Source organism: Arvicanthis niloticus, chromosome 3 (genome assembly GCF_011762505.2).
Source record: "Arvicanthis niloticus isolate mArvNil1 chromosome 3, mArvNil1.pat.X, whole genome shotgun sequence".
Classification (NCBI taxonomy): Eukaryota; Metazoa; Chordata; class Mammalia; order Rodentia; family Muridae; genus Arvicanthis; species Arvicanthis niloticus.
The window spans coordinates 62,952,507-63,068,928 of NC_047660.1; the positions used below are offsets into that span (position 1 = coordinate 62,952,507).

Below are 116,422 nucleotides of genomic sequence, written 5' to 3' on the forward strand. Positions count from 1 at the left end.
CTGTTACCATGACATGGAAAACCATGGGTGACAATTTATATCCAGGTATTTTTATATTTTTTTTGCTCTGAAAGAAAATGTTTTTTAATGTTTTACTATTAATTATAATTAGTGTTTAATTTTATGAAATCAGATTCCTTTCTAGTTTGCTGTAAAAAAATGCAATGAATGATTGTGAAATTTAGCAAATGCTTGGGCAGTTTTTCCTTTTGTTCTTGCATCACGTGAACAATGTTTCTCTGTAATCAGTTAGTTACTATAGAGACCAATTTTCAAATGCAAAGCCAACCACATGCTCCTAGAATAAACTCAATCTTCTCATGATGTAAATTTTTGTTAATTTATGTGTATTGATGTGTATCAAATTTGATATGTATTCAAAGTACCATTGCCTGATAATGCTCCTTTCACATGTTATGGCTGGACATTTCATTTGTGATAGAGGTTGCATCCTCTGACATAGTAAGGATGCAACCTCTTCTTTTCACCCTAATAAATAATATTTATAAAGCACAAGTTTTTAGTGTCTTACATGGACACATATTTTCTGTGTGGAAAAAAATAAACTATGTCTCTTTATTCATACCATATCAAAAGAAAAATCTTTCTAGGGAGAAAATAGGGCCAAGCGCAAATAAAGACTTGAAAATATGACACATCAATATCTTCCTCATAGATAAAGGTTAATATTTTCACTGGATTTGTTGTTAAAGTTATGCTAATCCCATCAAAGAGATGGAAGTCCTGCCTGCAAGGGTCATATATAATAGCCTTTGACTATTTTAAAAGGTTCATAATTCATGGGTTCAGTACCTCCCCTGGACACCAGTAGCTTCCTGCCTAGACTCACTATTCCTTCAATCAGGGCCTGAGGATAACTCCTGTACAGACAGTTCTCAGGCTTTTACATTCTCTGGTCATTTTAAGCAGCCGGGTTTCTGGTTGATTTCAGTGGGAAAGTTGACCTGAATTTCTTGTTCTCTAGTATAAAATGCTCTGTGCACAGTTGTATCTACCTAAGTGGGGGGTGTATCTTTCATCCCTCTTTTTTTCTGTAAATGCAGGCTATTCTATCATTTTTCCTTTATTTTCATTCAGATATCATTTCATAAACAAAGCAAAATGTTGAGATATCACTGAAATAAAATTATAGCAAACACAAAGGTAACAGTGCTGGGTGCTCTTCTATCTTCCCTCTGCTACTCCACCCACACAAACAAATCCAAGCCTGGCCATGGTGGCACCTGTCTCTTATCCCTACACTCAGGAGGCAGAAGCAGGAAGATCTCTGAGTCTGAGGCCAGCCTGGTCCTAAGTTCCAGCTCAGCCAGGACTACACAGAGAACCCTGTCTCAAAACATAACAAACAAAACAAATACATAATACAAAAAGGTAAACTGTCAGAGAACATGGATTAAAATGGGATTACAGTTCATGCAACTATAAAATAAATGGTAAACTGTATCTGAGATGAGAAAGAATCCTTAACTTCCAAAGTTTTTAGGAGTTAGCCTACCATGCTCTATATATTAGCAAGTATGTCAGTCTTCAGCTCCTTCACAGAAGAGATACAAGATTACAATGGTCTGCAGCAAACACTGAATCTGTTAGATATTATTCAGCAGGTTTAACGATCCACTGTATAACAGTGATCTCTTGTGTGTCTTCTCCCCCCTCCACCCCCTGCTGTTCATCATTTGACCCTAGCTCTTCTTCATGTACATGTAATAAATAATAAATGTGTCTTCTCTTTAAAGCTGGTATCTCCAAGGCAGAGAATAGAAACCAGGCTGTCTGGTGTCTTCCACCATCAATGATATGGGATCCCAAATGTTTCCTAGCACAGATCAGAGAGCTCTCAACAAGTCAACCTGTTGGGCCCCACAGCATGCAGGGCATCCTGCAGAACACAAAGACCTTTGCCAGAATTGGAAAAACTCCTCAAGTGAGTTATGATTTCCTCTGCATGTGCGTTGCAGCTCAGGTGACCTAAGAGAACCAGTCAGCATCAGAGCCCTTTCCTTCTTCAGTAGCTCCCTTCATGATCTCAAGAGAGTGGCCATTCATTCTATCTACCTTGGCAACTTCTAGACAGAAGTAGGAGCAGTAGGGTTCTAAACAGATGAAGGCAGGCAGGCTTTGTTTCTCTTTCTCCCTCCTGGCATGGTCCTGCTGTCTTCATCCATACCTTCCCCACACTCACCATCATGTACTCACCTTGTCCTTGGACAACATTAAATACAAGTGAAGAAGTGGTCCAGAATTGGAGAGCCTTAGCTCAGCAGATATTGTGATTGCCTACCATGTGTGAGACCCTAGGTTTGATTCCCAGCACCTCATAAACCTGATATGGTAGTGAACTCCAGCAGTCAGGAGTGGAGGCAGGAATATGAGAAGTTCAAAGCCATCCTCAGCATGTGTGTGTGTGTGTGTGTGTGTGTGTGTGTATCTTTGATTGTCAATGGAAGCCCTAATCACAGAAGGAGAGGAAGAAAAAAAAGTAGTCATCAGTTTCCCTGAATTATTGAGTGTATGGTGAACTTGGTACACAATATTCAAAGACCTCACTCTTTGCTGGATTTCTATTTTTTTTTTTTTTTTTTTTGCTGTCAGCAAGGACACAGCAACTGTGTAGGACAACAACACATTGGTGTGGACAACTGTCTCTTCTCCGAGATCACTGGCAGTTGGTGTGCAAACCTCCTAGGAAGCTTTGGGTGACGAAACCTATCACACGAGCAGGAAAATGGATCTGTGACTTCTCAGCACACTCTTCCTTCCTCTCCAGGGGAGGATAAAAGTCTGCCAGAGGAAAGTACAAGCAGCAACTGACTAAGCAACAGATCTGGAAACATGCAGCCACTTCTGCTCCTGTTGACCTTTATTTTACTCCAAGGAGATGAGGCAGGTGAGTGGCCAACCACACCTCAGAGAATGGGTCCTATCCTACTACTTGAATAGACATGTTGTAGTAATCCTAACTTTCTGTTGTTGGGCAACTTACCTGAACTTACATCTCCTCAGTTTTCTTACCTATAAAATGTAGATAACATTAATACTGTCACATACAGTTGCTGTGACAATTAAATTGTTATTGTACAAGAGAGTCTTATCATTGGCCTTGACACATAGAAAGAACTATATAAATATTTTCTACATAAATTTATTCAGTCACCCATATCTAGTTCCATGATTTGAGAAGGTAGACTCTGGGCCATGGGATGCTCTCTGAGGAGGGAAGTACCAGGGAACAGAGAAAGCTCATACTTTGGGAAAGCATCTTGCCTCAATAGTCTGAGTCAGCCTCGTGTGGAACAAACATCATTCTCCATTTGGAGAAGGAACACACAAAGGTCTGGGAAGAAGATGAGTCTCCCTTCAAGCTAGGAGTAACTCCTGTGGAGCCTTGGCATCTTCTCCCTGTGCCAGATGTCCCACAAAGCTCTTCTGTATCACTCCTCCCCCACTTCCAGCCTTTCTAAAGCTGCCCACCTCGCACTGTCAGCAATTTCCCAAGTACACACGTAAGTGCCAGATGCTTCTTTGCAGGAAAGATCATTGGAGGACGGGAAGCAAAGCCAAATTCCTATCCCTACATGGCATTTCTTCTGATCCAGAGTCCAGAAGGGCTGAGTGCTTGTGGAGGGTTTCTGGTGCGAGAAGACTTTGTCTTAACAGCAGGTCATTGCTTGGGAAGGTGAGAAACTCAGGGGCTTCCCAGGAAGTCAGTGTCCCCAAATTCCCCCCACAGAGCCTGAAAGTATGCAATTACAAATAAGTATAATGATAATGAAATTCTGGAGACAAGATGGGACCAGGAAAAGGGAGGTAAGAAGCAAGTGCCCATACACAGAAAAGGAGGCTATGATCCAAAAACAAACAGAAGGCAAAAGACACAGGCTGGGCCCTAACTATGACCTCAAACTATTTATGTTTAATCTGCTTTCCCAGTTCAGGGGTTGTGGGAAACAGCAGGCAGGGGTCAGGCCCAAGGCCCTCCCATTTTCTCCCTCTCCTCCCCACACTCTCTCCAGCTCATTCTCCTGCCCTTGGGCTATTCATCTGCCCTGCTGAGCTGCTGGATCTAAGATCCTGGTTATTATGCCTACCTCTGAATCCCAACCTTTCTTTCGCAGCTCCATAAATGTTACCCTAGGGGCCCACAACATCCAAAGGAGAGAAAGGACCCAGCAACATATCACTGTGCTCAGAGCCATCCGCCATCCTGATTACAATCCTCAGAACATTAGGAATGACATCATGCTACTGCAGGTACTTCACTTCTGACTTCTGGTTCTCTAGGCATACTGGCTCCCTCTTGGTACGTGGCTTTTGAGGAGGAAGTCCAGGCAGGGTTTCAGAGTGGTGAAGGGGATGAAAAATCACTGGGTACTGGTGGGAGATAGCAGCTGAGCTAGAATGCCTACATCCCTCCTGACAGCTGAGGAGCAGAGCCCGGAGGAGTAGAGCAGTGAAGCCAGTGGCTCTGCCTCAGGCAAGCAAGAAACTGCAGCCAGGAGATTTGTGCACAGTGGCTGGCTGGGGCCTGGTGAGCCAGAGCAGGGGAACAAATGTACTCCAGGAGGTGCAGCTAAGAGTGCAGATGGACCAAAAGTGCTCCAATCGCTTCCAATTCTACAACAGCCAGACTCAGATCTGTGTGGGAAACCCAAGAGAGAGGAAGTCTGCATTCAGGGTAAGTATCTGAACACCCTCCAGTATTTTTCTTGGGACAAGGGGCTCAGGGCTGACAGAGGTCAGCAGGACAGGTCTCCATCCTGGTCTAGACCAGAGTGGAAAGGGTTTTTCCTCTTCAGGAATGACAGGAAGATCCACAATTTATCTTAATAGAGAAGGTGAAGGAACCTTGATGGAGTTGGCTGGCGGCAGTAACTTTAACAGGATCTGAAGCCTAGCAACTGAAAGACCCGGGAACTTGTTTTCTGCAAGCCCATCAAAAGCCCATTGCCCCCACACAGGCAATGAAGGAAGCCCCCAACACATACCTTTCTCTGGGAGCCTGTATCACAGGGCAACAAGAGCCAGAAAGCCTAGCTTCATGTTCTTTTCCTCCTCTGCCCACAGGGGGATTCCGGTGGCCCTCTGGTATGTAGCAATGTTGCCCAGGGCATCGTCTCCTATGGAAGCAACAATGGTAAACCTCCAGCTGTATTCACCAAGATCCAGAGCTTCTTGCCCTGGATCAAAAGAACAATGAGACGCCTTGCCCCATGATATCAGGGACCTGCTGACTCCCTGTCTCAGGTGCAGACCAGCTCCAGGTGATTTCTATAGCCCTTATGAATGTCTCCTGGACAGTGTACATTTTTGTTTATTAAATATTATTTAGTGCTGTCTTAATGTGTTTGAACTCCTATGTCAAAATACCACATAGTGGTATTTTAGTGGTATACTAAACAACAGACATTTATTTTACCATGTTCCAGAAGCTGAGAAGTTCAAAGTCAAGGCATCAGCTTCCCTGCTCACTAGATCACAGCTATCCTTTCCTGCAGTCTCACACTGTAGAAAGCACAAGGGGAATCCATGGGGCCTCTCTAATAGGATGGCTACTCACAAGGGTTCAGTAGCTATCACTTCTCATGTAATCCCTTTCCAATAGGGATTAGGTTTCCCTGTATCCATACTGAAGGAGCATAAACACTCCTTCTCCAGTGGATACCCAATGACATGTGCCTAGATAGAGTCAATGACATCTGCCTAGATAGAGTGAAGTTCCTCCAGAAAGTGAGTTTTCTTCCCACAACAAACAAACCCTGTGGCCTACCCTCCTCAGCGTGGGGATCAAGATGAGAATTTTCCCTTCCCTAAGCCAGGCATCTGCCTTATTACCTCATCCCACTCCCTGAATCAGTGTCTCTTCCCAGGGCAAGGCTCTCTCCCTGAGCCCCTCCCACTTAGTGCTGAAGTATGAAGACAGATAATTTTGATCCAAAGACAGAGTAGGAATTCCATTAAATCCTTATTTAAGACAAATCTCAAACCCATGAAATTAATGAATTTCTGGGGCTAGAGAGATAGCTCAGCAGTTAAGAGCACTGGTTGTTCTTTTCAAGGACTTGAGTTTAATTCCCAGCAACCACTTGGTGGCTCATGACCATCTATAGTGTGATCTGATGGCCTCTTCTGGACTGCAGGTGGACATGCAGATACAGCATTCATACATAAAATAAATACATGAATAAATCTTAAGGTAAAAAATAAATAAAAAACAATGAGTTTTTAATACATGGTATTAGGACAAGATATCATTACTTTGATTATGAAAAATAGTGAATAAATTCCTTCCACCACACTCAAAACTAAACCTTAAATACATACAAGTGCTAAAACTTAAACTACACAAGCACTAGAAGAAAGGGAAAATAGAACATCAGAATATTAAAGCAAACACCAATGTTCGTAGGAACACAAGTCACAAAAGTCAGACTTAGAAGCAAAGCAGTATCCAACAGAGATGGCAGTTCCTGTCTAAAACCTCACATTATACCAAGACACTAGGTCACAGAGCAGTGTTTCCATTTCCAGTGGTGAAGATCTGCTTCACACTTTGAGTGCTCTGAAGTTATATAAAACTGCAGACAAAATGTTGAATAAAAGACTAGACTGTGATTGTCTACATCACATAAAAGATCGCTGGAATCAGAACTGAAATCAGACTTTAAACATCTTAAACTAACTGCATGGAATCACCTGGAAAGGTTTTTCTGGTACATCAACATGCAAATTTCACCTGATCATGTGACATTTACAATATGAACTTCTTCAGTTTCTATAGTCTTAAGTGAAATAATAACTGACCAGATGTCTTACCAAATCCAACTGGGCACATACACAATGCTTTGGTGAATTCCTCTGGGCATCTATCCAAGGTCGTTGTTTTACATGTAACTATTGTCAGGAGGCCATTTGTTTAAAACTCAGTGTAGGCCGTTGTCGACAAAACTATGGTTAATAGCTCATCTCTAGCCTCATTCAATCATTCTCTAATAACTGCATGGCCATGGGAATTATTGATTACTTACAGTTTCTTAGAGATGACATTCTCACTATTAAATGGTTGTACTTGCAAATGGAGACAACTCTTGCCAGTGAAATCAGAAAAGCAGAGAGCAGCAGAAAAGTCCCCCACACCACATTTGTTCTGTGACATTTACTTGGCGCCCCAGAACACTACCCAGTCCCAGACCCAATAATAAAGAAACCCAAGGGAACCTCCACAACTTTGCATGTCTTCCTATTCCTGTCAGCACCTCCAAGGCAACTCCCAGACTAGACTTCTGTTTAGAAAGGTTTCTACAACTCCCTACAGGCCTGAATCCTGTTTCCCATGAGATCCTACAGGCCCTAACTACGTGATCACTCTCCTTGGTATTTCTGTGTTCTTTAGCATACCACTACACACACACACACACACACACACACACACACACACACACACACACATGCACACACACACACACACACAGGCACACAAACACATACACACATGTATACTCAGCACTTAAAGTCTCACTTGGAGTCCTAACCCACTAAAATAGTTAGGGCTAGGCTATGAGGGAATCCTCTTTTGAAGGAAAACATGATTGAAGACCCAGATGTTGCCCAATGTTGTGCTCTTGTCATGACTAAATCTATGTGCTCAATGTAGCAAGCAGATCTGAAGGGCCTGAGGGAGTGGGAGACCACGCTCGATACCAGCACCTGTTCCCACTGAGTCTCTCATATCTTCCTGGTGAGAGTTTCAAAGCTTTCATTAACCATCTGTTGTAACAGTGGTGACAGCCAGGGTATTCCTCTGATGCTAGTCTATCTTATATCTAGCAAAGAGGATTCTATGCTGGATTCTAAGCTTGGTCCTGGGCATGTGTCCCTGTAGAGGTGGGCTTTGAGGTCTCATATAGAAGTTCAAGGTACACCCAGTATGGAAAATAGTTTCCTCCTAGCTGCCTTTGGATCAGGATGTAGAATGCTCTGCTCCTCCAGCCCCATGTCTGCCTGCACATTGCCACGCTTTTCTCCATGATGACAATGGACTAAATCTCTGAAACTGATAGCCAGCTTCAACTAAATGTTTGCTTTTCCAACCAAAAACCAGCACAATTTGAGACGTATCCCATGGGCAAGCACCAATCCCTAACACTATTAATGATACTATGTTATGCTTGCAGACAAGTGTCTAGCATGGCTGTCCTCTTTGAGGCTCCACCAAGAAGCTGACTCAGGCAGATATAAACACCCACATCCAAACAGTGGATAAAGGTTAAAGATTTTTATGGAAGAATAATAAAAAGAATAGTGGTCCTGAAAAAGATAGGAAGTCCACAAGAACACAGTCTACTAACCTGGACCCTTGGGGCTCTCAGAGACTTTACCACCAACCAAAAGACACACCTAGGCTGGACCTAGGCCTCACTGCTTATGTAGCAGATGTGCAGTTTGGTCTTTGTGTGGGTCTCCAATAATTGGAGCTGAGATCACCCCCAAAACTGTTGCCTGTATGTGGGATAACTTCTACTCGCTGGGCTGCCTTGTCTGACCTCAGTGAGAGGATGCTCCTTGCCTCACAGAGACTTGAAATGCCAGGGTGCAGAGATACCCAGAGGGTACCCACCCACTCAGAAAAGAAAGGGAGGGAAGATGTGGGAAGGACTCCAGTTATCAACAGAGTTTGAACGGCCTGTTATCTTCAGGAATCTATTGCTGTGACTCTCCACATTTGAACTACTCAGTTCTGGAACCTAAAAAAGAGGAGAGAAAGAAGAATGCAGGGACTTATATTAGGGGTGCAGTCACTCGTACTGTGGAACATTATGGGTGAGGGTGAAGCCCAGGAAACACAGCAGGGGTGACCTCAAAAGTTCAAGGAAATATCTCTGTCAAAATAAAAGTTCAGTAAAGGTCTTGACTGGCTAAGCACTTCATCCAAATGAAGAATGACTGAAGTTCAGATTTAGGTGGCATGTCTCCTAGCATGGTTAAACAGTCTTCAGCATTACATTCCATCACCATTACTTCAACACACCTTCAAAGGTATAAGAAACTTTGGGATCCAAGTTCCTTCTCCAGGGATGAGTCTAGATTAAAAATTGTAGTCTTTGCCCCTCACCAAAGGAACCTTGCTCTGTAACAGAGACCCCTAGAGAAAACCACAACCAATCAACATGGAGAGTTGTGGAGGCCAGTTCAAGTGGATACATCTATGAAACACTCCTGTACCTATGGTTCAGGGAAAACTGCAGAAGAGGAGCCAGAATGTTTGTAAGAGCCAGAGGGTCAGGGAGTTTGATGTGAGATTGGGTCTCCTAGTAACAGTAGAAGCTATGCATAAAGTCTCACCAACATGACCACACAAGTGCCAAGTGAACAAGGCTGACACCAATGGACATGCCAAACTGGACAAGGAAAAACCCAGGAGCCTAAACCCTATACAAAGGAATACAGGTGACTGAGGAAAGCTGAGAGCAGGAGAGGTGGCCCTCCCCAGGAAAGAACACACCAATTGTGTGTCCAGTGCTAAAAGGTCCATCCTGAAAGCATGCATACAAGCAACATTATATGGATTCATCAGATTACATTTTTAAATATATCTGTGTATACAAATATACATATAAATATAATAACAGTTTTTTAAGGCCATGAATTTGAAGAAGAGCAAGGAGAGGTGTACAGAGGGGCTGGAGGGAGAAAAGAAAAGGGAGAAATACTGTAATTAAACTATGATCTCAAAAAAATGTCAAAAACAAAGCACCTCTGGATACATTGTGACAGTTTAGCAGCTGGAGGCTTAGGTGTTTCTCCTGTAGAATACTGTTCTAAGCAGCAGCAATGAGATCAGTCACTATTAAAGAACTAGTTACATCTGAGCAGAAAAGGAAATGTGGCCTCCTGTATTCCAGGCACAGTCACACTTATTAGCATGTTGCCTGTGGAGAAACAGCCATGCACCTCCTACTTTCAGAGAACTCTAAGCCCAGGACCCACAGGAGAGTCAGGCAAGGATAATGGCTTTTCTCTTTAGACCCTGAGGCATCTTTAGGAGAGAAAGTGCAGTCCAATCCCTGGCCATAGAAACTGATGTGAATGCAGAGTCTGGCCTCTAAATGTCACCTGCTCTGGTTGCAAAGTGAGCTCAAGTTGACAGCTGCAGTAACTCTCTTCTTGCCCCAGAGCTAGACTAGGTGACAATGGCCACAGCAGGGATGCTGTCCCAGGCCCCTGGCTCCCTTCCAGCTCTGTCTCTTACAGAGAACACAGTGTTCTGTAAGGTATACAGAGTGATGTGCACAGTCTTTCTTCCAGTTTTGAATGACTAAGCTTATTAAATACATAGTAAGCAAAAGTAAAAGAATAAGTAAAAAGTAGTGGAGAAAAGTCACACATCACTAAGTCAAGCACACACAGCATCTGGCTGAAAACAGTACAGAGCCTGAATGAGAGAAAAAGCAAAAGTAGCCTCATCAAATCAGTGCTTGTTACATCTAGCAGAAATCGACTAGGGGATCTGAGAGGATAATGTTCTCTTTGCTGCGGCTTCTCATTCTCTTACCAGTGTTTTTCACTGTGCTATTAATTGGAAATTGATTATGTATCTGTCTTAGTTAGACTTTCTATTGCTGTGATAAACACCATGACCAAAAGCAACTTGGGAAACAGATAATTTCATCTTACAATTCTTAGTTCACAGTGCATCACTGAAGGAAGTCAGGGCAGGAACTTGAAGCAGGAACCTGAAGGTAGGAGCTGATGCAGAGACCATGGAGGAATGCTGCTTATTGGCTTGTTCCTCAAGCTTGTTTAGCCTGCTTTCTTGTAGAACCCAGGGCCAGGAGCCTTGGGGAAGCACCACTCACAATGAGCAGACCCACCCACATCAATCAATAAAAGAAAATGCCCTACAGAATTGCCTACTGACTGATTTTATAGGGCATTTTCATTCATAATTGATTTTTCCTCTTTTCAAATGACTCTAGCTTTTGTCAAGTTGGCATAAGACTAGTCAGCATATGCCATCTTTTGTGTTCACAAACACAACCAGCTGGGTCTGTTTTTCTTGTGTATGTGTATCGAGAATGAACTCCCTGAAATAGATAACCAACAAGGAGGCTCATCCCTGAAAAGTTTTAATTCTCCTCTCTGAAGTCAATAGTTGCTTGTAGTTCTTGTTTGGAAATCAGATCCAGCAGAATTGCCCTCCTTCCATGCTAACATGTCCATCGATTTGTTAGGTCTGGTTTTGTTCATGCAGCCATTTCTAGGAGAGACTCTTTCACAGCAAACTTCCTGGCTTTTACAGTCTTTCCAGCCCCTCTTCCATGATACTCGCTGAGCCATAGTTGCAGGAGCAGCGGTGTCAATATATCCATTGGGGCTGGGTTCCCCACAACTCATTGACTATATTTTTCTGGAGCTATTAAAGTGAAGTGTCTTTATCCTGTTCCCTTGACCTGTTTGTCTCTCCCTTTGCCAGTACCCTGCTGCCTCAGCTATTGTAATTTGAATTTTGTAGTTTAAACTTTAACTATCATATTTTCTGTTACTACCTCTTCTTGTTCTAATTGTATGTTGGAATATTGTGATGCTTGAAAGTGTAGCCCCTTCACCACACTGTGCTATTGAGGCATGAAAAGATTTCCTCAGGAGGAGCTAGGACATAATGCAAAGGGCCTGGCCACCTCAGCTTTAAAACAGATTGAAATATGGCCCACTCAAGTATCTGGAACAAGCAGGGTGTAAAGACAGGTAAAGGACTACAGAAACCAGGACAACAGGACAGCTCCTCTCCCAGCTTCTTTCATACCTCATTCTAGTCCTGTCATACCTCCCCTTCTACCCACCCAAGACCACATACTTGGTACCTATTTCTAAAGAGACAAACATGGGATAAAACTCCATGCTCCATGCTGAACAATTGACAGGGTTAGAAAGCCAAAATAAACTGTAACATTTTCCTAATATTAGAGATATCATATGTACAGACACTTAACCCTCAAGTTGAACAAAATAGACAAAAAGTGAAAAGCAGTATCAGAATATATAATAACTATGCATGTACACATTACTACCTCAACATAAATGTTTCTGAAAGGAATTTATTTGAAAGTTTATATTCTTCTATACTATTCCCTTTTTATATGTAAATAAATACAACAGGGCAGCTCTTCTCCCAGCTTCAGAGCAGCCCTTTTATATTTTGTTAAAAATAATCAGTCACTTTCAGTGATACAAGTAGTTAATTGTAGAACAAATTGAATTATTGACATGTAAAGCATATGAATTTTAGTTCTTACTACAATGATGTGGCAATTTGTTTCGTTTCTCATATTGATTATAAATTCATGTTTTGTTGCATATCTGTTTTGTTATCTTAATGTACAAAATATATGCAATGTTTCCTTCAAAATGTAAATATACAAGTATTATAGATCTCGCATATACCTTGTTAAAATATGATGACATGTTTCTTTTGTTTTAGAAAACTAAAATATTGTCACTTGCTAGTTCCTTTCTGCAATAACTCTTGGACAAACTGCCAGCCTTTTCAGAATACCCTTCTTTCCCTCGAATTCCAATAAAATGGACTCCACTCAAACTTTACTTTCATTTTACCACAGACACTGTTTGCTGGAGTATCCTTAACACAAAAGTGTCTGAGCACATGGCACTGAGGATTCTCTTATCAAGCAGCTCCTGAAGACTGTGGATTCCCAGGCCCCAGTTCACAGCTCTCCAGGACTTCCCATCACATGGTATCTACAGGACTGTCCTGCTAGACCATAACTTGCCCCCCAGATTCTGTCATGTTCAAGCATTCAGATTGGGCAACAGCCTACATGGGTTGGAGAAGAAAACAGAATCAAGATACCTACCCCATTCCACTAAGTCAGAGAGAACCATGAGTATTTGCTATGGCTTCCTTCTTTGTTTGTTAGTTTTTGGTTTGGGTTTTGGTTTATTGAGACAGGATTTCTCTGTTTTAGCTCTGGCTCTCCTGGAACTCACTCTATAGACCAGGCTGACTTCAAACTCAGAGATCCACCTGCCTCTGCCTCTCAAGTGCTGGGATTAAAGGTGTGAGCTACCACTTGCTGACTCCATTTTTAGTTAATGAAACTATGCATGACTTACAAAAGAAAACTGTAAGGCCCCAGCAGACACTAACCACCTCCATGAAAATGGAAGGCCCAGAAAGGAAATGAGCACACAGCACCTTGTTAAGTGACTACAGGAACACAGTTGATCCCTGGTCTGCATCTGCACTCTTAGCCAATGCTCCTCCAATTAGATATTTTTCATGATGCTTCCTCAGCTTTAATATGTACCTGGAGAGGAGAGGATGTCTCATATTAACCTGACTTCTTTCTTCTCCTTTCACTGACTTGAAACCTACCTGCTAAGGAGGTATCCAGATGGACTCTGAGGGTTTAGCCAATGAGCTTCCCCTCCCAGACATTCCTTCATACAAAAGGTATTTAATCTCTGGTCAAAGAGGACTGCAGTGGGGGTGGGGAAGCCTTCATCATACAGAGATGCCACCTGACAGAAGGCCCCTCCACACTTTCGAACATTTGTTATGAGCTAACCCAAAGCCCCCCCCTCCACCTCCATTGCAGGCCCCCACTTTCATCCCTGATTCCCTGAGGTTTCCAGTGCTACTGGACTTCCAGGAGCTTGAGAATCCATGACACTTTGTCCTCAGGCTGCCTTGTTTCATATCAAGTCTGAGGCCCTCATCCTAGGCTACATTCTCCCATCCCCTGAGCAGTGTATCAGTGCTTCTCAAATGCCCATCACCAGATGGCAGCATAGGGAAAATGCAGCATAGCTTTCTTGAGCTTGCCTGAGCAAAGCTCAATCACCCTGGCAGCAGTTGGAAAGCAGAGCCAAGGATTCCTTGGAAACAAGATGAAAGGCCTGTGCAAGGATTTAGGCTTTCCTCAGTTTAGTCTGAGAACATACATTTCCCACTTATTAAAAAAAAGAAAGAAAAAACAAAACAAAAACATTGCTTCTCTTCTTTTTCTTCTAAAACATACAAAGTTGTGGCAACCCAATCCTTACAGCACTCAGGGGACATTGTGAGCCAATTCCCTTCTGGAAGAATAATCCTAGGGATACAGAACAGAAGAATGAATTCCTACTTTGGAACATCACCCCACCCTCTCTCCAGTCCTTGATCTGGTCTTTACACTCTCCTCATTTTCTAGGCCCCACCCCAGTCCTGAGTATGCACAGGGCTTCCCTACTATCTACTAAGGTCTTTTTGGCCAATAAAGTTTTGACCATGTATGAAGCATGAAGTAGCATCCTTCTCAGGATGCTGGAGTCTGGGCAAGTCTCCCACAGATCCATGGAGACACAAACAGAGTCAGTCAGAAGGAGCAATGGGGCAGCGTTATCATACAGGGTCAGTGTTCCTGTACATAAAGAAGAATGTTGTTTGATAGCTGTAGAAGACTGTGCTACTGTGCTTTACCACTAGAAACAGCTTGAATTATCAAACTTGTGTTTTCTACTTTTTTCAACACTGGTGATATCTTTTGAAAATTTTAAACAGACTATGAGAATACAAGAAGATCAGATCTTTCATGGAATAAGACATTGCCTGGAGACGGTGAGCAGCACGATTCCCTGTTCAGGTAAAGTACTGCCAAAAGCCCTTGGGCTTTCAATTTTCAAGCCCAGGAAGAGAGGTTCCAAGTGTAGCTATCAGAAACCTAGCAAGAGCCTCTTAGCATAGAAACAGAAGTCATGGGTGACAGAGACCCAGAGGTGCTATCTCAAGGGAGGACTGAGCAGGAAAAAAGAGAGTGAGCCAAGAAACAAAGAAAGTGAGCTTTCACGGCCTAGACCATTGTCTGAGTTTATCCTACATACAGTCCTCTAGATTCCATGGGAGGACTTTAGTGATTCCTTTTTCCAACAAACATGAGGATTTTAGACCCATTGCTTTCATGCATATTTCTTGGTCCTTTTGTCATTACCTTCCAGAGCTCACTGTAGATCTACATATACTATCCAATTCAAAGGTCATCCATGTTTGTTTCCCTTCTTTCTACTCATAAAGTCCTAAGGCAGATACACATTTATCAGTGAAATCCTCACACAAGCAAACAAACTTCCTTCCCCACATGGTGTCCAAGCACATGCACAGATTTCCCAGCCCTTGTTCAGAACAGCATTAAATTCTAGGAGCAGGAGGGGTCCTCATACTGTGTCTGCTTGACAGTGTAAACTGGCTCCCAGGAAGCCATGAGATATGGGGCTGTGAACCATGTGTGAGGCAGAAGGCTAGCCCAAGAGCCTGTCCCAGTGACTCAAACGACATTTAACTGCCAGGAAAATGTGATAGCACTATCAAGATATAAGAAATCAGAAGTAGAAATTGTGACAGCACAGGACCAGATATATTCACAAGATAATCAGGCTGTGGGAGTAACATCGTAATCTAGCATCTTTAATTTTCTTGGTCTATAGCCTTATGAATTTTGTTTTAGCAGATATATAGTATCACACAGCTATTTCATAGTTACACCACAATTACTGAATGTGTTCATCATTTGCAAATTGACGGTAAGAAGATACAAGTAAATTAACAGAGTAATAAGATAATAACAATCCCTGTAGTATCCCCTGGGAGGGCAATGCAAATGAGAATGTGTTTGAATATTACAGCTTTGTTGTGACAGATGCAAAGTCAGCATGAGGACTACATGCAGCTTACATCAGAAGTCTCCTTGTGTCTGTACAAAATGACAAGATTGCTGGAAACAGTAGTCTCCATGTCAGGTTCACTCTGGCATTCTAGGAAGAAATGCACTTGAGTTTTACATTCAGAAGCTGACATCACCCAGGCCCCTGCATACACAGAACTGCAAGATGAGCCACAGCTGATGGCTCAACAGAGACAGAGAAGTGAGCAGTAAAAGCTTTGCCTGCATTGCACACGGTCTTCCCTGGGACCAGATTGTCTTGACAGTGCAGACCACTGCAAATGCAGAGACTCAGCACCAACAGTACAGCTTTCTTTCTGCTCTTTGTCTCTACTTCTGTGCCACTAACTACTTTGGTGATAAAATATTTGAGACATTTGAGATGTCAACATGACGAGGACATCAGTGTCTTTACAGCATGGGACCCTGAGCATCGTCTGTCAAATCCTTCCTATAAAGCTCCCATTCAGTCATTCTCTTACCTCCTGACACTATCATCACCATCCCAACAGCATTTCATCCTAAATCTTTACTCTTCATCCCATCCCCCAAAGCATCAAAGATCTCAGGATGTTAATAGATGACCCAGCTTAAATCTGAAAACAAACAACCTGTGCAAAACAAAACAAAAAACCAAAAAATAACAAAAATCCTCCTCATAGAGAGTAGTATTGGGAGTCGAAATGTTATTTTTTAAATGAAACAATTACCTGATCACAAACTCAAGACAGCAGGCATCCTACTGCAGTTCCCTGACCATTGACAGGAGAGAAGACTGGTCCTCTGGCTAGTGTGGAAGGCCTCAATAGGCTCTTCCGTCCTTCTCAGCTTCCAGCATTCCTGTGGGGAATGTGGTCATGCTCACCAGCAACTGACAACAGTGTGTTTCCTGTACATTCACCACACAGATGTGGCAAGAACTCAGATCTTAATTATCACACAGGAAATTAGAGATCTCTGGCTCTGGGCCTCTTTCCTCACCTGATGGTTTAAAAGTTGTGAGAAGTGACAAAGTGACCAACTAAGACCTGGTCAGACCCTGAAGAGGATGTTCCTGCTCCTGGTCTTTCTGGTGGCTGTCCTACCAGTCAACACTGAAGGAGGTAAGCAAACATCCACACCCCTAGAGGTGTGGCAAGTGGCTTCCAGAGCTGACACTTGTTTGCATGGGGCCCAGTCAGGCTGTATCTAAGATCTACTCCTAACTTCATTCATCTGAGAAGTTAGCTGAGCTCCAGCTCTAGCACAGAATAAATAGGGCACCAAAGTCACAATGAACAACTTGCAGTGGCAGCTGGTGAGTGAGACCTCAATCATCCAAAAGTGACAAATTATAAAAACATCATAGGACCCTACCGGAAAGCTGCAGTTGAAAATGAGGGCTGGAAGTTTTATTTGCACAAACCTAAGAGCAAGCAGCTTTATCCAGGGGTTGCCACCTGGGTCAAGACTAGAAGAATTCTTCTATTCAGGTTTCCAGGTGTCTTCTTGGTCTTTGTTCTTCTGAACCATTCAGGTCTACCATAACACCCACAATCCAGCGGAGCCAGCGAAGTGTGGCTCCATCCTGCTCCACAGCTTGATGGAAACAGGCAGGCAAAGAATCCTCCAACCCATTTCCCCTCCTCTCTATGATCCTACTAGTCCTGTGTCCTCCCTTCTTCATCCTGAAGGCTATTTCAATGCCTGAGGAAGACAAATCTACGCTGAGGTTCAGACTTCCTTAGGAGGCCTCCTCCCAGCTACTTGCTCAGCACATTTGAGAGCTTTTCAGTGTTTCTTCAGCAATCCCATCTCTAAGTGAAGTACTTACTGTGTCTCATGAGTCAGACTAGAGGGAAAGCAGCCAGAGTTTTCTACCTCAACAGTGCATCATGCTTACTTGGGGCAGAGCTCAGTGCTTAAGTGAGCAGGACACCAGGTGACTCATGAGACACAGGGACAACTGTAGTTGTTTGGAGTGTGTTGATCTGCTGGACAGTGTGTGCTGAATTCTCTCTACTGTATAATCAGATTTAATTTGATTTAAGGCAAAGTGTTGGCACTACCATGACAACAAGAAGAAATTATAAATTAGGGATCTGTGTGATCCCTCACAGCATCCAGGCACCTTTTCTCCTTGTGTGACAGTCCCTGCAAAGGATCTTTTCGCCATGTACATCAGGTCCACATACTCTCCAAGCATGTAATGTCTCTTATTCCAGCCTCCAGGATTGTTGCACAGTTTCCATGAGCACAAAGATTTATAATAAGCATTTTTTTTTCAGGAAAAATCATATGGGGTACAGAGTCCAAACCCCACTCCCGGCCCTACATGGCATACATAAATTTTTATGATAGCAAATTAGTTCCCAGAAGTTGTGGTGGTTTCCTGGTAGGAGAAGACATTGTAATGACAGCAGCTCACTGTTATGGAAGGTAAGGAGAAGCAACTGGGTCTTTGCTGCCTGGGACTGACCAAATAACAGCAGATCCTGGCTGTCCCTAAACACGTAGAGCCAACGGTGAAGATCAGCCTGACTTTATCCTATTTGACCTAAAGTGATTGTGAAACCCAGGACCAGATAGTGTCAGTGAAGGGTTTGAATGGCTGGGTGGTTACTGAAGACCTAAGGAACAACTCCCCTATAAATGTCTTGCTATTTGACTCAGCCTCAGGCTGAGCCCTCAACCTGCCTTTCAGGGACCGCTTCACTGCTCCTGTGTGGTACTTAATCCACCTTCTTTTCACAGCCGTATGATTGTAACCTTAGGTGCTCACAATATTCAGGAACGGAAAAACACCCAGGTCATTCGTGTTCGTAAATATAAACGTCATGAGGACTTTAATAGTGAAACACTGGTTAATGACATCATGCTCCTGAAGGTACCACTTTACTGATGTCTGGTTTACTCCCATAGATCACTAGTGTATCAGTCCCCTTTTTTCTACTAGGTGGCTGATCTATTGGTTACAGAGCAATAGAACTGCTAGTGTGAGGTGGGGATGGGGGGAGGGCGTCTTTGAAAATGTGTCAGGGAAGACACAGGCAGTCTCATCCCTGTTTAAGCTTGCTGACAGTGCCAGATCTGAACTCTTATTCTTCATCTTTCTGACCAGCTGGTACGCAAAGCTCAACTCAATAGTGCAGTGAAGTCTATTGCCCTGCCAAAGAGCCATGATTGGGTGAAGCCTGGGCAGGTGTGCACAGTGGCAGGTTGGGGAATCTTGCCCAATTGTACTTCACCTAATGCACTTCAAGAAGTGAAACAAGAAGTTCAAAATGGCCAAAAGTGCTCTTCCATGTCTGAAAACTATGACAACTCCATCCAGCTTTGTGTGGGAAATCCCAATGTCAGGAAGTCTACTTCTGAGGTAAGGACATAACCATCTTCAAAATTTGCCCAGGGCCAAAGCAATACTTTAGACACACAGCCAGGCCTCCAGCTCTACAACCACGGCTAGTCTAGAGAACATGGAGAGAACAACATATGGGGATCTGACATTTTTTCTCAGCCAATCTTTTGTCCTTTCACCATAGGAAAATAGGAGAGCTAAGTCTAGTTAGCCTGAAAGAAGGACACAGCCAGAGAGAGACACACTAGTTAGTGATTCACAGACTCTGTCTACTGCGACCCATTCAGAATTGAGGTCAATGGGCTCATGTAGTGTTTCCCATCTAAAACCCAGGCCTAAGTGAGAACAGAGAAGAACAAGGAGAAAATGGGTTTGGAAAGAGGTGATAAGAGACTATTTACTAAGATGTCTCCTTTTTCTGTCTACAGGGAGACTCTGGGGGACCTTTGGTGTGTGATGGAGTGGCCCAGGGCATTGTCAGTTATCGGTTATGTCCATATACACCTCCTCGGGTATTCACCAGAATCTCCAGCTTTATACCTTGGATTCAGAAAACAGTGAAACTCCTGCAACAAATCTAGAACACAAAACGTGTGTCTGAGCCAGTGTCCAGCATCCTGGGTATGGCTATCTGAGTCTTAATAAAGGAATGTGTCTGCAGGAAAGGGATGGTGTTGCTCTCTTCCATGAGTGCAGAGCTTAAAACATATTTATACATTACCTTCTTTACTCTGTCTTTATTTCATTGTTTCTCTCTTCAGATACCTTCATGAAGCTTGGGAATCAAACCTGTGCACTGACCCTGTCATAACAGCACATACAAAGACCAGTAGTGTCAGTCCTGAAAAGTCCTGCCTTTGTCTGAGAAGGGTGCCTTCTTTCTTTCTAACTCTTCTTAACATTTAACAGGCTACCAAGGGTAAGATAGATCAAAAGCTTTTACCTCTCACTCTTCCTGTCCCTCTAAGGAATGCCTATGGTCCTGGGAAGTCCACTCTTATCTGAGATTCTGCCCCCCCCCCCAGGTCTTCTGGTCCAGCTCCAGCAAGGCCTCTCTACCAAGTTGTCATCTCACATTAGAACTGAACTATACTGACCTCTCTCTCCCTTGTCCAAAGGGACTCAGGAGATGACACAGGATAGCCCCGTATGCAGATGAGAAACTTTAGAAAGGAACTAAAATATTGAATGCCCAGACCAGTATGTAGACTCTCTTCCTCTGCAGCAGGAACAGGTCAGCACCTCATGTGAAATATCTTGGCTCAGAGCCATCCTGTGAGCTTTGACTCACTAGCAATCCACTCCATAATTACTGTCTTAGTCACCTTGTGAACCTAGTCATGGAGGCAGTCTGATAACTTTTTTAAAAATATAATTTTTCACATATACTACATGCAAACTGCACAATCTAAACCACTCTCACCTCCCTAACATCCTGGACACCCTAGGCTCTCCTCACAAATCTGTTTCTCATGTTCATGTTCATGTGCTTAATTTTTTAACCCACTAAGTTTATAGTGACCATCTGTGTAAATTGGAGCCTGGTTGGCTCAGCAGTGGATACTCAACTAAACACAGTGATTTCCTCCTCCCATTCGAGAATCTATCAATAGGCAATATTTCAAGAGATCAAGAGTGGCACCCTGCAAGCCCCTCCCCCTTCTTTGACTAGTTGTTGATTGTGCTTGTCTTACATGGACCCAATTCTGGGTACTACAGTTAGTGTGAACTGGTGATTGTTATAACTGTATTCAGTCTAGAGAATAGAGTTTGCATCCCTTTCCCCATATTCCTCTTACGTACTTCTGATGGAAGTATGTACAGAGTTCCTGAGCCTTAGAAGGGGTGGAGTAAGTGACTTGTTTAGGGGACCCACAATATCACTTACTTACCTGTGCATCCTGGGCCCCTGGACCTCTCTACATTCACCCCACTCTTCATCAGAAGGAGAAGCATCTCTGAGTAAGGCTGGGATTAGCCAGGCCTACAGTACCAGACATTGGCCCCTCCATTCACATGTTGTGGGTCTTGAATCTGATTACAGGGCAGTTGGTTACCATAAAAATAGAGAAGTTGATATTGCAATGGAGTACACATATAGCTTTTCAAATGGTTCCTTTATACTTTTTATATCAGTTAATTCTTCCCTCCAACCTACACCCTCACTTTTCAGCCCCCTGCCTTCTTACTGCCTAAACCTTTCTACTCCAGCATTCCCTTTCTTTTCTGCCTATTATTTACTATTCCTTCTCCTTGGAGGTAATTTCTGCTGTCTCTTGTGTTTTCCTGGCTTCCATAGTTACCCCATGTCAGACACACAAAACCATACATTCACATAGCTAGGAACCTCATATGAGAGAGAACATGCAGGTTTTGTGCTTGAAGTCTTGGGTTATCTCACTCAGAAAAAAATAAAATTCCCATTCCTTCCATTTTCTTGAAATATATTTATCACATCTTCATCATCTCTTCATCAGTTGATGGGCAGCTAGGCTGCTTCCATTTCTTAGTTACTGTGAATATGGCAGCAATGAACATGGATGTGGAGATATTCATGTCAGAGATTATAGAGTCCTTTGGATAAGTGCTCAGGAGTGACTTAGCTTGAACATGTGTTACGGGTTTTTTGTTGGTGGGGAATTGTTGTTATAATTGGGGAGGTGAATTTAAAAAGATTAAATAAGGGCTACAACAGAACTAAACAAAGAACTCTAAAGAGAAGAAACATAAATATCTAGTAAGAAACTTTTAGAAAAGTCTTCAACAAGCAGAAAAAAAAAGGGAATACTGAAGTAGAAAGGTTTAGTTCAGTAAGAACACAGGGGGCTGAAAACTGAGGGTGTAGGTTGGAGGGAAGAATTAACTGATATAAAAAGTTTTTGAGAACTCTCCAGACTGATTTCCAACTTACCTGCACCTAGTTTACATTCCAAAGAACAATGTAAAGGGTTTCCTTCTCCCTATATCTACACCAGCATTTATTGATCATATCTTGATGATGTCCATTGTACTGGAGTAATGAGGTGGAGATGTAAGGGTTCTTTGGAAAGTCAGTTGGATGGTGTTTTGCTGGGGCCAACATGTGAAAGTGGACACAAGAGTGAAAGGCTCAGGCAGACTTGTGAAGAAAGGATTCACTGAAGCAGACACAGGTGAAAGGATGCTCTACTAAGGCAAGCATGTGAAAAGATACATAATGAAGGATACTTTGCTAACAACATGCATGTATTAGTCTGTCTTATATTGCATAGGTGAGCTGCATTTGTCAGAACTCGGTAGAGAGAAACATGCCCAAAACTTTTGATGGTGTATCACAGTCTCTTGCTGCTTCCTTGGAGTCAAGCTGTGTACTGATGCAAGACACATGCTGAGGCAAGGCGCAGCAAGACACAATGTATAACTAGGACTCCATGGAATCACAAGCATAGAGTGTGGATTGATGGTACAGCTAGCTGTGCAATGTTTGTGGGTTTCTTGTCTTCACTGAACTTAGCTTCCCTGAGAAAAGCACAGCCTAGAACTTCAAGAGGTGTCCCTCTGGGTCCCTCCTGCTGACTCAAGCTGAGGCTGAGGCCTGGCTGTCTCTACTAGGTCATGACATTGCTGTTGCTATCCTGAAACTATGCAAATGGACTGCTGGCATATCTGTGAAGTGTTTTGGATTGGATTGAGCTGCCCTTGACTGCTAACCTGTGAACTGGACTGCTGATTTCCAGACAACATAGGCAGGAGTTGCTCCAAAGAACCTTTCTAAACAAGTACACTTTATCCCATCATTTCTTTTCCACTACCTCTGGTTGGTGGTGGGCTACAAGGGCGGCTAAGGCATTTAAAAATCATCATTAAAACCAAGATTTGAGAACATTAAAATTACAGAGTTAGATGATTCTTAAAGTGGCTTTAACCTGGATTTTCCAAGTGGTTAAGGATGTTGAAGAATTTTCTAAAAGTTTCTTACTAGATATTTTTTCTTTTTTTTCTTTTTTCTATTTTATATTTTATTTACATTTAAGATGCCATCCCCTTTCCACATTTCCCCTCCCTAGAACGCCCCTGTCCCATGCCCCCCCTTTCCTTTTTACTTTTATATGATTTTTTAAAAATGTTAATCAAAGGATTTATAAGTTTGGTAATGCTCAATCAGAAGCATAACCCAATACCCAACCTAGATATAAAAACTATCTTTGACTGGTGGAGACATGTGAACATCTGCCTCCATGCCCCCTCTCTCTTTCTCTCTCTCATCACCTAGCTTCTCCTCTTCTTCATCTTCTCTCCCTGCTCCATCTCTTCCTCTCAGTACTCCTTCCCACTTAGCTCCTCCTACATATCACTCTTCCTGTTAAAGTAAAACTTTTCTCTCAAAATACAATTAGAGCATACTTATTCCTAATTGTACCAGTGAGGTACAAGATAGTCCTAATACACAGTCCATCATTTTGTTGACTAACTAGAACCTCTGTCATCTCTTCTAACTAAAACACTTACTTTTGATCCTGGCTTTTTTGGCTTTAGAATGAATGTCAGCTGACAACCATCTACTCAGATCTTTTCTCTCAAAGTAAATAGCCAGGATTGACTATGAGACTATAGGTCTTCAACCCCATCAGAAATCCAGAATGACTGATTTAACTGAAGTTATGGGAAGCACTAAACATAACTTCTAAAACTTAGCCAATTTATAGAGACCGCTGAACACCTGAAAAGCCCCTATAATACTGAATGTTGTAGCATCCAATCTTCAGCCTTCTGGCCCAGAATCATCTGACAGACCTTAGTGATGCAGAATTATTAAGGGCTGATTACTCTGTCTAGGCAGATTTAATCAGTTGACTATTCTGCATGTGTGTCCTTTTCTGGACAGTAATTTGTTTGTAGATGGAGAGAGGCAATTCTTGCCTAGTGGCTGTCACCACACAACTGGAGTAACTCCAAGGATGCTCAATTTCTTCTTAGAATCCACGACAGGAAGCTGTCTGGAGCAGACAGGTCTCTAATCAATATGAACATTAATATATAAATATTTGTAGCGTCAGTTCTATGGACTTCTGATGTTTTGAAAACAAACTATCCATGTAAGGTAACCTGGACTGTTGTCTGTTCACTCCTCTCAGCTATTTCTAAATAAAATATGGAAAACACCCTAACAATAAACTCAAAAATATGAATTTGCTATAGTCTCTTAACTCATAGGTTAACCGTCCCAAATCAGTTAAAAAAAGTTAAAAAAGGGCTGGGTCTAGGCCTTGTATTCCTAAATATGTTATACAGGCACAATGTCCATGAGAGTATCAATATTCATCTCGTTTTTATATTAATAAGAGGCTCTTACCAATGAAAACCTTAAATTTGAGATCAAAGTAAATTTTGTACCATTTAAGAAATTATAACTTCATCTTGATAATAATTATACAGATTTCTACCAATAGGTTATGGCTATGCAATAAGTCCTAGCTAATCCCCCCTGTTCCCACAAAACCAATACTTTTCCCTAGAAAGACAGACCATTATTAACCACATTAGTCCCCAAGCTCAAGGAATAGGGGCGCTGACTCTTCTTTAACTTCTTCAAGCTGATTAAGGGCGTTGAGATTTTAGAAGAGGGTCTTACTAGATATTTATGTTTCTTCTCTTTAGAGTTTTTTGTTTAGTTCTGTTGTAGCTCCTATTTAATCTTTTTAAATTCATTTTTAATCCTGCTTTACTTTTGAGAAGTTCACACATGTATACATTATAATCACATGTGCTCTTCATTTCCTGCCATCTAACTCCCACCATATACGCCTTTATAAATGTCCTTTCCATCTTCATAACATAGATGACAGAAAAGAACTTCAGATCAAAGGCATGCATGATGTTCTCAATAAACTCGTAGGAGAAATTTTCCCACATACAAAGAAAGACTCACTCAGGTAAGAAGGCCCACCAAGTACACAGTACCAGAAAAGAAATTATCCATGATGTATTAACGTCAAAATGCTAAAATAATAGGCTAAAGAAAGGGTGCTGAAAGCCTCAAGAGAGAAGAGGTAAGTGAAAACATGGGCAGAGACATCTCACTAATAGCTACTTACTTGATGGAAACTTTTAAAGCAAGAAGGGCTTTCTTCTTATGACACACAAGTCTAATTAGTCTTCTCATTTGTGCATGGGTGTGGTTCCATCTACTAGAGGATGGGTTCTCAGCCTTCCTAATGCTGTACCTGTAATGCCGTATCCCTTTATACCACTTTCTCATTTTTGTGGTGACCTCAAACCATAAAATTATTTTTATTGCTACTTCTTAATTAATTTTGCTACTGTTATGAATCATAATGTAAGTATCTGATATGAAGAACATCTGATATGCGACCCTGTGAAAGGGTCATTCTACCCACAAAGGAGTGGAGACCCATATGTTGAGAACCACTGAACTAGAGCATGGGAAACATCCATTGATTATGCCTCCTCCAGAAACCATTTACAGCCAATAGCTCTTTGGAGGTCGCCTACCTCATCTCAGGCACAAAAGGCCACCCTTAGTATTTAGTCAGTGGTAGGAATGAGATTATTAAAGATAGGTTCAACATGTCTGCTCCAGCTCTGGTGAATTCTCCCAACCAGTCAAGATCCTGACCTGTTATGGCCGACCACTGTTTCCTTACAACAATGCTACTCTGGGACCAGTGATCTTCTCTCAGAAATCTGAGCCCACCCCACCTCCAGTTTACTTTCACATTGTTCTACTCAGGTGAGTTTTCCCACACCATCATGACCCCAGCCTACCCCAAATGTGATACTATCTCACAACACTCCTCTGAGCTCAGACTCAGCCATTCCACAGGATTGATGTGGGCCTAGACCAGACTTGGATGAATTAGGACACTCTGCCCTAGACCCAGATTCCCAGCCAGGGCTCCATCCTTTGAGACACCCCAAGATACTCAGTTTAAGGCCACCTTAGGATTTATTGGAGCTTATTGGAGAAAATTACACACACACACACACACACACACACGATGACTACCACCACCACTGCCAGCTGTGGCGGCCGCAGCAGCAGCAGTAGCAGCTTCAGCAGCAGCAGCAGCAACAGCCAACAGTCTAAATTAAAATATCCAGTTTCTATCAGAAAAACACAAACAATGTGAAAAATCCAGAGAGTAGGCCTAACTACTAAATAACCAATTCTATAGCTATGTCCCTTAAGGAGAAAAACTCAAATGAAATCCAAGACACAGAACTCTGAGAGTCCATGTAAAACCTAAACTTATGAATTATGTGCAAGTGTCAACTCAGATTCTTTTTTATTGATTATTTCCATTCCAAATATTTTCCTTCTTCCTAATATCCCCTCTGCAAACCCCTAACCCCATGTCCCCCCCCCAACCTCTATGAGAGTGTTTCCCTACCCACCCACTCCTGCCTCACTGCTCTAGCATCTCCCCATGAGGGGGCATGAAGCCTACATAAGACCAAGGTCCTCTCCTCCCATTGATGCCAGATAATGCAATCCTCTGCTACACATGCCATGTGTCCTTACATACGTACTCTTTGGTTGGTAGTTTAGTCCCTGGGAGTTCTAGGTGATATTGTTATTCCTATGAGGTTGCCATTACCTTCAACTCTTTCACTTTTTCCTTTAACTCCTCCATTGGTGCCCCCATGCTCAGTCTGATGGTTGGCTGTGAGCATCTGCATTTGCAGCTGCATTGGTCAAGCTCTGGCAGAGTCTCTTGGGGGACAGCTATACCAGGTTCCTGTCAGCAAGTGCTTCTTAGCATCAGCAGTAGGGTCTGGGTTTGGTGTCTGCAGATGAAATGGATCCCTAGGAGGGGCAATCTCTGTGTGGCCTTTTCTTCAGTTTCTGCTCTACTCTTTGTCCCTACATTTCCTTTAGATAGGTACCATTTTGGGTTAAAACTTTTGAAATGAGTGGGTGGCCCCATCCCTCAACCAGAGGCTTTGCTTGACCACTGGATATGGTCTCTACAGGTTCTATTTCCCCTTTTTTGGGTATTTCAGCTAACGTCATCTGTGTTGGGGCCTGGGAACCTCTTGATTCCCTGACATCTAGGACATTCTTGTGGCTACCCCCAGTTCCCCATCCCCCACTGCTATACAACTCTGTTCAATTTCCTGACCCTCTGTACTTCTCTTCTGCTCTTCCTACACCTGATCCTGCCCTCCCTTTTCCCTGCCCCTTCTCTTTCCCTCACAGGTCTCTCCCTCCCTCTATCTTCCATAATTATTTTGTTCTCCCTTCAAAGCTGGACTGAAGCACCCACACTCTGGTTTTCCTTCTTGTTGAGCTTCATATGGTCTGTGAACCAACTCAGGTTCTTATACCTCACAAAAGTATAATAAAATTGAAGATAATATAAAAAACTCTTGGTGATAACAACCCATTAGAATAATACTAACTTCTCACTGGAAACTCTAAAAGCCAGGGGGCCTAGATAGATGTTCTACAAGCTGTAAGAGACCACAGATGAAAATTCGGACTATTAGATCCAGCAGAACTATTTATCACAATTGGTATAGAGAAAAAAAAGCCTGTAATGATAAAAAATAAATCTAAGCAATTTCTGTCCACCAATCCAGCTTTACATAAGGCACTAGAAAGAAAACTTTAATCTGAAGGTGCTAACCATAATCAAGAAATAATAAACAATGCTTAACTAGTAAGTCACAGTCAGTGGGGCATATGTTGTGGGTGGCACACAACATAACAGAATAATAGAAATCAACAAACCATACTTATTGATAACTCTCCAATAGTAATGGTCTCAATTTCCAATTTAAAAAATATAGACTAACAGAACAGATGTGAAAACAGGATGTGAAAAAATGGATGTGAAAGTGAAACTGAAGGCCTACATTCATCTCCCCCACCGCGTGGGATTCTCCATAAGGCTATGCAAAATACATCATGAAAGGAGTTTCAGAGAGAGAGGAGCCATGACAGTGCATAAATATAATAATACTCCTGCAGAAAATTTCTAAAAACAAACATTTTGAACAAGATGAAGGTTAAGATGCTTCTGGTTGTTTTCCACAATTCAATGTGAATCTACATATGTCCAAAAGGAAAAGGGGGGGTCAATAAATATCATTTTGGTTGCTATTGTTTCCAAAGTTATTGATTAGGTGATCTTTTCCTAGAAGTATGAGGATGGTTTTATTTTTGGTTTTAAAATTTTGCATATCACTGTGTTTCATGACACCATCAAGTAGGATTGTATTAATCCAAACATCTACTCTCAAGGCAACCAAAATTCTATCCTGTGTGAGCATTCTTTCTCAGTCAACTTCCCATTCAAATACCCATGGAAGATTTTACCTCTACCTTAGAGACAGATGAGCCAGATGAATCAACTTTACATAGCAAGAGATAACTTGACCTATGAAATATCACTAACCAGGAATACTTTGATAAAATCAATGTCCTTATTCATACTTTGAGAAAAAAGTGTGACTTCTCAAAGTGTCTACAGTAGGTGCCACCTCCTACACTCCAAGCCCAATGAACATGATACCATCAGTGTGACATGATTCTGTCTCTTCAATAAAAATTACTACACCTAATGATGAATGTCAAAGCATTTCCCAGATTATTAGCTGCCAGGCATGTATCATTTGCAGCAACAATAAAACTACACCAAGAGCAACTTTGGCTAGAATCACCACCCAGTTAAGTTTACAATACTCCACTGTAGTTCTCCAAGATGCAAATTGATATCCTGAAGGGAGATACAGCAGGAATCACCTTGTCTTTTTTGCTCAATAGCACAGACCAGAAACGTAACAATGTGTCAATTAGTCAAACATGTACAGAGTTTTACATTGTAAGCAATTAAGAAAGATAAAGGCACCAAATCTCAATACTTATCTGCACAGATTCAACATTGTTCTCAAGCAAGGAGACTTTTCATGTATACCTAGCAAGCCTGAGATCTCCTGTGGAACACAGAGGTGGTACTTTAAACATCCATTGTGTTTTCTTTTCATCCCACTGGAATTAAAATGAACAAGTTTTAGAAACTTACTAAACGTAGGATCTCCCTGTTCTGTGTTACCCTGAAAGTCTATTGAGTTCTCCCTAAATGTGTAGTGCAACATCCATCAAAGGGATTATTAGTATGACTAGATCAGAATATGTACTTACAGCAGCTGTTCTCAACATGTGGGTCACAATCCATTTAGGGAATATCAGATATCCTACATATAAGATATTTTGCATTACAATTCATAAAAATAAAATTATAGTTACAAAATACCAATGAAATAATTTTATGTCTGGAAGCAACCACATGAGGAAACTGTATTACAGAGTCACAGCATTAGAATGCTTAAGAAGCTCTAACTAAAGATCTTGGTCATGCCCTGCATGCTGTGTATTCAACACACTCTCCCCACACCTTCATCCCTCACAGCCACATTCTCTCATCTCCTACTTATTTGAATAAAGATGAGATGCCCTCACACTGGACACAAACAATGGCCTTCAGACTAAATCAGTCCAACACCAGTTTTTGTAAATAAAATATACTCCCTCTCATCCATATGTTCCTACACTAAGATGCCTGTGTTTATGCTACAATGACAGAGGTGAGACTTTACACACATGTAGCATGGGTAACAAAGCTAAAAATAATATGTGGATGCTTACAAGAACAGTTCCATGTTCAGTGATCAAAGTCCCCCTCCTTTTGTGTTGCTGTCTTTTCTCCTAAGAGCCACTTTGATGCAAGAGTCTCAGAATCTGGTTACAGATTCAAGACCACCAGAGGGCAGAGTCATGAGAATTTCTTATAAAGAAAATCCCTTCCTTTCTCCTACTTTGGAGCCTTAAAAGCAGGAACCAGGACAGGCACATACCAAAAGCCCACCCCAGGCTGCACCTCTGGCCATGAAAAATTCAGGCTCTACTATTCCTGATGGTACTTTTCTTGCCATCTGGAGCTGGAGCTGGTGAGTTTTGTCTTCATCTCCCTAACTTCTGAGTTTTCAGCAACCTGCCTTAATCTGATAGCTTAGGTAACAGGGACCCTAACATGAGGCAGGATCCTAAACTGACATTGTCTAGGGAAAATCCCTAAGACAAGGAAGAATGAAAAGCTAATTCTCCTTCTCATTATTTCATCAAAATGCTCTGTTCTGATAGGCAGCTCTTCTCTGGCCTTCCCTTAGAGTTGAGGATGACAGGATGAGGGTGTGGAGAAATGTCTAAAGTGAAAACTCAGAAACATGAATGGACATTGTGTTCTGAATGAAGGATGATGGTGGATAGGAAGGACCAGTGAGAAAAATAGACCAAAGGACATGTGGAGGGGCCTGAGCCCCATGCAAGGTGGGGTGGCCTTGAAGCAGTCACTCAGCTTTAGTTGCTTTTTACAGTGCCAGTTATGTTTTGGAGTGTACCAAAACTCTACAACTAGAGACTGGGGGTTCTTTGTTCCACAGGAGATTATTGATGGTGTTGAGGCTAGACCACACTCCTGACCTTACATCTGAAGATCAGCACTTAAAGAGGTTACACAGCCAGGTGTGTTGGGTTTATCATAACCTGTCAATTTGTTCTGACTGCTGCACACTGTAAAGGAAAGTAAGAGGCTTCTCTTCCTGTGAGGAAGTGCAGAAGCCAGAATCACAAAGCAGGAAAGGCCTGAGGAAGTCTCTGAGCCCTGCTAGTCTCCAGATGGGCTCTCCTTACATTTAAAGGATAAAGGGATCAAAAGGCCACTCATTATAATTGTTGTCTCTATTTTCAGAGGTTTAAGCAGGGCTCTAGTTGAGACAAAAACTATAGCTCTTGTCTTGTGCTGGTGTCATCAGAGCTCAGAAATAGGCTAGAGTGTAAGTCAATGTAGAATGCCCATCAGCCATGGACAAAGCCATGGGTTCAATTCTAGTACGGACGGTGGGGACAGTTCTCAGCCCTGTGTTTCCCTGATACCTGTGGCATGTAGTCCTGGGAGCTCCATCTCAAGTCTCTAGTGGTTCTGCCCTGAGATAGAGAAGAAAGACCGTCGTGTCACTCTCCTTGGAAGGAGACCTCCTCATAAGACCAACCCTTTTCACTGCCTCTTTCTCTATCAACAGAGAAATCACTGTCACCCTTGGAGCTCATGATGTGAGCGAGACAGAATCAACACACCATACGATAAGAGTTGAAAAACAAATCATTCACCTAAAATACAACTTCTATTTCTATCTCCATAACATCATGTTACTGAAAGTGCTGTGATTTTTCATGCCCTGCTTAAGTCTCCTATCCTTAACTCTCCTTCTGGCTCAAGCCTTTGAATTCTCTCTTGTACACTTCATTTCCTCAGAACCCACTACTGAATTATCAATAGGAATGGACCCATGTCCAAACATCCTTCTCTGCTTTGACATCTGTTTTCTCCTTCCCCCAACAGCTTCAACAGAAAGCCAAGGTGACTCCCACTGTGGATGTAGTTCCCCTGCCTAGTCCCTCTGACTTTATCAAGCCTGAGAAGATGTTCTGGCCTGCTGGCTGGGGCCAAACTGGAGTGACAGAACCTACCTTGGGATACACTAAGGTAGGTGAAACAGAGATGGATAAAGAAGTCTATAAAAACTATCCGCATTATGACTATAACCTCCAGGTATGTGTGGGCAGTCCCAGAAAGAACAGATTGGCATACAGGGTGAGTACACACCTGTGCTTCCTCCCCACATTAGGCAACAGTGTTAATGGAAGGAATGGGCCAAGCATCTCTCCATGGCAGTGGCTAAGGCCTGTGTTCTTAGACTGTTAGCCCTTAGTCTCTGGGAACTGAAATTATCCCTCTTCTTCCCATCTACCATTGTAAAAGCCCTTCCTGAACCTTCCCATGAAGCTCCAGAACATAAATGCAGCGAGCAAAGAGAGACAATCTAAACACTGAGACACAGCCAGAGGAAAAAATTCAGTCATTAAATTTCTAACTTAAAACCCAAAGGGAGCTCTGCCTGGTCTGCTCTTGTGTAAACACCAGATTCCGTTGGAGACATCCTGGAGGCTCCACTGATCCCAGAGCCTTAGGTAGAAAGATCCACACACTGCCCTATGCCCATAGTTGGGTGCCAGGAGCACTCAGATTCCAGCAGATACCCAACCCCCCACCCCAGCAGAATAGCACTCCCCTTCCGCACTTCTCCCAGATCTGAGGCCTGAAGCAGACCTCTGCCCGCTCTGTTCCTCTGTGGACACCGGATTCCACCTGAGACATTCTGGAAGGTCCACTCAACCCAGAGCGGCAGAGGTACCACTGAACCCAGAGCGGCAGAGGAACAACTGAACTCAGAGCGACAGACAACATATCCTGAGATATCCTAGAGGAGCCACTGCACTCAGAACAGTGGCCACCTTATCCTGAGACATCCTAGAGGAGATACTGCACCCAGAACAGCGGATACCTAGCTGGTCTGCTACCTTGGAGACACCTTATCCTGAGTCATCCTAGAGGTACCACTGTACTCAGAGCAGCTGGAGAAGATCACAGAGACATCTGAACCCCAAGGAGATCAGACACAAGCAAGATAACTGGAAAGGCAAGCTTCAGTTAGAGACAGCCAATGCAGGTAGCACTAAAGTTAACCAGATGACAAAAGGCAAGCAAGAACATAAGCAACAGAAACCAAAGTTACATGGCATCATCAGCACCCAGTTCCCCCATCATAGCAAGCCCTGAACACCCCATCACACCAGAAAAGCAGGATTCAGAATTAAAATCACTTCTCATGATTATGATAGAGGACTTTCAGAAGGACATAAATAAGACTCTCAAAGAATTTAAGGAGAACACAGGTAGATAAATACAAGCCCTTAAAGAGGAAACACAAAAATCCTTTAATAAATTGCAAGAAAACACAAACAAACAGGAGAAGGAATTAAACAAAACCATCCAAGATCTAAAAATGGAAGTAGAAACAATAAAGAAATCACAAAGGGAGACTACCCTGGAGATAGAAAACCTAGGAAAAAGATCAGGAGTCATAGACACAAGTATCACTAACAGAATACAAGAGATAGAAGAGAGAATCTCATGTGCAGAAGATACCATGGAAAACATTGACACAACTGTCAAAGAAAATGCAAAATACAAAAAGCTACTAACCCAAAAACATACAGAAAATCCAAGACACAATGAGAAGGCTAAACCTAAGGATAATAGGTATAGATGAAGAGGAAGACTCCCAACTTAAAGAACCAGTAAATATCTTCAACAAAATTATAGAGGAAAACTTTCCTAACCTACAGAAAGAGATGTCCATAAATATACAAGAAGCCTACAGAACTCCAAATAGTTTAGACCAGAAAAGAAATACCTCCCGCCACATAATAATCAAAACATCAAATGTAAAAAACAAAGAAAAAATACTAAAAGCACTGAGGGGAAAAGGTAAAGTAACAACTAAAGGCAGACCTATAACAATTACACCAGACTTCTCACCAGAGACTATAAAAGCCAGAAGATCCTGGACTGATATCATACAGACCTTAAGAGAACACAAATGCCAGCCCAGACTACTATACCCAGCAAAACTCTCAATCAAGATTGATGGAGAAACTAAGATATTCCATGACAAAACCAAATTTACACACTATCTTACCACAAATCCAGCACTTCAAAGGATAATTGGTGGAAAACTCCAACACAAGGAGGGAAACTACATACAACCTAGAAAAAGCAAGGAAGTAATCTTCCAACAACCCTAAAAGAAGATAGCTATACAAACATAACTCCAATGCTAATAACAAAAATAACAGGAGACAACATTAATTTCTCCTTAATATCTCTTAATATCAATGGACTCAATTCTCCAATAAAAAGACATAGACTATCAGACTGGATACATAAACACAACCCAGCATTTTGCTGCATACAGGAAATGCACCTCTGTGAAAAAGAAAGACATTAACTCAGAGTAAAAGGTTGGAAAACAATCTTCCAAGCAAATGGTCCCAAGAAACAAGCTGGAGTAGCGATTCTAATATCAAATAAAATCGATTTTCAACCAAAAGTAATCAAAAAAGATAAAGAAGGACACTTCATATTCATCAAAGGAAAAATGTACCAAGAGGAACTCTCAATTCTGAACATCTATGCCCCAAATGCAAGGACACCCACATGCATAAAAGAAACTTTACTGAAGCTTAAAGCATGCATTACACCTCACACAATAATAGTGGGAGATTTCAACACCCCGCTCTCAGCAGTGAACAGATCATGGAAACAAAAACTAAATTGAGACACAATGAAACTAACAGAAGTTATGAACCAATTGGACTTAACTGACATCTATAGAACATTTCATCCTAAAACAAAAGAATATACCTTCTTCTCAGCACCTCATGGTACCTTCTCCAAAATAGACCATATATTTGGTCACAAAACAGGCCTCAAAAGATACAAAAGATTGAAATAATCCCTTGTACCCTATCAGATCATCATGGACTAAGACTCATTTTAATATGGACAAAAACAACGGAAAGCCCACATACACGTGGAAACTGAAAAATGCTACTCAATGATGACTTGGTCAAGGAAGAAATAAAGATAAAAATTAAAGACTTTTTAGAATTTAATGAAAATGAGGATACATCATACCAAACCTTGTGGGACTCTATAAAAGGAGTACTAGGAGGAAAACTCATAGCTCTAAGTGCCCACAAAAAAAAACACTGGAAAGAGCATACAGTAACAACTTGACAGAACACCTGAAAGATCTAGAACAAAAAGAAGCTAATATACCCAAAAGGAGTAGATGGCAAGAAATAATCAAACTCAGGGCTGAAATCAACCAAGTAGAAACAAAAAGAACTATACAAAATATCAACAAAACCAGGAGCTGGTTCTTTGAGAAAATCAACAAGATAGATAAACCCTTAGCCAGACTAAACAAAGGGCACAGAGACAGTATTCAAATTAATAAAATCAGAACTGAAAAGGGAGAGATAACAGCAGAAATTGAGGAAATTAAAAAAAATCATCAGATCCTACTACAAAAGCGTATACTCAACAAAATTGGAAAATCTGGATGAAATGGACAATTTTCTAGACAGGTACCAGATACCAAAATTAAATCAGGAGCAGATAAACCATGTAAACAGTCCTATAAACCCTAAAGAAATAGAAGCAGTCATTAAAAGTCTCCCCACCAAAAAAAGTCTGGGGCCAGATGGTTTTAGTGCAGAACTCTATCAGACCTTCAAGGAAGACCTAATAACAATTCTCTTCAAGCTATTCCATCAAATAGAAACAGAAGAAACACTACCCAATTCATTCTATGATGCTACCATTACGCTTATACCTAAACCACAGAAAGACCCAACAAAGAAAGAGAACTACAGACCAATCTCTCTTATGAATATTGATGCAAAAATACTCAATAAAATTCTCACAAATGGAATCCAACAACACATCAAAACAATTATCCATCATGATCAAGTAGGCTTTATCCCAAGAATGCAGGGATGTTAAACATTCAGAAATCCATCAATGTAATCCACTATATAAATAAAATCAAAGAAAAAACCCATGTGATCATCTCACTAAACACTGAGAAAGCGTTTGAAAAAAAATCCAAAATCCCTTCATGTTAAAAGTCTTGGAAAGATCAGGAATTCAAGGCCCATACCTAAACATAGTAAAAGCAATATACAGCAAGTCAGTAGCCAACATCAAACTAAATAGAGAGAAACTTGAAGCAATCCCACTAAAATCAGGGACTAGAAAAGGCTCTCACCTTACCTATTTAATATAGTACTGGAAGTCCTAGCTAGAGCAGTTAGACAACAAAAGGAAGTCAAAGGGATTCAAATAGGAAAGGAAGAAGTCAAAATTTCACTATTTGCAGATGATATGATAGTATACTTAAGTGACCCTAAAACTTCCACCAGAGAACTCCAAAACCTGACAAATAACTTTAGCAAAGTGGCTGGATATAAAATCAACTAAAACAAATCAGTAGCCTTCCTCTACTCAAAGGATACACAGGCTGAGAAAGAAATTAGGGAAATGACACCTTTCACAATAGCCACAAATAAAATAAAATATCTTGGAGTGAATCTAACCAAGCAAGTGAAAGATCTGTATGACAAGAACTTCAAGTCTCTGAAGAAAGAAATTGAAGATCTCAGAAGATGGAAAGATCTCCCATGCTCCTGGATTGGCAGGATTAACTTAGTAAAAATGGCCATCCTGCCAAAAGCAATCTACACATTCAATGCAATCCCCATCAAAATTTCAAATCAATTCTTCATAGAGATAGAAAGAGCAATTTACAAATTCATTTGGAATAACAAAAAACCTAGGATAGTGAGAACTATTCTCAAAATAAAAGAACTTGTGGGGGAATCACCATCCCTGACTTCAAACTATACTACAGAGCAGTAGAGATAAAAACTGCATGGTATTGGTACAGAGACAGTCAGGAAGATCAATTGAATAGAAGTGAAGACCCAGAAATGAATCACACACCTATGGTCACTTGATCTTTGACAAGGAAGCTAAAACCATCCAGTGGAAAACGGTCAGCATTTTCAACAAGTGGTGCTGGCTCAACTGGAGGTCAGCATGTAGAAGAATGCAAATTAATCCATTCTTATCCCCTTGTACAAAGCTCAACTCCAAGTAGATAAAGGACCTTCACATAAAGCCAGATACACTGAAACTAATAGAAAGAGAAGATGGGGAAGACCCTCGAATACCTAGGCACAGGGGAAAACTTCCTGAACAGAACACCAATGGCTTATGCTCTAAGATCAAGAATTGACACATGCAAACTCATCAAATTGCAAAGCTTCTGTAAGGCAAATGACACTGTCAACAAGACAAAATGGCAACCAACAGACAGGGAAAAGATCATTACCAATCCTACATCCCATAGAGAGCTAATATCGAATATATACAAAGAACTCAAGAAATTAGGCCCCAAACAACAAAATAACCCCATTAAAAATGGAGTACAGAGCTAAACAAAGAATTCTCAATGAGGAAACATGAATGGCTGAGCAGCACCTTAAGAAATGCTCAACATCCTTAGTCATCAGGGAAATGCAAATCAAAACAACACTGAGATACCACCTGACACCAGTCAGAATGGCTAAGATCAAAAATTTAGGTGATAGTAGATGCTGGCAAGGATGTGGAGAAAGAGGAACACTCCTCCATTGTTGGTGGGGTTGCAACCTGGTACAACCACTCTGGAAGTCAGTCTGGCGGTTCCTCAGATAATTGGACATAGCATTACCTGAGGACACAGCTATACCACTCTGGGGCATATACCCAGAAAATTCTCCAACATATAACAAAGACATATGCTCCACTATGTTCATAGCAACCTTATTTATAATAGCCAGAAGCTGGAAAGAACCCAGATGCCCTTCAACAGAGGAATGGATACAGAAAATGTGGTACATTTACACAATGGAATATTACTCAGCTATTAAAAATAATGAATTCGATAAATTCTTAGGTAAATGGATGGAACTAGAAAATATCATCCTGAATGAGGTAACCCAATCACAAAAAAACCACACATGGTATTTACTCACTGATAAGCAGATATTAACCCAAAAGTTTGAAACAACAAAGATTCAACTAACAGACCACATGAAGCTCATGAAGAAGGAAGAACAAATGTGGATGCCTAGGTCTTTCTTAGAAGGAGCATCAAAATATCCAAGGGAGCAAATATGGAGACGAAGTGTGAGACAGAAACTGAAGGAGAGGTTGTATGGAGACCATTCCACCTGGGTATTCATCCCATGTGTAGTCACCATAAATAGACGATGATATGGATGACAGGAAGTGAATGCTGACAGCAGCCTGATAAGGCTGTCTCCTTAGAGGTCCCCCAGAGTCTGACATACCCAGAGGCAGATACTCACAGCTAACCATTAATCTAATCAAGGGTTCCCAATGAAGAAGTTAAAGAGAAGACTGAAAGATCCAAAAGGGTTGGTGGCCCCACGAGGAGAGCAACAATACCAACCAGCCAGAGCTCCCCAGGGTCTAAACCACCAGCCTGGGAGCACATATGGAGAGACACATGACTTCATCTGTATATGTAGGGGAGGATGGCCTTGTTGGGCATAGGTGGGAGAGGAGATCTTTGGTCGCATGAAGGCTGAACACTGAGGGGGGGGGTATCTGAGGGTGGGGAGGTGGGAGTGGGGGTAGGTGGCTGCACACCCTTATAGAAGCAGAAGGAGGGGGGAAGGGATAAGGGGTTCCTGGGTGGTGGGGGGAATGGGGTAAGGGGATGAAATTAGAAATGTAAATATTATATCCAATAAAAGCAGGGGGAAGAAAAGCTGCTAGAACCAACATCTTTAATAAAATGTCATCCCTCTTTTAAAAAACTATCTTGATACTAAAATTTGTTTTGAGAATTGTATATTGCAGAATGATCAGCCTTGGTGTATCTACTCATCAAGCAAGCCGAGCAGAAATGCTCAAACCTCTGAGGTCCTGGAATTCCATCTGGATGCTATGAAGACACAGCATCAGAGGCTTATCAATTTACTCTTTCCCCCACCCCTCTTCTAATATCTCAATGCCCATAATCAGCTTGAAGAAGCTAATGAAGAATCATCACCGCTATTCCCTGGGCTTGGGGACTAAGGTGATAAATATTGGGCTGTCTTTCTAGGGAAAAGTAGTGGTTTTGTGGGAATAGGGAGGATTAGCTCAGATTTATTGCATAGCCATAACCTATTGGTAGAAATCTGTACAATTATTATCAAGATGAAGTTATAATTTCTTAAATGGTACAAAATTTACTTTGATTTCAAATTTATGGTTTTCATTGGTACGAGCTTCTTATTGATATAAAAGTGAGATGAATATTATTAATGTCATAGGCATTGTGCCTGTATAACACATTTAGGAATACAAGGCTTAGACCCAGTCCTTCTTTAACTTTTTTATCAGATTCGAGATGGTTAGCCTGTGAGTTAAGGGACTATAGCAAATTCATGGCTCTGAGTTTATTGTTAGGGTGTTTTCTATGTTTTATTTAGAAATAGCTGAGTGGAGTTAACAGACAACCATCCAGATTACCTTACATGGATAGCTGGTTTTCAATACATCAGAAGTCCACAGAATTGATGTTATAAACATTTCTGTATTAATGTTCATTTTGATTAGAGACCTGTCTGCTCCTGACAGCTTCCTGTATTGAATTCTAAGAAGAAATTAAGCATCTTTGGAGCTACTCCAGTTGTGGTGAGACAGCCACTAGACAAGAATTGCCTCTTTCCTTCTACAGACAAATTACTGTCCAGAAAAGGACACACTTGCAGAATAGTTGACTGATTATGTCTGCCTATACAGAGTAATCAGCCCTTAATAATTCTGCATCACTAAGGTCTGTCAGATGATCCTGGGCCAGAAGGCAGAAGAACAGATGCTCCAACATTTTGTAGTATAAGGAGTGTTCAGGTGCTCAGCTGTCTCTCTAAATTGGCTAAGTTTTAGAAGCTATGCTTTGTGCTTCCCACAATTTTAGTTAACTCGGTCATTCTGGATTTCTGACAGGGTTGAAAACTTATAGTCTCATAGCCAATCCTGGCTATTTACCTTGAGAGGAAAGATTTGAGTGGATGGTTTTCAGCTGACATTCATTCTAAAGCCAAGGAAATAGCCAAGTTCAGAACTAAGTGTTTCAGTTAGGATAGATGACAGAGGTTCTGGTTAGTCAACAAAATGATGGACTGGGTATTAGGACTATCTTGTACCTCACTGGTACAAATTGGCATAATTATGTTCTAATTGTATTTTGAGAGAAAAGTTTTATTTTAACAGGAAGGGTAATATGTAGGAGGAGCTAAGGTGGGAGGAGTTCTGAGAGGAAGAGGAGTAAGGAGAGGAGGAGAAGAAGGAGAGGAGAAGCTAGGTGATGAGAGAGAAAGAGAGAGAAAGAGGGGGAGACAGGGAGGCAGATGTTCACGTGTCTCCACCAGTCAAACATAGTTGATATATCTAGGTTGGGTATTGGGTTACACTTCTGATTGAGCGTTACCAAACTTATAAAGTCTTTGATTAGCATTTTTAAAAAAGTGTAAAAAAGCAAAAAGGAAAGGGGGGCATAGGATAGGGGTTTTCAGTGTGGGGAATGGGGAAAGGGGATGGCATCTGAAATGTAAATAAAATATCAAAAATAGAATTTACCATTGAATGAGAAAATGAACAAATATACTGTACACACACACACACACACACACACACACACACACACCAAAGGGAGCCATGGTCTCTTGAAGTCAGTAAAGCAAACATGCAGATAAGAAGAATTTCCCTATGGTAGGTGCAGTAGCAGAACTGGGTAGCCTACCTTAATAAGGAATCTTAGTGACCTAGCAGCAGACCCATACTGAGGATGTCCAAAGAGAAGATCAGTTTAGCCAACATTGGCTGAAAAATTCATCCAAGAAGTCAGCAAGTACTCACCCAAGCTTTGCAAAAGTGGAAACAATCCAGAAGGCAGAAAAAGCAGGTAAATTTTTAACCTAAAAAAAAAGTGCATTGAGAGGAATGTACAGGCTTAGGTGCAAAACAATGATTAAATGATATTTACCTTCAAAAAACTCCTACAATGAGCAGAGTCCTGTGTATGGTGAAGTGGGAGAAGAGCCAGGGTCATTACTGTCCTGCAGCAGGTGTTACCCATCTGTTCTCCTGCCATCCAAGAAATGTGTTCATCAATTATTTTGCAAATGAAAACTTTTAGTAGCTCTAGAAACATTTTTAGGGAGGAAGGAATGTAACCCTGTGTCACTTGTAAGCATAAACACTTTTGAATTTTATTTCGTTTTGATTAATTTTATATAAGAACTTGTTTGAAGATCTGGAACAAGAACTATACTCTTACCTCACCCTCCCAGGTACTGAGGATTGCATTATGCACCACTGAAGTGGAAACTTAAGGATTCTTTGGAAAGTCAGTTGTTTAGATGGTGTTTTACTGGGACAAACACATGAAAGAACAGTCTGCTGAAGCAGACACAGATGAAAGAATGTTCTGCTAAGGCAACCACTTGTAAGGACATGGGATGAATGATTCTTCACTAATGGCATGCATGTATAGGTCTGTCATACATTATGTAGATGGGCTCTATTTGTCCAGACTCCATGGGGAGAGACACAACAACAAAACTTCTGGTGGGGTGCTGTGGCTTCTTGTTGCTTCCGCAGACTAGGGTTGATTGACAGAATGATGTCAGCTGAAACAGATTGAAGTCACATTTGCTAAATCAGACTCATGTGCTGAGGCAAGACAAGGTGAGGCAAGACCTGTAGAGGACATGTGATGTTTAGAGGGAGTATTAAAAGGATCCAACAGAGTGAAGGAAGATGGAGGCTGGCTTGGCAATCTTGGCTTGCTCATAGAGCTAGTTGTGTAACACTTGTTGTTCTCTGGCCTTCATGGCTTTTCACTTAGCTGAAAGAGGCACAGCCAAGAACTGTTCCTGTAGTTCCTGTTGGCCCTGGTCCCTTCTGCTGACTAGTGCCAATTCACCTGAGGCCTGACTGTTCCTGTCAGGTCATAAAACCACTGCTGCTATCCTGACTCTTCCTAAATGGACTCCTGGTATATCCCTGAATTGTTTTCGAGTGTTGGCTGCTACTGCTGTCCTGTGAGCTGAACTGCTGATTTCCTGACAACACAGGTGGGATCTGCTCCAAAGAACTATTTCTAAACACTTCCTCTGAATCCTTTCTTTTCCACTACCTCTAGTGGATGGTGAGCTATAAGGCAGGTTAAGATATTTAAGAACCATCATTAAAAGTAGGACTTGGATAAAATTAAGGGTGCACATCACTATACACAGCGTTTCATCCTATAATTCAAAGCTACTAAAATGTTAGCATGGAGTCATCTTTGTGCACAGAATATAGCTTGAACTTTTAATTACTTCTAGCATCAAACTACTAAATTATCTCCTAAGAAACAGATACTAACTGGACACAATAGTGCACACATGTAACCCTACTTCTTGGGAGACACAGGCAGGAGGAGCAGGATTCAAGACATAATTTAATATACATATGGAGTTCAAGGCTAACCTGGGTGACATGAAAGCATGTTTCAAATGAAAAATGAGAAGAGAGGGAGCAGGGCAGAAGGGAATTGGATGAAAAGATGGAAAGAGGAAAAGAAAGAGAGAGGAAGAGAGGAAATTAACTCCTCTTGGATGGCAGCTGCCCTTGCCAGTGCTGCATGTACTCTATAAGACATTCTGTTGTGATAGTCCAGTTTTTGCAACAGCCTTACAATATTGTAGATGATTGAAAATTTGAGTATATACTGTATAAAATATTACATTGTGAATTGATCAAACCTCTTGAACAGCTTCTTGTAGCTTATGTCTTGTAATACTGGGTTCCAACCTAGTGGTACTGCCTTTGGAAGGTTGTAGAACCCTAAGAGGCATAGAATCATGACAGAAAGTTGATTGTAGCAGGCTAGTTGTAAAGTTTTATGTCAGAGTTGCACTTCCTGTCTGCTGATACAGTATGACTCACCCTTTCCAGTCCTACTGCAATGTCTTTTCATCATGAACTGTTGTCAGGAGCCATAATGGAACAAGCTAATAATTAGCAGATGATCATCCTGAAATGCTTGCCTTGGATTATTATATAATCTGTAATGAGTGTGCCCCATTAGCAAGGCTGTGGTGGCAATATTTTAGGAAATATTCCTGCTATTAATATGCTTTTCCTATCATTATTATCATTATTATTATTATTATTATTATTATTATTATTATTATTAAACATATGTAACAATCACTAAGCAATAGCACACCCCCTTGGAGCAGATCTCTGCAGATCCACGAAAATGTACTGTCTTGTAGTGATGCTATATAGACAAACAGATGACTTCTTAAATCTTTATGATGATCCTATAAGAATTCCTAAAATTGTATCAATGATTATTAAGCTCTTTTATAATGCGACTACTATTAGGTCCCTCATAATCAAAACTACAATGAGAATCAGACCTTCTCCTGCTCAGAGCACATTCCAAGATGTCGTCAACAATTAACCAAAGGTCACTAAAAGGGAATTCGCGATTTATTCCAGTACAGAAGAAAAAATATTGCCTGGATTTATCTATACAAAACATCACTAATTTCTTAGTTGCAGTTTTAAACTTGCAGTGAACCTGTGGAACTAGACAGGTGATAGATCTTTGGCTAGATAATTGCTACTAATGGATATTTATGTAAACATTCTGTGTTGTAAACTTCTATTTCAATTTATGATTTGAATTTTGGTATGAACTTGTGATGGACTTTGTAACATGTGACCATGTACTCTGAAAGATATATAAGTACTGAAGACTAAAACAAAGTAAGTAGTAGTCATAGTCGTCATAGTCGTAGATGTGGATGTTCATTAGGAGCTGTTCGTAGTTTCTTTTTTTTTTCCCCTGCCTAGAATTTTTTGTCTTAGAATTTTTACTTTGTTAAAATCTTTTCCTTTTCCCCACTTAGGACCTTTCCACCTTTCCCCTCAGATAGCTGCATAGGATACTTTTTACACTTAAATAAATCTATAGCAACTTCTTTTCTTTTCTTTTTCTTTTCTTTTTTTTTCTTTTTCTTTTTCTTTTTTTTTTTTTTTTTTTTTTTTTTTTTTTTTTTTTTTGTCTTTTCTTCCTGTGACCTCAAACTAGCAGACATAAGTTAGAGCCCAGCAGTTCCTGCTGAGAGTGCAAGGGCTTTTTGCCTAATCCTCTGCTGTTTAGGCTACAGGTATTAATCACTCTAGCCTGCAGTATTTTACCCTCAGAAGAAGTTTTCAGGACTTTTTAGAAGTTATCACCAGCATTCCAGTACAGGCCAGAGAGCCAAAAAGCCCTGAGACTATCAGACTTTAAAGCCATCACCAGAGTCCTACTCTGTGCCTCTGCAGCTACTCTCTCAGAGCCTGGCTGGCTCCAGGTGAACTGTGTCCTCACACTGTAGCAACAAAAATGGTACATGACATGACTTCCCTGAGACAACAAGATTTTATCAGTCACTGCCTTAAGTAAAGGCAGGATCTCCTCCTGACCCCCATTGCTTTCTAACTAATCACACTCCTGGCATTGTGATCTTCAAACCATAATTGAACTCTGCCGTACACAATATCTAAAGCATATAAGAGAAAGCAAAATTCTGGGAAACTGTAGCAGATAAAGAGAATGCAGGAAAATCATGGGGTCATGGTTGATGCTCTGCTGGGGACTGAACCTTATCTCTTGTATCACCTGCAGCCAAGCCAAGAAACACAACCCAATGCTGATGTATCTGAACCATGGTGTTTTGGACCTGGCACCCTGTTCTATATGACCTTCCCCTCCATTTTCAACAACACAAGAGAAAAACATGCCATGGACTCTAGAGCTTGGTCTCACCAATTCAGAGCCACCAGACAAGACCTCTCCAGCTCCAGATCCTCCTCTTCCCTGCTAGAGATGGAGTGTCAGAGGGCACCTTTCAGCATGAGCAAACAAATACACAGGACTTGCAGTTAAATCACACCTATGAACTAAACCTCCTATAGGTCTCCAAGAGAAATGGCACTGCACTGTGTGACCTTCTCTTCATTGGACTCTTTCTACTCTGGGAAAGCACAGAGCACACACTACAAATGTGTTAAACAGTTAAAGGCAGTATGCTCCTGGACTTCCTATGGTGTTTCTGCCCCTTTAGTTCCTTCCATCCTTCCCCTAAGTCTTCCATATGTGTACCTGACCTCAGTCCAATGGTTGGCTGTAAGTATCTGCATTTGTCTCAGCCAGGTGCTGGTAGAACCTCTCAGAGGATAGCCTTGCTAGGCTTCTGTCTGGAAGTACAAAATAGCATCAGTAATAGTGTTGGATTTGGTGCCCTCCCATGGGATGGATCCCAAGTTGGGCAGGTTACTGGTGAACCATTCCTTCGGTCTCTGCTCCATTTTTGTTCCTACATTTATTTTAGATGGAACAATTCTGAGTGAAAGGTTTGAAGGTGGGTTGGTATCCCCATCCCTCCAGTGGGGACCCTATCTAAGTTTATCTCTCCACTGTTGGGCACTGTGGATAAAGCTACCCACATTGAGTCCTGGGCATCTCTCACTTCTCAGCTGTCTGGGGCTTTCTGGAGGCTCCCTCAACCCCCACCCCACCCCAGCCTGAGCAATTCCCTATTTTCATTCATTATCCTGGAACTCTGGGGATAATATCCAAAATATGTAAAGAACTCAAGATGTTAGACCCCCCAAAAGGCAAAAACAATAAAATAAAACCCAACTTTAAAATGGGGTACATAGAGGAATGTTGAATGGCTGAAAAGCACTTCAAGAAATGTTCACCATCCTTAGTCATCAGGGAAATGCAAATCAAAATGACTCTGAGATTCCACCTCACACCAATCAGACTGGCCAAGATAAAAATCACAAGGGACAGCACATGCTGGCAAGGATTTGGAGAAAGGGGAACATTCCTCCATTGCTGGTGGAAATGCAAACTGGTATTACCATTCTGGAAATCAATTCCCAGCATCCATATGGTGGCTCACAATCATCTGTAATGGGATCCAATGCCCTCTTCTGGTATGTCTGAAGACAGCTGAAATATATAAATTAAATAAATAAACCTGTTTTGTTTTTTTTTTTAAAGAAGAGTTTCATTGACTGTTTTTTTCCAATCATGTTTGTCTCTATCATGGAACAATATCTAGCCTTTGGATCCTGACACTCCAGGCAGTGTCAGAGTTGGGGAGGGACTCCCTCTTATGGCATGGATCTCAAGCTGGAGCTGTTATTGGTTGACCACTCACACAATTTCTGTGCCACCTTTACCCCAGCAGATCTTGTAAGCAGGACAAATTTAAAAGTTTTGGGACTGTGTTGGTATTCCAGTACATCCACTAGAAGTAGTGCCTGGTTACAGGAGATAGCTGGTTCAGGCTCTGTGTCACCCATTGCCAGGCCAGGAGTCTTAGGTAGTCAAGCTTCTTTGTCTACCTCCCACAGATCAAAGGGATTTCATTAACAACTATTATTTAATCTTCAATTTTTAAAAAAGGACCATCTACTGAAGGCAGTTTACCTTTCATAGACAAATGGTTATTGCCCATTCTGGATACATTATTAACATTGTGTTTTCTTTCTCAGCTCCTTTAAGCAAATGAGATAAATAATTCCCAACTCTCCCCTCTGCTTTCTTTAATGCAACAGAGGTGACTTTCCACTTCCAGGATTAAGATTTCTTAACACCCTTGCCTTTCTCCTAGGTCTATAGCAATGGAGCACTGATGTGCGGTCAATCAAACTCTTAATGGCTTAACATGGGCTTTACCACCTCTCTTCTATTAGTGTAAAAAAATATACATACATGTATATGTATGTATTCATACACATATATTTTATATATACATATGTACACACACAAACACTAACACAGAACAGATAACCCCTGCCAGGCTTCTACACTCCTGTTATGATTATTACACAGGTTTATCTCTATGAGGAAAGGGAGGCAGAGCTGCTGCTGCAAGCGAGATGGAGACTGACCCACCATCTCCCTTGGACCTACCTGGCTCCAGAAAGCTGCCTTTATCTAGGCATGACATCTGACTATAGACTTTTGAGACAAACAAGCAATGACATCTACAGATGACAGCCTTGGGTCTCTGCAGAAGCATGTGAACTCTCTTGCTGGGGCCTAGTAACTGCTAAACTTGGGGGCATTTTCATGGTAGTGAGAAATAATGTTATATCAATGTAAATGAACCCACTGTTGTTTAGAAACTGTTCAGGAAACTGAACAGTCTTGCTCGAGAAATTTAAATCAACTGAGTGATTCAGTTGGTTTAATGATATCTTGTTGCTGGGTCCCACCCCTCACTGCCCATTTTGGTTTATGTGATGTTTTATCCCTGCCTCCTCCAGTTTTTAAATCAGCAGATAATAGCATTGCAAAAACCAGTGCTAAACAGTTCTGGTTCAGTACCAAGCTGTCCCCAAATAGAGGTTGAATACTTTAGTGAGGTTTCTCATTAAAAAATAAATCAGAGATATGGGAAAACTCCACTAAGTAAAGTCAAAGTCTACCATGGGCTGGACAGCCTCTGAGATTTGTGCCATGTGGAGAACTCCTTAAAATGCAGGGCTTCTTCTCTGACCTTGTCTGGGGAATTCAAAACCTTCTACCAGCAGAATGTCGTATAGCTTTAGTTAGATTCCAGGATCAACTTCTTTTCTCCTGATAAGAACTAGCTAGAACCTGAGCTTCCTGAAATGCTTCCCATGCCAAAGAGGCATTTGGTACCCTAAGCCCTCAACCAATGACCTTTGCTCATCTTGGATGTTCCTACCCTCAGTCCTCTAAATTATATAAGCCTTGAATCACACTGAGTAAAGTTGGTATGACTCACCTCAGCTGGTCTGGTGTGATCATTCATGGTACATACTCATAGTGCTTCTGACCACCTGCTCTTCCCCCAGCCCTTCCCCCCCCACCCTTTCCTGTTCATAATCTCTGTTCCCATTACACTTGTGGACCATATCGGCTGATGATCCCTGAGGACAAGAAGAGCTGCAGCTATATGATAAATTATTTTTGAAAACTGAAAATGGAGAACAACAAGATGACTCAGAAGGTCAAAGCACTTGCTGCCTACATTGTGTGATGTTATTCACTGGTATCAAGGGGAGTTTCAAAGAATAGAATTTTTGGCACTGAGCAGAACCCGGGCAGCAGCTCTGCCACCAATCTCACAGAACCCAGAGGAAGCAGGCCTCCCAGGAGCTCTAACCTGGGCAGTGTCTTAGGTAAGCAGACAGCAACACCCGCCACAAACAGGGAGTAACTGGGACCCACTAGGACCCAGAAAGTCACTCCTGGCCTGGAGCACTGGTTCCTTCTATTCTGAAACTGAGCACTGAGCAGATCTTGGGCCCCAGCTCTAACCTCAGTAGTAACACCAACCCCACACAGTTCTGATACAACAAGATAATAGGAAAGACAGGCTTCAGTCAGAAACAGGGCAGGTAGCACTAAGGAGATCTGGATGGTGAAAGGCAAGCATAAGAATAAAAGCATCAGCAACCCAGGGTATTTGGTATCATTAGAACCTAGTTCTCCCACACAAGAAAGTCCTGAATTCCCCCATATCACTAAGAAAGCAACATTCAGATTCAAAACCCCTTCTAATGATGATGATAGAGGACTTTAAGAAGGACATAAATAACACTCTCAAAGAATTTGAGAAGAACACAGGTAAACAGGGAGAAGCCCTTAAAGAGGAAACACAAAAATCCCTTAAAGAATTACAAGAGAACACAACCAAACAGGTGAAGGAATTGAACAAAACCATCTAGGACATAAAAACAGAAGGAGAAACAATCAAGAAATCACAAAGGGAGACTATCCTAGAGATAGAAAACCTAGGAAGGGTGATATGTAGGAGGAGCTAAGGGGGAAGGAGTACCGAGAGGAAGAGAAGAAGTAAGGAGAGGAAAAGAAGAATGAGAGGAGAAGCTAGGTGATGAGAGACAGAAAGAGAGAGAAAGAGGGGGGGCATGGAGGCAGATGTTCACGAGTCTCCACCAGTCAAAGATAGTTGATATGTCTAGGTTGGGTATTGGGTTACACTTCTGTTTGAGCAATAACAAACTTATAAAGCCTTTGATTAACATTTTTAAAAGATTGTATAAAAGCAAAAAGGAAAAGGGGGCATGGGATAGGGGTTTTCTAGGGAGAGGAAATGGGGAAAGGGGATGGCATCTGAAATGTAAATAAAATATCCAATTAAAAAAAAAAGAATTACAAGAGAAAACAATCAAACAGGTAAAGAAATTGAACAAAACCATCCAGGACATAAAAATGGAAGGAGAAATAGTCAAGAAATCACAAAGGGAGACTACCCTAGAGATAGAAAACCTAGGAAAAAAATCAGGAGTCATAGATGCAAGCATCACCAACAGAATACAAGAGATAGAAGAGAGAATCTCAGGTGCGGGAGATACCATAGAAAATATTGATATAGCTGTCAAAGAAAATGCAAAAAGTTCTTAACACAAAATATCCAGGAAAACCAGGACACAATGAGGAGACCAAACCTAAGGATAATAGGTATAGATGAGAGTGAAGATTCCCAACTTAAAGGGCCAATAAACATCTTCAACAAAGTTATAAAAGAAAACTTCCCTAACCTGAAGAACGAGATGCCCATAAACATACAAGAAGCCTATAGAATGCCAAATAGACTAGACCAGAAAAGAAATACCTCCCTTCACATAATAATCAAAACACCAAGTGCACAAAACAAAGAAAGAATATTAAAAGCAGTAAGGGAAAAAATGCCAAGTAACATATAACGGCAGACCTATCAGAATTACACAAGACTTCTCACCAGATACTATAAAAGCTAGAAGATGCTGAACAGATGTCATACAGATCCTAAGAGAACACAAATGCCAGCCCAGGCTACTATACCCAGCAAAACTCTCAGTTAACATAGATAGAGAAACCAAGATATTCCACAACAAAACCAAATTTACACAATATCTTTCCACAAACCCAGCATTACAAAGGATAATAGTGGGAAAGCTCCAAGAAGGGAAATTATAGCCTAGAAAGAGCAAGAAACTAATCCTCTTCCAACAAATCCAAAAGAAGATAGCCACACAAAGATAATTCCACCTCTAATAACAAAAATAACAGGAAGCAACAATCACTGTTCCTTAATATCTCTTAACGTCAATGGACTCAATTCCCCAATTTAAAGACATAGGCTAATGGACTGGATACATAAACAGGACCCAGAATTTTGCTGCACACAGGAAACCCACCTCAGTGACAAAGACAGACTCTACCTTAGAGTAAAAGGCTGGAAAACAATTTTTCAAGCAAGTGGTCCTAAGAAACAAGCTGGAGTAGCTATTCGATAGTCTCCAGCCCGAGAACACAAAGGGGGGGTGGAATTTGAGAGCAGGGAGGTGGAAATGGGAGGATGGTGGGCGCACACCCTCATAAAAACTCTCAGAATTATATGGATTAGACATGACAGAGGCAGGCTGCCAGAAGACTAGATTCCAGAATTCAAACAAAAAATTACCTTGATGCTAAAATTTGTTTTGAGAATTGTATATTGCAGAATACACAGCCTTGGTGTATCTAATCATTGAGCAAGCTGAGCAGACCTGCTTGAACCTCTGATGTCCTGGAATCCAGCTGGATGCAGTGAAGACAAAGATGTCAGAGGCTTATCAATTTACTCTTCCCCCTGCCCCTCTTTTAATACCTCAACGCCCATAATCAACTTGAAGAAGTTAATGAAGAGTCGGCGCCCCTATTCCCTGGGCTTGGGGACTGAGGTGGCTAATATTGGGCTGTCTTTCTAGGGAAAAGTAGTGGTTTTGTTGGAATAGGGATGATTAGCTAGCATTTATTACATAACCATAACCTATTGTTAAAAATATGTATAATTGTTATTAAGATGAAGTTATAATTTCTTAAATGGTACAAAATTTACTTTGATTTCAAATTTATGGTTTTCATTGGTACGAGCTTCTTATTGATATAAAAGTGAGATGAATATTATTAATGTCATAGGCATTGTGCCTGTATAACACATTTAGGAATACAAGGCTTAGACCCAGACTTTCTTTAATTTTTTTAACTGATTTGAGATGGTTAGCCTGTGAGTTAAGGGGCTATAGCAAATTCATGGCTCTGAGTTTATTGTTAGGGTGTTTTCTATATTTTATTTTAGAAATAGCTGAGAAGAGTTAACAGACAACCATCCAGATTGCCTTACATGGATAGTTGATTTTCAAAACATCGGAAGTTTACAGAATTGACATTACAAACATTTCTGTATTAATGTTCATTTTGACTAGAGACCTGTCTGCTCTTGACAGCTTCCTGTCTTGGATTCTAAGAAGAATCTTAGCATCTTTGGAGTTACTCCAGTTGTGGTGAGACAGCCACTAGGCAAGAATTGCTTCTTTTCATCTACAGACAATTGACTGTCCAGAAATGACACACTTGCAGAATAGTCAACTGATTATATCTGCCAAGACAGAGTAATCAGCCCTTAATAATTCTGCATCACTAGGCCTGTCAAATGACCCTGGTCCAGAATGCTGAAGATTGGATGCTCCAACATTTTGTAGTATAGGGAGTGTCCAGGTGTTCAGCAGTCTCTATAAAGTGGCTAAGTTTTAGAAGCTATGCTTTGTGATTTCCATAATTTCAGTTAACTCAGTCATTCTGGATTTCTGACAGGGTTGAAAACTTATAGTCTCATAACCAATCCTGGCTATTTACTTTGAGAAAACAATTTGAGAGGATGTTTTTCAGCTGACACTCATTCTAAAGCCAAGAAAAAGCCAGGTTCAGAGCTAAGTCTTTTAGTTAGGAGGGATGATAGAGGTTCTGTTTATTCCAAAATGATGGACTGGGTATTAGGTCTATCTTGTACCTTACTGACACAAATTGATATAGTTATGCTCTAATTGTATTTTGAGAGAAAAGTTGTATTTTAACAGGAAGGGTGATATGTAGGAGGAGCTAAGGTGGGAGGAGTATGGAGAGGAAGAGAAGAAGTAAGTAGAGGAGGAGAGGAGAAGCCTGGTGATGAGAGAGAGAAAGTGGGGGGGGGGGGACATAGAGGTGGATGTTCCTTTCTCCGCCAGTATATTTGATATACCTCGGTTGGGTATTTGGTTACACTTCTGATTGATATTGAGCATTACCAAACTTATAAAGCCTCTGATTAACATTTTAAAAATTGTATAAAAGCAAAAAGGAGAAGGGGGCATGGGATAGGGGTTTTCTAGGGAGGGGAAAGGGGGAAAGGGGATGGCATCTGAAATGTAAATAAAATATCCAATAAAAAAATAAATTAAAAAAAAATAAAAGAAAGATCCAGAGTAGGATATTGTGAAAGCTCACAGTGAGGTGTCCTGGTTACTCTTCTCTTGTTGCCTTCAGCTTTGAAGGGAGTAGAGACAGGCTGGGCATCACTAGTTCCTAGATTAACATTCCTTGAGTGGCCAATGCACCTATGAGCAGAGTTAAGCAAATAACAAGCCCAAAGTAAAGAAGATAGGCACAGAAGGAATGCAGAGGTACCAGCCTTCTACCCTGCTTTTAGTTATCTTATGGGCCCAAGGGAGGTGGCTGTGGTTTTCTGTTTTGTTTTGGGAATCAAAAGCAGTTTCTAAGTACCTGTTATAGACACCTTAAATTAACATTTTTAACTTGCTGAAAATGCCTTTAGAATCCAGAATTTTGATCATTCCTAAATGTGTCTGTTATTCACATTAATTAAGAAGAGATAATAATGTCTCAGCTGAAGATTTTGCATCCTTTTCCTTCATTTTTGTTCCAGAAAAAAAAAAAGTCTCACTAAAAATAGGTTTTTCTTCCTTAATTTTAACCTTTCAAACCAGAAAATTTCTTCTCAGGTGTCTTAGTCTATTCTGTGTTGCTGTAATATACCACCACAAATAAACCATAAGCAATGATGTGTGTTTGGCTCACTGTTCTGGAGGTGCAGAGGTCCATGGGCCTGGGAGGATCTAGCCACATGTGCACACAGCAGAGGGCAGTATATGGTGAGAGAGTATGCCAATCCTTACCACACTTGCTTTATTTGCAACTTTCGTTGTCTTGTTTTTATTTGTATGGCTGTTTTATTAATATCTCTCTCCTCCAGTCCATCCCAAGCACCACAGGATATATTTGTCTATCATTCAGTCTCTTGTACAATAATTGCATGACTGCTATTCAAAAATAGTTTTTGAAAAAAAGAAATTTACCAAATTAAAGTGACTCAATAGAACATTGCCTACAGTATCTTCAAGAAACTTTTCAAGAGATTGTTTACAGCTTTCATTTAACTGGACATATTTCACACATTTTATTTTAAAATTATAAGACTGTATATTAGTATTTAACCATATGTTAGTGTTTTGCAGAGCATTTGAAAATTACCTACCTAATACCACACATGCTCAAAATACCCTCTTCCCTAACAGAGATAGGACTACTGAAAAATTGGCATGTATTTTTTCAGAACTTCCTCTGTACCTTTACATACTTGCATACATACCTAGAAAAATACTTAATACTATTCTGGAAAAATGAGGACAAGGAGACCTGGAGAATTTCTACTTGAGATGGCAACAAAAACTTTCCTACATATGCAAGCATGTGTGTGTGTGTGTATCTGTATGCATGCATGTATGTGTGCATTTACATGTGTTTATATGTATGTATGAGTGTATTTATATGTATGCTTGTGTACATGTGTTCATATATATGTATGTGTGTGCACGAATCTATGTACATGTGCATGTATATATGCATGTATATGCATATGTGTATGAATATATATGTGTGTCTGGTGTGTATATATGTGTATGTGATTACATATGTATATGAATGCATATATACATATATATTCATATGTGTTTATGAATTTATGTATATATATATATATACATGCATATGTAGGCATGTATGTATATGTGTGTATGTATGTGTACATATGTACAAAAATAGTGTATTATGTATATATGTATATGTATACATATGTATGTGTATATGCATGTGTATGTATATATGTGTGTACATATGTATGTATATGTGTGTATGCATATATATGTGTATATGTATGTATATGCATACATAATGCTTTAAAATCCACACAGTTCTACTTTTTAAGCATTAAAGAATAACAAAGTAGATGCTACTTATCATGGGGCTTTATTTTTTATCATTTCATCTGTATGTTTTGTGTATCCATAAATTGTTAGGAGCCATGCTGTGTTTGCTGAAGTAGCTATACGCTTGCCATTAGAAGATGGCGCTGGCTTCCTGTTCCTGGTTCTTCTTGGCCTTGGTGTCTGCAGCTGTGCGCACGCATAGGCGCGAATTTTCCCCGCTGATAGTACTATCAGTGGATATGTAAATGAGACCCCAGTCTATAAGCCAATGAGGACAGATCATGTCTCTTTGATAGTATATAAGTCAGTACATTCTGGGGCTTGGGGTCCTTCCTTTGTTCTCCATCTTGCATCCTTCTAACTAAAAGAGCTGTAACAATAAAAGACGCTGTCAGAAGAATCTTGAGTGTGACGTGCTCCTTATCGGCGAGGTAGCGTGTCGCAATAAATAATTTTTGAAAAATTATTTCATCAAAGAAAGATTCTTTTTCTAATATGACAAACAACCTGTGGGTCATCCTGCTTCATCTAGAGTCTGGAGTTGTAGTCTATGGTCAGAAATCTCGCCTCTCACCATCTCACAGTAACTTCTCTTTCCCATTTCTACACCTTTCAATATGCCAGAAAATTGGTGTCTTAAACCCTTGCCAGCAATTATTAATTTTGATTAGTAACATCATCAGATAATAATGCTATTTTAGTCTTTACTGATAACATCAAATTCATATAGCGAAGATCCTAGCCTGGAAGAATTGCTAGAAAAATCTCTGCCTTTTTCCTCCAGAAAACCACATCTGTAGGGAGAGTGCATTGTTCATTTCATTGTCAGGGAATTTAGATAAGATTAGCTGCTTTAAAATCCACAGTTTTACCTTTTAAGTATTAAAGAATAATGAAGTAAATGTTGCTTATTATAGGACTTTATTTTTTATCATTTTTATGAGTATCTGGAAAGGTATCTCATTATTAAAGTTTAAAATTTTTAAATAAGTGAACTATGTTTTAAAATAAATTCACTAAAAATACTCACACAAAAAAAGAATAGAGTATTCGCTGTATGACTTTCCCTTGCAGATTTTAACTATAGGGGTGAACTGTTTCCTAAGTAAAACATAATTAAACTAGAACATAACTAAAGATGGGGAGCTGACACAGCCAGACGTATGTTTTAGAGCTCTGTTGGAGACCATGGTGACTATAACTAATAGTGATGGTTTGGGGGTTTTGTTTACTTAGGTTTTGTCTTAATTTTTGATACAGAATCTCATGTAGCCCAGGCTGGTCTTGAACTCACTATGCAGCCAAGGATGATCTTGAATCTCTTGTCCTCTCTCCTCTGCCTCCAAAGTTGTAGAATTACAGTACTGTTCTACCAAATTCCACTTAATAACTGTGAATTTCATAACTAAAACTCACTAAAAGATTTTAGATGTTAATATGGAAAGTATCTGAGATAATTAATAGATTAATTAGCTTGATTTAGTCATTGCTCTTGTACACGTGTAACAGAAAAATCATGTTGTGTGACATAATTACATACAATCTTCATTTGTCAAGTTAAAAATGCAATGAAAAGAACCTAATGTAAGCAATCTGCAATCAGGACGCCTCCCCAACAACAGTGTCACTCGAGGCTTCCTTTCACCTCCTCTGCTGAAAGGTTAGACAGCATCAGTGACCATCATCATCAGGTCATCTTTGGTGAAGAGAGGCCATTCTCACTTGAGAAACCCAGTGTTAGCTGCAATGGCATGGTACAGAATGGCGCATTGTTGGAGAGAGCCTTTTTCTCAACAAAGAAGTTAGAACTAGGTCCACACACTAAAATGTTAATCACAACTTCATGAAGAACATTAGACAATTTACTCATCTATAAATGAGTTGCCAGTTAATTGTGGTATCTCACTTAAACAGAATCTGAAGTCACAAATGGATTTCCTGGTGCATAGTAACATAGTGGGCTTCACTGTGGTGTTTCATCTGTAAGCGTGGAGGACTCTGCTGCTGTTCAACCCCTTGTTGCTCCCTTATGTGCACTAGTCCTATTCTCGAATAGTTCTTTGTACTGTCGTAGCCTTTTAGGTTTAGTGTTTTGTTTTTCCCTTCTGAGATTACTCATTAGAGTTAAGGGGAGATATTATTTCTCTTATGATCCTCAATGACAGCTCTTCCAGGGTGAGATTTCCTTTTTGTGTTGGAGTGCTGGTTACTTTTTATCAGCTTTACACAATCTAGTCACCTGGGAAGAGAGAACTTGAGTGAGGAAATTGCCTCCATCAGATTGACTTGTGGGTGTGTCTGTGGGACATTGTCTTAATTGATAAATGATGGGGAGAGCCCAGCCCATTGTGAGTGATACCATCCCTGGGCAGGTGGTCCTGGGCTATATAAGAAGGCAGGCTAAGCAAGCCATATGGAGTAACACTCCTCCAAGTCCTCATCTTCAGCTCCTGCCTCCAGGTTCCTGCCTTGACTTTCTGTCCTGGGTTCCTTCAGTGATAGACTATGACCTATAAGCTAAGCTGAAATAAACATTTTCTCCCCAAATTGGTTTTGTTCAGTATTCATCTCAGCAAAAGAAACCAATTTAGGACAGTTGGTATTTCAAGTTAGTCCTTTGTGAGTTGTTAGGGGTTTTCTGTCTTTGTTTTTGTGTTGGTTTGAGGTTTTGTGTCTTTGCATTTATAACACAAGTTTCTTTGTGTTAGAATGTGGCCCACTGCCTCAGGAATGTTATCCATGGTCCTTCTTAAACAAGTTGTTCCATTTCTTTGAAGAGAAGTCCTATTTGTAGCCTAAACCTTAGGGCCTCAGGGTGGTCACTGAGCATATCAGCAAGACTGGGGACAAGGCAGTGTCAGCTCTCTGCCTCTGACACAGAGCACACAGCTCAGAGATCTGAGCTCTAACAAACTGAAGAGCAAACCCCAGAGTAGGAATATAGGCCCAGCATTGAGTCACTGTTCCTTGGAGCTCTGTCCTGCAGCTGTTTGAGGTGGGCCTGACAACTGCCCACAGCTCACTCCTTTCAAGCAAGTTGACTGGTTCTCTGGGACCAACAGAGGGAACACACACAATGACTTAGAAGGGAAATCTGTCTTTTTCTTTTCCAAACAAGTCCTATTTGCTTTTCTAAAGGAATTGATTTATTTGCATGTGACTGTATACATGTGTGGGGATGGAGCTGGGAGAGATGGGGCAGAGGGCATTGGGGCTGTGTGCATGCAGAGACCAGAGAGGGCACAGAGTGTCCCTATTAGTCTCCACCTGTTCTTTTCCAGCAGTGTCTCTCCCTGAACTGTAAGCTTATATCTTCTCTCTTAGCCTGGAAGCTGTCCAAATCTGTCTCTTACATTGGGAAAGCTGGGGTCACGGCCCACAGGGAGCACCCAGCTTGTTACATGGTGTGTGCTGGGGTTGAATTCTGGTCATTGTGTGTCCCGGTCGATGCTGCTCCACACTGCCCCAGGTTTGGGGGCCAAGTGCTCAGGTCCGTGGGTCAGTCTACGGGGTCTAGCAAGAGAGAGTGGGGATGGAAGGACAAGAGACATGAAGAATGGAGACAAGACAGAGGGTCCGATCAAGTCCCTCTTTATTGAAAGGAAATCCTGGGTATTTATAGGCCCAAGCAGGGGAACATAGCTGAAGGCACTTTGACACGTGCCTTGCAGCTGTGGGCACTATACAACAAAACAGGCTATTTGAGAAAAACAAAATGTTTATCAGAGTGTGCTCAGTTGTTGAAAAACAAGTCTCTTGTCATGGCATATGGCCTGGTGGCTGCAAAGACAATAGCTGTTTTCTGTTAGGAGTCAGCTCCCAACAATTGTGGTTTTGCATCGAGCACCCTTTACCAACCATAACTGCCTACCCAGTTATCTGCTTTTTCTGTAAATACCAGTTTTATTGTGAGAACACAAACACACAAGTTCACACAAAGAGAGACACATGCACACACACAGACACACCACACACACACACATACATAGACACCACTCACACACAAATACACAAGCACACACAGAGAGACACATGCACACACACAGAGAGACACACAGAGACACACACAGACACACAGACACACACACATACACACACACATGTCCTGGACCACTCTGCCCCACACTTGGGGGCCAAAATGTTCCGGCCCGAGCTGCTGCTCCAATCCTCAGGTCAGGGTCTAGCAAGAGAGAGAGTAGAGATGGAAGGGAAGAGACTCAAAGAATGGAGACAAACCAGAGTGTGTGGCTAAGTCTCAAGTCTCATTTATTGTCTCTCTCATGCAAGGAAATCTTGGGTATTTATAAGCACAAGCAAGGGAACACAGCTGAAGACACTTTACCACATGTACCTTGCAGCTGGGGTCACTAAACACAAAACAATATATGTAGAATAAACAAGATGTTTATCAGAGTGTACTCAGTTGTTGTAGGCTGTTGAAAACAAGTCTCTTGTCAGTGTATATGGCTTGAGATGGCTCTAAAGTTGATAGCCTCTTTCTGCTAGAAGTCAGCTCCCAACACACACACACACACACACACACACACACACACACACACACACTGTATTAGTTACATTTCTCCTCTCTGTGACCAAATTCCTAACAGAAAACAACACAAGGGCTCTCAGCACTTTCATAATCCTTTGCTCCTGGAGAACTCCATCTGTTAGGCAGACTCTGCCTTCCTGTCTGACCTGACAGGCTGTTCCCGCAGTCTCATGCTCAACCCTGATCCTGGACTTTGTCTCTCCCAGTGTCCCATGCTCATGATATTAGCAGGAAGTACTTCAGCAGTGCAGCCTAAATCACGTTCCCTTGAGTTGCACTTCAGATTCTGGCTCCTGGGTCCCAGTCCCCATGGAGGGCCTTACTGGCACAGCTGTGCCAAGTTAAAAGGTGAAGTTCTCAGGTCCTTTGGCAGAGCCTCAGCAGGGTCCACTTGGTGCAGCCAGTTTAAGGCAAATTAACCTTTAAAAAAAAAGAGAGAAGATACAAATTAAAGTTAAGTAAAAACATAAATTTATTCAGTTGCCCATATCTAGTTCCATGATTTGAGAAGGTAGACTCTGGGCCATGGGATGCTCTCTGAGGAGGGAAGTACCAGGGAACAGAGAAAGCTCATACTTTGGGAAAGCATCTTGCCTCAATAGCCTGAGTCAGCCTCGTGTGGAACAAACATCATTCTCCATTTGGAGAAGGAACACACAAAGGTCTGGGAAGGAGATGAGTCTCCCTTTAAGCTAGAAGTAACTCCTGTGGAGCCTTGGCATCTTCTCCCTGTGCCAGATGTCCCACAAAGCTCTTCTGTATCACCTCCCTCCCCGACTTCCAGCCTTTCTAAAGCTGCCCACCTGGCACTGTCGGCAAGTTCCTGACAGCTCCAGCACTGCCCACAGTACAAAGCTCAGGCATAGGCCTGGGGGATTAAAGAAGGACTCAGACTCGGGTCATCCATTATGAGAGAATGCCAATGCCTTTACTGGGCAGGTTCAATACATACACCAAGCCAGGGAAGGAAAAACACAAACTCAGGAAAAAACAGGAACTCAACTGGGGGGCAATAGGATGTCAAGTGTAAATTCCCTTCCTGGGGCATCATCCTTCAACAGGATCTTTTGTTCTTAGAAAAACTGCAGAATGTTACTTTGCAGACAGCAGCACTACACACACACACACACACACACACACGCACGCACGCACGCACGCACGCACATGCACGCGCACACGCACACGCATGCACACGCACATACACACATCTATACTCAGGACTTAAAGTCTCACTTGGGGTCCTAACCCACTAACATAGGTAGGTCTAGGCTGTGAGGGAATCCTCTTCTGAAGGAAAGCTTGATTGAAGATCCAGATGTCCAATGTTGTGCTCTTGTCACGACCAAATCCATGTGCTCAAATGTAGCAAGAAGGTCTGAACAGCCGGAGGGACTGAGAGACCATGATCTATACCAGTACCTATTGCAACGGACTCCCTCACATCTTCCTGGTGAGAGTTTTAAAGCTTTTATTAACAATCTGTTGTACTAGTGGTGACAGCCAGGGTATTCCTCTGATGTTAGTCTATCTTATATCTCAGCAAAGAGGATTCTTTTTTTACATTTTTTATACTTTATTTATCAGTATTTGTATATACATATACATGCATACATATATGAACAATAATTAAATAATAAGATGTATTTAAAAAGCATGGGGGTCGGGGAGAGTGGGAGGAAGGAGAGAAAGGGGAAAATCATACAAATACAGTGCTCATATATAAAACTCCCAAAAAGGAATCCAGTTCTCCAAAATGTTCAACTGATTAACCGGCATCCCACAATATGAAAATAAACATGACTTATAATTATGTTGAAGGACATTTTAACTCATTACAAACTTTGAAGTTTAAAATGAAATCAATAAAAATTATTTTACCCAGCATATTAACAAAAACCACAATAATGTTTTATAATTCAAAGTATTTCTGAGAACAAGAAAATGGATTGTCAGGAGCTAAGTCGGCAGAGCCAGGGGAATACCGAGCACCATTTCCTTTTTCCTTTTCCTTTTTTTTTCCATCATCAAATCACAATTTTCACCCTTTAACACAGGGACCATAAACATGAAAATGCAGGATGTAGGGAAGGGGATGACACAGGAGCATAGGTATTCAGGGGAGTACAGATATCCTTCAGAACAGGGTATCAGCTAGATGAAGGTTCAGGGGTCAGGTCACTATGACTTTGCCTATGATTCACTTGTCCTTATGTAATTAGGTGCTATCCACCAAGGCTGCCTATTTACAAGGCCTATAACTACTCAGGCTGGTAGATTTCCACAAAAGCTGCCTATTTACAATAGTTTATAGCCATCTGTTTCAATGTTTTTCCATAGAGACCCAAGACTTTGTGTTAGCAGGCATGAATGTCAGGCCTATTGCTGATTTTAGGCCTTCAGTGTATAAGCAGGGCTGCCCCTGACATCTCCTCCCTTCTCCAAGGATAGAAGGGCTGTGGCGATTCTAATCTTGCCAAGGCGGGGATAGAGGCCTAACCTCCAGTAATTAAAGGGGACCTTGTAATGGCTCCAATCTTCCCGTCGTTGTTCAGTGAAGCATGAGGGCCATACTCGTCCTGATATCTTTTTCCTGGAGAGGGGATACTTTTGACATCAACCCCTATGCAGTCAGGCTTGTCCTTCAGGGAACCCAGAAACATATTTTTAAATTTTTATTTATATTCCCTTGCAGTGCTTAGCCTCACAGCCTAAGCAAGAATTCAGATTGCCAGACAGAGGGAGTTCTGGGTGGCCCCTCTCTGCTTGGTCTAGGGGCAGAAGTCCCCTTTTTTAGGTTGGGTGGAGATGGGGCTTGGGAACACCTTGGATAGAGTAACAACCTCATCTAGAGTCTCGTGATCCTCCATAGCTAACTTATGATAATGTATCTGAATAAATTTTGCTATCAGATTATCTATCTGTTGTTTCACAAATTTAGTCAGCCTATTTAAGGCCCAGGGACCAAAGGAAATAAGCAAAAATAACCCAATTAATGGTCCCAAGATGGAAGGAAGTAGGGTTAACAATCATGGAGAGGTTGAGGACCGATTCTTGTACAAGCTCTCATTTTTCTTTTTCTCTCTCTGTCTTTTCTCAAGACCTTCTCTGGCCTTTTCCATGCTCTCTTTAATCATCCCTGTTTTGTCTATGTAAAAGCAGCATTCTTCTTTAAGGGCTGTACACAGTCTAGAGCTGTATATAGTCTTTTCTATTGTAAAAGAGAAAATCAAGTCCAATAAAGTCCTTTACAATTTTGGGGGATCGCATCAGACAGTGAAACGAGGGATTTCTTCAGATTAGTGATGTCAATCTATAGCTGTTTGATGTCCTTGTCAAAGGCCCATCGGATGTCTGAGTAGTATAAGTCCGGAGGCCAGCATCAGGATTAGAACTCCTAATAGCAGACATCACGGGTGATTAATTTTTACCTGGAAAGGAAAAAAGAAGGGAGTTCTCAGGGAGAATTTCTCTTCCCTGGATGTCAATTGTTATTCATCTTATTTATAATTGGGCCTGGCTTTGTGGGGGTATCTATTTAATTCATTAATCTTTTTGGCGGCCATTTATCTGTGCCTTCTGTGGTATCAAACAGGCATATCAATCCTCGGCCCCATATAGGAACTGGGTCCTGGCCATTCCATTTAAGGGTAAGAGGGTTCTTCCTCATCGTTGTGGCATAGTTTTTATTGGTCTCAGTGATGCCAGAGGCAGTCAGTGGCAGATTTGCCATGAGCTTTCAGTTTTAGAAAGTTAAGAGTAAACAAGGCATGCTCCTTCCACTCTAAGAGAGTCATGGAGACACTATTTAAAGAAATATAATTCTTTATTAATAATCTCTTTTATCAAAGGACTATTATAAAACAGCCAACTCAATTATATTATTGATATAATATGTCAATTAATGAGAGCTTCTACTTTTTGTAAAATTGCTCCTCTTTTGTCAATTAATTATTGAGGGAAATTAGGATTTGCATCTCTCTTGAGAATATTAAACAGAGACATAAATTCTTTTTAGAAGAGCTTAAAATAAGATCATAGCCAATAAGCATCTCCTGGAAACTTTTGAAAATCGTTTGAAATAAGTAAACTAATTTTTTGAAATTTTACATATTTACCTTTCACTGTTACCTCCTCTTCCTTTCTCCCCCAAAACCCCTTATCCCATACCCCCTCTTCCAATTTTATGAGGGTGAGTTCCCACCATTCTCCCAATCCCACCTCCCTGCTCTCACATTTCCCAACACTAGGGATTCAAACTTTTGTGGACCGTGGTCCTCCACTTCCACTGTTGCCTAATGAGGCTACCCTCAGTTACCTATACAAGTGGAGCCATGAGTCCCTCCCTTTCTGTTCTCAGGCTGGAAGTTTAAACCCTGAGAGCTCTGGTTGAGTATTATACTACTCCTTCAAAAAAAAAAAAAAAAAAAAAAAAAAAAAACGCACTTTGGTCTTCCTTCCTCCTCTTGAGCTTCATGTGGTTTATGCATTGTGTCTTAGGTATTATGAGCTTTTGGGCTAATATCCACTAATCAGTGAGTGCATGCCATATAAGTTCTTTTGTGATTGGGTTACCTCACTCAGGAAGATATTCTCAAGCTCCATCCATTTGCCTAAAAATTTCATGAACTCATTGTTTTTAATAGCTGAGTAGTACTCCATTATGTAAATATACCACATTTTCTGTATCCATTCCTTTGTTGAAGGACATCTGGGTTCTTTCCAACTTCTGGCTATTATAAATAAGGCTGCTATGAACATAGTGGAGCATGTGTCTCTGTTGTATGTTGAAACATCTTTTGGGTATATGCTCAGGAGTGGTATAGCTGGGTCCTCAGGTAATACTATGTTCAATTTTCTGAAAACCGCCAGACTGATTTCCAGAGTGGTTGTACCAGCTTACAATCCCACCAACAATGCAGGAGTGTTCCTCTTTCTCCACATCCTTGCCAGAATCTGCTGTCACCTGTGTTTTCAATCTTAGCCATTCTGACTGGTGTGAGGTGGAATCTCAGTGTTGTTTTGATTTGCATTTCCCTGATGACCAAGGATGTTGAACACTTCTTTAGGTGCTTCTCAACCATTCGAGATTCCTCAGATGAGAATTCTTTGTTCAGCTCTGTACCCCATTTTTAATAGAGTTATTTGATAGTCTAGAGTCTAATTTTTTCAGTTCTTTGTATACCTTGGATATCAGCTCTCTATCAGATGTAGGATTGGTAAAGATCTTTTCCCAAACCATTGGTTGCCGCTTTGTCCTATTAACAGTATCCTTTGCTTTACAGAAGCTTTGCAGTTTTATGAGGTCCCATTTGTCAATTCTTGATCTTAGAGGGTAAGCCATTGGTGTTCTGTTCAGGAACTTTTCCCCTATGCCCAAGCGTTTGAGGCTTTTCCCCATTTTCTCTTCTATTAGTTTCAGTGTAGCTGGTTTTATGTGGAGGTCCTTGGTCCACTTAGAGTTGAGCTTTGTACAAGGAGATAAGTATGGATCAATTTGCATTCTTCTACATGCTGACCTCCAGTTGGACCAACACCATTTGTTGAAAATGCTGTCTTTTTCCACTGGATGGTTTTAGCTCCTTTGTCAAAGATCAAGTGACCATAGGTGTGTGGGTTCATTTCTGGATCTTCAATTCTATTCCATTGATCTTCCTGTCTGTCTCTGTACCAATACCATGCAGTTTTTATCACTATTGCTTTGTAGTATAGCTTGAAATCAGGGATGGTGATTCCCCCAGAAGTTCTTTTATTGTTAAGAGTAGTTTTTGCTATCCTGTTTTTGTTGTTGTTGTTATTCCAAATGAATTTTAGGATTGCTCTTTCTATCTCTGTGAAGAATTGAGTAGGAATTTTGATGGGGATTGCATTAAATCTGTAGATTGCTTTTGGGAAGATGGCAATTTTTACTATATTAATCCTGTCAATCCATGAGCATGGGAAATCTTTCCATCTTGTGAGATCTATTTCGATTTCTTTCTTCAGGGGCTTGAAGTTTTTGTCATACAGGTCTTTTACTTGCTTGATTAGATTCACACCAAGGTATTTTATATTATTTGTGACTATAGTGAAGGGTGTCACTTCCATAATTTCTTTCTCATTTGAGTAGAGGAAGGCTACTGATTTGTTTGAATTAATTTTATACCCAGCCACTTTACTAAAGTTGTTTATCAGGTTTAGGAGTTCTCTGGTGGAAGTTTTGGGGTCACTTAAGTATACTGTCATATCATCTGCTAATAGTGAAATTTTGACTTCTTCCTTTCCAATTAGTATCCCTTTAACCTCCTTTTGTTGCCTAATTGCTCTGGCTAGGACTTCCAGTACTATATTGAATAGGTAGGGGGAGAGTGGACTTGTCTAGTCCCTGAATTTAGTGGAATTGCTTCAAGTTTCTCTCCATTTAGTTTGATATTAGCTACTGGTTTTCTGTATATTGCTTTCACAATATTTGGATATGTACCTTGAATTCCTGATCTTTCCAAACTTTTATCATGAAGGGGTGCTGAATTTTGTCAAATGCTTTCTCAGCATCTAGTGAGATGATCATGTGTTTTTTTCTTTGAGTTTGTTTATATAGTGGATTACATTGATGGACTTCCATATATTGAACCAACCCTGCATTCCTGGGATAAAGCCTACTTGATCATGATGGATGATTGTTTCGATGTGTTCTTGGATTCTATTGGCGAGAATTTTATTGAGTATTTTTGCATCGATACTCATTAGGGAGATTGGTCTGAAGTTCTCTTTGTTTGTTGGGTCTTTGTGTGGTTTAGGTATGAGCGTGATTGTGGCTTCATAGAATGAATTGGGTAGTGTTCCTTCTGTTTCTACTTGGTGGAATAGTTTGAAAAGAATTGGTATTAGGTCTTCCTTGAAGGTCTGGTAGAATTCTGCACTGAAACCATCTGGTCCTGGACTTTTTTTGGTGGGTAGACTTTTAATGACCGCTTCTATTTCTTTAGGAGTTATGGGACTGTTTAGATGGTTTATCTGCTCCTGATTTAACATTGGTAACTGGTATTTGTCTAGAAAATTGTCCATTTCATCCAGATTTTCCAATTTTTTGAGTATAGGCTTTTGTAGTAGGATCTGATGATTTTTTTGGATTTCCTCTGTTTCTGTTATGTCCCCCTTTTCAGTTCTGATTTATTAATTTGGATACTGTCTCTCTGCCCTCTGATTAGTCTGGCTAAGTGTTTATCTATCTTGTTGATTTTCTCAAAGAACAAGCTCCTGGTTTTTATTGATTCTCTGTATAGTTCTTTTTGTTTCTATTTGGTTGATTTCAGCCCTAAGTTTAATTATTTCCTCCTGTCTACTCCTCTTGGGTGTATTTGCTTCTTTTTGTTCTAGAGCTTTCAGGTGTGTTGTCAAACTGCTAGTGTATGCTCTCTCAAGTTTCCTTTTGTAAGCAGTTAGAGCTATAAGTTTTCCTCTTAGCACCGCTTTCATTGTGTCCCATAGGTTTTGGTATGATGTGTCTTCATTTTCATTAAATTCTAAAAAGTCTTTCATTTCTTTCCTTATTTCTTCCCTGACCACATTATCATTGAGTAGAGTATTGTTCAATTTCCATGTGAGTGTGGGCTTTCCCTTGTCTTTGTCATCATTGAAAACCAGCCTTAGACCATGGTGATCTGATAGAATGCAGGGAATTATTTCGATTTTTTTTTTATATCTGTTGAGGCCTGTTTTGTGACCAATTATATGATCTATTTTGGAGAAGGTACCATGAGGTGCCGAAAAAAAGGTATATTCTTTTGTTTTAGGGTGAAATGTTTTATAAATGTCTGTTAAGTCCATTTGGTTCATAACTTCTGTTAGTTTCACTGTATCTCTGTTTAGTTTTTGTTTCCTTGATCTGTCCATTGCTGAGAGTGGGGTGTTGAAGTCTCCCACTATTATTGTGTGAGGTGTAATGTGTGCTTTGAGCTTTAGTAAGGTTTCTTTTATGAAAGTGGGTGCTCTTGCATTTGGCACATAGATGTTCAGTATTGAGAGTTCATGTTGGTTGACTTTTCCTTTGATAAGTATGAAATGTTCTTCCTTATCTTTTTTGATAGCTTTAAGTTGAAAGTTGATTTTATTCGACATTAGAATGGCTACTCCAGCGTGTTTTTTAGGACTATTTGCTTGAAAAATTGTTTTCCAGCCTTTTACTCTAAGGTAGTGTCTGTCTTTGTTTCTGAGGTGGGTTTCCTGTATGCAGAAAAATGCTGGGTCCTGTTTGCATATCCAGTCTGTTAGCCTATGTCTTTTTATTTGGGAATTGAGTCCATTGATGTTAAGAGATATTAAGGAGAGGAGATTGTTGCTTCCTGTTATTTTTGTTAACAGTGAAGGCATTGTTTGTGTTGTTACCTTCTTTTGGGTTTGTTAGAAGAGGCTTACTTTCTTGCTCTTTCTGGGGTATAATTCCCCTCCTTGTATTGGTGTTTTCCTGCTATTATTCTTTGTAGTGCTGGGTTTGTGGAAAGATATTGTGGAAATTTGGTTTTGTCATGGAACATATTGGTTTCTCCATCTATGGTAATTGAGAGTTTTGCTGGGTATAGTATCCTGGGCTGGCATTTATGTTCTCTTAGGGTCTGTATGACATTTGTCCAGGATCTTCTAGCTTTTATAGTCTCTGGTGGGAAGTCTGGTGTAATTCTGATAGGTCTGCCTTTATATGTTACTTGGCCTTTTTCCCTTACTGCTTTTAAAATTCTTTCTTTGTTTTGTGCATTTTGTGTTTTGATTATTATGTGACAGGAGGTATTTCTTTTCTGGTCTAGTCTATTTGGCGTTCTGTAGGCTTCTTGTATGGTTATGGGCATCTCAGTCTTTAAATTAGGGAAGTTTTCTTCTATAATTTTGTTGAAGATATTTATTGGCCCTTTAAGATGGGAATCCTCACTTTCTTCTATACCTATTATCCTTAGGTTTGGTCTTCTCATTGTATCCTGAATTTCCTGGATATTTTGTGTTAAGAAGTTTTTGCATTTTGCGTTTTCTTTGTCAGTTGTGTTAATCTTTTCTATGGTATCTTCTGCACCTGAGATTCTCTCTTCTATCTCTTGCATTCTGTGACTCCTGATTTCTTTCCCAGCTTTTCTATATCCCTGATAGTCTCCCTTTGTGATTTCTTGATTGTATCTACTTCCATTTTTATGTCCTGGATAATTTTGTTCAATTCCTTCACCTGTTTGGTTGTGTTCTCGTGTAATTCTTTAAGGGATTTTTGTGTTTCCTCTTTAAGGTCTTTCAACTGTTTATCTGTGTTCTCCTCAATTTCTTTGAGGGTGTTGTTTATGTCCTTCTTAAAGTTTTCTATCATCGTCATTAAAAGTGGTTTTAGATCTGACTCTTGCTTTCCTGGTGGTATGGGTAATTCAGGACTTTCTAATGTGGGAGAACTAGATTCTGATGAAGCCAAGTAACCTGGGTTGCTGGTGCTTGTGTTCTTGCATTTGCCTTTTGCCATCTGGATCTCCTTGGTGCTACCTGAACTGTCTCTGACTGGAGCCTTGTCTTTCCTATTATCTTGGTTGTGTCAGAACTGTTTGGGATGGGTGTTGCTACTGGGGTTATAGCTGAGGTCCAAGATCTGCTCAGTACTCAAGTGGAAACAGGAAGGAACCAGTGCTCTGGGCCAGGAGTGAATTCCTGGGTCCCTATGGGTCCTGGTTACTCCCTGTTTGGGTAGAATAATGCTGTCTCCTGACCTGAGAAACTGCCCAAGTTAGAACTCCTGGGAGCCCTGCTACCTCTGGGGTCTGCGAGGCTGGGTACAGAGCTGCCTTCCGGGATCCACTCTGTGATCGGGCCCAAACAGGAAGGAACCGGTGCTCCTGCCCAGGAGCTAGTTTCTGGGTCCCAGTGGGGCCCAGTTACCCTAGCAAAGAGGATTCTATGCTGGATTCTAATATGACCCAGTCATTCACCAGTCTCAACATTACATCAGCCAATCCCCCTGCTAATAGCTGTCAGCTATTAATAATATAGGATGATGATGATGATGGGCAGCCTTTGTGTAAGAGGGGGCTAAGAATGCTGTGCTCTGGAGATGCAGTGGGAAGAATTTCAAATGTTCACTAACCATCTGTTGGGGTGATCCAGTCTATATCCACAGAGTTTAGGATTCTGTCCTCAGAGCCCCTTGTGATGAAGCTTAGGTGAAAAGCCAATACAAAGAAAACATGAAAATAGAGGAGGGCTTTACAAGGCAGGGAAGGAGGACAATATAAAAGAAGAGGGAAGGAGGATGGAAAACAGTACTAAGTGATGTCACTTAAGCTGACAATGCTCACCCCAAAAGCCATATACTCTCTAACAGAAACACCAGTACCAGGCATGGAAAGCCTCCTTTTGAGTTATTTAGTCAGGGGAGTCCAGGTAACTTCTAAAACAAATGTGGATTATTTTTGTTGCCCTTAATGCCTCCCAGATCTTGAAAGTAATTCGCTGTTGCTGAAAAAAGATACACTTTGGACACAGGCCTCAAATAATTTAAGCTAATTCTAACCTGAGAGTTTCCTCCCTAAGGACTAGCTATGGTAGTAATGGAAGGTGCTCTGCAAGCTACCAATGGAGGGAAACAACCAAGAGTCCTAATCATGACAGCTATAAACCACAATGAGCATCATAACAAGGTATCCCTTAAGATGCACTAGTGGCACTTATATCCTGACAGTAACCAAGAGCTGTCTAATTAGATTTAAAGCCTGCTCAACAGGAAGAAAGGCATGCTTGGGACTGTTCAACAACAGGAGGACAGGCATGCTTGGGACTAGAAATCTAACCAATTCCTGGAGCTAGTGAGATCATGGATTTTAAAGAACCTACTGCCACCACTTTTCTAAACCAGCTTGATTCCTTACTGCATTCTAAATACTTATCCATATGCCCACAAATACAGGTAGCTCTCCTCCCTCATCAAAGAAGCTTTTTTTTTAAGAGACAGAGACCACTACAAAAAACCACAAGTGTTCAAAATGCAGAGAACAAAGAATCATGGGACATCCAGCTCCAATGGATATACCTACAACACAACGCCTGAACCTAAGGCTCAGGGAACATATCAGAAGAGGGTGAAGAAAGATTGTAAGAGCCAGAGGGTCAGGAAATGGTCTGTGTGATTGACCTTCCTAGAAATGACAAAGAGGCTTCACTCATGATACCTCCATAATATAGCTGCCAAAGGGGGCTGAACAAGTAATAGCTACCAATAGACATGCTAACACGGGAGGGGGAATCTCAGGGGCTCCAAGCCTAAAGGAAGAGCTACAGGCACCTGAGGAATGCTGAAGGCAGAAGAAATAGTCTTCCTCAGAGCTGAGCCTCTGATTGGTTGTCCAATACTAAGTAATCAGCTCTGAAATTATATACATATAAGCAACACTAAACAAACTCAATGGGTCATTTTATTTATATGTTTATGTATTTATATATGTGTAACAATAATAATTTTTTAAAAGCAGTTCTGGGGCTACAGAGATGGTTCCATGTTTAAGAGTGCTTACTGCTCCTCCAAAGAACCCAAAGCCACACCAGGCCAGTATAGTTCCATCTGAGAGGTTTATTGTAGGGGAAGGGGGGAAAGGGGAGAGATGGAGATGAAGGGAGAAATGAGAGAAAAGAGAAAACGAATGTCAAGAGAGTCTGCCTTCTATTTAGGCTGTGACATAATCACTCACAAGTAAAGGGAGGAGGTAAACCAAATGGACTCTGAGAATTTATGGCAATTGCCATGGCAACAGATGCTCAGGTTCCTGTCTACTATGGGTGACTTCACTGTCATTGCTGGGTTAGGAGACAATCTGCAACCAACTGTAAAGCCAGTTCCTGATACCAGCAGTAAGAATATTCAAGTCTAATATAGATATCACAATTGTCACTGTATTGCCTATATTCTACTGGCACAATTTGGGATGGCCATAGTAAATGGCTACTAGAAAAATGACTGGAGTTCATAGAGCTTTGCTGATGCTCATGGCCCAGGGATCAAATTATGGAGGGATCCAGAGGACCAGATGAAGAAAGATATTAAAGCCCACCCCTCTATAAGTAATTACATATGCCCATGGGTCTTAAATGTGAAGTATTTCACCCATGAGTAAAATTATTTCCTGAAAGAAAACAATGATCATTAGAATAGGTATGACCTCCATAGATTCATATTTTTGAGTACTCAGTCCATAGGGGGTGGCACTATTAAGAGATGTGGCATTGTTAGAGTAGATGTGGCCTTGTTGGAGGAAGTGTGTCTCTGTAGAGGTGGGCTTTGAGGTCTCTCATATAAGTTCAAGCTACACCCAGTGTGGAAAATAGTTTTTTCCTAGCAGCCTTTGGATAAAGATGTAGAATGCTCTGCTCCTCCAGCCCCATGTCTGCCTGCACATTGCCATGTTTCCTGCCATGATGATAATAGACTGAACCTCTGAAATTGAAAGCCAGCCTCAACTGCATATTTGCCTTTCCAACCAATGACCAGTACAATTTGAAACCCATCCCATGGGCAAGCACCAATCCTTAACACTATTAATGATACTTTGTTATACTTGCAAGCAAGTGTCTATCATGGCTGTCCTCTGTTGGGAGCTGACTTTTAGCAGAAAGCAGCTATCAGCTTTGTAGACATCTCAAGCCATATACCCTGACATGAGACTTGTTTTTCAACAGCTGAGCATACACTGTTAAACATCTTGTTTATCCCACATACCTTGTTTTGTTGTTTAGTGCCCACAGCTGCAAGGCGCACAGGGTATCCACGCCTGCAAGGCATGAGGTGCACGTGCTAGCCATGCAATATATGCCTTTAAGGCATATGTCATATCCACACCTGCAAGACATGTGGTATCCACATGCCTTCAAGGCACATGGCATCCATGTGGCAAAAGCATATAAATACCCAAGACTTTCCTTCAATGAGACAGACAATAAGAGAGACAATAAATGAGACTTGAGACTTGATCAGAACCTCTGTCTTGTCTCCATTCTTCACATCTCTTCCCCTTTATCCCCACTCTCTCTCTTGCTAGACCCTGGCCTGCAGACCAAAACGGCAGAGCAGACCGGGACATTTTGGCCCCCAAGCATGGGGCAAAATGGTCCACAACATAGTAGCTCCAAAGCATGGGGCAGCACGGGTCTTGGGTCTCAACATTTTGGCGCTCAACAAGAGGCAGCGGGAATGAGAGACCCAGTGAGGGACATTACCAGAAGAAGGATCTGCTGAAAATTCAGAAGTTAAACAGAGGTGATTGCCGCAGGAATCTGCTACCTCGAGAAAGGTATAATGAAAATGGGGAAAGAAATAAGTCAGCCTGAACTCAACTCTCTGTTTTTGTTTTGTTTTTGCTGCTCATGTCTGCTTTTGTTTCATTGTTTGAATGCTGTCTTTCATGTTCAAAATAAAAAGGTGGTTGTAGATCCCAGAAAGGAATTACAGGAAAAAATATCTTTTCTTAAACAACAAATAGAGTTAGAAAAGGAGTATCAGGACTTAATCACCTACAAAAATTAAAGACAGGGAAGTGGTTTCGAGAGGCCAACTGCAAAAATCCCCCAGATTCTCACATCCTCAACCCGAAGTCCAAAGAAGGTCTCTGTTCTATAGCTTTAGTTTAGCCACAAATCATTGAGAGGAGGGTGACGCTGAGGCTTTCCCTGTATCAGAGACCAGAGACAATCAAGGGGTTGCTTGGAGACATCACACAGGGTTTAATTTTCAAATTATTAAGGAATTTAAAAATGCAGTATCTCAATACGGTGCCACTGTTCCCTTTACTCTTGCAATTTTAGAGTTTGTTGCAGAGGAGTGGCTGACTCCTAGTGATTGAAATATGTTAGTGAGAGCAGTTCTTAGTGGTGGTGACCATCTTATTTGGAAATCAGAGTATCATGAGAATTGTAAAGAGACAGCTAGGAGAAATATTCAGGCAGGCAATGGTTGGTCCTTTGATGCCTTAGTAGGAGAAGGACAATATGCTTCTAGTGATAACCAGATACAATATGACCCAGGCTTATTCACTCTTCAAAATGCAGCCATGAAGTCTTGGCGTAAACTCCCGGCAAAAGGAGACCCTGATGAATCTTTAACAGCAGTCAGGCAAGGGCCTGATAAACGATTTTCTGACTTTGTTCATCAGTTAATGACAACAGCAGGGAGTATTTTTGGTAATGCAGAGGCAGGTGTAGAATATGTGAAAGAACTTGCATATGAAAATGCCAATCCTGACTGCCAAGTAGCCATTAGACCCTACAGGGAAAAGACAGACCTTACAGGGTATATCAGACTCTGTTCTGACATAGGTACCTCCTACCAACAGGGCTTAGCTATGGTGGCTGCCATGCAAGGACAATCAGTAAGAGATTTTGTGGCAAGTAGAGACAGAAAGGCCTGTTTTAAATGTGGCAAGCCTAGACACTTTGCAAGAGATTGCAAGACAAAAAATGAGTTAACCCAGAGACAGCCCAGAAAACAGCCTGGGCTCTGCTCACTTTGCAAATGTGGAAGGCATTGGGCTAGTGATTGCAGGTCTAAAAGAGACGCACAAGGTAACATCCTTTCCCATAATCAGGGAAACGGGAACAGGGGCCAGCTCCAGGCCCCGAACCAACGCAAGCCAAAACAGGCTTATGGAGCAGTCAGTTTCATACCAGCAAACACCAATCCCTTTCTGAACTTAGTCGAGCAACACCAGGAAGCGCAGGCCTGGACCTCAGTTCTGCCACCCACATAGTATTAACCCCAGAAATGGGACCTCAGGCCTTACCCACTGGAGTGTTTGGGCCACTCTATCCAAATGTGTTTGGCCTGATAGTGGGAAGAAGCAGTGCTACTATGCAAGGACTACAAATTTTTCCTTGAGTTATAGACAATGATTATCAAGGTGAGATTAAGGTAATGGCACAGGCAATTCAGAATATAGTCACCATTCCTACAGGAAGGAGGATAGCTCAACTATTGTTACTTCCATTGTTCCCTAGTAATCACAAACATAAGAATCCTAAGAGAAGGGATCAAGGCTTTGTTCCTCTGATGCATACTGGGTACAGCCTATAGTTAAACAAAAACCTATGATGACACTATGGCTGGATGCAAAGGCATTCCAAGGCTTGGTTGATACAGGAGCTGATGTGACTATCCTAAAACAAAGTGATTGGCCTGCCACCTGGCCTCTGACCCCAACCTTAACCAATTTAAGGGATATTGGACAAAGTCAAAACCCACAACAAAGCTCTAAGGTGCTGACGTGGAAAGATGAAGAAGGAAATACAGGGAATATATAACCCTATGTTATCTCAGGCCTTCCCATTAATCTCTGGGGCTGAGATCTGTTATCCCAGTTGGAATTGATTATGTGCATCCCTAATGAAGTAATCATGGCTCAAATGATAAACTCTGGATTTTCCCCAGGGAAAGGATTAGGAAAAAGTGAAGATGGAATTACTCATCCTATTGAGGTCCATGGTAACACTGGAAGAAGAGGCTCGGTATATTTTTAATGGGGACTACTGATTCAGCTGCACCCCAAGGACATTGTGCAGATCCCATCACCTGGAAGGGGGACTCGCCCATCTGGGTGGATCAGTGGTCCCTAACCACTGAAAAATTATAAGCTGCTCAGTTGCTAGTGAAAATTAATTTGAAAAAATTAAAAAAGGGGAATGGTAGCATACCAAGGGATCCCCCAGAAATTTTAAATTTTTTAACTTTGGATTCTGAAGGAAAATCTGCTGCAGATAGATTCTGGCATCCTGATTAAAAAAAAAAAAAACAAAACAAAACAAAAAAAAACAATTGCAACAGTCCTCTGGAAAGACTCATTAACTGGAACCTGGAATGGGCCAGATCCAGTGCTTATCTGGGGAAGAGGTTCTGTCTGCATATATTCCCAAACTGCAGATGCCACATGCTGGCTGCCAGAGAGACTGATTAAATAGATAGACAACAATAACAAATCCAGGGAGGAGTAAACCCCCTGAGAAGCATTTTTTTTTCTTTTCAGAAAACACAAAAGCCTTCAAACTGGAACAGATAAATAGGCAAACCTGACTTTGAAAGTTCTCAATGCTGAAGAAGACATCACCACCTGCATCTCCAGGGTGGCTCTATTGGACTCTTGGTTCCCCAACTTATGTTTTAGTGGGGAACATTTTTTAGACCCAGGAGAAAACCCACTACCACAGTTACTATAGTTGGGGTTTTTTTTGGGGGGGGAGGTTGAGCAAGAACAGGGATTTCCTTACTTGTTTTGTTAAGATCAAAGCTATGATCAGTTCTGTATTTCTATAGATTTAGATTCTGCTATAACACATTTGTAAAATTCATTATCCTACGTAGATACTTTTTACTTCTCTGACAGAGGGAGTTGTGTGTTTCCCTTTAAAAAGAGTGTTGCTTTTATACCAAAAATCCAGGCATTATTAAGTCTCTTGTCTCTCAGGTTCATGCTGTTCAACAAACTGATGGCTTTTGTATGACCAATAGACACTATTCAAATGAAACCCATATAGGTCCATTATTACAGGCTGGAAGAAGGGGACTCTAAAATCTCTGTCATCAAGACTGACGAGGATTAACCCTTAATTTACATGCTAAGCCGGATAGTCAATGACAGGTAAGAGAAAACATCAAGACCCTTGCCCCTAACTGGTAGGCTTCACCATCTTAAGACAGGAGCTCAACCAATGGCTATTGAGTATCCAAAGATGAGAAAGGGAGGCTGGGGTCATTTGTTTCAACCTAAGACTTGCATGGTTTCCGTAAGTTTTCCCAGCCTTCCCTTTTGAAAAAAATTAAAAAGGGGGACCTGTTGGGAGCCGATTTTTAGCAGAGAGCAGCTATCAGCTTTGCAGCCATCTCGAGCCATATACCCTGACAAGAGACTTGTTTTTCAACAGCCTACAAGAGCTGAGCATACTCTGATAAACATCTTGTTTATCCCACATACCTTGTTTTGTTATTTAGTGCCCACAGCTGCAAGGCACACAAGGTATCCACGCCTGCAAGGCATGAGGTGCATGTGCTATCCATGCTATACATGCTTGTAAGGCATATGTCATATTCACACCTGCAAGGCATGTGGTATCTACGCACCTATAAGGCACGTGGCAAAAGCATATAAACACCCCAGACTTCCCTTCAATGAGAGAGACAATAAACAAAACTTGAGACTTGATCAGAACCACTGTCTTGTCTCCATTCTTCTCATCTCTTCCCCTTTATCCCCACTCTCTCTCTTGCTAGACCCTGACCCACAGACCAAAGCAGCAGAGCAGACCGGAACATTTTGGTCCCCAAGCATGGGGCAGAACAGTTCAAAACACAGTAGCTCCAAAGCGTGGGGCAGCACGGGTCGCAACAGTCCTCTTTGAGGCTTCACCAAGAAGCTGACTCAGACAGATACAGATACCCACAGCCAAACAGTGGATAAAGCTTGGAGACTTTTATGGAAGAATAGGAGAAAAATTGTGGTACAGAATGGGATAGGAACACCACAGGAAGAACAACAAAGTGTACTCACCTGGACCCTTGGGAATCTGATATACTGAACGACCAACTGAAGAAAATACACAGGCTAGACCTAGGCCTCCCTGCAAATATGTAGCAGATGAGCAACGTGGTCTTCATGTGTATAATGCATAACTGGAGCAGAAGTTATCCCAAAAACTTTTGCCTGTATGTGGGATAAGTTCTACTAGCTGAGCTGCCTTGTCTGACCTCAGTGGGAGAGGATGCTCCTTGCCTCACAGAGACTTGAAATGCCTGGGTGCGGAGATACCCAGGGAGTTCCCACCCACTTAGAGGAGAAAGAGAGGGAGGATGTGGGAAGGATTATGGGAGGGGGTGACTGGGAGGAGAGCAGTGAGAAAGATATAAAGTGAATAAGTAAAAATAAAATTAAATTTAAAAATGTTTGCCTTCATAAGAGTTTTCTTGGTCATATTGTCCCTTCACAGCAATGAGACCCTAACTAAGATTTTAAAAAATCACATTAGAACAAAAGAATAATTAAGGATACAGGGTTTTACACAGATGTAAGTCCCAGACAATAGCATGACCATCCTATGCCTCAACAAGAACTCTACAGAACCAGGACTGCCTTGTCCAAATTCCTCTACTAGAAAAATTTCCTTCTCACACTCATTTTTCTTCCAAATCTGTATGTGTGTTCACCCAGTCCTCTCTGACACAGCCTGGGAGGATATTGCATGAAAGACCATGTGGTCTCACATCCTGCCTCTCAGCTGCTAATCACCTGCACATCTCCAGTTATCAATAGAGTTTGAATGGCCTGTTATCTTCAGGAATCTATTGCTGTGGCTCTCCACATTTGAATTACTCAGTTCTGGAACCTAAAAAAGAGGAGAGAAAGAAGAATGCAGGGACTTATATTAGGGGTGCAGTCACTCGTACTGTGGAACATTATGGGTGAGGGTGAAGCCCAGGAAACACAGCAGGGGAGACCTCAAAAGTTCAAGGAAATATCTCTGTCAAAATAAAAGTTCAGTAAAGGTCTTGACTGGCTAAGCACGTCATCCAAATGAAGAATGACTGAAGTTCAGATTTAGGTGGCATGTCTCCTAGCATGGTTAAAACAGTCTTCAGCATTACATTCCGTCACCATTACTTCAACACACCTTCAAAGGTATAAGAACCTTTGGGACCCAAGTTCCTTCTCCAGGGATGAGTCTGGACTGATAAGTTTAGTCTTTGCCCCTCACCAAAGGAACCTTGCTCTGTAACAGAGACCCCTACAGAAAACCACAACCAATCAACACGGAGAGTTGTGGAGGCCAGTTCAAGTGGATACATCTATGAAACACTCCTGTACCTATGGTTCAGGGAAAACTGCAGAAGAGGAGCCAGAATGTTTGTAAGAGCCAGAGGACCAGGGAGTTTGATGTGAGATTGGGTCCCCTAGTAGCAGTAGAAGCTATGCATAAAGTCTCACCAACATGATCACACAAGTGCCAAGTGAACAAGGCTGACACCAATGGACATGCCAAACTGGACAAGGAAAAACCCAGGAGGCCTAAACCCTATACAAAGGAATACAGGCGACTGAGGAAAGCTGAGAGCAGGAGAGGTGGCCCTCCCCAAGAAGGAACACACCAATTGTGTGTCCAGTGCTAATCCTGAAAGCATGCATACAAGCAACTTTATATGGATTCATCAGGTTATATTTTTAAATATATCTGTGTATACAAATACACATATAAATATAATAACAGTTTTTTAAGGCCATGAATTTGAAGAAGAGCAAGGAGAGGTATACAGAGGGGCTGGAGGGAGAAAAGAAAAGGGAGAAATATTGTAATTAAACTATAATCTCAAAAAAAGGTCAAAAACAAAGCACCTCTGGATACATTGTGATAGTTTAGCAGCTAGAGGCTTAGGTGTTTCTCCTGTAGAATACTGTTCTAAGCAGCAGCAATAGGGTCAGTCACTATTAAAGAACTAGTTACATCTGAGCAGAAAAGGAAAATAACTCAATGTGGCCTCCTGTATTCCAGGCACAACCACACTTATTAGCATGTTGCCTATGGGGAAATAGCCATGCACCTCCTACTTTCAGAGAACTCTAAGCCCAGGACCCACAGGAGAGTCAGGAAAGGGTAATGGCATTTCTCTTTAGACCCTGAGTTATCTTTAGGAGAGAAAGTGCAGTCCAATCCCTGGCCATAGAAACTGATGTGAATGCAGAGTCTGGCCTCTAAATGTCACCTGCTCTGGTTGCAAAGTGAACTCAAGTTGACAGCTGCAGTAACTCTCTTCTTGCCCCAGAGCTAGACTAGGTGACAATGGCCACAGCAGGGATGCTGTCCCAGGCTCCTGGCTCCCTTCCAGCTCTGTCTCTTACAGAGAACACAGTGTTCTGTAAGGTCTGGAGAGTGATGTGCATAGTCTTTCTTCTAGTTTTGAATGACTAAGCTTATTAAATACATAGCTAGCAAAAGTAAAAGAATAAGTAAAAAGTAGTGGAGAGAAGTCACACATCTTCAAGTCAAGCACACACAGCACCTGGCTGAGACCAGTACAGAGCCTGAATGAGAGAAAAAGCAAAAGTAGCCTCATCAAATCAGTGCTTGTAACATCTAGCAGAAATCAACTAGGGGATATCTGAGGCGATAATATTCTTTGCTGTGCCTTCTCGTTCTCTTACCAGTGTCGTTCACTGTGCCATTAATTGGAAATTGATTATGTATCTGTCTTAGTTAGACTTTCTATTGCTATGATAAACACCATGACCAAAAGCAACTTGGGAAACAGATATTTTTCTCTTACAACTCTTAGTTCACAGTGCATCACTGAAGACAGTCAGGGCAGCAACTTGAAACAGGAACCTGAAGGTAGGAGTTGATACAGAGGCCATGGAGGAATGCTGCCTATTGGCTTGTTCCTCAAGCTTGTTTAGCTTGCTTTCTTATAGCACCCAGGACCAGGAGCCTTGGGTCAGCACCACTCACAATGAGCAGGCCCTCTCACATCAATCAATAAAAGAAAATGCCCTACAGAATTGCCTACTGATTGTTATTATGGGGCATTTTCTTTCTTGAGATTCTCTCTTTCCAAATGACTCTAGCTTTTGTCAAGTTAGCATAAGACCAGTCAGCATGCCATCTGTTATTGTCACAAACACAACCAGCTGGGTCTGTTTTTGTTGAGTATGTGTGTTGAGGATGAACATGCTGAAATGGATAAACAATTAGGAGGCTCATCCCTGGATGTTCTAATTCTCCTTCTCTCCACAGTCAATAGTTGCTTGTATGTCTTGTCTGGAGATCAGATCCAGCAGAATTGCCCTCCTTCCATGTTAAAATATCCCTTGATATGATAGCTCTGTTTTTGTTTATGCAGCGATTCCCGCGAGAGTCTCTTTCACAGCAAACTTCCTGACTCTCACCATCTTTCCAGCCCCTCTTCCATGATGTTCCCCGAGCCATAGATGCAGGAATTGTGGTGTTAACGTATCCATTGGGTACTGGTTCCCCACAACTCATTGACTATATATTTCTGGGGCTATTAAAGTATCTTTATCCTGTTCCCTTGACCTGTCCATCTCTCTGTCCTTTGGCAGTACCCTGCTACTCAGCTATTATATTTAAATTTTGTAGTTTAAACTGTAAGTATCGATTTTTCTGTTACCTCTTCTTGTTCCACTTGTATGTTGAAATACTGTGGTGCTTGAAATTGTAGCCCCTTCAACACATTGTGCTATTGGGACATGAAAGAATTTTCTCTGGAGGAGCTGGAACACAAAGCAAAAGACATGGTCATCTCAGGCCTAAAACAACTGAAATATGGCCTACTCAAGTATCTGGACGAAGGCGTGTGTAAAGACAAAGAAAGGACTGCAGAAGTCATGACAACAAGGTAGCTTTTCCCCCGCTTCAGAGCAGTCATTTCCTACCTCCCCTCCTACTCACCCAAGACCACATACTTGGTACCCATTTCTAAAGAGACAATCATGGGATAAAACTCCATGGTCCATGCTGAACAAATGACAGGGTTAGAAAGCCAAAATAAACTGTAACATTTTCCTAATATTAGAGATATTAATATGATACCTACCCCATTCCACTAAGTCACAGAGAACCATGAATATTTGCTATGGCTTCTTTGTTTGTTTGTTAGTTTTTGGTTTGGGTTTTGGTTTATTGAGACAGGATTTCTCTGTTTTAGCTCTGGCTCTCCTGGAACTCACTCTATAGACCAGGCTGACTTCAAACTCAGATTTCTCTTGGCTCTGCCTCTCAAGTGCTGGGATTAAAGGTGTGAGCTACCACTTGCTGACTCCATTTTTAGTTAATGAAAATATGCATGACTTACAAAAGAAAACTGTAAGGCCCCAGCAGACACTAACCACCTCCATGAAAATGGAAGGCCCAGAAAGGAAATGAGCACACAGCACCTTGTTAAGTGACTACAGGAACACAGTTGATCCCTGGTCTGCATCTGCACTCTTAGCCAATGCTCCTCCAATTAGATATTTTTCATGATGCTTCCTCAGCTTTAATATGTACCTGGAGAGGATGTTTCATATTAACCTGACTTCTTTCTTCTCCTTTCACTGACTTGAAACCTACCTGCTAAGGAGGTATCGAGATGGACTCTGAGGGTTTAGCCAATGAGCTTCCCCTTCCCAGACGTTCCTTCATACAAAAGGTATTTAATCTCTGGTCAAAGAGGACAGCAGTGGGGGTGGGGAAGCCTTCATCATACAGAGATGCCACCTGACAGAAGGCCCCTCCACACTTTCGAACATTTGTTATGAGCTAACCCAGAGCCCCCCCTCCACCTCCATTGCAGGTCCCCACTTTCATCCCTGATTCCCTGAGGTTTCCAGTGCTACTGGACTTGCAGGAACTTGGAAACCCCTGACCCTTTGGCCTCAGCCTGCCTTGTTTCTCATCTAGTCTGAGGCCCCCATCCTAGGCTACACTCTCCCACCCTGAGAGGTGCATCAGTGCTTCTCAAATGCCCATCACCAGATGGCAGCATAGGGAAAATGCAGCATAGCTTTCTTGAGCTTGCCTAAGCAAAGCTCAAACACCCTGGCAGCAGTCAGAAAGCAGAACCAAAGATTCCTTGCAAACAAGATGAAAGGCCTGTGCAAGGCTTTAGGTTTTTCTCAGTTAAGTCTAAAAACATACATTTTTTCACTTACAAAAAAGCAAAAAGAAAACAAAAACTTTGCTTTTCTAGTTTTTCTTCCAAAACATATAAAATTGTAGGAACCCAATCCCTTATAACATTCAGGGGACATTGTGAGCCAACCACCTCCTGGAAAATCCATCCTAGGGGTTAAGAACAGAAGGATAAATTCTGTCTTTGGATCATCACCCCACCTCCTCCCTAGCTCTTGATCTGGTCTTTATACTCTCCTCATTTTCTAGGCCCCACCACAGTCCTGAATATGCACAGGGCCTCCCTACTATCTACTAAGGTCTGGTTGGCCAATAAAGTAATGATTGTGTGTGAAGCATGAGGTAGCATCCTTCTTGGGATGCTGGAGTCTGGGCACGTCTCCCACAGATCCATGGAGACACAAACAGAGTCAGACAGAAGGAGCAATGGGCCAGAGTTATTATACAGGTTCAGTGTTTCCATACAAAAAAATGAAAAATGTCCAAGAAGAATGATGCTTGATAGCTGTAGAAGACTGTGCCTCTGTGCTTCACCACTAGAAACAGCTTGAATTCTCAAACTTGTGTTTTCTACTTTTTGCAACACTGGTGATATTTTTTGAAAATTTTAATCAGACTCTGAGAATACAAAAAGATCAGATCTTTAATGGAATAAAATATTGCCTAGAGATGGTGGGCAGCACCATCAAAAAAAGTTCTGGTAAAGTTCTGGCAAGGTTCTGGCAAGGGCTCTGGTTCTGCTTGGGCTTTCAGGTCTCCAAGCCCAGGAAGAGAGGTTCTAAGTATAGCTATCAGAAGCCTAGCAAGAACCTCATGCTCCTCTGTAATCTTAGCAGAGAAACAGAATTCATGGATGACCGGGACCCAGAGGTACTATCTCAAGAGAGGACTGAGCAGGAAAAGAGAGAGAAAGGTAAGACACAGGGAGAGTGAGCTTGCATGGCCTGGATCCTTGTCTGAGTCTATCCTACATACAGTCCACTAGAATCCACAGGAGGAATTTTGTGATTCATTTTTCCATCAAACATGAGAATTTTCCACCCATTGCTTTCATGCATCTTTTCTGGACCTTCAGTCATTACCTTCGAGACCCCACTGTAGATTTACACACACTATCCCATTAAAAGCTCATCCCTGTTTGTTTCCTTTCTTTCTACTAACAATGTCATAGGGCACTTACACATTTATCAGTGAAATCTTCACATGATCAAACATACTTTCTTTCCCACATGGTGTCCAAGCTCATGCACAGACTCCCCAGCCCTTGGTCAGAATAGCACTAAATTCTGGGAGCAGGAGGGGTGCTCACACTGTGTCTACCTGACAGTGTGAACTGTACCCAGGAAGCCCTGAGATATGGGGCTGTGAGACATGTGTGAGGCAGAAGGCTAGCCCAAGAGCCTGTCCCAGTGACTCAAAAGACATTTAACTGCCAGGAAAATGTGATAGCACTACCAAGATATAAGAAATCGGAAGTGGAAATTGTGACAGCACAGGACCAGATACATTCACGAGATAATCAGGCTGTGGGTATAACATCGTAATCTAGCATCTTTAATTTTCTTGGTGTATTCACTTATGGATTTTGTTTTAGAAGATATATGTTATCACACAGATATTTCATAGTTATACCACAATTACTGAATGTTTTCATCATTTGCAAATTGACGGGAAGAGAATACAAGTAAATTAACAGAGTAATAAGATAATAACAATCCCTGTATTATCCCCTGGGAGGGCAATGCAAATGAAAATGTGTTAGAATATTCCAGCTTTGGTGTGACAGATGCAAAGCCAGCATGAGGACTACATGCAGCTTACATCAGAAGTCTCCTTGTACGAAATGACAACATTGCCTGGAACTGTAATCTCCATATCAGATTGACTCCGACAGTCTAAGAAAAAATGCACTTGAGTTTTACATTCAAAAGCTGACATCACCCAGGCCTCTGCATACACAGAACTGCAAGACCAGCCACAGCTGATGGCTCAGCAGAGACAGAGAAGTGAGCAGTGAAGAGCTTTGCCTGCATCACACACAGTCTTCCCTGGGGACCAGATTGCCTTGACAATGCTGAACACTGCAAATGCAGAGACTCAGCACCAACAGCACAGCTTTCTCTCTGCTCTTTGTCTCTACTTCTGTGCCACTAACTACTTTGGTGATAAAATATTTGAGACATTTGAGATGTCAACATGACGAGGACATCAGTATCTTTACAGCATGGGAGCCTGAGCATGTGTCTGTCAAATCCTTCCTATAAAGCTCCCATTCAGTCATTCTCTTACCTCCTGACACTGTCATCACCATCCCAATAGCATTTCATCCTAAATCTTTACTCTCCATCCCATCCCCCAAAGTGTTCAAAGCTTTTGAGATGTTAATAGATGATCTGCTTAAATCTGAAACCAAACGTCCTGTGCAAAACAAAACAAACAAACAAAAAAAAAAAAACAAGAAAAAAAAGAACAAAATACCTCCTCAAAGAGAGTAGTATTCAACATAGAGATGTTATTTTTAAACAAGACAATTTTCTGATCACAAACTCAAGACAGGAGGCATCCTACTGCAGTTCCCTGACCATTGACAGGAGAGAAGACTGGTCCTCTGGCTAGTGTGGAAGGCCTCAATAGGCTCTTCCACCCTTCTCAGCTTCCAGCATTCCTGTGGGGAATGTGGTCATGCTCACCAGCAACTGACAACAGTGTGTTTCCTGTACATTCACCACACAGATGTGGCAAAAACTCAGATCTTAATTATCACACAGGAAATTAGAGGTCTCTGGCTCTAGACCTCTTTCCTCACCTGATGTTTTAAAAGTTGTGAGAAGTGACAAAGTGACCAATTGAGACCTGGTCAGACCCTGAAGAGGATGTTCCTGCTCCTGGTCTTTCTGGTGGCTGTCCTACCAGTCAACACTGAAGGAGGTAAGCAACCATTCACATCCCTAGATGTGTGGCAAGTGGCTTCCAGAGCTGACACTTGCTTGCATGGGGCCCAGTCAGGCTGTATCTAAGATCTATTCCTGACTTGGTTCATCTGAGAAGTTAGCTGAGCTCCAGCTCTAGCACAGAATAAATAGGGCACCAAAGTCACAATGAACAACTTGCAGTGGCAGCTGGTGAGTGAGACCCCAATCATCTAAAAGTGACAAATTACAAAAACATCATAGGACCCTACTGGAAAGCTGCAATTGAAAATGAGGGCTGGAAGTTTTATTTGCACAAACCTAAGAGCAAGCAGCTTTATCCAGGGGTTGCCACCTGGATCAAGGTTAGAAGAATTCTTTTATTCAGGTTTTCAGGTGTCTTCTTGGTCTTGTCTCTGTTCTTCTGAACCTTTCAGGTCTACCCTAACACCCACAATCCAGCAGAGCCAGCAAAGTGTGGCTCCATCCTGCTCCACAGCTTGGTGGAAACAGGCAGGCACAGGAACCTCCAACCCATTTCCCCTCCTCTCTATGATCCTACTAGTCCTGTGTCCTCCCTTCTTCATCCTGAAGGCTATTTCAATGCCTGAGGAAGACAAATCTACGCTGAGGTTCAGACTTCCTTAGGAGGCCTCCTCCCAGCTACTTGCTCAGCACATTTGAGAGCTTTTCAGTGTTTCTTCAGCAATCCCATCTCTAAGTGAAGTACTTACTGTGTCTCATGAGTCAGACTAGAGGGAAAGCAGCCAGAGTTTTCTACCTCAACAGTGCATCATGCTTACTTGGGGCAGAGCTCAGTGCTTAAGTGAGCAGGACACCAGGTGACTCACGAGACACAGGGACAACTGTAGTTGTTTGGAGTGTGTTGATCTGCTGGACACTGTGTGCTGAATTCTCCCTACTGTATAATCAGATTTAATTTGATTTAAGGCAAAGTGTTGGCACTACCATGACAACAAGAAGAAATTATAAATTAGGGGAAAGTAATGTCATACAGCAGCCTCTGTGTGATCCCTCACAGCATCCAAGCACCTTTTCTCCTCGTGTGACAATCCCTGCGAAGGATCTTTTTGCCATGTACATCAGGTCCACACACTCTTCAAGCATGTAATGTCCCTTATTCCAGCCTCCAGGATTGTTGCACAGTTTCCATGAGCACAAAGATTTATAATAAGCATTTTTTTTTTCAGGAAAAATCATATGGGGTACAGAGTCCAAACCCCACTCCCGGCCCTACATGGCATACATACATTTTTATGATAGCAAATTAGTTCCCAGAAGTTGTGGCGGTTTCCTGGTAGGAGAAGACATTGTAATGACAGCAGCTCACTGTTATGGAAGGTAAGGAGAAGCAACTGGGTCTTTGCTGCCTGGGACTGACCAAATAACAGCAGTTCCTGGCTGTCCCTAAACACGGAGAGCCAACGGTGAAGATCAGCCTGACTTTATCCTATTTGACCTAAAGTGATTGTGAAACCCAGGACCAGATAGTGTCAGTGAAGGGTCTGAATGGCTGGGCGGTTACTGAAGACCTAAGGAACAACTCCCCTATAAATGTCTTATTATTTGACTCAGCCTTAGGCTGAGCCCTCAACCTGCCTTTCAGGGATCGCTTCACTGCTCCTGTGTTGTACTTAATCCACCTTCTTTTCACAGCCGTATGATTGTAACCTTAGGTGCTCACAATATCCAGGAACGGAAAAACACCCAGGTCATTCATGTTTATGAAGCCAAACCTCATGAGGACTTTAATAGTGAAACACTGGTTAATGACATCATGCTCCTGAAGGTACCACTTTACTGATGTCTGGTTTACTCCCATAGATCACTAGTGTATCAGTCCCCTTTTTTCTACTAGGTGGCTGATCTATTGGTTACAGAGCAATAGAATTGCGAGTGTGAGGTGGGGATGGGGGGAGGGCTTCTTTGAGAATGTGTCAGGGAAGACACAGGCAGTCCCATCCCTGTTTAAGCTTGCTGACAGTGCCAGATCTGAACTCTTATTCTTCATCTTTCTGACCAGCTGGAACACAAAGCTCAACTCAATAGTGTGGTGAAGACTATTGCCCTTCCAAAGAGCCATGATTGGGTGAAGCCTGGGCAGGTGTGCACAGTGGCAGGTTGGGGAATCTTGCCCAATTGTACTTCACCTAATGCACTTCAAGAAGTGAAACAAGAAGTTCAAAATGGCCAGAAGTGCTATGCCAGGTCCAAAAACTACAATGACTCTATCCAGCTATGTGTGGGAAATCCCAATGACAGGAAGTCTACTTCTGAGGTAAGGACATAACCACCTCAAGTGTTTTCCAAGGGACAAAGCAATACTTTAGACACACAGCCATGTCTCCAGCTCTACAACCATGGCTAGTCTAGAGAATATGGAGAGAATAACATATGGGGATCTGACATTTTTCCTCAGCCAATCTTTTGTCCTTTCACCATGGGAAAATAGGAGAGCTAAGTCTAGTTAACCTGAAAGAAAGACACAGCCAGAGAGACACAGTAGTTAGTGATTCACAGACCCTGTCCGCTTGGTCCCATTCAGAATTGAGATAAATGGGCTCACTTAGTGTTTCCCAACTAAAACCCAGGCCTAAGTGGGAACAGAGAAGAACATGAAAAAAATGGGTGTGTAAAGAGGTGATAAGAAACTATGTACTAATATTTCTCCCTTTTCTGTTCACAGGGAGACTCTGGGGGACCCTTGGTGTGTGATGGAGTGGCCCAGGGCATTGTCAGTTTTCGCTTCTGTCCATATACACCTCCTCGGGTATTCACCAGAATCTCCAGCTTTATACTTTGGCTTCAGAAATCAATGAAACAACTGCAACAACCCTAAAACACCAAACCTGTGTCTGGGCCAGAGTCCAGCATCCTAGGGTATGGCTATCTGCGTCTTAATAAAGAAATCTGTCTGCAGCAAAGGGATGGTGTTGCTCTCGTCAATGAGTGCAGAGCCTAAAACATTTTCATGCATTACCTTCTTCTTTACTCTCTCTTTATTTCATTTGTGCCTCTAAAGAATATCTATAGTCCTGGGAAGTTCACTGTTCTCTGAGACTCCCCCCAGGTACCCTGGTCTAGCTTCAGCAAGGCCTCTCTACCAAGCTGTCATCTCATCTTAGAACTGTACTGATGTCTCTTCACCTTGTCCAAAGGGACTCAGAAGATGACACAGGATAACCCCCATATGCAGATCAGAAACTTTAGAAAGGGACTAAAATTTTGAATGCCCAGACCATTATGTAGACTCACTTCCTCTGCAGCAGGAACAGGTCAGCACCTCTCATATCATATATCTCAGCCCAGAGCCCAGGTGTGAGCGTAGAGTAATGAGTAATCCACCGAACAATTACTGTCGTAGTTACCTTTCAAACCTAGTCATGGAGGCAGCCTGATACCATTTTTTTTTCCCCACAAGACACGGGAAACGGGACAAGGCGACGGCGGGACTCGAACCCGCTCACCAAGAGACGGGGCGCCCTCTGCGGGCGGGAGCCTTAAGGGCCGAGCCACCGGCGGTTCACTGCTGATACCATTTTTTAAGAACAAATTTTTACATATACAACATGCAAACTACACATTCTCAACCACTCTCACCTCCCTAACATCCTGGACACCCTAGGCTCTCCTCACAAATCTGTTTCTCATGTTCATGTCCATGTGCTTAATTTTGTAACCCACTAAGTTTATAGTGACCATCTGTGTAAATTGGAGCCTTGTTGGCTCAGCAGTGGATACTCAACTAAACACAGTGATTTCCTCCTCCTGTTTGAGAATCTATTAATAGCCAATATTTCAAGAGATCAAGAGTGGCACCCGGCAAGCCCCTCCCCCTTCCTTGACTGGTTGTTGATTGGGCTAGTCTTACATGGACCCAGTTCTGGGTACTACAGTTAGCGTGAACTGGTGATTGTCATGACTGTATTCAGTCTAGAGAATGGAGTTTGCATCCCTTCCCCCATCTTCCAGCTCTTACGTACTTCTCATGCTCTCACCATAGAGTTCCTGAGCCTTAGCAGGGGTGGACTAAGTGGCTTGTCTAGGGGACTCGCAACCACCATTTATTTGTGCATCCTGTGCCCCTGTGTTTCTCTGCATTCACCCTGCTATCATCAGAAGAGGAGGCGTCTCTGAGTAAGGGTGGGATCCACTTTTGTCTATGGGGGAAAGTATGGGTCTTTAGAAGGCAGTTTGTTGCTGCCTAAGTTTATTTCCCTGTATGTTATTAGCCAGGCCTACAGTACTAGACATTGCCCTCCATCCACATGCTGCAGGTCTTGAATCTGATTATAGGGCAGTAGGTTACCATCCAAATAGAGAAGTTGATATTCCACATGTGGGTACATCTGGCTTTTCACATGGTTCCTGTACACTTTTTATATCAGTTAATTCTTCCCTCCAACCTGCACTCTCAGCTTTCAGCCTCCTTCCTTCTTACTGCCTAAGCCTTTCTACTTCAGTATTCCCTTTCTTGACTGCCTATTATTTACTATTCCTTCTCCTTTCTGCTGTCTCTTGTTTTTTCCTGGCTTCCAGAGTTACTCCATGTCAGACATACAAAACCATACATTCACATAGCTAGAATCCTCATATGAGAGAGAACATGCAGGTTTTGTGCTTGGGTTCCTGGGTTAGCTCACTCAGATAAAAATAAATTCCCGTTCTATCAATTTTCCTGAAATTTTGCTTTTTAAAAAAATATATACATAGCACATCTTTATTATCTATTCATCAGTTGATGGGCAGCTAGGCTGCTTCCATTTCTTAGTTACTGTGAATACAGCAGCAATGAACATGAATGTGGAGATATCTATGTCAGATTATAGAGGCCTTTGAATAAGTGCTCAGGAGTGACTTCGCTCAAACATATGGTAGGGGTTTTTTGTTGGGGGGGATTGTTGTTATTGGGGGTGGAGAATTTGAGCAATCTGCAGACTTATTTCCAATTATCTGCACCTAGTTTACATTCCAAAGAACAATGTAAAGGGTTCCCTTCTCCCTATATCTACATCAGCATTTATTGTTCATATTCTTGATAATGGCCATTATTCTGGAGTAATAAAGTGGAAACGTAAGAGTTCTTTGGAAAGTCAGTTGGATGGCATTTTGCTGGGGCCAACATGTGAAAGTGGACTCAGGAGTGAATGGCTCAGGCAGATTTGTGAGGAAAGGTTTCACTGAAGCAGACACAGGTGAAAGGATGTTTTACTAAGGCAAGCATGTGAAAGGACACATAATCAAGGATTCGTTGCTAAGAATATACATGTATTAGTCTGCCTTATATTGCATAGTTGAGCTGCATTTGTCAGGACTCCATAGAGAGAAACATGCCCAAACTTCTGGTGGTGTATTGCAGTTTCTTGCTGCTTCCTTGGACTTGGGCTGTGTACTGATGCAAGACACATGCTGAGCCAAAGCCCATGGAAGACACTATGTTTGGGGGTATAAATAGAACTCCATGAAATGAGAGGGATAGAGCATGGCTTGATGGTACAGCTAGCTGTGCAATGCTTGTGGGTCTCATGTCTTCACTAATCTTAGCTTCCCTGAGAGATGCATAGCCTAGAACTTCTCCTGGTGTCCCTCTGAGCCCTTCCTGCTGACTCCGATGAGGTTGAAGCCTGGCTGTCCCTACTAGGTCATGTCACTGCTGTTGCTATCCCACTCTATGGAACTGGACTGCTGGTGTATCTGTGAAGTATTTTGGATTGGACTGAGTGTGGGGGAAATTGTGGGTCGGGAGGTGAGAGTGGGAGGGTGGGTTGGGGCATATCCTCACAGAAGCAAAAGGAGGGGAATGGGGTGGGAGTTCCTGAGTGGGGGGGGGGGAAAGGATTACATCTGAAATGTAAATAAAATATCCAATAAAAAAAGTCTCACAGCAATGACTAAGGTCATCTATCCAGCAGGTACACTGAAATGTAGGAAACTCTGACCTGTGCTGTTTCCACAATTTAGAAGGTCAAAGTAACACACAGGAAACTCTACATGCAGTGAGGAAAACATAAATGTGACACTGGGATTTTTGAAAGACAAGGATGCAAGTTTTCTAATGTGGAAAAATGTAGATGATATTTTTATTATTAATATGCTACAAAAGTTAAAAAAATACCAAAAACAAATGCCCTTTCCATCTTCATAACATAGATGACAGAGAAGAACTCCAGATCAAAGGCATGCATGATATTCTCAATAATCTCGTAGGAGAAATTTTCCCACATAATAGAAACAGATACTCAGGTAAGAAGGCCCACCAAGTAGGCAGTACCAGAAAAGAAATTATCCATGATGTATTAAGGTCAAAATGCTAAACATAGGCTAAAGAAAGGGTGCTAAAATCTTCAACAGAGAAGGGGCAAGTCACAACATGGGCAGAGACATCACACTAATAGTTACTTACTTGATGGAAACTTTTAAAGCAAGAAGGGCTTTTTTCTTATGACCCACAAGTCTAATTAGTCTTCCCATTTTGCATGGGTGTGGTTCCATCTACTAGAGGAGGGGTTCTCAGCCTTCCTAATATAGTAAACCTTTATACCCTTTCTCATATTGTGTGACCTCCAATGATAAAATTATTTTTATTGCTACTTCATAACTAATTTTGCTAATGTTATGAATCATAATGTAAGTATCTGATATGAAGAACATCAGGTATGCAATGCTCTGAAAGGGTCATTCTACCCACAAAGGGGTGGAGACCCATATGTTGAGAACCACTACACTAGAGCATGGGGAAAATCCATTGATTATGCTTCCCCCAGAAACCATTTATAGCCAATAGCTCCTTGGAAGTCACCTACCTCATCTCAGGCACAGAAAGCCACCCTTAGTATTTAATCAATGGGAGGAACTGGATTAATCAAGATAGGTTCAACATGTCTGCTCCAGCTCTGGTGCATTCGTCCAACCAGTCAAGAATCTGACCTGTCATGGCTGATCACTGGTTCCTTACCACAATGCTACACTGAGACCAGTGATCTTCTCCCAGAAATCTGAGCTCATCCCACCCCCAGTTTCCTATCACATTGTTCTTCTACTCCAATGCATTGTCCCACACCATCATGACCCCAGCCTACCCCAAATGTAATACCATCTCTCAACACTGCTCTGAGCTCAGACCCAATCATTCCACAGGATTGCTGTGGACCTAGACCACCCCATGTGGTAGGACACTCTGCCCTAGACCCAGATTCCCAGCCAGGGCTTCATCCCTTCAGATACCCCAAGACACCCAGTGTAAGGCCACCTTAGGATTCAAGCCTATTGGAGAAAATCACACACACACACACACACACACACACACACACACCACTACCAGCAGCAACAGCAGCAGCCGACAGTTTAAATTAAAAATATCCAGTTCCTATCAGAAAAACACAAACAATGTAAAAAATCCAGACAGTAGGCCTAACTACTAAATAACCAATTCTATAGCTATGTCTCCTAAAGAGAAAAACTCAGATGAACCCAAAGACACAGAACTCTGAGAGTCTATGAAAATGACTCTCTATGTCTATGAATGACTCTCTCTAGTCTATGAATTATGTACAAGTGCCAACTCAGATTCTTTTTTATTGATTATTATATTTATTTACATTCCAAATATTGTCCTCTTTCTGGTCTTCCCTCTGCAAACCCCCTATGCCATGCCCCCTCCCCATATAGCTATGAGAGTGCTCCCCACCCACCCACTCCTGCCCCGCTGCCCTAGCATCCCACCATGATGGGGCATTAAGCCTATATAGGACCAAGTTCTTCCCCTCTCATTGATGCCAGATAAGGCAATCCTCTGCTACATAAGCAGCTGAAGCCATGGGTCCTTCCATATATACTCTTTGGTTGGTAGTTTAGTCCCTGGGAACTCTGGGTGACAATGTTCTTCCTATGGAATTGTAATTCCCTCCAGCTCTTTTAGTCCTTCCTCCTAAATCTTTCATTGAAGTCCTCATGCTTAGTCTGATGGTTGGATGCAAGCATCTGCATTTGCATTTGCATTTGCATTTGCATTTGCATTTGCATTGGTCAGGCTCTGGCAGAGCATCTCAGAGGACAGCTATACCCTCCTGTCAACAAGTGATTCTTGGTATCAGAAATATGGTCTCAATTTGGTGTCTGCAGATGGAATGGATCCCTAGGTGGGACAGCCTCTGGATGGCCTTTCCTTCAGTTTCTGCTCCACTCTTTGTCACTGCATTTTCTTTAGATGGGAACCATTCTGGGTTAAAATTTTTGAGGTGGCCACAACACTCAACTGGAGGCTGTGCTTCACCACTGGATATTGTCTCTACAGGTTCTCCCCCCTTTGTTGGGTATTTCAGCTAATGTCATCCCTTCCTTCCTTGGCATCTGGGACATTCTAGTAGCTAACCCCAGTTTCCCATCCCCCACTGCTACACAACTCTGTTCAATTTCCTGACCCTCTGTACTTCTCTTCTGTTCCTCCCACACCTGATCCTGCCCTCCCTCTTTTCCCTGCCCTCCTCTTTCTTTCCCAGGTCTCTCCCTCCCTCTACCTTCCATAATTATTTTGTTCTCCCTTCAAAGCTGGACTGAAGCACTCATACTCTGGTTTTTCTTCTTGTTGAGCTTCATATGGTCTGTGAGCCAACTCAGGTTCTTATACCCCACAGAAGTATAATAAAATTTAAGATGATATAAAAACTTTTGGTGATAACAACGCATTAGAACAATACTAACTTCTCACTGGAAACTCTAAAAGCCGGGGGGGGGGGGGTGCAGATAGATGTTCTACAAACTCTAAGAGACCACAGATGAAAATTCAGACTTTTATACCCAGCAGATCTATCACAATTGATAGAGAAAGAAAAACTTATCATGATAAAAATAAATCTAAGCAATTTCTGTCCACCAATCCAGCCTTACAGAAGGTACTAGAATGAAAACTTTAATCTGAAGGAGTCAACCACACTCAAGAAAAAACAAAGAATAATAAACAATGCTAAACTAGTAAGTCATAGTCGGTGGGGCATATGTTGTGGGTGGCACACAATATAACAGAATAACAGGAATCAACAAACGATGCTCATTGATAACTCTACAATAGCAATGGTCTCCATTTTCAATTTAAAAAATATAGTCTGACAGAACGAATGTGAAAACAGGATGTGAAGATGGAGCTGAAGGCCTCCATTCATCCCCCTCACCACCACGGTGTGGGATTCCCCATAAGGCTATGCAAAATTCAGTATGAAAGGAGTTTCAGAGAGATAGGGGGCATGATAGTGCTATAAATACAATACTCCTGCACAAAATTTCTAAAACCAAACATTTTAAATTTAAAAAATTGTCTTTGGACAAGATGAAGGTTCAGATGGCTCTGGTTATTTCCACAGCTGAATATGAATCTACACATGTCAAAAGGAAAAGAGGAGGTCAATAAATATGATTTTGGATTCTACTTGTTTCCACAGTTATAGATTAGGTGGTCTTTTCCTTAAACTATGGGGATGGTTTTATTTTGGTTTTAAACTTCTGTACATCACTGTCTTCCATGATACCATCAAGTAGGATTGTATTAATCCAAACATCTACTTTCAAGTTATATTCTATTCTGTGTGAGTATTGTTTCTCATTCAACTTCACATCCAACTACCCATGGAAGATTTTACCTCTTCTTTAGAGATGGATGAGCCAGATGTAACAACCTTACTTAGAAAGAGATAACTTGACCTATGAAATATTACTGACCATGGATACTTTGATAAAGTCAATGTTCTTATTCCTATAATGAGGCAAGAGTGTGACTCCTCAAAGTATCTACAGTAGGTGCCACCTCCTACACTTCAAGCCCAATGAACATGATACCATCAGTGTGACACAATTCAGTCACTTCAATGGACATTATTACACTTAATGATGGATGTCAATCCATTTTCCAGATTATTATCTGCCAAGCATGTGTCATTTGCAGCAACAATAAAACTACACCAAGAGCATCTTTGGTTAGAGTTACTATCCAGTTAAGTTTACAATGCTCCACTTTAGTTCTCCAAGACACAAATAGATATCCTGAAGGGAGATACAGCAGGAATCACCTTGTCTGTGTCCTTCAATAGCACATTATTTGTATCACTGACCCCTGGGTAACTCCATGTATCACAAGTCCCTGGTTTACCCTTTGGTAAGTAGAAACAGTTAGGATGTTTTTCACTAGTTTCTTTCATAATGTCATTTTCTGAATCAGCCAACCACTATGGGGATGTGCCAATTGGTGACTCTGTCTCTCCTACATCTGTACTCATGAATTGTAAACAGGGACTGTTCATTGGTACCCTGTGTGTGAACCATCTCCAAAGCCTGTCCTCTAACTGGGCTTCACAGAAGAATTACAAAGAATTATAAGATCAAATCCAATGCACAGTGATTTTAAAAAGTAATCAGATCTATTTTTTCTATAATCCATGTCACTCTGCTTACAGAGCCCTTAGTAGTTCTGTGGAACCAAAAGAAGGAAATACAGAAGGATAGAGTTGGAACCACAACTTTCTTCAAGGGCACCCAGTCTCTATTATGCAAAGAGGTCTGAGTTGTCTGGTCCAAGCCTGGGAACTAGCTGAGGCTTCCTATGATAGTCCAGACCTCTTTTTTACCAGACCTGGGATTTTTCTGCAAAGTTCCATGATTCCAGAACACCAAGTCCAATTATATGGTTCATTGAGATGAACAAGTGCTTGTTTGAGTTACTATATTAATCTGCATAATATCTTTTTAAAATTTCTTCACAATAAATTGCTTTTATCTTTAAAAGAAAAGTTTTCTTTTTACTTAGATCAAAAATAATGTCAAAAGCCCAGCATTTTCTTTGCCTGTGTTCTTGAGTACTTAGACACAATGAGCCAACCACTGTACATTAGGATCTCTGGCTATAAATACTTGGTCACCCAAAGCCTTGCCTTACACTGAAGACACCCATGGGTGACATTGTTTAAGTGGCAGGTTTGCTCTGCATGCCCTAGAAATAACCTCACACCTACAACTACTACATTTTATCACTTACAACAGAAAAGCCCCTCTCTTCTTCCTTCCAATGAGGATCTCTATTCAACAGGGTCCACTGAGAAGGAAAAGCAGACGTGAGCTGTGCAACACATGGGACCTGTTCTAAGGTCATTCTAAATGAGCTTGTAGACAGGTGAGCTGATCCTCTTGGTGTCTTTGTGATTGCTTCCTCTCACTTTTTCTTTGCAATCAGGGGAAGCAGGCTTCTACAAAGAAAGATTATTGGAGTGGACTCAAATAATAACTGACTTGAGACCCAACTCTGATATTTAAATGACTATGACATTTGGCAAGGCCCAATTTCCTTATCTGTAAAATGGAAACAACAATTCTCAGGGTTGATGAGGTCTTAAGAAAGAACAGACCAGAAACAAAACAATGTGTCAATTAGTCAAACATGCACAGAATTTCACATTGTAAGCAATTAAGGAAGAATAAACTGTGTAATCAATGGTATGTTCCTGTGTAACTGTGAGCCTTGTTTTATTTCCAGTGACACATGAAAAGATGAAAACACCATGTCTCAATACTGATCTGTACAGATTCGACATTGTTCTCAAGCAAGGGGACTCTCCATGTATAGCTAGCAAGTCTGAGATCTCCTGTGGAACACAGAGGTGGTACTTTAAACATTCCATTGTGTATTCTGTTCATCCCACTGGAATTGAAAAGGACAAGTTTTAGAAACTAACTAATTAAAGGTAGGATCTCCCTGTTCGGTGATATCCTGAAAGTCCATTGAGTTCTCCCTAAATGTGTAGTGCAACATCCATCAAAGGGATTATTAGTATGACTAGATCAGAACATGCACTTACAGCAGCTGTTCTCAACATGTTCACAACCCATTTAGGAAGGGAATATCAGATATCCTACATATAAGATATTTTGCATTACAATTCATAAAAATAAAATTATAGTTACAAAATACCAATGAAATAATTTTATGTCTGGAAGCAACCACATGAGGAAACTGTATTACAGAGTCACAGCATTAGAATGCTTAAGAAGCTCTAACTAAAGATCTTGGTCATGCCCTGCATGCTGTGTATTCAACACACTCTCCCCACACCTTCATCCCTCACAGCCACATTCTCTCATCTCCTACTTATTTGAATAAAGATGAGATGCCCTCACACTGGACACAAACAATGGCCTTCAGACTAAATCAGTCCAACACCAGTTTTTGTAAATAAAATATACTCCCTCTCATCCATATGTTCCTACACTAAGATGCCTGTGTTTATGCTACAATGACAGAGGTGAGACTTTACACACATGTAGCATGGGTAACAAAGCTAAAAATAATATGTGGATGCTTACAAGAACAGTTCCATGATACCTAATCAAGATTCTCTTCCCTTTGTGCTTCTGTCCTTCCTCCTGGGAGCTGCATTAAAGGGTGCAATCACCACCTCATCATGGTATGCAAGAGCCTCAGAATCTGGCCACAGATTCAACACAGCCAGAGGGCAGAGTCATGAGAATTTCTGATAAGGAAAATAAAGCTGGTCCAAGCCAGATCTGTGGTTTCCTGCCCTTCCTTTATCCTACTTTGGAGCTATAAAAGCAGGAACCAAGATAGGAACACACCAAAAGCCCACCCCAGACTGCACCACTGGCAAAATGCAGGCCTTACTCTTCCTGATGGCACTTCTCTTGCCATCTGGAGCTGGAGCTGGTGAGTTTTGTCTTCATCTCCCTAACCTTTGAGTTTTCAGCAACTGACCTTAATCTGTTAGCTTACTAACAGAGACCCTAACATGAGGCAGGATCCTAAACTGACAGCTTCTAGGGAAAATCCCTAAGACAAGGAAGAATGAAAAGCTAATTCTCCTTCACATCATTTCATCAAAATGCTCTGTTCTGACAGGCAGCTCTTCTCTGCCCTTCCCTTAGAGTTGAGGAAGACAGGATGAGGGTGTGGAGAAATGTCTAAAGAAGTGGAAAGTCAGCAACATGAATGGGCATTGTGTTCTGAATGAAGGATGATGGTGGACAGGGAGGACCAGTGAGAGAAATAGACCAAAGGACGTGTGGAGGGGCCTGAGACCCATTCGAGGTGGGGTGGGCTTGAAGCAGTCACTCAGCTTTACCCCCTTTCCTGTGCCAGGGCTGTGTTGGGGTATCTTAAAACTCTGTGACTAGGAACTTGCGATTCTTTGTTCCAGAGGAGATTATTGGTGGTGTTGAGTCTAGACCACATTCCCGCCCTTACATGGCCCATCTGGAGATCAGCATTGGAAGAGGTTACAAAGCCAGCTGTGGTGGGTTTCTCATAACCCGCCAATTTGTGATGACTGCTGCACACTGTAAAGGAAGGTAAGAAACTTCTCTTCCTGTGAGGAGCCAGAATCACAGAGCAGCAGAGGCTGGAGGAAGGCTCTGAGCCCTGCTCATCTCCAGATGGGCTCTCCTTACACTTAGAGGATAAAGGAATCAAAAGACTACTTATTTTAATTGTGATCTCTATTTTCAGAGGTCTAAACTTTAAATAGGGCTCTAGTTGGGACAAAAGTTACAGCTCTTGTCTTGGTGTCACCAGAGCTCAGACATGGGCTGTGGTGTAACTCAATATAAAATGCCTGTCTACCATCTTCAAAGCTATGGGTTCAATCCAAGTACTGGGGGTGGGCTAAAGGAAAAGTAGTTGTCTGTCCTGTTTTTCCATGAGCCCTGTCCTTCTCAGACAGGTGTGATCCTGAGAGCTCCATCTCAAGTCTGTATAGAAACTCAACCTTGGGTTAGAGAAAAAAGACCCTGGTGTTCTGTCCTTGGAAGGATTCATTCCCCCTAACATCAGCCCTTTTCAGTGCTTCTTTCTTGTCAACAGAGAAATCACGGTTACCCTTGGAGCTCATGATGTGAGCAAGAAAGAATCCACACAGCAGAAGATAAAAGTTGAAAAACAAATCGTTCACCCAAAGTACAACTTCAATTCTAATCTCCATGACATCATGTTACTGAAGGTGCCATGATTTTTATTTCCCTGCTTAACTCTCCCATCAATAACTCTCCTCCTGGCTCAGGCCTTTGAATTCTCTCTTGTCCAAACCATTTCTTCAGAACTTACTCCTGAATTCCAAATGGAAAGGACCCATGTCCTTCTCTGGTTTGATTTCTCTCTCTCCATGCTTCAACAGCTTCAAAAGAAAGCAACAGTGACTCCTGCTGTGGATGTAATTCCCCTGCCTGGTACCTCTGACTTTATCAATCCTGGGAAGATGTGCCGGGCTGCTGGCTGGGGGCGAACTGGAGTGACAGAACCTACCTCAGATACCCTGAGGGAGGTGAAATTGAGAATCATGGATAAAGAGGCCTGTAAAAACTATCCGAATTATAACTATAACCTCCAGGTCTGCGTGGGCAGTCCCAGAAAGAAAAGATCGGCATACAGGGTGAGTACACACATGCTCTTCCTCCCCACATCAGGCAACAGTGTCAATGGAAGGAGGGGGCCAAGCATCTCTCCATGACAGTGGCTAAGGCCTGTGTTCTTAGACTGTTAGCCCTTAGTCTCTGGGAACTGAAATTATCCCTCTTCTTCCCATCTGCCTCTGCGAAAGCCCTTCCTGAACCTTCCCATGAAGCTCCAGAACAGAAATGAAGGGACTGAAGGGAAACAATCTAAACACTGGGACAAAGTCAGGAAAAAATCCAATCATTAAATTTCTAACTTAAAACCCAACGGGAGCCTGGAACCCTTGCTTCCCCGTGGAGTTAGCTATGATGAGGGGTCTGTAGTTGAGGGAAGGTGATCTATGCTCATAGGCTGACTTTCTAACATACAGGGAGACTCCGGAGGACCACTGCTGTGTGCTGGGGTGGCCCATGGTATTGTATCTTATGGACGTGGAGATGCAAAGCCTCCTGCAGTCTTTACCCGAATCTCCTCATATGTGCCCTGGATTAATAGAGTCCTAAAGGGCAAGTAGCTGAAAAGCATGACCTTCATGCATCAGAGTCTCCAAGCTAGAGCTCTTCTGATAACCCTTGGGTGCAACAAAGCATGTTTCCAGCCTGTCTTCAGCCTGTCCCAAGCCTGCCCACAGCCTGTCTCCAAGACCATCTCAAAGATAAAGTCTGTGATAATGGATTGTTCCTTGTAAAGCACCTCAATAAAGACCTAACCTCCAGCAGCTCTGTGACTCCACTCTGTGCTCTAAACTTTCAGCCTCTGTCTATGTTCAATGAAGAATTGATTTGAGCTACTTCTTGCCATGTTAACCATCTTGGCGACTGACCTCCTGGCACAGGGTGTGCCACAGTGGATTATTGAATACTAACTAACCTGCATGGCTGTGTATAGTAAGATTTCATATCCATGGTAATGAGCACTGTTCTGTTCTTCTCCAATGTCCTGTCTTCTTATCCTCTCCGTCCTTGTCTCTCAGCTCTTCTCTCCACAAACCACAGTCATGCCCTAGCCACTGCATCTTTCCACACTTCATAGCAGATTCCATGTCTAGGTCAGACATGACTGTTGATCCTTGTGTCCTCACCACCTACCCTGCCATCACCATCCTCTCAATATTGCACCTGCAGCTAGAGGAGAGCCTACCCTCAGAAGTCCTTGGACAATGACTGTGGCTGCAGCGGTCACCACAGGAGAGCATCAGCACTTTATATAACTAATCACAAGGCAGAACTAGTCCATAATGGGAAGAGACCCTCCAGTACTTAGCATGTACTAGTACTTAGCATGGTGGCTCTAGACCTGCTTCTGAGCCACCCACATAAAGCTGCTATCTTCCTCAAAGAGCCTGCCTTTCAGAAGAATGCCTGAGTTAGGTGAACTTCTTTGTGGCCTGCTATCTTCTTAAAAGCCAAATCTCCCATTGTCCTTAGCCAAGGGAAACAATGCTTTAACTACAGTGTTCTGTGGAATCTGAAGGGGACAAGAGCACACATGAGTTCCACTAGGCCTAAGGAGGAGTAATATGAAGGGTGTGGTCTTCTGACTACTATACCATGAAAAATGACTGCCAGCACCAGCCTCAGACTAGGAACCCAGCACTTCCACCCTCCTCTGAGCCTGCTCGCATATCCTCTGGGTTTCCAGGTTCAGCACAGTAAAGGAGAGATGCAGAGATAACTTTCAAAGTGAAAGGCTGACAATAAACTCAAACTCTCTTCTACCTCAGGAGGGGGTCTCTAAAAAATTTAAAAGGATGTTTTAAAATTAAAGAATCTGAGTTGGATTACAGATACACAGATGACTATTTTGTTTTGTTTTGTTTTGTTTTGTTTTTCTAACTGTTGTTTATACCTGTGTAACTAAATGTGTCTTTTCTCATCTTGACTTAGATTGGTGTGGTTTGGGCATATTATCAATGAGTAGTTCATACTGACTTCCAACTCATGATCCTTCTGCCTCAGCCTCCCTACTGCTGGGACCCCAAACTTGCTCCACCACCCTCAGCTTACACAAAGGTCTCAAAATATGAATCACAAAGCAGAGACAGTAGCTGTGTCTTTTTTTAGGAGAGCAAATACTCACTAACCTGCAGCTGAGGGCACACTACCTCTTTACCCTATAGCCTAAGAAGGACATGTACTTGGGACAGGACCAAGTATGGAACAAGGACCATACTCTTACCTCAGCCTCCCAGGTACTGAGGATTGCAGTAGTCACCACTGAAGTGGAAACTTAAGGGTTCTTTGGAAAGCCATTTTGGCTAGATGGTGTCTTACTGGGACAAATCCATGAAGGAACAGTCTGCTAAAGCAGACACAGGTGAAAGACTAAGGAAGACTAGTGAAGGAACATTTTTCTGAAGTGGACACAGGTGAAAGGATGTTCTGCTAAAGCAAACACCTGAAAGGACATGTGATGAAGGATTCTTCACTAATAACAGGCATGTATTAGTCTGCCTTACATTATGTAGTTGAGCTCCATTTGTCAAGACACCACAGAGAGAAACACACCAAAAAAAAAAAAAAAAAAAAAAAAAAAAAAAAAAACTTCTGGTTGTGTGTTGTGGCTTCTTGCTGCTTCTGCAGACTAGGGTTGATTGACAGAATGATGTCAGCTGAAACAGATTGAAGTCAAATTTGCTAAATCAGACTCATGTGCTGAGGCAAGATAAGGTGAGGCAAGACCCGTGGAGGATATGTGATGTTTGAAGTGAGTATAAAAAGGACCCAACAAAGTGAAAGAAGTTGGAGGCTGGCTTGGCAATCTTGGCTTGCCCATAGAGCTAGCTATGTAACACTTCTTGGTCTCTGGTTCTTCACTTTGCTGAGAGAAGCACGGCCAAGAACTGTTACTAGAGTTCCTGTTGGCCCTGGTCCCTTATGCTGACTAATGCCAATTTGCCTGAGGCCTGACTGTTCCTGTTAGGTCATGAAACCACTGCTTCTATCCCGGCTTTTCCTAAATAGACTGCTGGAATATCCATGAACTGTTTGCAAGTGTCGGTTGCTACTGCTGTTCTGGGAACTGAACTGCTGACTTCCTGACAACACAGGTGGGATCTGCTCCAAAGAACTATTTCTAAACAGGTCCACTTCCCCTGAATCCTTTTCTTTTCCACTACCTCTGGTGGATGGTAGGCTACAAGGCAGGGTAAAACATTTAAGAACCATCATTAAAAGTAGGTCTTGAAAAGGTTAGTTATACATTACTATACCCAGCATTTTATCCTATAATGTTACTTTTGTGAACAGAATATATCTTGAACATTTAACTACTTCTAGCATCACACTACTAAATTATCTCCTAGGAAAGAAATAGTAAACTAGACACAATGGTGCACACATGTAACCCTGGCTCTTGGGAGGCACAGGCAGGAGGAGCAGGATTCAAGACATAGGTGAATCTGCATATGGAGTTCAAGGCTAACCTGGGCAACATGAAAGCATGTCTCCAATAAAAAATGAGAGAGGAGGGAGCAGGCCAGAAGGGAAAGAGGATGAAAAGATGGAAAAAGGAAAGGAAAAAAAGAGGAAGAGAGGAAATTAACTCCCCGGATGGCAGTTGCCCCTGCCAGAACTTCATACACTCTATAACACACTCTGTTGTGATAGTCCTCTTTTCCCAACAGCCTTACAATGCTGTAGGTGATTAAAATTTTGAGCATATACTGTATAAAATATTAAGTTGTGAATTGATCAAACCTTTTGAACAGGTTGTTGCGGTCCATGTCTTTGAACACTGGGTCTCCACCTAGTGGTACTGCCTTTGGAAGGCTGTAGAACCCTAAGAGGCACAGAATGATGGAAGAAAGTTGATTGTGGCAGGCTAGCTTTAAAGTTTTATGTCAGAGTTGAACTTTCTGTCTGCTGATGCAGTGTGACTCACTCTTCACAGTCCTGCTGCAATGTCTTTCCATCATGAACTGTGTCCTCAAACTGAAGCAACGAGAAGGGTACATGACATGACTTCACTGAGACAACGAAACAACAGGTGTCATCAGTCACTGCCTTAAGTAAAGGCAGGATCTCCTCCTGACCCCCATTGCTTTCTAACTAGTCACACTCCTGGCTTTGTGATCTTCAAACCACAATTGAACTCTTCAGTATACAACATATAAAGCAGACAAGGCAGGCAACAGAGAAAGCAGAATTCTGGGAAACTGTAGCAGACAAAAAATCATGGAATCAGTGTTTATGAGGTTGATGCCATGCTGGGTACCAAACTTGATCTCCTCTCTCACCTTCAGCCAAGTCAAGAAACATAACCCAATGCTGGTGGACCTGAGCCATGGTGTTGTGGAGCCAGCACCCTAGTTCCATATGACCTACCCCTCCATTTTCAACTACACAAGAGAAAAACATGCCTTAGGCTCTGGGGCTTGGTCTTATGAATGCAGAGCCACCAGACAAGACTTCTCCAGCTCCAGATTCTCCTCTTCCCCACTAGTAATGCAGTGACAGAGGACAGCTCTCAGAGTTAGTAAACGAATACACAGGACTTTCAGTTAAATTGCACCTATGAACTAAACCTCCTGTAGGTCTCCAAGAAATGGCACTGCACTGTGTGGACTTCTCTTCATTAGACTCCTTCTTCCAGTCCAGGGAAGCACAGAGCAGATGCTTAAAATGTGTTAAACAGTTAAAGGCAGTATGCTCCTGGACTTCCTATGGTGTTTCCACCCCTTTAGTTCCTTCTATCCTTCCCCTAAGTCTTCCATATGTGTACCTGACCTCAGTCCAATGGTTGGCTGTAAGTATCTTCTTTTGTTTCAGCCAGGTGCTGGTAGAATCTCTCAGAGGATAGCCTTGCTAGGCTCCTGTCTGGAAGTACAACATAGCAACAGTAATAGTGTTTGGTTTGGTGTCCTCCATGGGATGGATCCCAAGTTGGGCAGGTCACTGGTCTCTGCTCCATTTGTGTTCTTGCATTTCTTTTAGGTAGAACAATTCTGATTCAAAAATTTTGAAGATGGATTGATATCCCCATCCCTCCAGTGGGGACCCTGTCTAAGACTATCCCCCACTGTTAGGCACTGTGGATAAAGCTACCCACGTTGAGTCCTGGGCATCTCTCACATCTCAGCTCTCTGGGACTTTCTGGAGGCTCCACCAACACCCACCCCACCCCATCCCCAGCACTGCATATTTCCATTCATTATCCTGGATATCTAGGGCTAATATCCAAAATACATAAAGAACTCAAGACGTTAGACCCCCCACCCCCAAGAAAAAAACAACAAAACAAAACCCAATTTAGAAATAGGGTACACACCTAACAAAGAATTCTCAACAGAGCAATGTTCAATGGCCAAAAAGCACCTAAAGAAATGTTCAACATCCTTAGTCATCAGGGAAATGCAAATCAAAATGGCCCTGAGATTCCACTTTACACTAATTAGACTGCCCAAGATAAAAAACTCAAGGGACAGAATATTATGGTGAGGATGTGGGACAAAGGGAACACTCCTCCACTGGTGGTGGGAGTGCACACTGGTACTACCATTCTGGAAATTAATCTGGGTCTTACGCAGAAAACTGGAAATAGTTCTATCAGAAGACCCAGCTATACAACTCCCGGGCATATACCCAAAAGATGCTTCACCATACCACAAAAATATATGCTCCACTGTGTTCACAGCAGCCTTATTTGTAGTACCAGAAACTGGAATCAACCTAGCTGTTCTGCTCCTGTGAAGACACCATATCCTGAACCATCCTAGAGCAATGGGTGAGAACCCTCCCCCACAACCCTAAGCCCTAGAGCTGCAACTGGGAGCCTAGGGCTATCAGGACTCATCACCCCCATTCTCTGCCCCTCCAGATACCACCTCCCTTCTGCTCCTCACTTGGCCCTTTTGGCTGGGGCAGACACCTAGCTGGTCTGCTCCCATGAAGACATCTTATCCTGAGCCATCTTAGAGGAACCACTGCACACAGAAAAGTGGAGGTACAATTGTACTCAGAGCTTCAGAGGGAACCACTACACTTGGAGCAGTGGAGGAACCACTGGACTCAGAGCAGTTAGAATTTCAGGATCCCAGAGGCAGCCTGAGTCCCAGGAGCTCTTCCACCCAAGAGCTCAGGATCACAGAGACAACTGGACTCTGAAGAGTTCTGACACAAGCAAAATAACTGAAAAGACAGGCTCCAGTCAAAAACAGTGAGTGCAGATAGAACTAAATAACCAGGTGGCGAAAGGCAAGTGCAAGAATGTAAGCAACAGAAACCAATGCTACCTGGCATCATCAGAACCAAGTTCTTCCACCATAGCAAGTCATGGACACCCATCACACTGGAAAAACAGGATTCAGATTTAAAATCACTTCTCATGGTGAGGATAGAGGACTTTAAGAAGGACACAAACAACTTCTTTAAAGAAATATAGGAGGACACAGGTAAACAGGTAGAAACCATTAAAGAGGAAACAAAAATCCCTTAAAGAATTGCAAGAAAATACAACCAAACAGGTGAAGGAATTGAACAAAATTATCCAGGATCTAAAAATGGAAGTAAAAACAATAAAGAAATCTCAAAGGAAGACTACCATGAAGATAGAAGACCTAGGAAAGAAATCAGGAGTCATAGATGCAAGCATCACCAACAAAATACAAGAGCTAGAAGAGAGAATCTCATGTGCAGAAGATACCATGGAAAACATTGGCACAACTGTCAAAGGAAGTACAAAATGCAAAAAGCTCCTAACACAAAATATCCAGGAAATCCAGGACACAATGAGAAGACCAAACCTAAGAATAATAGGTATAGATGAGGGGAAGACTCCCAACTTAAAGGGCCAGTAAATATCTTCAACAAAATTATAGAAGAAAACTTTCCTAACCTAAAGAAAGAGATGCCCATGAATATACAAGAAGCCTACAGAACTCCAAATACACGGGCACCCACATTCATAAAAAAAAAAAAAACTTTACTAAAGCTCAAAGCACATATTGCACCTTACACAATAGTAGTGGGAAATTTCAACACCCTGTTCTCATCGATGGACATATCATGGAAACAGAAACTAAAGAGAGACACAGTGAAATTAACAGAAGTTATGAACCAAATGGAATTAACAGATATCTATAGAACATTTCATCATAAAACAAAATAATATACCATTTTCTCAGCACCTAATGATACCTACTCCAAAAAAGACCATATAATTGGTCACAAAGCAGCCCTCAACAGATACAAAAATATTGAAATAATCCATTGCATCCTATCAGATCACCACAGACTATGGCTGGTCTTCAATAATAACAAAAAAATGGAAAGCCCACATACACGTGAAAACTGATGACTTGATCAAGGAAGAAATAAAGAAAAAAATTAAAGACTTTTTAGAATTTAATGAAAATGCAGGCTTGTCATACCAAACTTCATGGGACACAATGAAAGTAGTGCTAAAGGGAAAACTCATAGTTCTAAGTGTCTACAAAAAGAAACTGGAGAGAGCATACACTAGCAACTTGACAGCACACCTGAAAGTTGTAGAACAAAAAGAAGTAAATACACACAAGAGCAGTAGACAGCATGAAATAATCAAACTCAGGGCTGAAATCAACCAAGTAGAAACAAAAAATACTATACAAAGTATCAACAAAACCAGGAGCTGGTTCTTTGAGAAAATCAACAAGATAGATAAACCCACAGCCAGGCTAACCACAGGGCATAGACACGGTATCCAAATTAATAAAATCAGAACTGAAAAGGGAGACATAACCACAGAAATTGAGGAAATTCAAAAAATCATCAGATCCTACTACAAAAGCCTATACTCAACAAATTGGAAAATCTGGATGAAATGGAACATTTTTGAGACAGATACCAGGTACCAAGGTTAAATTAGGAGCAGATAAACCATCTAAACAGTTCCATAACCCCTAAAGAAATATCAGCAGTCATTAAAAGTCTACACACACACACACACACACACACACACACAAAACAGGATTAGATGGTTTTAGTGCAGAATTCTATCAGACCTTCAAGGAAGACCCAATACTAACTCTCTTCAAACTATTCCACAAAAGAGAAACAGAAGGAACACTACCCAATTTGTTTTATGAATCCCCAATTATGCTCACACCTAAACCACACGAAGACCCAACAAAGAAAGAGAACTTCAGACCAATCTCCCTTATGAGTATCGATACAAAAATAACTCAATAAACTTCTTACAAACCGAATCCAAGAACACATCAAAACAGTCATATATCATGATCAAGTAGGCTTTATCCCAGGAATGCAGGGATGGTTCAATATTCAAAAATCCAAATCCATCAACATAATCCACTATATAAACAAACTCAAAGAAAAAACGCATGATTATATCACTAGATGATGAGAAAGCATTTGACAAAATTCAACATCCCTTCATGTTAAAAGTCTTGGAAAGATCAGGAATTCAAGGCTCATGCCTAAACATAGTAAAAAACAATATACAGTAAACCAGTAACCAACATCAAACTAAATGGAGAGAAATTTGAAGCAATCCCACTAAGATCAGAATTTAGACAAGGCTGCCCACTCTCACCCTACCTATTCAATATAGTACTGGAATTCCTACCCAGAGCAATTAGAAAACAAAAGGAAGTCAAAGGGATACAAATAGGAAAGGAAGAAGTCAAAATTTCACTATTTTCAGATGATAGTATACTTAAGTGACCCTAAAACTTCCACCAGAGAACTCCTAAACCTGATAAACAACTTTAGCAAAGTGGCTGGATATAAAATCAACTCAAACAAATCAGTAGCCTTCCTATACTCAAAGGATAAACAGGCTGAGAAAGAAATTAGGAAATGACACCCTTCACAATAGTCACAAATAACATAAAATACCTTGGTATTAATCTAATCTATGCAAGTGAAAGATCTGTATGACAAGAACTTCAAGTCTCTGAAGAAAGAAATTGAAGATGATATCAGAAGATGGAATGATCTCCCATGCTAATGGATTTGCAGGGCTAATATGGTAAAAATGGCCATCTTGCCAAAAGCAACCTACACATTCAATGCAATCCCCATTAAAATCCCAACTCAATTCTTCACAGAGTTAGAAAGAGAAATTCTCAAATTCATTTGGAATAACAAAACACCCAGGATATCGAGAACTATTCTCAACAACAAAAGAACTTATGAGGGAATCATCATCCCTGACCTCAAGCTATACTACAGAACAACATTGATAAAAACTGGATGGTATTGGTACCGAGACAGACAGAAAGATGAAATGAATAGAATCAAAGACCCTGAAATGAACCCACACAACTATGGTCACTTGATCTTTGACAAAGGACCCAAAACCATCCAGTGGAAAAATGACAGCATTTTCAACAAATGGTGCTGGTTCAACTGGAGGTCAGCATGTAGAAGAATGCAAATCAATCCATTCCTATCCCCTTGTATAAAGCTCAATTTCCAAGTGGATAAAGGACCTTCACATAAAACCAGATACACTGAAACTAATATAAGGGAAGGTGGGGAAGAACCCTGAATACTTGGGCACAGGAGAAAAGTTCCGAACAGAACACCAATGGTTTATGCTCTAAGATCAAGAATTGACAAATGGGACCTCATAAAATTGCAAAGCTTCTGTAAGGCAAAGGACACTGTCAATAGGACAAAATGGCAACCAACAGATTGGGAAAAAATCTTTACCAATCCCACATTTGACAGAGGGCTAATATCCAATATATACAAAGAACTCAAGAAATTAGACTCCAGACAACCAAATAACCCCCTTTAGAAATGGGGTTATAAAGCTAAACAAAGAATTCTCAACTGAGGAAACTGGAATGGTGAAAAGCACCTAAAGAAATGTTCAGCATCCTTAGTCATCAGGGAAACACAAATCAAAACAACCCTGAGATTCCACCTTACACAAGTCAGAAGGGCTAAGATCAAAAACTCAGGTGATAGCAGATGCTGGCGAGGATGTGGAGAAAGAGAAACACTCCTCCGTTGTTGGTGGGATTGCAAGATGGTGCAACCATTCTGGAAATCAGTCTGGCGGTTCCTCAGAAAAATTGGACATAGGACTACCTGAGGATCAGCCATACCACTCCTGGGCATATACCCGGAAGATGTTCCAACATGTAACACGAACATATGCTCCACTATGTTCATAGCAGCCTTATTTATAATAGCCAGAAGTTAGAAAGAACCCAGATATCTCTCAACAGAGTAATGGATACAGAAAATGTGGTTCATTTACACAGCTGTTAAAATCAATGGCTTCATGAAGGTTGCAGGCAAATGGGTGGAACTAGAAAATATCATCCTGAGCGAGGTAACCCAGGCCCCAAAGTATATGCAGCCCTCGCTGATAAATAGATATTGGCCAAAAAGTACAGGATACTCATAATTTCCCCCTTACACACACACACACACACACACACACACACACACACACACACGGACCATAAGAAGTTAAGCAAGAAGGAAGGCCCAAGTGAGGATGCGTCAGTCCCACTTAGAAGGGGAACACAATAATCATGGTAGACAGAGGAAGGAAGGGACCTGAGTGGGAGAGGTGAATGTGGGGGGAAGGTGAGGGCAGGGTCAGATATGGGGGAGACAGGTGAGAACATTTGATATAGCAAACAGGATGTGGGATCTTGAAAGTACTTCTGGCTTTTCTCCAGTAGATGTCAGTAGCAACACCCTCTACACACCCAGACAGAATCCAGCTATTGATCTATGTCCCTGAGGACAAAGGTGCCTAATCAGCTTCAGCTGAGATTTACACAGGTGGTACAGGTAGGACAGCCTAGGGTCAAACAATCCTGCCAGAGCTCATCTGGACAGGAGCTCTCCCATCTGTAAAGCTCTAAGTGGAAGCAGAGGAGCTTGCCTCACAGTTGCTACCACAGAACAAACAGATAGCTAGGAGAAACAAGAAGAGAAATGATCACAAAGTCAGCTTGAGTAACATCCATCTATCCATCCATCCATCCATCCATCCATCCATCCATCCATCCACAAATTGCTCTGTGCAGACCACCAGGAAGCCCCAGGCCTATGGCTGCTCAGTACAGACATTCGCCCACAAGAGGAATGGTTGGCAGAAAGCACACAGCAGGATAAGGACACCATCTGCCCATAAAAGGAGTGGCTGGAGGAGAGCATGGGGACACCAACCAGAAACTGAGGCCGGCAACACCCATGGCTTCTGCTGGAGTGGTGAATCCCTGTGACCAAGTTATTCCCAGGAATTCCTTAAGAAGTGAAAGGGACCTGTGTGAAGACTGGTGTATACAGATTTGCATCTCGACATTCTTAATGTTAAAGCACACTGGGGTCCCATCCATGGATGCAGGAAAATTCAGTAGAGTCCTTTTCATAAGGCAATATGAAATTTTTTTCATATTAGAATCTCAATTGTAAGTATATATGGCATGTAGCCATCCTGAAAAATTGCAAGTGGTTATATCAAAATAATGTTGGAAATTGTCTCTAGAGGACAGGACTAATAGCTGTTTGTTCTTTGTTCATACAACCATGTGTCCTGAGCATAGAGACCCTGCACCAGGGAAGTGCATGCACCCATCTTCACTACCCACTGGTGGAGCACTGCTCCACAGGCAGTAAGCATCCTGTGCTTATGGCTCACACAGCTGAGCCATCCGGAAAGCTAGAGAAGCTGAACCTTCACGAGTTCCCCTGTGCCAAGGAACAGAAATGACAGTCTTTTCTTTTCCTTTTTAATTAATCTTTACATCCCGAACTCAGTTTTCTCTCCTTCTCTCTTCCCAACCTTTTCTCCTCATCTTTTATCTCCCCCCCCCCCCCAACCACTCCTCCTCCATTTCTCTTCAGAAAAGGGCAGTCTCCCATGGGTATCAACCAAGCATGGCATATTAAGTTGCAGTAAGACAGACACCTTCTCTCCTACTAATCTTACATGAGGAAACCCAACAGGCAGAGAGGGTCACAAAGGCAGGCAATAGAGTCACAGACAGCCCCTGCTCCCACTCTTAGGAGTCCCACAAGAACACCAAGCTACACAATGTACCATATGTGCAGAGGGCCAAAGTCAGATCCACGTAGGCTCCCTAGTTGTGGGTTCAGTCTCTGTGAGACCCTATGAGCCCAGGCTAGTAGATTCTGTGTGTTTTCTTGTGTCCTTGACTTCTCTGGCTCTTAAAATCCTTCCCCTTCCCTCCTCTATAGGACTTCCAAGCTCTACCTCACGTTTAGTCTTGGGTCTCTGCATCTGTTTCCATCAGTTGCTGGATGAATTCTCTCTGATGACAACTACATTAGGCACCAATCCATGAGCACAGCAGAACAGCATTAGGAAGAGTTTCAATGACTTGTTAAGTTTTGTTTTGTTTGGCCAGCTATGTTTGGTTCTATTGTAAGGCCCCCAGGAAGGGAGGACCTCACCCAAGCCTCAGGAATTCACAGCCACCCATTAACTCACAAGACACTGAAATTGATGCAATCAGCAAGAGGTATATTTCAAGCAGTATACTGAGGTCAAGACTCATAGCCCACACAGGGGCAAAGGGGTCTGACCATGGGGCTTTGGAGACAGAGAGAATTTAAAGCCAAAAACCACAACTCAGGGGGAATAAAGGAGGGTTATTGGAGAGTACCTGTGGAAAGTCCCAGCCCATTATTCAGTTTGTGACAGGGTACAAGGAAGAGTCATGGGGAACATTTTGTATAGACTATTCTCAAAGAGCCTATTCGTAACCAACCATCTATCTTGTGGTCAGCCAAGTTCCTGAAACACAGAGCTCTCGACCAAGCTGACCTGCACTCTTGGTTCTGCCCAGCCTGCTAGGAGATTTTTGAAAATTCTTAACCCTTTCACTATCATAGTTCTCTGGGTTATCTAGCATCTGGATCCTGATCCTCTGGTTAGTGTCAAGGGTGGGATCCCTCTCATGGCATAGGTCCCAAGCTGGACAAGCCATTGGGTGGCCACTCACACAATTTCAGTGCCCCCTTTACACCAGCACATCTTGTAGACAGGACAAACTGTAGGTCTTAGGTTTTGTGCATGGGCTGGTGTTCCAATGCCTTCTCTGGGAGTCTTGCTGGCTACAGGAGATGGCTGGCTCAGGCTCTGTTTCCCTCACTGCCATAAGTCTTAGCAGGGTCACCCTCACAGATTCTTGGGAGCTTCATTTGCATAGGTCTCTATCTTTTCTTATCAACTGCTGCTGTGCATGGAAGTTCTTTGGTCCTTAGCAAAGACAGTGGCATCCAGGGATGTTCATAAATGTTTATGAACATGGGAATGGCCTGAAGTGAGAAAGCTGGTTGGGCTGATCAAGATAGTGCACACAACAGTCCTGATTCTTTTTTTTTTTTTTTTTTTTTTTTTTTTTTTTTGGTTTTCGGAAGCAACTTTATTTCATGAGCATCTCACTTGTAAACTGTTTTCTTGTTTTATTTTTTGTTTGTTTTTTTTTTAAAACATAAGTGACTTGGAATAAATTTTTGTGACTAAATCACAATACACCATTTCAACCATAATTTCCACATGCATGCCATTAGCCAGAGCTTAATCACCAGTTGTAAGAAAGAGCAAGAAAGTCATCTTGGCTGTGTGGTTATATGACTAGTAAAATCTCAAGCTTCCCCTACCTAAAGAGGAGGTTTCTGGGTGGTGGGAGGAAGTGGGGTAAGGGGATAAAATCTGAAAGGTAAATATAATACCCAACTTTTAAAAAAGAGATGAAAAAAGGAAAAAAGGAGAGAAAAAGAAAGAAAAAAGAAAAATAGGAGATTTAATAACATATCATAGAAACTGGAAAGTCACACCCTCATAGAAGCACAAGGAGGGGGGATGGGATAAGGGGTTCCTGGGTGGTGGGGGGAATGGGATAAGGTGATAAAATTTGAAATGTAAATATTACAACCAATTTTAAAAAGGGAAAAAAAGAAAAGTTGTTAGAACCAACGTCTTTTAAAAACAGTCCTGATTCTTAAGATAGTGCACACAACAGTCCTGACTCAGTCCATCCCACGCCACACATATCTATTTGCATAGCCTTGGCTGGGAACAAGATGTCATTTCTTCTTTTCTAAGTGGGGAATGCAGGTCCAATCCCTTAAGGTACTGTATGAAGAGATCTAAAGTGTTGTGGTCAGACACACAGAGTGGTCAGCAGCTAGCCAGCTGCTGCTCACGGGCTGTGTCCAATCCAGGCCTCACCTCTGCCTGGAAAGGGAAGAAAACCCAGGCCCCAGTCCCAGCTAGGACTCTTCTCAGTCTTGTGTGCTGAGGGAGCTCGGTCAGCCTCTCAGCTGAACTCAGCTGATGCCTCATGCCAATTTCTGTATTGAAAAGAGTAAAACAGCAAGTGGCACTTATTTTCCACACTAGGCAGCAAGGAACAGGACAATTAGTGGGAATACTGTAGTCTAATAGGCAGGCTGAATACTGACAAGGAGACAGATAGTGGGAAGTGGAGGGAGGTGTAACATTCTCAATCCTCTATGTAGAAATGTTATCTAGAACCAACAACAGCTTGATAAAAGACCAACATTCAGGATTACCAGGTAAAGACAGTTCATTAATAAAAAAGAAGAAATAGAATGAAATACATAGAGGAGGGGCTTAGATGTAAACTTGTCAGCAGCTACTGAAAGAGAGAGAAGAAAACGTTTTCAAATAATTAAATTGGAACTTAAATTTGTCAAGTGCCAACTCTGTTTTTGTTTTTTTTATTTTCGTATGTTTGTCTATATATATATGCATGTGTGTGCGAGTTTGCATGTGAGACTGTGCCTGTGTGTACATATGTGTGTGTTGCTTCTGCAGGTGGATGCCAGATGTCAACCTCAGTATTGTTCCTAAGGGGTCACTCACCTTGAGTTTTTTGAGGAAGGGTTTCTCACTGGTCTTGGGATTGCCAGATCCACTAGATTTTGCTGGTGAGTTATCCCCAAAACAATGCATAAATGCCTCTCTCTTTCTGTGTGTCTCTCTGTCTGTCTGTCTCTCTGTGACTCTGTCTCTGTCTCTGTCTCTGTCTCTCTCTCTCTCTCTCTCTCTCTCTCTCTCTCTCTCTCTCTCTCTCTCTCTCTCTCTCTCTCTGTGTGTGTGTGTGTGTGTGTGTGTGCTGAAAACAAGCACGTGCCACTATATGATGCCTTTGTGTTTTCTTGTTCCACTAGTTCTGAAGACCAAGGTCACATCCTCAGGCTTGCACAGAAAGCATGTTGCCAACCTCTCCAGCACACCCCACCAAGACTCCAGCTGGCTTTTTAAGCCTTGAGCTAATCAGAACTGTACTGGAGTCCTGTACAAATATATGTACAAATAAATGTCCAAGTATGGAGGTCACCATCCCCTGGTGTTCTTCCCAAGCCACCAAGACCTGGTTTCTGTTTCCTGTAACCCTTCAGATAAGGGGACAATGACATTTCAGCTCAACACCTTATTTCACATACAGATGTGAAGTACTAATGTTTAGATTTTATCATGTTGGCCTGGAAAGATTGCTCAATGGTTAAGGACACTCATTGCTCTTGCAGAGGACAGGAGTTTGATTTCAAGCACCAACCTGATGTCCAGCAACCATTTATAACTCCAAACCCAGAAGATGTGATGCCCTCTTCTCTCCACGCACACACATGGTAAACATACATGTGTGTAGGCAAGACACTCATACACATAAAATAATACAATATTTTAATTGTTTTAATTTTAATACTTTACAAATGGATGTCACTTAATCTGAAAGTAATTCACTCAGAATTTTTCTTGTATAAAATAAGTTGTTAATGTGAATGTATACAGACAAACTATATTTTATTTCTTTTACATAAAATGTGCTTTGTGATATGATAGTAATATCACTGTAACAAGAATTAAATAAGTATAGTGTCCATAGCTTCTGCAACAGCTAGGAGTACACGTCAGTTGACAAAATTGTCTTGCACGCATATAGTCCTGGGTTTGATCCCTCACACCATATAAGCAGCATGGTGACACACGCCTGTAATCACTGCACCTACGGGGTAGAGGGAGGAAGATCAAAAATTCAAGATAATTTGGGGTACAAGAAAAATGTTTCAAAAAAGTGGCTCAGGTAAATGTAGTCACATTTGGATCTGTATAATGAAAATTAACTTTTTCTATATTCTGTTGTCAAGAATTAGTAGCTTAACATTTTTCAATAAGTAGGGTTACCTATAGCAAATTAGATTATAGCATCTAACACATAAAATGACTGAAACAATTTGAAAGTTAAATGTCTAAGGAACATCCCAGTTAGTAATAGGCCAAGACCCCAATATGCTGCCCCCCCAATCTGAATTCTTAATGATTTTTGCAGTTTTACTATCATGTAAAGTGGTGAGTGTGTAAAAGTCACATGGGACTTTTTGAAAGAGATACAATATGTGTTCTACTGGTCTCACTTCTTAAATAAAGCAGACAAACATCTGCCAACAGATATTCTAAAGTAAGAAAATTTTAAATCTCTTTTTTCAGTTTTTTGCTAATATTTGAAAGCTCAGTACATGTTTTGATCATATCTGTTGTATTGTATTATGATAAAAATCTGTTTCATTCTAAAAGACTGGGAGCTTTGCTAGACTTTACAACCAAGTTAATGATACACCTTGAAGTGTAAGACTTAAGACTGCTGTCCTACTGTGTGCTCACACTGCTGGCTTAACCTGCCTTTCAGAGAACAGTGTAGCAACCAAGCCTACTTGCCTTGGGTTTCCCATGCAATCATCTGTCAGAATCAAAGCTGCTACTTCCTTGCCCTGACCCAGTTCCATGCATGCGTATTATTTGCTGAAAACAGCAATCACACAGGTTGAAAGGGATCTTCTCAAGTAAATATCCACCATGAATGGTGAGCACATTTGTGTGCAGAGAAGAGAGAGATACTTGAGTTGGAGTTCCCAGGACCACAGCCTTCCTAAAAGGACATGGCTCAGGAAAACACAAGACTGAGAACTGTCCCTATACCCACCCTCAGTACTTGGTTTGAAACCATAGTTTTGCCCATGACTGATGGGCACTCTGCATTGAGTTACACCCCAGCCCACGTCTGAGCTCCGGTGACAGCATAGCAAGGGAAGAGCTATGGTTTTTGTCCCAACTAGAGCCCTACTTAATGCTCTGACCTCTGGAAATGGAGACCACACATGAAATGGTCCAGTGAGTGGTCTCTGCTCCCTTTTGCTCTTGGTGTAATGAAATCCCATCTGGAGATGAGCAGGGCTCAGAGCCTTCCTCTGGCCTCTGCTGCTTTGTGACTCTAGCTCCTGCATTCCTTTATAGGAAAGAGAAGCTTCTTACCATCCTTTACAGTGTGTAGCAGTCATCACAAATTGGTGGGTTATGAGAAACCCACCATAGTTGGCTGTGTAACCTCTTTCAGTGCTGATCTCCAGATGGGCCACATAAGGGCTGGAGTGTGGTTTAGCCTCAACATCACCAATAATCTCCTCTGGAACAAAGAACCCCCAATCTCTAGTCACAAAATTGTGAAACATCTCAAGATGGCACTAGCAAGGGAAGATGGGGCTAAGGCTGAGTGGCTGCTCCAAGCCCACCCCACCTCGCATGGAGCTCAGGCCCCTCCACACATCCTTTGGTCTATTTCTCTCACTGGTCCTCCCTGTCCACCATCATCCTTCATTCAGAGCACAATGTCCATTCATGTTTCTGGGCTTCCACTTCTTTAGACATTTCTCCACACCCTCATCCTGTCTTCCTCGACACTAAGGGAAGGGCAGAGAAGAGCTGCCTATCAGAACAGAGAGTATTTTGATGAAACATTCTAAAGGGGAATTCATTTTTCATTCTTCCTTGACCTGCAGACTTCCCCTGGACTATGATTGTTTAGGATCCTGCCTCATGTTAGGGTCTCTGTTGCCAAAGCTAACAGATTAAGGTCAGTTGCTGAAAACTCAGAAGTTGGGGAGATGAAGACAAAACTCACCAGCTCCAGCTCCAGATAGCAAGAAGTGCCATCAGGAAGAGTAGAGCCTGCATTTTGCCAGGGTTGAAGCCTGGGTGGACTTCTGATGTGTTCCTGTCCTGGTTCCTGCTTTTATAGCTCCAAAGTAGGAAAAAGGAAGGGCTGCAAACCACAGAT

At 41.7% G+C, this 116,422-nt stretch overlaps 5 protein-coding genes across 5 annotated transcripts; all 5 read left to right on the forward strand.

Annotated features, from left to right (window-relative positions):
• Positions 1–2,769: 2,769 nt before the first annotated feature.
• On the forward strand, positions 2,770–5,361 carry LOC117705954 (cathepsin G). The gene is made up of 5 exons (XM_034498744.2): positions 2,770–2,908; positions 3,550–3,697; positions 4,137–4,272; positions 4,442–4,696; positions 5,086–5,361. The coding sequence occupies exons 1-5, from the start codon at positions 2,854–2,856 to the stop codon at positions 5,233–5,235; spliced, it is 744 nt and encodes a 247-aa protein (XP_034354635.1). The 5' UTR covers positions 2,770–2,853; the 3' UTR covers positions 5,236–5,361.
• A 10,335-nt stretch (positions 5,362–15,696) lies between these two features.
• LOC117705603 (mast cell protease 8-like) lies at positions 15,697–19,735 on the forward strand. The gene is made up of 5 exons (XM_034498343.2): positions 15,697–16,837; positions 18,002–18,152; positions 18,468–18,600; positions 18,835–19,089; positions 19,500–19,735. Exons 1-5 carry the CDS (start codon positions 16,783–16,785, stop codon positions 19,650–19,652), a joined length of 747 nt encoding a protein of 248 aa, XP_034354234.1. The 5' UTR covers positions 15,697–16,782; the 3' UTR covers positions 19,653–19,735.
• Positions 19,736–29,975: 10,240 nt separating this feature from the next.
• Positions 29,976–71,510, forward strand: LOC117705604 (mast cell protease 4-like). The gene is given in 6 exon segments (XM_034498344.1): positions 29,976–30,024; positions 30,515–30,556; positions 30,559–30,658; positions 31,156–31,291; positions 31,476–31,727; positions 71,355–71,510. Coding segments are annotated over 6 exon segments (720 nt in total). The 5' UTR covers positions 29,976–29,990.
• Positions 71,511–83,807: 12,297 nt separating this feature from the next.
• LOC117706242 (mast cell protease 8-like) lies at positions 83,808–86,827 on the forward strand. The gene is made up of 5 exons (XM_034499135.2): positions 83,808–83,901; positions 85,094–85,244; positions 85,560–85,692; positions 85,927–86,181; positions 86,590–86,827. The coding sequence occupies exons 1-5, from the start codon at positions 83,847–83,849 to the stop codon at positions 86,740–86,742; spliced, it is 747 nt and encodes a 248-aa protein (XP_034355026.1). The 5' UTR covers positions 83,808–83,846; the 3' UTR covers positions 86,743–86,827.
• A 9,667-nt stretch (positions 86,828–96,494) lies between these two features.
• Positions 96,495–99,061, forward strand: LOC117705729 (mast cell protease 4). The gene is made up of 5 exons (XM_034498392.2): positions 96,495–96,603; positions 97,094–97,244; positions 97,756–97,891; positions 98,066–98,320; positions 98,714–99,061. Exons 1-5 carry the CDS (start codon positions 96,549–96,551, stop codon positions 98,855–98,857), a joined length of 741 nt encoding a protein of 246 aa, XP_034354283.1. The 5' UTR covers positions 96,495–96,548; the 3' UTR covers positions 98,858–99,061.
• Positions 99,062–116,422: the final 17,361 nt, after the last annotated feature.

Bases quoted from the DNA above. Each gene is read 5' to 3' on its own strand.
- LOC117705603 (XM_034498343.2), top strand. From the start codon at position 16,783: ATGTTCCTGCTCCTGGTCTTTCTGGTGGCTGTCCTACCAGTCAACACT. The intron at 18,153-18,467 runs GTAAGGAGAAGC...TTCTTTTCACAG, and splicing joins GCAGCTCACTGTTATGGAAG to CCGTATGATTGTAACCTTAG. The intron at 18,601-18,834 runs GTACCACTTTAC...CTTTCTGACCAG, and splicing joins ATGACATCATGCTCCTGAAG to CTGGTACGCAAAGCTCAACT.
- LOC117705729 (XM_034498392.2), top strand. From the start codon at position 96,549: ATGCAGGCCTTACTCTTCCTGATGGCACTTCTCTTGCCATCTGGAGCT. The intron at 96,604-97,093 runs GTGAGTTTTGTC...TCTTTGTTCCAG, and splicing joins GCCATCTGGAGCTGGAGCTG to AGGAGATTATTGGTGGTGTT. The intron at 97,245-97,755 runs GTAAGAAACTTC...TCTTGTCAACAG, and splicing joins GCTGCACACTGTAAAGGAAG to AGAAATCACGGTTACCCTTG.
- LOC117706242 (XM_034499135.2), top strand. From the start codon at position 83,847: ATGTTCCTGCTCCTGGTCTTTCTGGTGGCTGTCCTACCAGTCAACACT. The intron at 83,902-85,093 runs GTAAGCAACCAT...TTTTTTTTTCAG, and splicing joins ACCAGTCAACACTGAAGGAG to GAAAAATCATATGGGGTACA. The intron at 85,693-85,926 runs GTACCACTTTAC...CTTTCTGACCAG, and splicing joins ATGACATCATGCTCCTGAAG to CTGGAACACAAAGCTCAACT.
- LOC117705954 (XM_034498744.2), top strand. From the start codon at position 2,854: ATGCAGCCACTTCTGCTCCTGTTGACCTTTATTTTACTCCAAGGAGAT. The intron at 2,909-3,549 runs GTGAGTGGCCAA...GCTTCTTTGCAG, and splicing joins ACTCCAAGGAGATGAGGCAG to GAAAGATCATTGGAGGACGG. The intron at 3,698-4,136 runs GTGAGAAACTCA...TTTCTTTCGCAG, and splicing joins GCAGGTCATTGCTTGGGAAG to CTCCATAAATGTTACCCTAG.